Source organism: Brienomyrus brachyistius, chromosome 22 (assembly GCF_023856365.1).
Source record: "Brienomyrus brachyistius isolate T26 chromosome 22, BBRACH_0.4, whole genome shotgun sequence".
Taxonomy (NCBI): Eukaryota; Metazoa; Chordata; class Actinopteri; order Osteoglossiformes; family Mormyridae; genus Brienomyrus; species Brienomyrus brachyistius.
The window spans coordinates 15,505,374-15,625,721 of record NC_064554.1 but is presented as its reverse complement, the minus strand read 5'-3'; the positions used below and the strand labels follow the sequence as shown (position 1 = coordinate 15,625,721).

Genomic DNA, 120,348 nt, shown 5'->3' with positions numbered 1-120,348 from the left:
TAACTGATCGTTTGGTATAATGAAAATAAATATTCCAATCTCTCCCTGGAGGAGAAGAGGGGGGAAGGGGACGGTAGATGACGGCGGTGACAGCGGTTATATTACCGCTGCCCCGATGATGTTTTCATGAGCATCTTTCTATTCATTAAATTCTCATATTTTATAAAGACCGCTAATATACATGCAAATTCTGTGAGAAGAATATAGGTTGTATAAATAGACTGCAGGGTTGCCAGATTCAGTCACGCTGGCTGGCGTGAGATTTTCAATTCGAGACAAGTCTGCACACGCATTTATATGAATGTAACAGTTTTATTACGTTGTAAATAGTCTGTAGGAAAAAGCCCCAATGTTTTTGTTGTGGATAATTTTAGTTTTATAGTGGAATAATGTAGATTACCCTTAAGGTTTCTTCCGTGATCGTGACAGTGTGAAAGCGTGAGTGTCACGCCAGATGCGTGAGAGCTGGCAGCCCTGAGTCTGCACATGTAAAGCGCGCCTCCACTTGAGCAAATTGCTATTGAAGCTACTAAGACGTACCGCTAAATAAACAGATTACGAAGAATGATGACAGGTTCATCACATGCATAATTGGCCACTTTGCAAGCACCTTTGCAAGTCGCAAAAAACGCATGCTGACGATACACTCGTACAGTTTTGGAGAATACACGTAAACTGTTAGCAAAATTCCGTGCATTCATTAATACATCCATCCAGAGTAACAGTAAACGTTTTCGACAGAGGGTGCCGACAACAAGGGTATATTAATAACCAAGTTAGCGGGAGCCCATGGGATTTGGCCCGGGTAAATCCGTGCATTAATTAAAACTCCCCTGGACATAATGTTTAAAAACCGGACGCCTTATGATCGGTCATCCAGCGGTACCGCAACGTCTGGCTAATTAAATACAAAACTTCCACTGGACACCTTCTGTCATATGGATCCATTGCATAGGACAGCAAAGCACGAAGAAAAGACTGTGAAACTGGGTGGCCAGTGCTGGTCCTGATGAGGAATTTTAATTAGCAATGATTGACAGGTTAAATTCTAGCTGTGACAGATTATCATCCCAGTAATTACTGACGTGAATCAACTAGGACGTGAGGCAGGGCACAAAACTACACACCCAGCAGTCCTAGAGGACTGGGTTTGACTACCCCTGCTGTAGTAAATGTCCATTAGCACTATGTAACCCTTCTGATTAACAAATTTGGTTTCTCCCGAGTTTTTCGAACATTTTGACAGTTTGGGCTGCTGTTTACCTGTCAAAACATACATGGCAGAGTGATACAGCTCATTCCACTGAAATGCTAGTTCCATTGCTTGCAGCGCTGCCTCTAGAGAACTGGAACCAGCCGGTTTGATAAATTACCCATTCCTGTTCATATCACTGCAAGGTGTTGACCACTGTCAATTAAGCCAGTTGCACCGAATGAGGATGAGGGTGATTAAGAAATAATTTGGGTGTTGTGATGAAAATTTTTTATGTTTATTACAACAATGAACAAGGGTCACCTTGTTCCAATAAAATTAGAATTTTTAAACATTATCCCGATGGTCCACTGAACTAATCAACCTCATTGGGTTTTGAGATGCATATTTTTCAGGTGTTTTTGTCTTCTGTTGTCACTCTGCTATGAACAATTTTTAGAAAAGAACCGCTGTAAGACGGACATATGGATCGTCGCGTCAGTCGGAAGTTAGGAATGAGGGAGCAGGCGTTAGTGCAAACAAAAGGGATTTAAAAGGAACAGCAGCCAGAAAAAAAACATGATATCAGGGGATCGATAACAGAGGAAGGCAGGGTACAGGCATCACAGGGGTACAACGTTGAGAGGACTGGGGAACACAGGACCAGGAAGCACTTTTAAACAGAGCTGACGAGGAGCCAAATGAGAGGCAGCTGGAGTGAGTAGCACGAGGGCAGGAATGAGGTTTAAGATGGAAAAAACAGAAACAGATGATCCGCTGTGGCAAACAGCCAAAAGAGAAAGAGGAGGAAGTAGAGGTAAGATAAATGATTAACAAGCCTGGCTTGTTAGGGGCCACGCTAAGGAGGAAACACAAGGGTCAGAAGAGCAGGGCGTGACAGAGATGACTAGTCATAGCTGTTTACTGTGAATTCAAGACATTACACCTGGGCTGCTCTGAATACAGTATTGTGTCACAGTAGAGGAAGAGAAAAATCACTCTATACTATTGGCTATTACCTGCAATGGGATCAGTCTACAATATGGACCTTGGAGCAAACCTGCCAAATATTATTAGCCTTAGCTCTAACTATAACAGTTACAATGGTCTCCTTATGGTCCACAATTCCAAATCCATCATTTCACGTGATCAAACTCTGGTTACTAGACCAGCCATAATCTAACAAGACGAGACACAGGTCAAAAACTTTAATTTAATGGGTTTTTTTTGCATTTTGATTCAGGTTTTTGTTTTCCATCCACCCATACCTTTTTTCCCCCACATCCTTGATAATTCTATTCTAATTCGAATGTCAGTCGCAGCCCAGCTATCAGCGCGAAACAAGACTCACCCCGGGAGATAAAAGAAGAAAAAAACTACATCCTGCTCTTTTCTGATAAATTTGCACAGCTTCCTGTCTCGGCCTCCTTATGCTGCAGAAAGTACGGCGGCACAGTAGCCTGATTTTTGTGCAATAGCCTTGGTAGAGTCTCTCTCCTACTCCCCAGGAGGACCACACACCTACTTTTGATTATATCTTTTGAACATTTCCAAATTAAGCATCAAAACGACTTCGTCAGCAATAGGGTGGGAAGTAAACTAAAGGTCTGCAAACTTGATTGCCACACCCCCAGTTCCGGGAGCTAAGACAAAAAGTGTGACAATGACTCTCACACCATGCTACTGCAATATCGGTTAAATCGCAGTGAATCGGAGGCTGCGTCGCATTCCGTGTGCCTTCAGTTCGCTTTCAGCTCGCCGTGACCTGAGGGTTGAAAGAGACCCGATCTAGTTGTGTTCTGGGGTAGAACGGAGCCCTGATGTGCTGGTGAGGAACTGACTGGGGGGCACGAAGGTCACCGGCACAGCAAGTTGGAAGGAAGCAGATTGACGACCTCTTAGCCAATGTAATAAATATGAGGACAGGTTGCATGTTGGGGGGGAGGGTACGCCAGGGGTATTTTCGTCAGAGTGTGTGGCTTGCCTGCAGTTCACAACCTGTGCACTATGTAAGGCAACCGATACAGAGTGGAAGGAAATAAGATTAGCCAGGTTTGGTAAAGAACTGGAAGGTAGCACCCGAGGAGACCACAGTGCATATTCAGTAGTGCATTCTGGGAAAGTTCTGTCTCAATCCGCCAGCGACTGAAAGCAGATCCAGCTATACTACCGCAAATGGAGCCGATTCCGGGATCGACAGGATGGTGCTCGTGTGTTTACATTTGCATTTCACATATTTAGCAGGCGCTTTTGTCCAAAGTCACATACAAGTGAGGCATATAGCTCACTGCAAACATATATGCAGTCAAGGAGTCAGCTAGGCTGAGCTTCCAGTGAATGTCCAGTTACAAAAGTAAGTGGTATTTGGAGCAGGAGCTACACAACAGCCGCTAACAAGGCAAGAACTAAGAGAAACTATTCGGGAGGTAGAAGTGCAACATATGGACATTCAAGGAATGTAAAGAGTAATCACTTCACTGTTGGGCTGTAGTGCGAGGGGTGGCATGTCACATGTCACACGGCCCCAAGAATGAGGCCCTTACTCGCTGCAATGTGCCAGTGGTGTCCAATAAATGGACAGACCCATTTATCGGAGCCTTGTACGTCACTTTTGTGGGGGGGGGGGTCAGCTAAGATATGTAAATATTGGGATACATTGAATTATATTTTTCGATACATAATCTAGGGCCATGGTGAGACTGTATGAGGTAGAAGATGCGGATGTGAGGTTACAGGACGCGCCGAGTCTCAATGCCAGTTGGCATATTACCAGTCTAAATGCCCCCATGCTACCTGCCACATTAACCGTTAATTTCGTGGTACTCTGTAGTGCAGGAAAATCTTTCAAAATTTATGTGTGTATGTTATTTTTCCCTTCTGCCCAACACCATTCTCCTTGTTCCTCTTCCCCCTTCTCTCTCTCGCCAGGTGCATCCTGTCCATCACGGGGGCCACAGCATAAGCACGTGGTCCCAGATGGAAGGCCGTGCTTCAAAGCGTAGTGGCAGAGAAAGCAAAAGGAGCCAAGCCGCAGTTATCCATCATGACCACCAGATGTCAGTGTATGAAAACATGAGCTTGGTTGACCACTTACACCAGTTTAAAAACTGTTGAGGATAGGGATGTAGAATGATTGGTAAACCATGCGTCTTTCCATATGACTTTGTCTTGGATATGGGGGTGCTGAAAATCTTTCCTGGACCCATTTTAGGGGGCAGGGGCGCTACAATCTCAGAAAAAAGGGTAAAAGATGTACTTTGCTAGTCACTGCAGCTGTATGCTTATAAGGTGCAGAAATGGTACAAAACGATAGACATTACCTACAGCTAAAGGTACGATTGGCAGACCCTTAAGGGTACAACCCCAGTGACAAGCAAAGGTACCTTTTTTATGAGTGTGTACCTATGGTATAAAATGCTGGTGCAACAACCAGCCATTCACACAGAAATGTACACAAACACTCACATCAGTGGTCAATTTGCTAAATCCAATTAGCCTCAGCATGTTGTTGGACAGTGGGGGGGGGGGAGTACCCAACTGGAGTACCCAAAGGAAATCCCATGACACACACAAGGAGAACATGCAAAACACCATATACGTGGAACCCTGGTAGAGACTTGAACCCAGATCCCAGAGGTGAGTCACCTTGTTAGCCAGAGGCTAACCGCTAACCACCAGAAAAAAACATTTTTTGGCCTCCGTCCAGGTCCGCCCTGTACCTAAGACGTATAACAGCTGTGTAAACAAACCATATTTCTTCTTCTCTATGAGAAACATAAAAAAGATTTTCTGGTTTTATTTGAAAATAAATTACATATAAACAATACTTCAATCACATTTATCAATGCCACATACAGTTAGAAAGGATATAAGAAATGCATATTAAACTGTTTGGTAACACTTTGCATTAATTGCACCTTTGTAATGCATCCATAGAACATTCCTAAATAGCACATAAGCAAGCCTTAACTTCGTAACAAACAGCTGCAGTATACATTATTATACAAACAGTCAGTTCCGGCAAAGAAATCTGATTGGATAAGCGGCATTCTACGAGTGCTGTCATCAGAGTGTAACCATACCCTAACTTTTCACATCATATGTATCACTCCGCTTTACAGTTACTTAGTTAAATTTAAATGATGCAAAGTAGTCGGAAGCGAGTGAGCTGTGCTGCGTTGGAATGTTGGTGTTGCTTGGCAATAGCCATTAGTTAGCCGGTGGGAACTATTTTTTCTGCAGAGACCCATTAATGTTTATATAAATATTCAAGCAAAATACTATCTGCTGTGGCACAGCAGCGGTAACTTCAAAATGCTACTTGATTAATTGTTGTATAAAGGCAATAACATCCTCAAAGTCATACGGTTGTCGTGCCACAGGCCTTGTGCCTACGACCAAATTACAACCGTAACATATTGTAGTACAACCAGACTCCTTCTCGTATATTATTGCTTACATCACAAAGATTATTATTTTATAATCATATAATGTTAAGTTATTAATGTATACTAAAGCTGTTAGGACATGTTAGGATGTTCTACGGTATTCTTAAATGCTGCTTATGAATGTTCTATAAATGATTTTTGAAGGTGCACAGAATGTTCTGTGAATGCATTTTATACAAGATATTTTAACTACCCAATTTTGGTTAATTATAAATTTCATATATTTCAAGGGAAATATCTCTATGATCCCTAAAACTGATGGCAGTTAGGTGACCATCCAAAGGGAATGTGTATGAGATTTAAAAAAAAAAAACAAGGGGGTTATCACAGGGTGCAAGTCCGATTTTGTTATTAATTCCCAGGAAGAGGGCTGGGTTCCCAAAGAGACACCTTCCAATGGGGAAAACCAGGGCTCCTTAGTTACTGTGTCCACAGTATTCATTATAATACAAACTCCTCACATTTAACTGGAGAAAATGGAAAATACAACACAGGAAGTGTGTCTGGAATGTCTGAGGCATATCAACAGCTCTCTCCTTCCTTGTGTGCTATGTCCCAGGTGTCCTCTGGCGCATGTATAGTCGAATGAGTTTGTTTTGATGCAGCTCCTGCCAGAGCTTCAGCTCCATGCGGTAGTCGTGGTTGGAGAAGAACTGCACAGTCTGGAAGGTCCGGTCGTAATAGTGGTTCGAGTACTTCTGGTAGTCGGGGGTCAAGAAGCCGTAGGCGCTGACCTTGGGTGATGACAGAATCATGATGTCACTGGCATCTAATTTGCACGTTCTGAACATCCAGAGCCTATTGGGGGATGCGTAAGCAATCTGGCAGGGCTCTCCTCTTAGGGGATGAGACCCGAGAAAGAGAGAAAAGCCAAGGCCTGCACATGCAACAGATGCATCAGTGACAGCGCAGGTCTAGCAGGGGAGGCAGACGATCTCTACCTGATCGCACGTGTGCAGGGCAGCCAGTAGCATCACGGCGCCGGTGGACGGCCGGAACCAGTCCCGGAAGCTGGTCTTCAAGATCGGGGAACGCAGATACCTGGGAGGTGCAGGAGAACACAGCGTTCCAGAAGGGATTAGCGCTATAGCCCTCGAACAGCACACCCTGCTCGCAGTATCAACGGTAACATGCTGTTGATCTTCTCCATTAGGATCACGCATCATCCTTTTTTCCTCAAAATTCAGTAAATTAAAATCCATCCATCCTTCCATCATCCAGTATAAGATCACAGGTTAGACTGGCGTCTATCCCAGCAGGGGACATCCAGTAAAGAATGGCAGTAAATTACAGGGCACCCACACATACAGAAGACAAGCCAGAGGACCTGGTGGATCTCACACGTCATGAAGACAACATACAAACCTCACACATGCCAAGCTGGGTGAAGGATTTGAGCCCCAAGCCTGGAGGTGTGAGGCTAAAATACTGATTATTCTTTATCAAAACGCAAATTGCAAGCCAAAGCATATTAGCTTGTTTTTTTTTTTTATAACAAAAAAAGGGATAAATTATGGATTAACTCTTTGGGAGGATTAAATCGTAAAATTGCTTGATTTGCAAACAGGTTGGAGGAATTTGCTCAATCTCACCTGTTTCTCAGGTAGCGGATGAAGTCTGGGTGATACATTTTCAACTTTCTTGCCGTCACGTTGGGGCCAAAGTATTTGGATGCTCTGAGAGGAAAGCAGAACAGATCAATGGACCCAAACCCAAACTGACTCTACACGGTTAAATTACAGCCCTGATTCTCCCAACCCAACGCAACAGCCCCTGAACTTCGACCTCTACCAGATCCTGGTCGCGAATGATTAAAATGTCTCCACAATCTGCCCTCACAGAGATATCCTTAGTATCTCCCTACAGTGCACGCTCCATTACTTGCAGTTCTATGAGTCATACACCCATCTTTGTTTTGTCAGCTAAATCCATTTCTGCACACTAACAAACGGGTAAGAGCAAACAGTAGGTAGAGCCTTGGATTTCTTCCACTCTCCCTTTCGTCCCAACATGCGACACATTCCCCATTTAGCTGTATAGACGGCATGGAGGAGTCGGTCCCTAAAACGAATATGACACCGGTAATATGGAACTTGTTCGCATCATCCAACACCAACAAGGCGCAAACAGGTAGGATACGTTTTGCATACCAGATGGCAACAAGTCAAACCGGTAACATTACTTAAAGCAGTCAAATAACTGCATTATAAAGAATGCATTGTGAAGATATTTATACTGCATTATAGATGAGAGCACTCATAATGCATAATGAACAATACGCCTTTTTATAAATATTTATAGCCATGTTTATAATACTTTATGAATTCATTATAATGCATTATGAAGGTATTGTCACGCCCAGCTCGTCCGATCCTCGTGTGTGCCACGCCCCCCTGATTACCCACGTGTGCTTTCCCGATCGTGCCCAGCTGTGTCTGATTATTTTCAACCAGTCCTGTCTTTTTAAGTCCACGTCTTGCCTGATGCCTTTGTCTGTCATTGATGTTAGTCGGCGTGCCATGTTCCCCAGTCCTCGTTCGGCCATTAAATCCCCTTTTACCCGACTTTTGCCTGCTCGTCTGCTTCTCTGCCCGTCGCCCCGTCCGTGCGCCTCACCTGCTACCGCCGATCATTACAGGTATGTATAATGCAGTTAATTGTTACTGGCAAACCTTTTTAACCCTCAAACAAAAACACCCGAAGGTTTTATTACCTTATTAGGCTACATTTTTAAAAATAGGGGAATTAGCCTGGTTGTACTGTTAGGTGACTTGCAAAATAAAAGTTTTAAATACCAACAAAAGAAAGAATCATGATCCTGCCACAAAAACAAATCATGATGTGATACTGTGTTATATCTCCCACCCCTAGTCGTTGCCCCCTTACTTTTCACCACGTTCTCGCCCTTTCTCCACAGGCGTGTGTGTCACAGCAGCCTTCAAGAGCAGGTAGTCCCGGTCATGGTCTGGTATAAAGACATATCTGGTTTCCTGTCAAGGAGAGGTCTGTGTGAAATTCCCAGACAGAGGTGATGGTTCAAGAAGGGGAAATCGACAGACATAAATTGTTGGGTGTCATGTCTGGCACTGGTTGAAAGAATGGTAGGCAGCTGAGAAGCTTGCAGATGCTTCTGGTCCCCTGCCTGCATCCTAGGTCCTCTCACTGGAGGTCCATCTTCTTCTGGGGTTGAGATTTACTGAGTGTCTCTCATATGTATTTGCAGTTAGCAAGGAATTATGGGGAGGGTTACCTCATCCCTTGCCTAGTACTACTCCTTTCTCTTCCAGGCTTGGGATGGCCATGGCGGAGTTACAGAGATTAGTTGTTGCCATTCCAACTGGACATTTTTTCTTTTGTATCTATTTTGGCTATTTTGAGTTTTCAGTTTTGATCATTAGATATACATGCCTAATTAGAACTGCTGTCTTGGTTTATATCTTTGAGAATTTAGGTTAAGTGTCTTCCTCGAGGATGTAATACCAGATCTGCTCTTAAAGCAATGACCTTCTAGTTACCGGAAACCTACAACTCGATAAGACCTAATGTGCGTTATTCTTCTAGCTATTGTTTTCAAATGTTGGCCTCATCTGAGGAACCCGTAGAACATCAAACATTGAGTGTCACAATATGTCAGTACATAGGAGGAAGCAGCAGTGGTAACGAGTGGGTTCTCACCTCGGACTGAGGGGGGCCCTCATAGTTCGCTGTGGTGAGGATGGAGTTGCGCATGGTATTGGCGGAGAACGTGTAGATGGAAGTGCGTGATCCTACATCCTCCTCAAAACCCCGGATCACCGCTGCGTTTGTCCTGGGGGTGAGACGCCCGGTTTCTCTCTGATGATGCATTTGCAGCTTCTAGCGGAGTCGGGACATCCTGGCGTCATGTGGTCCCTCACCTGAAGACGTAGTGGTGCTGGTCGATCTCGCGGCCCATCTTGGAGCCACGAAGGATTCCCCCGTTCCCCACCACTGCACAGCGGATGCAGGAGGAGCCATTAGCCCGACTCTCCCAGTCGTCGAACATGAGCCCATTGGCCGTGGTGTTGAGGAGAGAGAGGGCTGCACCCAGGACTGGGTGGAAGGCGACAGAAGAGAAATTCCAGAATTTTACGAAACGAAATTAAATGAAATGATACTCCACTTGCCATTTGCACAAGAACAGGTATACGCGAATGCTAACTTTTCATATCCCGTCTTACTCTCCTTCGAGACATATACAGACATATATGGGGGGGAGGGTTGGTTGATTGATTTGCAAACATTAATTATAAATTTCCAAGGCACATGCTTTATTTTATGACCCTTACGTTTGTGCATTCTGATCCCTCGTATAGAACATTATTAAGAATGATTGTAAAAAAACTATGAATTATTTATTGTATGTGTGGATGTGAAGTTTAATCTATAATTACCATATATAGTTACTTATTACCAGACTGACTGTGCTACAATGCTTGGGAAAATACAGATTTTACACTTTGAAGGTCATGTATTATTTCAAGTAAAAGCAACAAGTGGTCAAAATTATGCACAGTTAAACAGAGCCTCTCTTACTTTGGTAGTCAACCTCCCCCCACCCATGTGAACCAGGGTACTTCTGCAGGCGATGGTACTCTTCTGGGGAAAAGTGCTTCTGCCACTGCAACACAGGGATCCTGTCCAGAAACTTTGGCCCGAAAATCGTCCCTGCAACCCTCTGCCGTATGCTATCCTGACAGACCTGTGCAGAAGAGGGTTTTGGACACAATTACGATTAAACATTTTTTGTGGATGTGCACCTTTTTAATCCATTTTCCCCCCAAAATCTCACCCTTTGTGGGAATGAGTCCTCCTGGGCATATTTGTCACCAATGTAAGGAGGATCTGTAGGTCGTACTACTGCAGGAGCCGTGGGTGGGTGTAAGATCTTCGGGATCTCAGTTGTTCTGAAGGCACTCTTGATTCTGTTGTTAGAAGGAGGACGTGATTTCAGACAGTCAAGAGCTTCAAGGTTTCCATGGACACTGTATTCATGTAACTGATTAAACAATGACTCAAGATTGCTGCATAACAGCCATAAACACCATAGACAATTAGATGCACGAACACCGAGGTGACTGCATACAACTAGTCAACAGGTGGAACCGCCATTCTGGGGACACTTCACTGTCTGCCAAATACCCCCCCCCCCCCCCCCGGGCTTTGTATTTATGCAGGCTGACCTAAGATTGGCTCATTAAGACTACGGCTTGATCACAATCACAACTGCAAAGGCCAGGCAATGCAAATTTCAATGCTTTGTAAATCTTCCGACTCCTGAATCCTTATCCAGCCGCTTAACACTCTGAAAATGGCAGCAGTCGATGCCCAGACAACCGGAGAAACATACAAGAAGGTAGCAAGGCGATTTCAGGTAGCCATTTCCTCAGTTCATAATGTAATTAAGAAATAGCAGTTAACAGGAACAGTGGAGGTCAAGTTGAAGTCTGGAAGACTAAGACAACCTTCTGAAAGAACTGCTCGCTGGATTGCTATAATATTTCAGGAGATATGGGGACCAGACAAGATATGGGGACAACAGGTTTTCACTAAATGTCTCAATGTAATATATATATGATCACACACACACAGCCAAAGCTATGTCAAAAAATGACCACGCTGTTTTGTGGGTGTGGGTGTTTAGAAAAAAAAAATGACAATGGTTTCCCTTTTGTCAAATGAATTGTGTTTGCATAGGCATTACAGCATATTCCACGAGTTTCTCTTATTGGACAGGTTTTACGAGTAAGTCAGTCAGTTCAATAGGTTGTTTCAGAGTCATTAGGTTCTGAAAATGCATCGTGGCAACAATGTAACAATGCGTCGACATTAAAAAGAAAATGTACTTCTTAACACTTCTTAAGTATGTAAATACAGTACTCCAATGCTTAAAATGTAAGTAATGGAATTGCGCAATTTTTCCACCAGTGACAATGGACTACCTGAAGAGGTACAGGCTTAAGGTTTTGGCCTGGTCCTTACAGCCCCCCGGCCTAAACGAAACTGAGAATCTATGGATAGATCTAAAACAAACAGCGCATGCATGACAGCCCAAAGGTCCTCACAGAACCAGAAGCAAATATCCCTCAAGCAGCAAAACTTAGCTGGGCTACAAAAACATTTACAAGCTGTGACACTTGTCAAATGGGGTGTTATTAAGCACTGGTTAAGCAGGCGGCCCAAACCTGCTTCAGGCCCTTTTCCTTTTTTGTTATTTTAAAATGGTGAAACACAGAAAAAAACCTTGCTTTAAAGTATTATAGAAATGTGCCATCTTTTACTTGCTTAGCCATTCACAGTAATAGAAATTTTGACATTAGAAAGTAATTTAGAAGAAATTATATAAATACAAAATATTAAAATGCAAATAAATCCACATACACCTGTTCATCCATCTACTCTCTCTCTCTCTCTCTCGCTCTCAAATTCATCTCTCCCATGAGACAGTTCCAAACTATACTGGATAACATATCTATTATTTTTGTTACAGATCTTGTTCCCTCTTATTCAACTAAAGATTTAATGAAGGACACATCATTACACAGCCAGATGCCCCACAGAGTTCATCCCCAACAGCAGAAGCTATCGGACTGATCTGGACAAAGCGTGGTGACCTTACCTGTCGAGGGATATGTGGGGGATTCTGCTGGGAACACTGACTTGTGGACTGGTGGACAGGAAGTAGATGCCGAGGAAGAAGAACATAAGCAGAAAACATAACAGGTGTCTCACTCGCCATTGCATGGTTTTCATTGTCCTGTAGGTACAGGACGTCTTGAGTGGCCAGACAGCAGGCAGAGAGAGAGAGAGAGAGAGAGAGAGAGAGAGAGGTCACAATGAGGTGAGTGGTGAAGATACAGACTGACATCTTACTGGACATATCTGTAAACAATCATAATCAGCCATTTAACATCTATCAGATTGCTAAACCTCCAGAAGATCTTTCGGTCACTGATACTGGCCTCACACCAAATGACTTTTCACAGTTCCACAGTTCCAGCGTCAGAGTAAAATCACTAAAGTTTTGAGTTGTGGCATCTTCCCGTCATCTCTATTGCTTGGATTAAGGGGGAGTCTGTACTTGTTCACTGTCCAAACCAAGGTAAAATGTCCTCTTGTTCACTCACTCACTATATAGTGTTCACTACATAGAACACTCACTAGGCGTTAAGGGCAGACAGCGGTTGATACGTTTTGGACACCAAGAGGATGTTATGATGCATTCTATTTGAACTTGTAACTTCTGAGTTCCTAGTCAGAAATCTCTGCTGGAAAGTCCCTGAAGTCAGAATTCCTACTGGGAAAGTCAGAGGAACCTACACAGCCCAAACCTTATAATTTTAGATTATTAACAACAGAATTTATCAACAGAAGTTAAAGCTGTAGTTTTATACTGTTTATTAGCGATTACGTCTTATTTGTGGCTCATTAAATGTCGGACACAAAGTACTGCCCAACCGCTATCTGTGAACATGACGCTACAGTGTTTTATGTGCAGAATACCATGTAATGTGATGTTATCAATCAATATGGCTAAGAATGACTAACAATTAACCAGGTGAGAACTGGGGCCCATTTCAGAAAGCAAGATTTTTTGCTGAGCCGGATAACTTGCCGGATTTAAGTTAGACTGAGCCAAATACAAATACGAAGATAAAGACCATTAAAACTGGGATAAATCTGTCAAGTTATCCAGCTAAGCAAGAAATCTTGTTTTTTGAAACAGCTTCCTGCTAAATTGCTTTCTGACTTGCTGTACTGGAACGCGGTTATCGGGTGTGACTTCATTTCCTGCTCTATTCTTCCAGCCTCTGAGGTATGCAGCATTACACTGTGGATAATTACGCACCACATACTTGAAAATGTCACCTGTGTAATTTTGAAAATGTGCGCATAAACACATGCCAGAACATCCCCACTAGCATTAAACCATGATCATAAAAATGCTCCGTACCCCCCCCCCCCCTTCAGGGAACCCCCCTGGTCCGAGCCGGCCACCGCTCCTGAGCAGGTCCACGTTCTGCCGCAGCGGATAAGTACAAAAGTGTAAAACTACATGCCTCACAGCGGCACACATTATAAATATGTGCAAATAGTTTGCATGACAATTCAACAATATAGGCAGTCTGAGTATTCCCAATAACTTAGGGCTAGTGCATATCTTCCTCTTTATGGCATGTAATGTATTTGCATTCTCCACATATGTGCTACACTTCTTCATTCTTGAGTAATGTTAGTCTCCTTTTTTGTGTACAGGCACAGTTTTTATTGTGATTTCCTTATCCGACAATTAGGTGTTATGTCCTCCGAATCGTTGATGCAAAAGTTCGATTCCAGTGAAATTTTCGAAGATCTGTGAATTTGCGAATCATGAACCGCGAATGCAGGAATGCTGATTGTACACGTTATACAGTAAAATCTCGGGCTGCGAGTAACTTGGTTTGCGAGTGTTTTGCAAGACAAGCAAATTTTTTAAAAACTTGATAAACGAGCGAGGTCTTGCAATACGAGTATTATGTATATGCTTTGTCTGCCGAGCGTGACGTGACTGCGACTGAACCGATGGTTCTTCTCTCTCTCGCTGCGGGATTGTGGGTAATCGTCTCGCTATAGGATTTAGTGATGGGATTTCCGGCTCTTATGGCTCGGCTCCCTTAAAAGAGTCGGCTCTTTCGGCTCCCAAGTGGCTCTTCAGATTAATGTACATTATTAGTGAAATGAATTACTATGGTTGGAAATCACGTGCAATTATTTTAGCCAGTTCTGTTCTGTTTGCGCAAACTGTCTCATAGAGCTCTAGTTGTAGGTCTAGGTGGTTGTGGTGCTGTACTGGATGACGGTGTAGACGTTAACAAACTGGCACTTTCAACAGTTGCAGTAGACAAACTGTGACTTTCATTAGTAGCAAGTTCACTTGCTTGCCTTTTTTCTTCCCACTGCACTGATGGATGTACAGTTCTCATGTGCCGATGCAGGTTGTTTGTAGGGCCTGTTCGATATGAGATTTTAACCTTGCAAGCTCTACACTATGCCTTTGTATTATCAATGCTATTGAAATGTATCCAAATTTTACAGTCACTCATTTTGTCGTGCGCGTCTCCTTCCCCCCTGTTTCTCTGTCTGTGCCTGCGATTGCTGTATTTGTCTATGGGTGCGTTCGACTTCACGCAGCCGTTTCCAGCGCTGGCTTAAAGCAGTGCATTCTGGTCCCAACGCAATGCATCATGGTTAGATTTTTTTTGTCCGACTTCAGCCGGCGCTGCAAAACGTCACCACCATCCGTGACCATGTCACATGGTACAAAAACCTCACGAGAGCAAGACGAGTTATGACTTAAAGCCTAAGTCGAACACACCCCGTAGCACCGCCCCTTTCCCTCCTGCTCAGTGCAGACACGCATCGTGTAATTGACCAATCCGTGCGGATGGAAAAAAAGCGGCTCTGACTCCGGCTCACTGGCAGGAGCCGGCTCCGAGAGCCGTTTCGTTCGCGACCGACACATCACTAATGGGATTATGGGTAATCGTCTCCCATGCTCAGTCTCAGTCGGCATCCCTCGCTCTTATAGTCAAAACTTAGTAGAACAGCACCACCTGAATAAGGGCGTAGCAGTGCGAGCAATGAATGTTGAATGACAATGCAATGTCCACATTTCCGCGAAATCGAAGAGGAGGCAAGTCGCACAAAAAGAATAAGATTCCAGTGAGCCAACAGATAGCAGTGATTCCGTAAGTTATAGTGAAAGTCGTCCTACAAAATAACCCTCTTCTCTCGTCTCCCTCACACCATCTACGATTCTTTTCAAAGGTAACGTGCAGGTCAATTTGTTTTATGTATTTTTACTTCATAATTTTTATATGAATATTTTTGGGTCGTGAAACGAATAATCTGAGTTTCCATTATTTCTAATGGGAAAATTTGCTTTGATATACGACTGCTTTGGATTACGAGCACGTTTCCGTAACGAATTATGCTCACAATCCGAGGTTTTACTGTACAACAATACAAATAAAGATTTTGAAAACCTCTAAAAGACTCAGCAATTGGCTAAGTTTTCAATCTAGATTTAAAACACTCAACTGAGGACACCGCTATAACATGTAGTGGCTGGTTGCTCCACGTTATGTGACCCACAACAGAGAAAGCGGGTTTCCCAATTTCGCTACAAAGGGCATTTTGGGGGGGGAAGCATGTCAGAAGGCCACTTGCCACTCTGATAATCTGGTGTTAGCCCATTTAGCACTTTAAACACAAACAGTCAAATTTTAAATCAATTCTAAAATTCACTGGCAACCAGTGCAATGAAGTTAAACTGGGAGTAATGTGGCATGACTTAGTCAATAAATGTGTCACAGCATTTTATGCCAGCTGGAGACGAGACAGTGAAGACTGACTAACCCCACAATAGAGCCCGATACAGTAATCTAGACGCGATGAAACAAAAGGATGGATTACGGTCTCGAAATCTCTAAAGGAAAATATGGGCTTAGCCTTACTTAAATAAACAGTAAAAGGAAGACTTAACCACAGCATTTATTTGCTTCTCAAACTTGAGACGAGTCGTTTAAACATCACGATTCTTTGCATACGGATTAGCGTATCCAAAGAGTGGGCCCCAATTACCCGTTACAGTTTCAACACCCTCAGGGGGTCCAAAAATTACAATCTTTGTCTTACTCTCACTGAGTTTCAAAAATGTATTTGCATCCACGGCTTGATGTCATTTAGACAAAGAAATATTTCGATGCACCAGACCTGTCAGGCTGAGGTGTAACAGTGATACGACACTCCGTGCTTTTTAATAATGTGCCTCCGGGGTAACACATAAAATGAAAATAAAATACAATTGAGCACTGGTCCTCGTGGAACACCATACCTGAGGGACCGATTAAAAGAACCTGAATTTCTGAAAAAAGAGCAAGTTGTGGGAGGCGTAAAGACAATTTCCCTATGGGGACAATAAAAGTATCGATTAATATTATTATTATTATTATTATTGAATAGGTTCTCTTCTCTAAAAAAAAGAGAACCGTTTAAGTGTAGGGCCTTCAATACCCACACATTGTTCCAGCCACTCTAGAAGAATTCAGTGATCTACAGTGTCAAAGGCAGCCCTGAGATCTAACACATTGGTATTTCACAATCATTTTTGCCTGCAGATAACAGAATGTCATTAGTCACTTTCATTAAAGCTGATTCGGTATTATAATATATTACAGCCAATCATCACAATGTCACAGATTTACTATTGTTTGGGGATTATTAAAATGTTTCAAATATTTTGCAAACACTCCTGAGTAAAATCTTGCTCTGGCAGATTTCATGGTCTTTTGGAAAGTACATTTCAGGATTTCAAATGAAACCCGAAACCTAAATTTTTCTCCCATTTTCTGTCCACTCTACTACAGGCTTGCTTGTCTTCTGGTTGTGTCCACTAGCTAGGGCTGAGACGTACCATTCCGGGCGCACATTAAGAGAGACAGAGCATCGAGAATGGATTCGCAAGTGGAATAAAGAGCATGTCAAAACTTATTCGGAGTAGAATCTACAGTTTGGTATTTCAGCGTAGAAATAGTAGTAATGGGTTAACTGAAAGTGATAGCAAAGTGGGTGACTATCATATTAGGCCACTTAAAAAAAAAATAGGTTCTCGTCCCCGCCCAACTCGCCGAAATGCCTCCGACCCGAATTTTTTTTTTTTTTTTTTAATTTCGTAAAAATCGCATGGAAAATGCCCAAGAATGACGAAATTTGAATTTCACGCGCATTCCACATCGACGATTGATCCACATTGTGTAATCCTAGTCTTGGAATGGTTTCATGAATCTAAATTTGTCTCTACCTGAAATGGGCTGGTGCAAAGATTTAAATCTGGGGAAGTGATGTGGTACATGTTCTTAAGTACTTGTTTGTAGAGTTGCATTTCCTTGTTCAACCATTCAGGTTCCTGTATTTTGTAAATTCCTGGTGTTTTAACATGTTTTAATGCACTTTCTTTCTAGATATATATTTTAAAATCTTGGTTGTTCATTTAGAATGGGAATGACAAACAGAATATTGGTTTCAAATAGTATCATTTTTATATTCACGAATGAAACATCAGCATAAAGTATCCAAATCCATAGTTGGGAAGGCATTTATGAGATACACATGGATCAAAGAATTTACATTCTTGTATTTTCTTACATTTAATATATTTGAAACGCAACAAACGACGAACTGAGTAGGCGTACTAAGTAGGTCTGCTCTCTTCGGTATGTATTTTCAAATATGTATTTTCTTACATATTTGAAAGTCCAAACAGTCAATCAAAATTTGTAAAAAAAAAATAAATAAAAAAAAAATCCCTCCCGCCGGACCCACCCCCTCCAAAAAAAAGGACGAGAACCAATTTTTTTTTTTTTAAGTGGCCTTATGAATAAATCGCTTGTACCGGGATGGGGAGGACAATTTCCAACAGGACTCGGGCTGCTAGCGATAAGCATGTCATCCGATATACAGGTGGTAGATATTTCCATATTACTGTTACAAAACTGTAAGATAAAATCAGATCCAGTGTGTGTCCAAGCGCGCGCGTCTCCCCAAACACAGATTACGTCACGTTAAAATCGCCAATTAAATTCCTGAAATCTGTTAGACTTGGGGAACTAATGTACACACACATATGCGATTTTTTTACATGACAAAATACATACTTTGTTTAACGAAGAAGAGCATAAAGATTCTTTAATACTGATAATTATTCTAAATTATTATGGGAAGGTTCCACGTTATAATACATATTAACGAGTCATCCTGTGAGCTTAAAAAGACGATAAGTCCCTGGAGAAGACCGAGCCAGCTTGCACACGCAAAAAAAGAGGGACGAGAAAACAATCTCACCTGCTCACACTTCGTAACACCGAGTGACACTTCCTTCCCCCGTCACCTTTGTGGCCGCCGGAGTACTCAGTGGCCGCTGAAAACCACCGGCGCACCAAGCAACAGAAAGGTAATGATCTCAAAAGGGAGATATTGCTAGATATATCGGTAACTCCGTGAGTAATTAGATGGGTATGAGATCAGGCAAGAATAAGCGCAGAGAGGGCGGGCGCAAACAAACGCACGAGGGATTCCCCGAGTACTCGGCTGCCAATCTACCAGAAAGGTCCGAGGATGTTTTCAGAAACCTGACGTACCATTGTCTTTCTGTCTTATGTCAGGAATATTCTGGGGGGGGGCGGGGAAGCGGAGGGGAGGGGGAGGTAAACTTGTAAGACCTGTAGCGTGCTTCTCTGAGGCAATAAACCGGAACTACTACCGTTGCACAACTGCTCGAGTACAGCACAGTCATGCCCGTAAATGGCACAAAAGGCGTCATCACAGGTAAGAACTTATACTGATATAGACCAAGATACAGACCCCCATCACACTCCGGCACGCACACGTTAAATGTGTCTAAAGGCCACAGCTCAATTTCCAATACCGTCCAGACATACCTGACATACGCCAGGATCCCTGCACGCCACCATGCATGCTACCCCTCTGCTCGGAGTGCTTTCCCCAGAAATCCCTTGATGTAGGTCACAGCTGTGTTTAAACAGCATGATGCAAACGTTTTTTTTAAAGTACAGGGCATGGCTTTCATCTGTTTACAAGGCTCTCGGGTTTCATCAAAAGTTTGGAGCGAGAGACCTGACTACCCCATTCATCGGATCTTGCAAACTATAGCATCTTCCCTGCACTCCATTTATATACGCATCCATATAAATAACGTACTTACAGCAGAATTACACCCAACTTATTTTGGAATTTACCGGGAAACAATAAAAGCTATTTTCCGATTGTCTGGTGGGTGGCTATTAACGATGTATAACTCGGGACAGTTATCGACCCCCTCAGTATTCCTGCGCATCGTCTAATGATTCTATACAACACATCACTTTACTTAATCATTTCTCAACATGAGAAAGTGTGGCGTGTGAGCGTCTGAAATGCCTGAGACTTGAGAGCTGTGTTTACTCGGAGAATGTGATGCATTAAACAAACAGAAATAAAGTTCTGTACATATTATCTATATATCATCGTGTTTATGTATAGCCTTTCCTGAGAAAATGTGTTGCATTATACACATAGTTGCATAAATATTGTTCAAATAAGATGTCAATGATTAGCTAAGGCGCAGCGACAGGACAGGCAATGGCCTGGGGCCGTGAGCTGGGGAAATCAATGTTACCATACCTGGGGAGGATTAGATTTTTGCCCAGGGTTCCTAGAATCGCCTCCGGTCAGAAAAGTTGGTTCAGCGGCTGGTGAAAATAACTTGGTCCTTTAAAGTAATCAGAGATTAATGTTAAATATAGTCCAAGCAAAGCAATTTATAATTAAACATGCACGCAGTGGCTAAAAATTAAGTAGATATATTTAAAATGCACACACAAGGCTAATATGTTCTCAGTGAGTATTGTACTATAAAATGCTGAAGCTCAAAGTGAGAAATAACGCTTCACTTCACCCTCGCTTTACTTGTAAATGTACAGCGGCATCTAGTGGAAGTAGAAGCACACACCCTCCCCCTAAAATTTTTATGTCAGCGGGAATTTCACTAAGACCAAAAAAAAGAAGGAAAAAAACTAGACTCTCAAGTGGCTGTCTTACAAGTGTTCGGGAATGAACACCAATGGCTCAGCACCGGATGGAAAAAGTCGGAGTTGCAGTAACTCAGCAAAAAGCAGAAATAAACTGCCATCAACCTGCCACTAGGGGGAGACCAAGCCAGACATGTGCTTTATGGGAATGGTAAAAGAGCTTGAAGATTACAATGCAGAACATGAATAGCAAATATCCATTTAAATGGAGAATAATAAACAAATGACATCAGTATTTTCTTAGGGGGCTCTGATAATCCTGCTGAGAGAAGAGATTAGGTTCTTCTGGGAGTAATAGAGATGAGCATCAGAGAACTGCCTCACACAGAGATCAGACATTGGGGAGGGTTCCGAATCCCCTCCATCCCCCCCCCCCCCACTCTGTCACCTGACACGCAACAAGAAGTATGGGCTGGGGGCCAGGCAGAGGAGATCAAAACGCTGGCTGGGTGTGAGAACGAGTCAAAGAGCAGAGCGCTGATTTAGGAGTGCAGCTTCCCATTGTCAGTGCCTGTGGGAGTGTTATTTTGTGGTGGTGGGGGGAGGGGAGTGCCCAGCCCATTGAGGAATTACTCACTGTAAGGTTAGACATCAGCTCCAGTATGTTCGGCTAAAAGCCAATGAGAAGGGGTCTGCTCCAGCTCCTATTAAAGGACTGTGGAAATACTTTAGGCCAAAAGTATAGGTTTAAGTCTACATTTGCAAATGGCGTAGCCCGATGGTATACGTACCCCGATGGTATACGCATCCCGATGGTATACACACCCCGATGGTATGTACCCCCCGATGGTATGTACCTCGATGGTATACGTACCCCCGATGGTAAAACATACATTTTCAGCTGATGCGTACTTAGCTGATCCATGTCGCCTCCCCAGGCTGTGAGTCAGTGTAGCTGGGTTTTACCCGCTGGTCTTCAAGAGGGCACCACCTGCCCCAGTGCACCTAGACTGGGGTGTATGCGAGGGCAGGACAATAGGGGAAGCTGATTGGTCTCCGGCCTGCCCCTTCCCCTGTCACTCACAGATTCAAAAATTGCCCTTCTTATGCCCTGCACCTTAAAATATCCGAACCGGCCCTGCTCCTGGGTAGACAGGTATCCAAAATGGTGGTTGATGGAGAGTGTGGGTGCAGAGACTGGACTACGCAGGCCTCAAATGCCACAGGAAAACATCCTCATTCCTCGCTTTTATAGTGAGGGGCTAGATTGCTGACCCCGAGGTTCAGACGTCTTTCAGGTCTCCTTGGCTCGGCTCGTATTCAACTCCACAATATTCTCTCTCTCTCTCTCTCCTCTCTCTCTCTCTCTCTCTCTCTCTCTCTCTCTCTCTCTCTCTCTCTCTCTCCTCTCTCTCTCTCTCTCTCTCTCTCTCCTCTCTCTCTCTCTCTCTCTCTCTCTCTCTCCTCTCTCTCTCTCTCTCTCCTCTCTCCCTCTCTCCCTCTCTCTCCTCTCTCTCTCTCCCTCCCTCCCTCCATGCTGCTCCCTCCATCCACACAGCCCTGTGACCCAGAAACGGCCAATGAAAATGACACATAAAAATAATAAAAATTTAAACATATTTTTTAAACAGAAAAAAAAATCTAAGCACATTGTTTCTTAAATTTGTCTTCCAACAGCATACCCAGAGGACTGGGTTCGTCGCGTATCTCTGCTTGGTAAACAGATATGCCCAAGAGATTGAATGGAAGCTATTCCAGCTCAATAGATCAACTATCATCTCAAGCCCCAGTTAAGAGCCTGTTGCCTTTATCGCCACTCAAGCTATGCATTTGCATATACCCACATGATTTGGGGGTCTAGTGTTGGCCACAATCAATCACCCCCCTGCCCCCAAAACATTCCTAAGAATATTCCTAAATTAGGAGATGCTGAAGTAGCATGTTCTGCTAACAAACTAGCAAGCTAGTCTATCAGCCCGCTATTTGTTTAGGTTTTGAAACACCTGAGGGGCGCCGGAGCCACTCAAAAACAACCAACCCACATCTGGGCTGGAGCAGCAGGATCATCCCATCATGGAGGAGCGATTTAGAGGAAGTGACATCACTGACGATGCCCTTGGCGGCCAAAGTGCACTGCTATGGAGAAACTAAACGGCAAGGCAGCTCCACAAGAGCCGCGGCCGTAACAAAGAGCAACGAGGCGTTTTGCTTTGCCACAACTTGAAGCTACTCTGCCTCCTGACGTGCAGCCAATGGGGCTGTAAGCAGTGGCCCAAAGGCTGAGACTCAGACAACGGTCCTCTGTGACTCACCTTCCAATCCGTGCCAGCTGCCAGAAGCATTCAGAGGGAGTTAAAAACTCACGATACCCCCTTGCCGTGAGTTTAGACAAGTAGGGTAGAACCTATGCCAAACCATCGAGGAAACTTGTAACCTGGCTCATGTGATTTAATGATTTTCTCTTCCTACTCAGTGGAATGTTGTGCCCAGGGATGTTCTGGAAGGACGGAGAGAGGAAGAGCACAGCACACTCGAGGGTCTGAATTCTGCCATGATGGCCACTTTTTCAGGGCCAACGCACTTTGCCGGCGTTTTAAACCTCCCCTGCTGGAGAGACAGGATCACCACCATGCTTTCAGTACAACCCCCCCCCCCCCCCCACTCTGAACAAATCCATCAACGTCAACGATTATCATAGCTGCCTTGCGCAAGAAAGGAAGATACAGGTAAACGTCTCCTACCCACCAGCCAAGCTAATTCGCTTGTTCTCAAAATGCTCTTTAATTGCCTCACCAGCTGTGAATCACGCCCATTACAAAGCCGTCCTCTGCTCCTTCCACCCTACAAAAAGTGTGGGCAAGCCCTTCCTTTGTGGACGCCCAGCCATTCCTGGTAGTCTTGCCTTTAGGCACATTTGATTTAATTACTCACACGGCCAGTGCATTAGCTTAATCCGAAACTGTTTGATAAGTTGTCGAGACCCTGATCAGCACTGGAAAAAGTTGAGACTGGGTTGTGTCGCGCCTTTTGGAAACATTTTGTAACATCAACTGCCCATCTGGTATCCTGGTTGGAAAAACACAATGTCACAAGCAGTGTTACACTGTGCGCTCTCTCACTCACACCAGTGTCAAAACTGGAGAAGCAGCATCTTCTGGAAAACCAATGCTTAAGCTTGAAATCTGAAGTTCATAACTAATTAAGCGGGTACAGAGTGACGGTGAAGCTGGAGCCCAGCCCACAAAGCACAGGACACCTGGGGGAAAGTACCAGCCCATCGCTGGGCGCACACACATCCAACTGCATTCATGGGCACAAGGGCTAATGAGCAGGATTACACAAACATTCAGAACTTTACTGGCCAATTATCTCAGTGAAAATGTTAAACAACTGGTAAATTTTTAACAATTTTAAGCCTTTACCCAATAACACATCAAATGCACTGGAGGTTAATCTACAGGGCCCCCACTAGAACTAGATTAACCCCATACAGACATTGTCAAACGGCACTTTACGTCAGGCTGTGTGATCAGCGGTTTCCGAGTGATATACAGCACAGCCAATAGCAAAGCATTCCAAAATTACCATGGCAATCAAAGCAGAGGCTTCTGGGAGCTGGCGCGTTGATTTCTGCTACAGACCATGAATAAGAATGGATGCTGTATGACTAACAAAAATACAAGACACACATTAAGAAATTAATAAACGTGGTTCACTTTTATTGTAAATATATTTAATACACTGGACTTTGCACTGCAAGTCCTGTCGAGATACAAATATATATTCCTATATATATAAACTACCGTCATCTTTTGATTAGCCCAGGGTTCTCTGTGCACAGAACAATCGGCATGCTCTGACTATTCTTAAGACTGATTCTAGCTGCTCTAAATCCTTAGCAGCCATGTTTTCTGTTCGATCTGGGATGTGAATATCCTTGTCAAAGAAAAAGAAATGCACATCAAAAATGAAAAGCAGCACAGGGTCATTTACGCTGGTCTCTTCCCATGACACCGGCCTCTGTTAGCCTGAACCATAGAAATCGTCTAATACCTAGAATTCCACCCCTAGTGGCCACTGCAGCGGCCCTTCAGACATACAATCTGTGTAGTTGCAAATTTTCCTCTTTTCGTCCTTTACTTTGAAACATTGTGATTGGCTAGCGGCCGAAACGGGACATCTTTTTGTTTATTGACTTCGTCAGTTTATCATTTGAAATAAACTAAAAGCTGCCAAATAAAAATGACTGATACAACGTACTTTACTTCACAAGTGAATGAGAAATGCCTTGTCACTATGTTTATGACCCAAATACTTTACACTGCCTTCCAGCCACTGGGGAGAGCTTCTCACGCATTGGCTGATTGCAGACATCTCTCAGCCAATCAGAAGGCAGTGCGTACAGAGAACGCGAGAAGGTATTACATGATTTCTGTGGATCTAAACGAGAGGACAGCGGGCACACAAACCCTGGGCTGAACAAAGTCGTCAAGCAGGGTGAATTGCTGCTCTGTAGCCTGTCTGCCTCATTCGCTCATTTTCAAGCTTAGGAACGAGCAGTCGTGGTTTGGTCTTTTTGGTCGGCGTCGACGGGAGGGTTATCTCCATGCACGTTATACGTCTCAAGAATAATAAGCCATGAGGTCGCCGTGATTTGAATGGGATTTGCATTCCAGGAGGACATTGTGACCAAGTCCAACAGTTCCGCCCTTGCGGAATCAAAGTCTAGTAACACACTTCCTAGATCGGTGTGGCAGTTAGACCAAGAGAGCAGCCCTTCACCCTCGCATTTCACACTACAGTAACCCACTGCATAATCTACGCAAAACCAGCTGCTTCGAATGAGTTTTTCTTCCAAACTTCTTGATTTTTAAAATATCTAAACGTGTCCTTGGACTTCAAACCGTTTAGAGTCAATATATAAAAAATATATTTATACATATATTTTTATATATAAAAAATTTGAATGAATGAACCTTTGGGATATAAATAAAGACACTTCACATTGATACAATTTTTTTTTTTTTTTTAAAAGTGAGAAAACCCAGGCAAAAAAAAACACATTTTTTCAAAAAATACAAGTGGGGGGAAAGTGCACTAGAGCAAACCGAAGCACAAGTAAATCAAGGAAGTGCTTCTCACCCGAAGAACAGGTCTGACTGCTATCTGTATTCACACCAAGATATTTCCTGATGACGGGCTCTGACGTTTATGCGTGGGACGGGTACTTCTCCTGTAGATCGTCTAGAGATTGCCTGGGCCATTGTTTTCTGTGAAGGGCTAAATACAAGCTTCTGTCCCATGAAAGCTACGCTAGATGATGTTCTTTAGTTTGAGAAGTTCACGTTTGGGTGCCGGCGTGATGTAGCAGCTGTATTTGTGATTATTCATGGAACCTGAACATAAATCCTTACCCATCGCATTTTATTTTAATGACTGGGGGGGCAGTAAGGGTAAGGTCCAGGTCACCCCTCCCCCAAGGAGGACACCCTACCGTCATCTTTTCCCATCACATGATCAAAACACTCTTTGGTACATCAGCATTAGCAAAAAGGTACAGAACCGAAACACATGTGGCAGGTGAGGCCTCCTGCCTGATTGGACCCTACAGGAATATGGCTGAAAGACCTGGCCAGGTTGGAGGCTTCGAGCTGGGATATACTGAAGGCACTGCTGCAGCTGTTTGGCGATAGGATACAAATCAGGTCTGGGGGGGGCTCACACAGGCCAGCCCAGAAAAGAACGGACAATGAAGACATTTCTTTCAGTGACAAAACCAAAGGCAATGAAATAAGTTATAAAAAAGGATGGTATTGGCCCAACGGTGGTGAAAAAGTTTGAAGCATAGAATCCTTCTTGAGAACATTCAATAATCCAGCACGACTTGCCATGTCGGGCCAGTAAACCAGCACCGCCCTCCACCAATCAGACTGATGGAGGGTTGCACGGCTAATGCTAATCCTGGAGAGTGGTTAATACTGACTGCGACCCCCGGGGTTCTAAAGAGCGAGGGCCACCTTGTTCCTCTCATCCGTCTCGGCAAATGGTAGGAGGCACCACGGGAGTGTAAACACAAAGCTTTGGAAAGACACTGGCAAATTCCAACAAGGCACATTTAGCTTGCAGACGGATCTCTTCCGGTCCCATCCATCGTGGGAGGTCGAAGCTTCCCTCACCGTGGTGAGCTAACTCTGCAGCAGTCTGACACACATCAAAAAAATGAGCAGTTAGCCTCCCAGGTCCTGGGAGGCTCGTGAGGGTGTGCGTCATCCCCTTGAGAGGGGAGTCTGAGGGGGTGGGGTTTATTGTTCAGGGGGGCGGGGCAGAATGGAAAAGGGGAGGAGCCTCAGCACAGGATCTGCGAGAAGGAATGCCTAAGGAGCTCCTCAGCGCTCGGCCGATGTCTGGCCTCCACAAAGATGCGCCGCACAAAGTCACGTGTCTGCTCTGACGTATGGGAAGGCAGCGTGGGGTTGGTGGGCTGCGTGGCAATCTTGAAGATGGCAGCCATAGCCTCATACTCTGCCCACGGTGGCTTCTCAGTCAGCATTTCCACCACTGTGCACCCCAAGCTCCTAAGGAGAAGGGAAGGAGGGGCGTCAAAACAATTAAACTTATCCACAACAAATACTAAGAGTAAACTTTCCCAAGCTGCCCCGGATCAGTCAGTCACATGCCACAAATCCCCTTATATATCTTAATATACTGAGAAATGAGCTATGAAGTGCTATCCCCCGGGGGCGGGGCCATATATTATTTCGGAAAACATCACATACGCAATGAAATTCAGCAACGTTGAAATCCCTGGCGTTTAGTGAGAACAGGACTGCGGAGAGCAAGCTATTTTATTTTAAGAGCGGTTGGAATGTTTTGGTGGAAACTTTTGCCCATACGCTATTGACAATTAAAGTGTGTTTTTGCTGGCTGCGGGTAGTAACGACACTGCCGGCCCACATGGGGGGCCCTGTGAGGTCCACTCCGGACCAGTTCCCCCCTCCCCAGCTCCCATGGGCAACAGGGAACTTGGAACATTCCAACCGTAGGAAAGATTTTCCCCCACTTACAGGGACTGGCCCTCAGCCAATGGCATCCCTCGCCTGACGAAACGCCATCCAATCAGATAGCAGGGTAAAGTGAACTCCTGGCTGGCAGGTGGCACTGCTGCCCAGTTAGGCCCCTGAATTACAGCAGGACCTCTTTCACATTGTTAAAAATAGAACATGTACCCATGCCCTGCATTTCTTTCTTTCTGCAGCACAGTGTGCTCAGTAGCAGCTTCAGAGCAGCACTGAGAGTGCATATCAATGCCAGTGTTTATAAACAATGGAAGCAAATGACTGCAAAGTGGAAACTATTGAACAGGAAACACAAAAGAACTATCTAGAAAGGTCTGGAAGACTTATCTAAGCAGCATCAGTATAAGCAGCATGGTGGATGAGAGCTCAAGACAGAGACCTCACACCTACACCATTCTGGGCCCGGACATCATTTTTCCGACCGCAAGCCTAAGGGTATGATTTATGTTTATTTGTACTGGGATTTTTGTCTCCTGTATAATAGTGCGTGCAACGTCTCCAACGCCATGCACTCTATTTGGTGTACTGGAAAGATGAATGAATAGAATTTTAATTGTGCAGTTTAAAATGAAACATTTATAAATAGTAATCAACAGGGTGCAGATTTTCCACCACCAGTTACAGGCGATCTTCATTTAATGGGTCACTCAGCAAGGCCCTCAGGGCGCCTGCCGGCTGGTCTGCAGATTGTTGTAATTCCCTTACCATACATCAGCTTTTCTGCCGTAACCTTCTCCACTGATCACTTCCGGGCTCATCCAGTAGGGGGTGCCAGTCACAGAGCGGATGCCAGTGCTGGACATGCAGATGGTCTGCAGCCTCTTGCTAGCGCCAAAGTCCCCCAGCTTCACATTCCCCACAGAGTCCCGCAGGATGTTGGCACCTAGAGGGTTGAGAGGAAAGAATGTCAGTCACAGAATAGACCCCGTACTTGGAAAGTATGTTTATTAGCAGTATGAGAGACCTAGAAGATCTAAAAGCAACAGACACAAGATCAGATGATATTGGCATATTACAGCGTTTCTCAACCCCCAGTCCTCGCAGACCCCCAGAGATGGTTCACATTTTCCTCCGTCCCAGATCCCAGTAGGGCAAAAATGGTGGCTCTGGGACTGATATTGGAAATACTGATCTATACTTATCGGAGAGGCATTTACAGTGTATTACGTGACATGACAGAAACCTAGGAGGTCTAACCGTGGAGTTTAAAACTACGAATCAGAAAAACTCTCTGGACCTTTGATGTCACGATGGACAATCATGTTACTGTGCAGGAAGGACATTCCCTCCAGGATCTGTCGGGTGTACTTCCGGGTGACGTTCTCCGTTAGGGCACCGTAGGCTTTTAGCTGGTCCTTCACCGAGCCCTGAGTAAATGACGAATAGAATGTGTTCTGTTAATGCAAATATCGTACTTACTCTCCTACACTGCATCACCAACATAGCTGATGATTCCAAAGCAACATTTACGTTTCATGCTCTCCGAGAATAATCCCTACCAGGGTTCTGAAACAAAGCACCTCCCAAGACTTGGATCAACAGGGCCAGATCCTACACAGGTTATGTGCTGGTAGCACGGATGCACACACACATTTTGAGCTGCACCAACACCAGGAACGTCCCACACACCAACACAATGGAGCTCCCACACGAGGGACCCACCCCAGGCATGTACTCCATGAAGATGGTGAGCGTCTTCTCCCCGTGGTCCCGCAGGCAGCCGTAGTACTGCACGATTCTCTCATGGTGGAGATTCTTCAGTAACTGGATTTCACACTCCAGAGCGCTTACCTCCTATGAAAGGGGGGGAGGGTTGAGTGAGTGACTGTTAGACCCAGACAGAAGAACGCCTACGCACTCAAAATCAACCATAAAAAGACGAAATGGATGGGGAATTAAGATCGAGTGAGTAGCGCACTTTGGCAAACTGAGCGGGAGCAAGCGGCAGTAAAACCAGACCACACAGGCACAAAGTAAAATAAAACAGAAGCAGAACAAGTCAGACAGAAAATGACATGCACAGCTACATAAAAGCAGGGAGGCAGACCGGCCACAAATGCAGATACATAGACACACAAGAAACGTACACATCCCAAGAACATATGCAAATATCAGGCGTCGGGGGGGGGGGGGGGGGGGGGCGCGTTAAATCAGAGACCACACAGCAGCAGAACGAGCACCACAATGATTCCAATAAAGACTTCATTTATTCGCTCACTGCACTCACACCTCTCCCCCAGAACACGCATCACGATAGCGATGATGGTTGGCTGAAACCCACATGGGTGAATCCTCACTGGGAGCTACAGGTCGACAACGTTTCCATTGCTCTACAAATACTCTCCAAAACGGTTCTCCAAAATAGCAGCCGATGCCAAGCTACACATCACGACAGCCTTTCCATTTGCATCAGTCGCTGAGTGGGCTCACCCATTGGCTCATTCTGTGTGGATGAAAAATGTCTGCTAAACCCCCAGCATGAAAAACTGCCAGGCACAACTGACATTTAGATAAAATAACAGATTGGCATCAGAGCAGGAAAGGAGGGTGGGGGGAAGCCAGTGGCAGAGAGCCCCCCCCCCTCCCCCCCCCCCCTCCGGGCTCTCACTCCGACACAGGAAGTGACATTGCATGTTTTCTCAGTAGTAGACAGGAAACGACTTTGCGGCGGTGGGGGTGAGCTACAGAGATCTGCTCATCTCGGCCTCAGTCAGAGAGTAAACAGATCTGGGAAGGAGACAGACACTGATGGAATGTCTCAGGACTTCACTGGTCTTACTGGATGGTGCACCCTGCTCAAAGCCTGAAGTAAAGGCCAATATTATAACGAACAGCCACTTTCATCTTAATGAAAGAACACACTGCCTTAATGTATATCAAACTACTACAGTGACGAATCATTTAGAAAAAAGCCTGGGCTACTACAAAAAAAGTACTACAGAACAGCTGAACGGAATGGATTCGTAATGCAAATTTACACAAGCAGATGCTAAATCCGCTAGCATTTGATGCTTTTATTTTAGATTACAGAAACATCATGAGGGAACAATGTTTGCACCACTGGGTCCTGTGAAACAGCTACAAATTCCCTGGCAGTGTCTGAAAAATGCAGAGGGATCGCTGGACCCCTTCCTCTTGAAAAGGCCAGCCTCCCATCTTGTCAGAGATTCTCTGCCACGCTTCACAGACATCACGGCATCCTTTGGCTTTCCTCAAACATAAACCTATCCAGAAGTATAAATATGCAGAGGTGGTGATTTCAGGTCCAGCAAGTACAAATCCCGACCAAGATTTTGTTTCAACCAACCAAGTTGAGTATAAAGAGTCACAAGTCACAGAGAGCTCAGCTGGTTGGTTGCAACAAAATCTTGGTCTGGATTTGTACTCTCTGGACCTGAAATCTCCACCTTTAGAAATATGTAAAGACACAACTTCATTGGACCTTATTGCTTTTTCCGCTGCTCGGAGATCCAGGTTTTGTGTTCCTCATGCCAGGTTCTCGGTCTGTGTTGGATTTGGATACAAGCAGCTTCTGAACAGCAGCCTTGCTAAGCACCAGCCAATGATGCACAGTCTGGTTGAGCATCAGCCCATCGCTGTTGGTGGGCTGCTGCTTCCTGCAGTGTTTTCAGTGCTTGACATATGGCGTCAAACTTTGACACCGGTCTCTACTCTTTGCGACTCATACGTCTACAATGCAGATGTCGACCTTTAACCTCTGCTAGCCACCCTGTGTCACTCTGCAATCTCAGGCCATTTCTTAGGTCTCTTACTAGGTACCAGCAAGTAAGAACACTGACTGGAGCAAAGCGTAAAAACTAGTCCAAAACACTTCAGATTCAACATTTTTCAGTCCAGGAATGCCAAATTTAAGGAGATTCGTAGTGAAATCCCACAACGGTGGTCAAAGTGAGGTCCCCAACTCACCAGTTCAAGGGGTACCCCAATAGCCATATCTGAAACTTTATTAAAGATAAAGGCACTGGAGTTTTCAACTTGTTTGGTATCAAAAAAAAAATAATCTAACCTAACCTGGCCAATTTTCAGTTTACACTGGTTCAAGGTCTTACTGTCGGTATCCTAGGAGCCTGAATACGGTCATTCAGCCTGAATACGACTCACCTGTGCAGCTACCTGTGGTTCAGTATCTGCAGTTACCCTTTGTTCCATATGGCATTCTCACACACAAGATGGCTTCTGCCATCGCCTCACCTTGCTGGTCTCGGGACTGTCGGGGTCAAACTGGACCTGCTTGGCCGCCAGCTCTCGGCCCGTGTCGACATCGTAGCAGAGGTACACCCTCCCGAAAGCTCCCTGACCCAGAAGCTTCCCACGCCTCCACGTCAAGGGGGCACTAGGGGCTGTAGAGCGAGGACAACTTATTAAATTTAGGAAGCCAACAGAATTCTCGACTCCAGAGGGCGATGAGGTAACCAGTGTCATTGATTCACAGTGGCTTAATTGCCAGTTAATTACAGTACATGCATGCACATGACGCTACAAAATCAGCACTGTGCCAACTTGGGATGGGTGCGCTGACTTCCATCGGTGTCCTTCAAGATACTGACATGTCGGAGGATCAAACCACGGTGTCCTCAGCACATTTACAATTCTCTGATTTGATGCATTCGGGTCACATGTTTAAGGAGCCATTTAAGTAAAACGATCAATGGGGTTTCAGGTTACTGCCCTGGCATTGCACAGTTAAAACCCTACAGCAATAGACTAGCGCAGAATATGTAAAAATCTATATGTGTTTAATGTGAGTGAGGAGAGATCTGGCCACAGATCTGACTCACACTTGTGGGGCACGGTGCGGTCCTGGGGGCGAAGCCGGCCCTGGGTATCCAGCTGCCAGCCAGAGCCCAGGCTCTCCTCGCTGCCATTGAGGGTTCGCCTTGATGGCACCAGGGTGAACAAGTTGCCCTGGGGGCGACGGATCCGAGGGAAGGTACCCCGACCTGGGGAAAGAGGGGCGAGAGGCAGGTAAACGAGTCAATCTCCGGTCCTGAGAGTTGGACATCAAGCCTGCGTTTCAACCTCCTCCGCCAGCCAACCGAAACATGTCCTACCCTCGGCATGGTCCTTGTGCTGCAGCGAGACGTGGTATCTCCGGGGATAAGTGCCTCCCTTTCCTACTACCTTGTCGTAGATGTGGTTTTCACGGTCTGCAGCGGGAACAGGAAGGGCAGGGCTGTGAACTTAGGCACAATGTGGGACGGTATAGTACGGTACCGGATTCCAGCACTAGGGGGGCCTACCCGAGAGGTCCTGCCGGTTATCCGGGTAGCTCTTGGCTCGGTACATGCGAGACTTCCTGAGTGATGGGCTGTGGGCATAAGGCAGGGGGCTCAGAACCCAGCACCAGCCACTTTCTGTAACTTAACCAAGCTCAGAGGAGCGTGACTCACCTGTCCGAGTTGCTGTCCAGGGACTGGCAGCTGCCCGACACGGAGTTCTCAGCACTGCTCCAGGGGTCCAGGACCTGGGGGGGGGGAGGGGGGACAAACACAGAAGGAACATCAACGAACCCAAGTTTAGCTACCAGTGTCCGCAGCACACGTTTCCTCCCAGGGTAAAAATATGCATCTTTACATTCAAGGGTTCCTCAGCTATTTTTTCCCAGTGGTCGAATTCCATTATCTGCACAAAACCAAGGGCCACCAGCCCCAATATCGTTCCATCATGTGACAAAAACGTGTGACTCTCATGAGACCAGATTTGACCACCTACTGTTAGAGTTCTATGGTACAGCTGGGGCACCACTGTCTAGATCTGCAGATTGGGAGACTCGAAGCAGTAAATATCTGCCATACACCAAAACGGGGGTGCATGCGGCAGATCGGCATGCAAAACAGGGAAAGACGGACTGAGCCGTTCTGAAACCAGCCCATTTCCCAAGCAGACACTGCACAAAGCCCTAATGAGCACCAGTGAATTATCGGCCTCTGCCCCGGCCTGATAATGAAGTCGCACTCGACTAGCTGCCCCCAGTTAATCAGTGCCTCTGCAGATTAGGGCGTGCCTTTTCCGGCCATGTCTATCTCACTAGGGCACATTCTGGTGCAGGCATGACAGCCAGAGGACAGTATGGGGGGGGGGGGCAACAGGTGGGCAGATGGAGGTGCTACCCCAATTCTCTGGGGATGACTGGGAAGCCCGACGGTACCACAGGAGCACGGTCACCTGACCTGGGACGCCTTGGGGGAAGGGGCTGTTCCCGAGACAGGAAGATAACATCTGCTGTTCCCGTGCCACAGACAGGAAGTGGAGGAAACAGCAGCACATTCTCAGGAACGGAGCAGGCCGGCGTGCCTCCGACGGCCTCCAATCGACGGAGCTCACCGTAGGCCTTGTTTAATCTACCCGCTCATTCGAAGGACCATAATGCACAATACGAGTCGCTATTCAGTAAGTAAATGTTCACTGAAACCATGCTGGTTTAGCACACGCTCAAGCATGCGATAGCAGGGGCCCGCGGAGATCTCAAGGCTGCGTCTCGAGCCCGACGAGCTCACTCACACACTGGTCGCTGGTCTCGGGGATGAACTCGCCCTCGCTGTTGATGCTGGTGTAGGAGCCCTGACGGGCGATACGTTGTTGCCGCTCGGGGACGTATCCAGGCGGCGGGGAGCTGCGGCCCGTGTTCTGGGAGCCTGCGGAGATGGGGGGGTTCAGGGGTTACCACAGACATGCAGCACGAGATGCGACCGGTCAGGATCACCTCTCATGCTGCAGCCATACCACAGGGTCTGAGGCTCTATGAGCGTACGTGGCTGCGTCTCACAGACGGCAAGAGCAGGACTGCAGACTGCAGGACTACAGACAGCCTGAGACAATCGGGATGAAGGAACTGGCAGAGGAAATGTAAAAATGTAACAAAAATAAAACCTGAAAGCAAGCTTTAGATTCGCAAGAGAACGACATCTCTCTATTAAACATATAACATGTATTATTTAAAGCTCATTGGATGGTGCTGAAAGCAATTCCCGGACCAGCCAACACATAAGGACTCTCTTATCCCAGTTACTACCCTCCCCAGCGAGGCCTCTGATTGGCCCACTTAGCTAATGGCACATAGCAATCAGATGGGCCCAGCCTCCAACGCGCTATTGTGCAGCAATCAGTGATGGAGGGCCAGGAAGAGGAAAAGGACTCACTGCTGCGTGTGTCACAGGGGGCCCGGGCCACGGCGGCGGGATAGAGAAAGGGACAGGGGGGTGTGCGGAAGAAGAGAGCACGAAAAGGAGAGAGAGGAGGGGGAGTTTGCAAGAAATAAAGAAGAATCGTTCAGGAGAACTTGGGCACATAACAGCGCACATTGGAGGCATGAAGCCATCTCCATTTCATGCTCCTGCAAGCCCATTTGCCATAGAGTTCAAAGACAGACAAGAGCCATACTCACTGGATGAGAGGTGGCGCCCCCTAGGCTCGGAGGACTGGTAGGTGGTGTTGACATCTCCCATAGACTGGGAGCCTTTGATGCGCACCTGTTTACACACCGAGCTGTGGGAGGGGCTGGGGGCCTGGGGGCAGAGGGAAATAAAGTCACATGGCGTGCGGCTCAGTCAGTGATCGGAAGGTCGGTGGTTCGAATCCTAGGTTTGGCTGAGCGATGTCACCCTTGGGCTCCTGAGCAAGGCTCTTAAGCCTGAAATGCTGCTGGGAGAGGCTGATCCTGCTTAAATGTGGCTGCTAAATAAATAAAATGTAACAAGTATTACAACTGCCTGGAATAAGAAGTGAACAATCAGGGATGATTGAACCAGCAGGTGACTGACAGCCCAGGGTAATCCTCCACAAGTAGGTGACGGGGTTAGAGAGCTGCGAGTATGCTAGTGTGAATCGTGACCTCAGTACACTGTACGACCGGCTGATTTACGTCTGCGCATCTAAAAGTGGGTGTGCCGAGTTGGGAGCCCCTGTCTGATCGGCGTTCCTGCACCGGCATGCGCCGCAGGTCCGCGGTTTGGCCCAGCATGCGCGCACATGGGGCTTATAGGGCAGAACCACGCCTTCCCTCATGCAAGGAGTCATCCTGTCTCATCTGGGCCGTAAAATTAGCGGATCCTCCGGTGCAGGCGGCGCTGTGTCTGCGCAGCTGCAGGCTGACGAGTGACCATGCAGAGCCAAAGAATGCGGGGGGGGGGGGGGGGGGGGGAGCTATGGCTGCACACGAGCAGCAATAAGTCTGCCCTTTAGAAGGTAAATGCTTTCTCTGGCAAAGGGGTGAGGCCAGCTGAAAGCTGATTGGCCCCCGGAGTGTCCCCTCCCCTGTCACTCAAAGATTCAAAACATATCATTGGCTAGTGATAAAGTTGCCTCCTCTGCATGAGTTAAAGATCTGTATGGGTAAAAGCAAAAAAAAATAAAAATCCTAGAATCGCCGCTGTTTGAGCAGCAGGCTCTTAGACAAAGGGACATGGCCAACGTACCAAACGACACACAGACAGATGCCTGCAGAGATACTTCACAGTGCTCCATGGTGGACGGACGGCAACGCATTGCATCATGGGAATGCCGCCACACTTACATTATTATGCTCCTGGGCCAGCAACTGGATCTTGATGCTCTTCATGTTGGAGCTGCGGTCCAGCAGGTCGATAGCCTTGTCCAGGTCATCCTGACTGCGCAGAGGGATGGACAGCTGCGCAGCCAGAGGGGATAACAGAGAGCTCAGAATCGCCCTGCCGTGCTGCTCCCAACGTCAGGCCTGGGGATTCGCCCTAGTAGGTGTTACCTCATTGGTCATGTAGTGCAGGTCCAACTGCTGGCCAAAGACTGCGAGGACCTTCTGTCTGACCTCATCGAACTGCACCGGACGTCCAAACATCAGGATCCTGTACACAGGGATGGACTTTAAAATGGCTATTTCAATAACAGTTTAAATACTAGAACTTGTGGCCATAAGAGGAAATTAGCGGGGGAACATTTTAAAACGAATTTGAGGAAGCACTTCTCTCCACAGTGTATAGTTGGAGTATGGAATAGTCTTCCTGGTAGTATAGCGCAAGCTAAAACCTTGGGTTCCTTTAAATCAGAGCTAGATTAGATTTTAGCAACTCTGAGCTATTAGTTAAGTTCGCCCCAAACGAGCTCGATGGGCCGAATGGCCTCCTCTCGTTTGTAAATTTCTCATGTTCTTTAGTGACACATGCTGACGAGACAGGCATGAATCAGACACCCATTTGGGGACCTATAGATCTAGAAAGAATAACCGCGATGCAGAAGTGCATCGCCGAACGAAGCGGGTTCCATCAAATGCCCCGTCGCGCCCTCTAGGGTCGCACATGAGCATCTGCCCTCTCAAGCTGCCGGCAAACAGGGAGTCGGCGCCCAGCTCGCACACCTAGCATTCCCGGTTTCCTCTGGCATCCCGGGCCAGACCACAGCAGTCTGGCGTCCCACATACTAGCCCAAGAGCAAGCATGGGCCAGGGGAACCGAAACGAACCCAGGGGTCGCATGCTTTACGGGGTTTGTACGCATAGGTTAGTCGCATGCATCCCAAAGCCTGCTGCCTTGCCCGCATGCCGTCCAACGGCCACGAAACTTACGCACGCATTTTAATTAGATTGTTAAACCGTGACGTGCAGTAACAGATACCCATAGCTAAACGCTACCATACACCGACGTTACGTAATTTGTTTTCCCCTACCACACATGAGCGCGAGAACCAAGAATACGGAAACCAACACAAAAACCATGGTCTCACCTCCTTTCCCCACAAAATTCAAACTTGATTCTGACATCATCCTGTGGTTAAAAACAAACGGTAAAAAAATAAAAACAATTAGTGCCACACATGTGTGATAAGACCAAGACTGCCAATGGGACAGCATGTACGGGAAACACATGGAAAGGGAGGGTGGGGGGAGGAGCCAGGAGGCGCTATGGGGCCGTACCTGTCTTTTGGGGGGACAGCTGGGCTTGGGTTTGCCCATATCGAAAGTGGGCGGGGCTTGGCTGCGCCGGGTCATCTGCAGAGCCACAAGGTCCTTCATGATGGAGTGGAGAGCCTGTCGCTCGTCTGAGGGAGGAGAGGGAGGCAGAGAGGCACATGGGGTGCTATGTACATGCGTGGTTCAGCATGTAAGCTTTGTAACCCGTGGGCCATATTTCTTTGATGCGGCTCCGCCTCCCTATAAAAAAGGCCAATTAAAATGGACCCCAGCCAGGATGATGACTGGCACGCTCTTGCTGCTTTCGGCCTCCGGGGTGTAAGAGCACCATCGCTGACAGCCCCGGCGACTCGACCCGGAAGTAGTTAAGCGCGGCGCTGCCTCTCCGTCCCAGAAACACACCCCCGCACGCCACAAAGAGGTCAGCAGGCTCGGGAGAACGTGAGAGGGTGAGTGTGAAGCAGACAATTCAAAGTGGAATGAACCCTGACCCCCACCCCCCCGCCGTTCTACAGGGACGGAAAATCAGGAAGGGGGGGGGGGAGAATAAGCAGTGGTTCTGTCCGCTCAGGATTTGTTTTCTTATTATGGCAGTCACACACATGGGTCTTGTACGTTACGTGCACGGCCACAAAGAGTGCGCTATCAAAAGCTGTATTTCTTAAGAAATTATACAAGTGAACAGTAATCCAAGTGTGACTAGCTCCATGTTCAAGAAAGCTTTTAGAAACGGAAGCCCAGAGGGCTGGTCTGCTTGCGAAGCTGTTTAATGTCTCACTTCCCATGTCTGATCAAAGAACTACCTCATGAAGGAGGGAAAACATTCCCGACGTAGCTTGGACACGCATCACACGGAGCCGCGCAGGAAACGCGGAGAGTGCTCCGAAATGCCGAAGGTATGCTTTTCTGGGAAGGAGGCGGAGTTCCGAGGCACAGAAGCAAACAGACAGGCTGGGCGCCAAGTCTTTGGGAGGCCTGACTCCAGGCACTCAATGCGATTGGCTGAGCAGCTTGACCCCACCCATTTCAGCAGCTCATTGGTAGAAAGTGCAGGCACATGATCACCAACCCTGGCCGATACTATCTTTGCATGCCACTGATGGGCTGCATGGGCTCACGGAGGCACTACTCACTCATTTTTGCAGAGGGTGGCCGCCGTTCCCAAGCTGCAATGAGATCTTCAGAGGGTCGGTCCGCCAGCACCACCCATTAACAGCCTAGGGAAGAAAGCAGGATTGTCCCTTAGCTGGGAGAACCAGCTGCTCTTCATCATCATCATCAGTATCACAGGTACCACACACACAGAGCAAAACTGCTGCAAAATTCACTTCCGTGCGAATTGCTGATAAACACACATATATTATGAACACTCATATGTATGAGGGTGCTTAATAAGCCCTTGCTATAAATTGTCAAAACTAAAAAAAAAACAGAGAGAGAGAAAGAGGCTGAAATGGATGCTATAAGGGGAATTTCATGGATGTACACGACATCCGTCTTTGTCCAGAGGCAAACACCTAAATGAAAGCCATTTATGCTCAACGAAAGCTGCAGTCACTCATACACTTTCAGCTAAAGCAGCTTTTAACGAGGCTGTGGGCTCCCGTGCTTGTTGGATACAACAGCACCTTAATCATGATGTACTGCAGCTCCCAACACAAACAGGCCCTGTGCAAAACACGGTAACGTCAAAATCAAACCACAACAAATCAAATCCAGAGCAGTCCGTATAAAACACGTTCGTCTGCCCATCTGTCCATCCGAAAAAAGCAAACTGATAAAGGGTATAAAAAAAATAAAAAATAATAAAAAAAAAATTTCAATTTCACAAATGACTGATATTTTTAGCGATGGCCAGGAAGACGTCATTTTGAAAACCAAGTGGGTGATCTGTCTTGCACATCACAATAATCTCTCGTTTTGGGCCTTCGATCCTAAAAGAGATTCGTCATACGACGACCGGAAAAAACCCAAGAGAGACACAAGTAGGAAACGATGCCATTGCGATTCAGCGACATGGACAGTGTCAGATGAAACACCACCATCGGTCATGTTTGCATCTGAAGGGAAATGGAACGATTCCCTCAGACTTGTAGTAAAACATTAGTCTGCATCTCAACTTTATTGTAATTTGCACTCCCTGCTGACGCATGTCTCAGGCAGAAACTCATCATACATTCAGCTAACACTACAGGTCAGCAAGGTCGAACAACAGATAGAAATACAATGATATAGACTTGCAATGGTACGAAGTGATCAGAACAAATGTCAAGACAACTGATGAAGATTTGCCCAGTGTGGTGGCAGTCTATCTACTGTAGTTCTATGGCAGGAGGCCCCAGCTGGATGCCTCAATCAATGACAGCCCTATGTGTGCTTCAGCCAGCCACTCAAGTGCACAACTAAGCAGTAGGTGGCGCTGTATCAGTGGGGCATCCAAAACGTTGCAAGGTCAAGTCCCGGGATAAAGACAGCTATTGCATTAGATACATGTGTATTTTTGAGATGGATACAGACAAAGCCGAAAGAAGGCCCACTCTGCCATGTTGGAGTGCGCATCCCCGGTCACCGGAGTCCGTCCTCCCACCCACCCTCTCCCAGCCTGACCACGGGAATGCAGGGCACGTCCGCCTGGTGGAGATTTACCGCGCTGCGGCCCAGCTTTTAATCCATCCTCACATCCTCTTGCCGCGTGCATGAAAAAGAGCCCTGTCTGCACTCACCTTCCCCTCCACGCCCTCCCCCAACATAAACAGAAAGCTACAGAGAACAGGGAATAGATTGGTTGGGGCGGGGGGGGGGGGGGGGGGCGGGGGTTGTTAAAAAGCAGCTAGACATTACAAGGCAAAGTGACCTTCATGCACTCAGTCGCAGCTTCACACAGCTGGGTCAAGTGATGCTGCCTGCCTCCGCAATCGTCCCTGAAGGATTACGGCCAGCAGGGCGGCGACATGAGCCCCGTCAGATGTACTCCAGTGTTTTCCTTAATATCTCATATCCAAAGTAAATTTACATGGACTACACCTCCAACATAACATTGCCAGTTTTTTTTTTTTTTTTAATAAGATGTTTAGTTTAATGTTTAGTCTAGAAATTCCTTTCCCAGCTCCGGTACTTTCCTGCTTCAGAGGACCGTTACTGCTGAACAACTCGGGCAGAGCATTAGGGCGACGTGACCCAATAGGAAACCAGCATATTCCCGATGATCCCGAATCGGAACAGAGAGACGGCATCTCGCGAAAAGCCGGGGGGGGGGGGGTGGTAAAAAACATTCACGCTGCCAGATGTCCAAATTAAAGTCCGCGGGCATGCGGCCGCGAACAGAAAGGAGGCGAGGGAACGGGAGCGCCGCAAACCGCCGCTGCAGGACGACACAGCTGCACGCAGCCCAGGGAATGGAAAACTTTCATTTGCCATATTTACTGCTGTCGCTCTGTAGATTTTGCCTGAAGCAAATCAGCAGCATGGATGTTTACACTTCACCCATTTATACATCTGGATATCTACCACAGCAATCACATTTAAGTGCTATTTTCAAGAGTACGAACACCCTCCTAGTAATGGACACAAGTGCGCAAAAAGTACACATTTAGACAGCAGGATAACCCCAATATGGAATTACCACTCATACAGGGTGGTAATCGAGGACCCGCAGCAATAGGGACGTTGCATATGGATGAGTGACACTAGAAACCACAGTCACAAGATCCCTAGTGAATGGCAATTTGTGTTTTCCTGTAGAGAATGTGTCACCATACTAATTATAATTTTACAATTAACAACTTCGCAGTAGACACTGCAACAATATCAGTCCTTAGCCGTATTTGTACGGCATCAACCAACATTTCAGACAGCCTTTGCGATCTTCATTCACAATGGCGAGTTTATTTCAGACAAAATCCCATTCATAATATCTGTACAGATCGTGTAAGAAAAATGCATTCCAAATCAGTAGGTTTATTTAATACAACATTATAGAATGCGGTCACACTCGTTTCAGGGACGCAGTGCAAAAGCTCAAGCTTGGCATGACATCCCTGGCGACCAATAATAATTACTCAGACGCACTTAATCAATCGGGACTTAAGAGAAACGGCATCTTTTGATCATCATTCATGCAGTCGGATTAAACAGCGGCTCGATACTACATGGTACGTTCCCCTGAACTTCGGCTATCCGTTACGTGTAACGCTCCCCCGTCCTACCAGCTATGGCACCGGCTGTTTTAACCCACCGAGAGTAATCCAAAGTAAATACTTGCTGCAGAACTTCGCAATCCTTCATGATAAGCCGGTTCTCTTTATAGCATTCTTCCTCTTAGAACATGTGAGTCTATTAGTTCACCCTCATTTTCAGAATATTTCATTCATTTGTGTACTTTTACTTTTTTGCACTGTGTGTTCTGTCTTCGTGCCTAGTCTGCTTGGCGCTAGGCCTACATGCATGTTCGTTTGTGCACAATATTCTTGCTACTATATGCGCCGGAATTCCCCCCTGGGATCAATAGCGTCAATCTTAATGATCCGGGAGGAATTAACTGAAATATATACTTGAAGTAGTCTAATATGCGGCCAATCGTTTCGAAATTTTTTTTTTTTTTTTGTCAAAACTACATTAAGCAAAAAGCTAAATGAATAGTTTATAAACAAAAGGTATTGTGGTAACATTTAAGGCTGTTATAAATAATAAATATTTATTCATCATTAAATAATTATTATTATTGTTGAGAGCTCCATTGTCGCTTAAGAAGTATTATAATCAACACAATAATGCCTGATTTTAAGGTATTCATAACTGGATTTATTTATTTTATACAAAACGGATAAACTATAAAATCAGGGAATGGGTTCCGCGCAGAAGTTGGGTCTGCGAGCCCCTTACCGGCTGGGATGGAGCCGCGGACCTTGGAGCCCAGCGAACCCGATGAGGTTGGTCACTCCGCCGGGCGTCGTTTGGTGCGAAGCCCCGATTCCGAAGACGAACAGCCACTATCTCCAGAAGCTCATCCTTACTTGGGATCCCCGCTTATCGTACTCGACGTACCGCTGAGCGAGTGACCGGAGAGGGACGAGGCAGCGAAAGCCATCATAAACTTGCCCGGCTTTTGTATTCACATCCACTTAAGAGCGAACAGTCCGGGTATGAATATGAATATCCTCCGTTCAGATGACTGATGGCGTGTCTAACAGCCTGCCCTTGCAAATAAAATATGCATTCATTTGTAGACAAAGTTCTCTACATAGTTCATAAACATAAAACAGAAATTACTATGAGCAAGTAACTTAAAAGTGTCTTTGGCACCAATCCACGAAACTTAGGGGGGGGGAAGGAAATGTCCGTCGTTTTTAGGCGACAGTATGTTTACTGGCCCACATTCAAAACACAGATTGTTATTAAAATATATACAGGAGAAACGCTAATGTCCCAAAAGTTGTATATATGGGGGGAAAAACTCCGAGCATGTGAGAAAGGTGCGATGCGCATCTAAAGCAAAAGGTTTGGAAGGAATTCAGTCGCTATTATTAAATCCATCTGGAGCCGAAAAAGCGAGGAAAGGGGACGCGGTGGTTTCCGTGATTTTGATGGCCTGTTTTCCTGCTAACTTTGCAGATTTCCCCCCCTTCTACTCTGCTCGCTCTGCCCCGGCTTCTCGGAGCGAAACGCGTTTTGACTATTTACTCTCCATCCTAAGTACATAGTAAACGAGCTTGAAACCAAGTTAAATATCTTAGTGCGTTACATCCATCCGTGCATTAAAACGAAAGGCGCGCCGGCGCGTTGGACCAGAAACGTAGCAACAAAAAAAGATACAGTAACAAAGCAATATCCGACCAAAAACGTTCTCATTTAAAACAAACGCCTGTGTATTTCTAAGTACACGCGTTGTAATAGATGGCTAGTATGTATACATTTACATAAGCTAATTTCTTTAATGAAATAGGCTACTTTAAAGTAGTCCACGTCTTTGCAAAAACTTAATAGAAATTCGCGTTAGGGCACGAAAAGGGACCTTTCGGAAAGCATCGCAATATGGAGGGTTTGCAGAAAAAAGGGAAGAGAATACGGTATTAATTGCAGCTGCTGAAAGCAATGAAGCTCGCAACGATTTTTACTGTTTATGTTATGCTGAGGCATGCTAACTACACAAACCTCTGGCTTTGACATCAGTTTATATACATCGGTACACAAACGCGCGGGGCAAGAGGAGGAGAAGGAAAATATTGCCGCGAGAACGGACGCTTCACAAAGCATGCAACTTTTCCTCATTTATTGGTCGTGTTTGGTGTATATTTTAACTGGAGTTCAATACCAGTTGGACACACCCGCCTTCGCCTGGCATAATGTAGACTCGGCTTCCGAAGCGCTGATCCATTAAACTGGACCGTCCCCAAATCTGGTATCCCCGATGCACGTCAGTCGGAAAGTAAATTTTGATCTTTTGGCAGTGAATTTCCCCGACAGAAAAACAGAGTCACCGGAACATATCCGTCAGCTTCGCAACTATAAAGACCAAAATAAAGGAACAGAGAGGGGGAAAAAGCAATCTCAAAGCCAATAAAAGCCAACGAGTCCCCCTAAACAACGTGTCCTGGTCGAAAAAGTCACCGGAAAACGTCAAAACTTTAATCACACAGACAGAAATTAAAGTAAAAAGACGCTAGGCTGGCACGGGGGCGCGCTGCTCTTCGGGCCATTTCTGGGGTTCGCGGGTGCGCGCACGATACACGCGCCCAGAGACGAATTCTTCGTAGAATCACCAGTACGCACACATTGGTGACGTAGACCGCAAAAACGTAAAGCGACTCAACCTCCGTTACGTCGATGAACTGTAGATTATGTATTTCTGACGTCGTTTGAAGTCAATAAAATTGACTCTTTCACTTTCTTAGTTTTTACCTTTAAAAAAATGGTATTAACAGATGCGGAGTATTTTTGTACTGCATATTGCGTTTTTCGCAGATTATACGGACTTTTTGTGCTTGTTTTTTTTTCTCTTATTACCTTTAGTTTACTGGGCCAACTAACAAGTGCCCCTAAGGAAAAACGGACACCACCTTCTACGTAAGTGACGTCGATTTATGCATTGATTTTGAATGAACTATCCTTTCTGTTCGTTACTTATTCCATGTATACAAAACCATATTCTCCCCAAACCAGCTCAATAAGATGCACTACTTTCTGAGATAACACTTATAAGACAGCTGTGCTAAGCAGTAGACTAGAGATGCAAGAGCTGTTCTTAAGAGTAATCATTTCCTCATTCAAAACAAAGGCAATACTCTCGAAACAGATTATAAGGATTTGCGTTGAGCTTTCTTTTTCACCCAAACAGCAAGCCGTGCGGCCTTGCTGTGACCCCCATAACCAGTTTTGATCAGTCTGATGTGTACAATCACTATGAACAGAGCATGAAGCACAGTCAAGGCGTTCAATAAATCACTGAGTTAGACTCGTTGAGTCATCTGCCAAAAACACCGACCATTCTGAGCATGACGGTGTTAGCGACGTGATTTATGCCACAACTCATACGTTCCACAGGTGTGCAAATAACCAAGTACTCTCTGTATCACTTCCTGGCTGCAGGTGTCGGCTAAATAAACATTGGTTTACCCCTGAGGGTAACTACATGCCCCTGTCCTGTACTTAGCCTCAGCTGCACATTACAAGCAGGAATGTAAACAATTATTGCAAAAGATTCCTAACCAATATCTTACTACTTCATCTTTGAAAATGATAACCTTTTAACAATGAAATGCAACAATAGCCATTACCTACCTTTTAAAAATGCCTAATCTATAGCAGTGAAATACTGTACATTCATTCATCTTCCATACCGCTTGTTCTACTGGGTCTCTGGGGGTCCGGAGCCTATCCCGGAAGCAATGGGCACGAGGCAGGGAACAACCCAGGATGGTGGGCCAGCCCATTGCAGGGCACACTCACACACCATTCACTCACACATGCACGGGAAATTTATTAACTCCAATTAGCCTCAGCATGTTTTTGGACTGTGGGGGAAAACCGGAGCACCCACGGAAACCCCACGACAACATGGGGAGAACATGCAAACTCCACACATATGTAACCCAGGCGGAGGCTCAAACCTGGGTCCCAGAGGTGTGAGGCAACAGTGTTAACCACTGCACCACCATGCCACCCCCTAGCAAGATACATATAAATGTCAATTTCTTTTCCCAGATTTGTGTTTCTCACATGCATTCACGATGATGCACAAAGCAAGCATTTCCCATGTGTGTGGATGCTTTTCTATACCCCCCCCCCCCCCCAATCAGTTCTGTAACCTTAAGCCGAATGAAAACATGTAGCTACACACTCACAGGAATAAGAAATGTCAGGAGCACAGTTAGAAATCTGTTAGAAGCATTGCAGCTGAGAAGAAGCACACTTCGTCAACCTGCAATGGATTAAGACGTTGGGAAGTGTGTGGATGAAAGGCAGAATAAAAGATTAGTTAAGAATATACTCAAGTGAGACTTGCATGTGAGCATTAGCCTGTCATCGGTTGAGAATCTGTCCGCTGTCGCCTAACATCCAAGGGAGGGGAGTTTAAATCTCGACTCTGCGCTGCATATGGAGTTTGCCTGTTCCCCTCACATTGCTTGGGTTATTTCTGGGGGGTTCTGCTTCCCAACAAGTCCCAACTTAGTTGGACTAAGTCATCTCTTCACTGCCCATCATGTTATGGATAGCGGCATTCCTTCCAGCTGCGAGTCCTCGGCCCAATATCGATCACAAACTCAGCAATCCGCCTTCAAGACAATCGTGTGCGTTCTGCTCCATGTTTTAATCTACATTTGCTAGAAGTTTCAGTCAAGTGACATACAGATGGCAGACGGAGATGATTAATGTCCCCTTAAGCACAGAGTTATGGTTCGTTTTTTACTCAAACATTATTTTGGTCAGATAGTGAGCTTAACTGCATTAAAGGCCATTTGAATGTAAGGTTAGAAAAAAAAAAAAGACTTCTCTCTATTGGAATTTTATTTTTTTCAATTCGAACGTGTACAAAATAAACACAAAATAGCCATAGGACATCATATGGTCATGAGGAAAGGGAGGTGAGGGGGAAAAAAAAAAACACACAAGAAACAACATTTCACATTATGCTCTGTTTTTTTTTCCTCTACACAATTCAGCTTGAGTAAAATACGAGAAAAGTACACAAACCCAAAAAGCCATGACTGTGTACTGTAAGGCCACATCATTCCACAGCTCAAGTTTATACGATACACTTTTATGAAAGGCTCACAGTTTGTCACCACTCCCTGAAAACACAGCGTGCATTTAAAAAAAAAAAAAAATAAAATAACAATATAAAAAAATATTCAATGTCAACTTTAACTAAATACATCTGTTTATTTGTCGCCTTTATTAAAACATACATTTTTGGTACCACTGTGGAGAAACACGTGTACCTTTTCGCATAAGGAGGAGGCATCCCGGGCAGAGGGTTAGGGGCATGTCGGCTAGCAGATACACGGGATGTCAGAATGTAAGGTGAATGTGCTGCATCAGTCTGGGGGGGGAGGAATACTTCAAAAAAGGGCAAAAAATAAACCCAAACACCCTGCCTGCCTCCGGAGTATTTACCGAACTCTAAAATGCAGTTTTCAATGCGGCTGACTTGACATAACCTCAGCCACGCAGGAGGTGAAACAGCCATGTAGAAAGGCTCTGTATTTGATTCTTTGTTATTGTTTTTTTTTTTTTAATGTGGGGGACACTGGAATTTAACCATCACCGCTTTGTTATGCCTTATACAACAGAAATGGCCACAAACTGTGCTTGGACCGGTTTGACTGGAAACACTAGGCATTGTGCTCCAGAGGCTGGAATCCATGTGATGTCATATCCTGGCCCATGCAATTTCATTTTTGCACTTAGCTTGCTGTACATTTTGATTGCACCAGCTGTTGTACCCATATGTCCCATGAATGGGGTGGGACCCTTGCACTGCTTCCAAATGGCAAGATATATCAACATATCTGATCCAAGTCATATTTGTCGCCACAAAACCATGCATTACGGGTTTCAAATCGTGGACATTCAATTACCATTATCCAAGGGACTGTACGTCTGCAGTTTCATTCCAATCCAGCAGGTGGTGCACTTTCCCGCGCTTATCTGAAATTGCCAGCAATTTTAAACAATTACCACTTAAAGCCACACAAGTCCCACGTCTACGTAACGCCGTTTAGCAGAGTTTAGCACTGTGGCAATTAAAATACCCGACTTATCACTTGACATGTTCAACATGTGCCGTAATTTTGTTTCACTATTAGATTTTTACCCAGCATTTGCAGTAAATGGGGAAACAGCCTTAATTATTCATGGTTAAAAACAGAAAATTAAAAACAAAAATGAAAACGTGAGCATCGCAATTCCATTCGACCGGTGAAATAGACCAAAATACTGATTTTGTATTTTTTTTTTTGGAAATCTGTTTGCTGATGGGGTTGTATTGCAGCCCTAACATGGACCAAAACTTTAACCTGAGAAGTTCTGGGAAATATTCGAGGTAGGAGACAAAGGAGGCGGCAAACTCTACTTATCAGAATGTGCGGTTCAGCTGGGTATGTCCATGTTTGTCCAGAGCACAGCACAACCGTGTGAAAAACAATGTATGAACCCAGGAATAATCTAGATTTCTGCAGATAATGTGAACCTCTCGGATAACGAGCTGAATAGAAGGTAAACGAGGTTAGGCATGCATTTGACCTGCCCACACATAATGCAGTGACAGTTTTATATACGTAAATGGCCAAAATACCTTCTAGGAACTATGTACATCTGATGAGCATAAACTATTATGCTAAGGACATTGCCAATAACCGAACTGCCACTAGTAACTAAATAGTGTAGAAGTTCACGTACCTTTCCGTAACAGTTTAAACCATCTTTCCAATGAAGTTAAACCGTTTCATTTATTGATTTAAGAGGCAGTGATTCCAGATGGTTCACAAACTTTTCCCTCACGGCTGTAAATTAAATGCCAAGTTTGCAGTCTAATGGAGGGGGAGGTGATACAAGAAAATTAAAAAGGGGACTGTCACAGTGATAAAAAGGTCAGTCCCCGTCTCTTCCTCGGCAAAAAATAAATAAAAAAATGCATGGGCCCCACCCTGTAGGGTACCAGTCCTTTTTAGTACAGTACAGTCACTAAGCAGGCTACAGTGCCTTCGGATACCTTTTCGAAATGTTTTTCTAACACTACGATACTACAAACCACAAAGATGTCCAGCATGTTGAGAGATTACATTTCACAGCTAATGACCCCCGTCGGATGGCAATATAACCCCCCGAAGGAAAAAGAAATGAACAGTGTTCTCCCGTGTAGCGATATGGAAGATTAAGAAGACCACCTACCCCTAATAGATTCAATCATGCGGGAAAAACTCAAACCCATTTCATCATTGCAGGCTGCTTGTCGGCTGGTTTGCCCATAAGACAAAAATTGCTTCTCAGAAAAGGGAGCATGAGGACAGACAGGGGGAGACCCTGTATTTTTTGCAGATTCTGGTACCCTGGCCACAACTTTGTCAGGCTGATAATTCTACGTTGTTTTTACAATGGGGATAAGCAGAGTCAAAATTAAATAAAAGGTGGCTAAAAATATCCCAAGATTACTGAACCTTCTGCTGGCATGAACCATACGGACCAGCTGATACTCCAGCAGGGGTCACCTGAGCAAAACGAGTTTCCGAAGGTACAAAATGAAGGAAAACTGCCAGGCAGAAGTACAACGTAATCACATTCGTACCCCTTTTGAGATACTACATTAAAATGCAAAAAATAAAAGGCTGTTTTAAAAGAATCTTAGCTATTACTGTTTTTTTGTCTTCCTTTTTAAATAAATGGCAGATTGTATGAAGCTAAATAGTTTGGAATGACAGGCGGGCCCTGTAAAGGGGCGTGTCCCTGCATCTCGGAATGTGAGTGGTGTGGGCAGGCCTCTGGTGGGCGGGGCTACACGGACTTGGTGACCCCGTCGGCCTCCTTGGCGACCCAGAGCTCTTTGTGCTGCCGGCGGCCAAAGCCTTCGTCGTAGTTGCCCTTGCTCTTGAACAGCTGCTGGTAGTGAGGCTTGCAGTAGAACTGGCCCTCCAGTGCTGCATAGGACCCCAGGCTGGGGGGGGGGGAAAGAGATGGGTGGAAGAAAAGGGGAGATAGACATAAGATCAGGTCAGGATGTACAACAACCAGCACTCTCGGCCATGACGTAGCCCCACAAACAGGACTTCCATATTCAGTGGCTATTCAGTGGGGCGGGGCTTGCCTCGGCGACAAACTGGGGGGGGGGGAGGGGGGGACCATCTGTTACTCACCCTCCCCAGCTCCCCATTACCATTAGAATAACTCATACTAAAATCACCACATCCTGCAGGAGTTACAGCTGCATTGCCAGCCCTAGTGCAGCCTTTGCCAAACAAGAAGCTTAACTGGATGGGCAAAGCAAAATTGAACCGGGTGCTTCTGGCATCGCGCCATCGACAGCGCAACATGAAACCCGACCAGAGTCAAGAGTGTTGAGGTGCAGAACGTCTACCCCATTCAATCATCAGTTCAACATTCGCCTAGTTAGACCGAAGAAGCGTGTCACACCACCGGGACATGCATGTGCTCTGCAAGGCTCACTTCAGCTTGGTGTTGCAGTGCTTGCAGCAGAAACAGGTCGTGTGAAAGATCAGTTTGTCCGCCACCAGTCTCTCCATGGGGTAGACAGTCTTCCCGCAGGACGAGCATACCTCCTTCTGAGTCTTAAAGCTGAAGGACTGAACCAAAAAGGAAAGGGGACATCGCATTAAAAAAAAAAAAAAGACTACTCAGGTTAGCAAGGTTGACTTAGCTTGAAGGTTTACTCTGCATCACTTCTGTAGTTATGATACAGTTTTCGATTACATGATAAACGATGGGTTTCAGTGATAAGAATCAAGGGGACTTGATGGGTGGTGGTTCACCTTGGAGCGTTGCACAGGTTTATCCTCTGGGGTGGTCCGGTTGTCCTGCAACAGGAGGAAGAATAACCAGTGGGTCAGGATCAGAACAGTGCCCTTAATGTGTTAGGCGGGGCACGTGCCGATGGCCTCCCACCCAAGAAAAAATACATAATAACTCCCACTTCTGGCTGCAATTCAGCCTCGCTGCGATGCCCGGAGAAGTAAGCCGTTCCCTAGCCCAGACAGCATCCTTCCCACTAAATCCACCCCTCAAATCGCAGCATTGCCAAGGGACCGAGTGTCGCATTTCTACTCCAGTCCACCAGCATGTCACGTGGACATGCTGGAAGCTGCAGGCGAAAATGCTGAGTGACCTCAAACCACCACAAAATCTGCTCTACACATAGCCACACACAAAGCATGTCATATCTACCCAACTGAGATGTTGGGTCACGTTCATTTTGTTATTTATGTTCATTTTATTATTTCTCCCTAATCTTCTTTACGTTCAAAGCAGGATTAATATATTGCACAATTATCCTGCTTGATATTTACTTTGGTTAGAGATTCCAGGCTAATCAACACTTTGCATCCTAATGGAGCCTGGATATTCACCGAAGAACATAGCACTCAAAATTTACAATGAGGTGGTCCTTTCCAGGAGCTTAACATGTGAGCCTCTCACCCTTCACTCAAGGACAGCCAGGTTCCACCCCCCCCCCCCCCAGAACCTCTAAGCACCATCTGTCACGTGGCACCGCTTGTGCGTGAACTTGCCCACAACTCAACAAGATTTAGACAAGCCCCCAATACTAGCTATATTGAATCAGCGCAGCCTTGGAGGGGGCAAAAAAAGCAGGGTAATAAGAAATAGGTAAGGGTAATAAGAATGCGTGTTTCTTCAAGCATTCTGGTTATCGTGAGAGAGCATGAGACAGCGGATGACATAATGTCGACTGGCACAGCGGCACATGGCTAGCCGAGGAATCCTTTGTTCGACAAGGGGTAATTAAATTTGCCCTACAGATTCCTCCCCCTCCGTGGCCACTCTAAATGGGCTTCTCGGAGAGGTTCTCTCAGCTCTTGGTGGGCCCTGGATGGCAGCTGAAGCTCCCCCTTCCTCAAATGAAATGCCAGCCCCATTAATTCCAAACCAGCACTGGAGCTCCGCAATAAAAAAAGAGCAACAAAGGAGTAAAGAGATTAATATCCAGCAACAGGAAAAATCAATGAGCATCCAGAGCTGAATGCAAACTCCATCAGACCAAGCTAAAGACGACTAATGCACCACTGCATCAATACGATGAATACCGCACCATAGGCACTGCCTTTACCATTTTTCTGTGCGTCCTGCCCAACCAGCACTCGAAGCCCTAAATAGAACGTTCTCAAGGAAAAGGTTAGGACAGAAACATGGGGCGAAAGGTCTCCATCGTGTCCCAGTAAGCTTTTCAGATGACCTCAAGGGTCAGACCTATTGCCGGTCTCTCCATCCGATTCTCATAACACTCCCTGAAGATGCAGGACACCACCTCTTTATTTGGTCATGTTTATTTTTAAAAAGGGCCTTAAACAGCTCTTCCCTTTTCTTCTTCTGAACTTGCCATTGGGCCATTAAAGTCTGATTCATGGATGTGGACTGTGTCCCAAAGGACGACCAGTCCAGGATGTCTGAGTCACAATGAAAGTTTCCACATTTTCCACTTCAGGCACATCAGACGACCAAGACGGGACCAAGACGTCAAATTCTTTTTTTCCTTAGTGAAAACATTTGATACCGACAAGCTAAAACAAACCACCTGGAATATGTCCCTCTAACGCTTTTCTGCAAAACAGTTGCAGTTTGTGCAGCTTAAGCCAGCGAGTTTCAAATCCCAGAATTCAATGCACTCCTGTACCCTGAGAGAGACAAAATCACTCTACATTCCTCATTAAATCTCCAGCCATAGCCAGTACAGTATTAGAGCGACTAAGTAAAACAGGAAGATCTTTATCTGAACAAAACACAGAGAATGAACTAAAATAACCACAAAAGATATAAAAAGCTTTTGGGTTATGAACGTGGAAGAAGCAGCTCCGTCTAACGACAGTTCAAATCATGCAAATGTGACCGCAAATTTTCAGTCTTGTCTGCTCATCAATTTATAGACTATGCGAGAGTCAGCCTTGACCGCTTAACTGAGACGCCCGCACCCTCTTCTTTGGGTGGAAATCAGGTTATTAATGCCTCTTCGCCGGGAGGGGCCCTGGAAGTTCTTTAGCTATTCCCCGAACAAAGGCTGCGTGCAGCACCTGCTCCTACGACACACGGCAAAGGGTTTGCCGGTGCTCCAGCTGGCAAAGAGGCTACCATTGCATCTTGAGGTTCCAGAATGAAAGGAGCGGTGGGGGACTTCACACATGACCAGCAGCTGGCCTAACAAAACAGAATAGATCCGCAAAGGCGGCCAGGGATCGTGATTCAGCTGTAGATGTAGATAGTAAAATGACTAAGAGTCACGTCGACAGAACTGGGGCGTTTTCATTAAATGTGGCAGAAGGCTTCCTACATGAAGCACAATGCCATTGTCTAAGAGTGACACACGTACTAATGACACTGAAAAACAAGACGAGAACAAAATGTATACTGCATACAACAAACCGGACATTCTCGCATGTCGAAACATGAGTAACGTGGACGGGAGAGCTCTTCCGACATGAAGGAACTTGACCGAATGCGATTTCCTCATTGCTGAGGAGCAGCGGTACATGCAAGCACACACAAACAAGAAGAGTCCAATACATTGTGAAAACTAGCCATATAGTTACTTCCTGCCCGATCCCCACCCAATTTGAAGGACTGACCCGACCAAGCCTTCTACTCCATACCAGCACAACCATTAGGTCAAAAACGATGAGGTTTACCTCTTGGGGACATAAACTTTCACAAGGTGACATAAACATCATTACATAAAATAACAAGAAGCTAAACATCTACTGACCGGAATAAGATATCTGTAATAAGAGGACATTCACTTAAGAGATTAAGATTTTCATTCATAAAAAAGGGTAATAAACTGGAGAAAAAAACGCAGTCAATAAACACTGAAAACACTGCAATGTAGTTTGACGGATGAACAGTAAGAGTAATTCCCAGGAATGGCCCTACTGTAGTATCCTTGTACTTATACAGATGAATGCATGGATGTTAGGTTATCTAGTGTAGGGTCATAAGGCTTCAATTAACATGCACTCTGGTGTGTAAACTGGTAACTAGCAGCTAAACAGATAGCACTGTCGACCTCAAACCTCTGGGAGGAGGAGTTAGATTCCTATCTGCATCTGCTCACTTGCCCGTCAGTTGCTTTAATTTCCTCCCTTAGTCCAAAGACATGCAATATGGATGAACATACTCTAAATTGCCCCGAGTCGATTAGAAAATAGCTGTGGCAAATGTATGGACGCAAACATAAATCATCGTGATGAATGGATCAGCTCACCAGCAGTACATAACACACACAGTCAGTGGATTACGGCTAATGGGGACAAGGCCAATCAAAGGAAGGAAATTCCACGGACAGGGACGATGAGAAATCAGCCAATTGTGAAAGACCAGGGGGCAGCATAGAATAGATGTCAAGGGTTTTTGTGAACACAAGCACAGACACGTCCCGCAAGAGCACCATTCCGCCACTGACAAGCTCTAACTTTTCTACAGCAAAGAAATGTAAGCTATGTGAGAAAAATCTGAAAATGTGCATTCATAAATCCACCCTCGTAATAACGCGGGACCTCGCTCCAAAATAGACATCTTGCTTTACCCTGAGTTTCCAATTGAACAATATCTCAATATTTGTTAGAAAAACATTCAGTTCATCCATGAATCATTATTTATGCTGCGTTCCATTTGAACTTGTAGCTCTGAGTTTCAGAGTTCCTAGTTGGAAATTTCAATTGGAACACCCCATGATGTCGGAATTCCGACTCATCAACTTGGAGGAATCTCTGCAACCCTGAGCTCAGAATTCAAGATGGCTGAATTCACTTAAGTCTTATTTATGTGTTGTTAAATCAGTTGTACACATAGTAGTACTGTCCAACCGATATCTGTGGACGTGTTGCTACCATGTTTTTATGCGCAAAATACCACATAATATGCTGTTATCAACTGATATTGCCAACAATGGTCAACAGTTAACCGGGCTAGAACTGGGGCCCGTTTTAGTAAGCAGGATTTCTTGCTTAGCCGGATAACTTGTCAGATTTAAGGTAGTCTGGGGCAAATGTAAGTGAAAAGATAAAGCCCATTTAAAATGGGTAAATTAAATCCTATAAGTTATCGGGCTAAGCAAGAAATCGTGCTGGTACATCCTGGTACTGCTATACTGGGCTTGCTTTCTGACTTTGGAACTCCATTAACTTGTGCGCGACATCATTCCCAGTTCCAAGATCCAACCTCCAAGGTAAATGGAATGCCCCCTTATGTCCAGATCTGGATTTTGCTTTGTGGTGTTAAAAAAAAAAAAAAAAAAAAAAAAAAGAGAAACTCAGGCACAATGATATCACCGTCTTCGTAAACATTTAAAATTTGTTAGGTGGGAAGCAAATCTGCTATATTAAGAATATTGACTTTAGACTAAAAATAATTATGATGATAATAATGAAATGCAAGGAGGATATAAGAGTAAGAATCTGCAAGGATGAGCCACTACACAACAGAAACATCATCCCACCCACAACTTCACATCCCTTCACAAGCAAAGGGGATTTTTTTTATTTTTTTTTAACATGGGGTTTGAAGCGTGTGCATGGTTCCATGGTTTAAAAGGACACCCCGTTCTCCTCCAATAGAGCAACAATGCAGAGGTGGATACAAAGATGTATATGGATTCAAAGAAAATAAGTCTCAAGGAAAAAAAATAAGAAATCTCTTGAGCCAGCATTTTGGGTAAGACGTGTCGCCTGAATCCCAGCAGTTATGATTTTCGGTTTTAAATGAGGCTGTATTCTGCCAGTAAACCCGCTGTTGAGGTTTAAGAGCGGCATGGGTCAGAGACAAGGATCTGAAACTGAGAAGAGCCACAAAACGAGAGCCTGCAGAAGTGAGTAATAAAGTAAGTGCAACAAATAAGTTGCTCAAAGGCCATTTTAAATTCAGCGCCCTGTCGTTTGTAATGTACGAGGAATGTGATGTTAAAAGCACGCAGCCATCCAAGATGCAGAAGATGACACCGTAGAATTCACATTCCTTAGTAGTAACAGGCAATAGCAACTTGCGCAAGCATAGATAGCATCAAACACTCCTCAGATTACACAAAGCAGGACTTCAGAGAATTTAACTGATATTAATCAGACACTGTGTACACAAGGATTGCCTCTGGCAAGCGCCCTCTCATTCTTTATCCATCTGATTAGACTAAAGAACAGACAAGTCTGGTAGGAGAATCCGTACATGAAGGCCTGGAAACTGGGACTCTAAATGAGAGTCCAGTATTTTGAGGGATGAAGGAGGTGAAAATTTACTTCTTACTCTTGTGTTCCAGATCTTCTGATAAATGTTAAGTGATGTTTACATCTAGGGACTGGAGCAAACTGTGGAATTGGACTTGACCAGCACTCATAAAATACTCTTGCAATGGTTTGGCAGTACGTACAGAGGCGTTATAATCATGGAATTTGGGGATGTCACCAGGTACGGAGGGTGCACCCAGCCCTGTAAAATGGCCACATACGTCTCGGCTGCTATACAGCCATGACCAACAATCGTCAAATTTTGTGACTCCCACAAAATGGCTGCCTGTACCATTATGGATCCCTTAGCATCTTCATCATTTAGCCATAGACATTGCAGCTTAAACGTTCTCCAAAATGAACCCATCTAGATGTAGGAAAAGCACAAAAATAAAAAACACAGACCATATTATTTCCCTCCCCACTGCTCATGGGCCCAGGCTTAGCATTTCTTACATCAAATTGTACATCTTTGTGCACTGATCTTGGATACAGGTGGTCTGATATGGCAACACTGCCATACTTCATTAGATTTGTGAAGCTAATGGCATATTTTCACCGATTCTGGGTCTCAAAAGGTGCCGATTCATTTCTGTGGTAAATCTGAGGCCACCCTTTAATGGTGTTTCGCGACCTCCCAGTTTAACGTCAGTCAGTCCCTGTTGGTCAGCCTTAAGTCTGAGCCTCTGTTCCTTCAGCCTGTCAGGATGAGACATTTAATGTTTTTTTTAAAAGTTTCCTCTTAAAAATCAAAGTATTCTGCACAGCCGCCACGACTGTAAAAATTTTGATAAGGGATGTAATTAGTTCAAGGCATACATTATCTGAAGACCATAATACTGCTTTTAGAGCAGATCATGGTGTACACAGTCCTGCTGCTAAAACATTAGTCCGAAGAAGTCATCCTCCCCAGCAAGCACCATGAAAATACCACCTTATTCTTCCCGCATGACGCTATAATGAAACTACCATTCTCTACAAAGGACTTCATCAGCACTCAAACTTCCTAATGGGTTTTGACATGCACACAGTGTAGAGATTTTTAATATTTCTTTTCAGGAAAAATTAAAAGCCTCTGGGGATAAATACCTGAGCAAGAATAAAACCGTCACCTCTGTCAAAAATAAAACTCGAGGTGAAGCAACATTGCTTCCAGCTGTAGTTGCTGAATAGACAGCAGGAAATAAGGGGAACAAGTCAGAGCCAAACTAGTCCCGAATGACAAAATAAGTTCGTAAGTATTCCTAGGATTTTCGATCCAAGTATTCCTGATACTTTAATGTATGAATCTACGGCAACCTCTCCCCGGGTCATAACAAGGTCACGTTCCAATAAACCTACTGCACGGCAAAAATGCATTTTAATACAGCACACCTAACCTAACAAATATCAGAACCTAGCCTAGCCTACCTTAAAAATGCTTAGAACACTTACATTAGCCTACAGCTGGGGGAAAAAAAATCATTAACACAAAGCCTATTTCATGAAAATGTGAATATCTCGTGTTATTTATTGAACAATGTACCGAAAGTGGAAAAACACCTGTCGTAAAGCCGAAATATCGTAACACAGACCTCAGAATCCCAGGGAGCATCTGTACTTGAGAACAACTAACTCCATTGCATCATTCATAAGATGCCTCCTGTTAAATGACTCAAAACAAAACACCTCTATTTTCAGGATATTTAGTCTTTTGACATAAAGTTTACATTCATTGGGTCCTGGCTGGAGCAGTCACGGATTACCCACCACCCCAAATCAACAAAGCCCACTTGTAATCTCCAATCACTTCTTCATAAGGTAAGCAGATGGCCGAGTCAAGACAAAAATAACACATACATAGAGTAGTAAGACCCCTGATAGTCAATTCAAGAGACGCACGATGTCTGAAATCGGCTTTGACTCCCCAAGGTTCCTGTTTGTAGGATCAAAGCAGAAAGCAAATTTTTAAGAATTGATTTGTTTAGCTGTGTACAAACCAAAGTCTCTCCGCCACAACGTGGCTCATGACATCGATCTATTTAAAAACACCCAAATCCATTTGAATATCCTATACAAGTCAAGGTTAGCCCGTTCTCCAAATTGTGTGGCAGACCACACAAAAATCCTTCAGGATACAAATCATTTATAGAGAGAGTTTCGATTACATAACAACCAATCTAACCCAGGAGTGTCAATTCCCAATCAATAATGGATAGGGTTAAAGTAATCGATTTGAAGGATCTCCGCAGTATTACAGGAACTGGACCCAGACTACCGATAAGTATTAAACAACAAAAAACAGTGGTTTAGCATGACGTCGCTAATTTCCAAGATAGCCTCCAGAACTTTCGAACAAAACACAAAATAAGTAAAGCAACAGGGAAAACCAGTTTAATTGAAAGGGCATACTTCAATAGTTTTTATACGTCCCAGATTTGGTGCCATCAGATCTCTGTCCTGAAAGTGCCCCCTGGGCAAAACACCACGCCAACACTCCTGTTGCGTGCAAGTCGCGGCATCGTGTTTTCCATTTTACTGCATGACGTCTGGATAACTTAAAAGAAATGTATCAAGTTACTAGATTCTGATTTTTTTTAAGTTAAATGTCTAAGTAAAAAAAAATAGTACCATCACCAGACTGTGATTCTCTTAGCTGGTTTTTCTTGCACGAATTTGATATTTACAAAAGGGAGCGGAACATGCCTAAACTACACGGGTTGGTATGATCTTTGGAATTCGAATGAAATCCGAATTGACACGGGACAATCCAATTTAAAACTCAAAATTGAAATTTACTATATTTTAAACAAAACAAAAAAAAAACGTCGAGACACCTCGACACTTGGCACATTGTTAGCGTAAGATCATCCGTTTATGTAACTGTCGGCTGTTAAACGATGCTGGGCGACGCTTAAAACCCAAACCATGCATTAATTAAAGGGCGAGTTAAACCGCATCAGCAGCCGTGCCAGCGAGCCAGCAGATCGCCAGGGCAGGTGAGGATGCAGAGCCTTTTGCAAACCCGGTCTGATTATTAAACAACACGAGAATCGCAAGTCGGCATGTTATAAAACAGATTTAGTGTCAATAGCACAGATGCATCCCTCCCTCCTACCGGGAAAGGCGTATACCCAAACAAGTCCGCATTGAGCTACTGTTTATTGTTTGAGGTATAATTGAAACCGGTGTCCGTTTTAACTTTACTTTAAGCAGGTACAGGATATTGTGCATGCATCAGTCGCACGGCTTTGCATCGTGTGCCCCTGGGTTTCTGTGCATCCTAAACATCCGCCCAGCGCGCAAGAGCCGCTCCTCCGGCCAAACGACAGCCAGCGACCCGGTTAAGCAGATAAATGGACACCAGCAGCACCTCCCTTTACAAAAGAGAGGAAGGGGGGGGCTGCATGCGCGGAATCGCATCGCTGTAGATACACCGGGGAGGCCGAAGACCCACTTACCATCTGTGTGCTCTTATCAAGGCAGGCAGTCTGTATAAAAACAATACGGTGCCCTAGTCCGCCTCGTATGCTCCGCTCGATCCGCTTCCCTCTCTGTTCTCCCGGCAGGGCTTGCCACTCAAATGAATCAGTTTCTTAGACTTGCTCGATCCCTTCTTTTTTTTACTCTTTTTTTGATAAGCAGGATGTTCTTCGCCATTGGTTGGAATAACCCCCCTCCCCGGTCTCCTATTCCTCCGCCCCCACGCGCCGCTTTCCTTGTGTGACGAAAGAGGTTAAGATGGACTGCAACGCGTGTTGTTTCCTTTGTTGCTCCGAATTAGGAAATTAAAACGTATATGCAGTGCTTCCGTCTTAAATAGATCTATATGAAAAAGACGTTCAATTGCATTAATTTTCCATCCACTTAGTTCAGACCTTTCTCCTGGCAGCATAGGGCACTAGGCAGGGGTACACCCTGGACTGGATCCACATCTATTGCGCGCGCACTCACAATCGCTCACTATGGACCATTTAGTGATACCGAAGTTGCCTTACTGTATGTTTTGGACACCGGAAGTACACTAGAGTACCTGGAAGAAACCGGCATAACCTACGAAACCGAACCACCCAATATTTTGTTGTGCTACATTGCATTGTTAAACAAAATTGTGGTTTATTTGTCTTTTGTTTTTTGTGATCTATGGGGAAGCTACAAGAGTTTTCATTTAAGTCGAAAGTACAGAGTGTTCAGTCGAAGTGATTTCCCTGTTTCGGCTCAGATGTCAATTTTTAAATAATAAAATTATAAACATGACACAGGCCAGCTAAATAGGCTCTGGACCTCCATGATCCTGCATAGGATGAGTGGGTAGGGAACATGGATGGGACATGGTCTCAGACCCACATAGATTTAGTCCATTCAAATAAATAATGTGTTGTAGAATACAGAACTCAGATCTTGAACTGGAGAACACTATATGTGAAGACCCGCAGCTGAACTTCCACAGTACGGCCATAAAGCAAAGGTCTAGCCTCCAGGTCCAGTCCATGGAAAGATGTTCATAGCTCTCATTTCAAATGGCGAGGCCAGTGCAAGTAAATGCATCCAGGGCAGAAAGCAGAGAAGGGGCCTGGGTAGGCGTCGCCAACCAGCACGGGAAACATTAGCTCTGCTCTAAGGATGTTTCTGCACTTTTGACCAGAAAACCACACCAGTAGCAAAGTACAGATTTATTATTTAGGCGGACGAGTTTTAATGTGGCCCAGAGTGACAGTGGAGAGAGAGCACCAGAGATGGCTGCCTGGAAAAAATGCAAAATCTCTGCAGCAAAGCAGATATTTATTCATGCACTCAAGTTTCCAGTACCATGGTAAATTACTGCTCTCTTTACCCAAAGTACTTCATTTGTTTGGTTTATTAGGTAAACCAAAGTATATATTGATATTCAGTTATCATAACACTTGCACTTTTGTGGGCGTCACAAAACCCATAAAGTTGGTTTCCAAGCAACAATTCCCAGGCAGACAAATGCATTTTAAAACGTTCACATTTATTTTCGTATGTACGAAATGTTTACGTAAATGTCTCCTGTTGACAGTAACATTAAACACGAATAGTAAACACTGAACACCGTAAACACACGGGGGGAAAGCCTTAAAAACTGCCCTTAGGACATCACCGTCATATTGCTTGCTTGTGTCAACTTACAAGTTTACATTATTTATACTGTCTACGGGAAAGACTATTTACTAGCATGCTGCCACTTGGTGTCAAAGAGTGGCAACTACAATGACCAATAACAGCGTGCACTCATCTTCGGGGCACAAAGATATATATCAAAGTATATGACATCACAGGATCTTAAAGCGTTGAGTGAAACACTAGACATCCAACGTCTTTCACAAAGCATTTCAGAAAGTAGCTGAGCATTTAAGAAACTGTCTTGGCATTTACTACCTTCAGCTCAGGCGTGAAAGGGTTACCTACACCTCCCATTTCACTTGTAATTGCCTAAACATGTGCTGCACTCACTAGCCACAACACGACACCCCTGCTGAGGAGACTGTGCCACAGAACTTTCCAATTGAGAGCTAGCATAATCACTTTCCGTTTTCTTCTTCCTTGAAGCAGGATTCGGTATGGAGTGGAATGCCAAAAGGAAGATATGGAGCGCACAATCAACTTTTAATTGGCAGAAAAACAATTTTAAGCAGTAATTTAAATTAAAACAAATCTTTAAATGGTTTAAAATGCTGGTTTAATATTTAAAGACGTTTTCTAAAAAAAGAAACGGCCGGGCCATAAAAACTCAATAGTACATCATGCAAAGCGCCCTGGTAAAAATAAGGGTTCTATATCTATACAAGATCTATATCATAAAGTAGGCTTACTAATAATTTTCTCCAAAGCATGCGCGGTGCTCATTTGGATCTCGTACATTAAAACTGAAACGTTGCCGCTGCACCTGTAGGAAACCCTCGCCACAGATAAACGCCCACAGAAAACATTAAAATTTACTACCACAGCTATCCTGTCGCATTAATACGGTTAATAATTACTGATACCACTTGCACACCTGTTCACCGTAAACAGACACGACGAAACAAAGCGAGCTGACCGGATGCTCCGCTAGCGAGTGGGATCCAAAAACTCGTTAAGCCAGGAGACGAATTCGAACAGACCCTACAGTTTTGTAGATACTTTATTTCCACTAACAACGTCGCAAAGTGAAGTGCCGGCCAGTACAGTGCGATCAAAAACATAATACCCATCTTAGAACAATTTATCAGTGCCAACCATGAGGGCAAGCGCACTTGCATCACCCGATCGATTTTTGTTTGTTTCATTTATTTTTGATGTAAACATTTCCTTTTCATTGAACAAATAACCAAAATGCAATCAATGTACGTACATAAGGTGACTATCCTAACTTAAATTATACTTGCATATTTAATAAGAATGTCATGTGTTTTTTAACTGCTTTCCTGTTCTTAATTTTACCAATTGTGGTGCCCTAGTTCTTTAACTCATGAAAAAAATGAACAAAAGTCGGTTCAGAACCAGCTCGTCTTTCCTCATGTATTTAAAATTTCCCTAGTACAACTACAACCAGAAGTTGTACCAAAAAAAAAACACATTCCTGTCCAATGCTGTTGAAAAGTACTACAAAATGTTAACATTGCTTAAAACTACGTTACAAACAATCTCATGTCTTATTTTTTTTTTCTTATAAATAGTGCTTAAAAAAGACGAATAATTATTTCCGTCGCTAAACCACAAAATTCACAATCATATCGTCTGAGTTCTTTCGTCATCACGTCGTCGCCACGCTCGCCAGTGATGCAATACAAGTGCGACGCGCGACAGGCCGCTGCGGTTGCTAAATACTACAGCCAATCAGAGCACCGGACGGGAATAACTCCCCGCATTTTTACGTAATCCGACCAATAAAACAATTATCGTTTGATTAAGAATTGCTCCGGCGAGTCGCGTCTTTCAACGTCTGGTGTTTTTGAGGAAAAGGAAGTATTTTGTGCTGCCAAAGGAAAGCTTTCGCATTACCAATAAGCAAATAGCACGGTGAGTTTTCTTAATCAGCGTCCAACTATAAAGGTATGTGCAATAGGTGTCTAGCGAGGCTCGCTTTCGCATTCTGCTTCCAGCCTAGCGAATAATTTGGCTGGATGAAAATAATGCTTAAAAGATGTTGTGGGAATGGTGGGCTGCCTATAAATTCTAACAGGTTTTATTAGATATGTAAATACAGTACAGGAAACATCTGTTTATGTCGCTTATTAGTTAATTAAATAGCGATTGCTTTATCCCCCTGTTCAGGCTGGTCTTCAGTCGGTCTGCTGCTGGCTGCTAGGTATGTAACTGCATCACGTTTGAATTATTTTGACATTTTTTCAACTCAGATTTTTTAATAGCAGCTGCATTTAGCGTAATGGTACAGTAAGGCGACCCAACCCTCTCAGCTGCGTACCCTATATGCTGTTCTACTTTGTAGGCGTTTGCCTCGGTATCGTTTGCACGATTAATTCATTTCATTTTTATATACATGAGCAGTTTTTAAATATGTCATCGGCAGGTTTGTTTTCTCCTTGATGAAGTTTCCGAAGCTGTAGATCATTATAATAGGCTGGATCCATGTCTTTTCTGGTAAGCTACATGATTTTTTTCTTGCAGTAATTTTCATGAACGAAATCTATATTATCATTACATAATATCAATAATTTTCTCCAAGTGGCCATCAAATGCTACAATAAGTACCCCCATGACCCCTCTCCCCACTCTACTTTAGAATAGTATTGTATTTGAATGCTGCAGACTTTATTTTGCACATTGCAGTTTAGTTTTGCAGTGTCTTTTGTACATGTACAGTGGTGTCACTTTTTGTGTGTACTGCTGTAACTTTTGGAATTTCCTTCGAGAACAATAAAATACTTCTATTATACTACCACTACTATTACTGCTACTACTAATGATAATAACTGGAATTACTTTTAATTATTTTATTGCCCTATGTGAAGAGAGGTTTGTAAATCTGACCTCATTCAGCACCTGCACTGCACTGCACTGTATGCATTTGTTTGTTTTTGGGGTTGGGGAGGACTGTGGTGCGGGGTCTATTTTTGTCAAGCTGTTGGACAGAAACCCCTCCATCGCCATTGATAAGCAAAGTTCTGTCTTCCATAATGTTGTATGTAAAAGTGACACCAGACAAGTGATCACTTCTTTGAGAATGTGGAAAAAAAACACATTCTCTTTCTCTCTCTCTCTCTCTCCTCTTTCTTTCTTTCTTTCTTTCTTTCTTTCTTTCTTTCACCTCAGCGCTGGGTGTCCGAGAAGCTGAGCGTGGAGAGCCTAAGAGATCTGGAGCTATTCGGAGGTGAGTTCACCGGCGCTCAGCCGGGGTCCCAAGCTGCGTGCACCCTCATTGGCTCAGTGCTGGCTTTCGGCAAGATGCCCGGCTACTGGCGTGCCACTTTGCAGCCCCCCCCCCCCCCCCCCCACCGCGTGAGTTACAGATGTGACACGGCGGCGTCAATGTCGGTTCCATATGCCTTGTGAATTAGGAGAAGCAAAACCTGGGAGCAGTCTCCTCTATTCTCCTCTCTCTCGTTGTGCAGTGTGGCGATTTTAATGCCATTCGAGACGGTGAACGTCATCTGAAATGCTGCATGTTGTCCATCCGGCCTGTGACCGCAGTCGCTGTGTTAATTTGACCTGCTGTGCGGGTTAACCGGCCCGTTTGTCTGTGTTGGTGAAGGCTGTGCTGTGTCTAGATGCTTTGGATAACTGGGCTCAGAAGTGCGGTGACTTTGTCATTTGTGTTTTGGCCGACTGGAAGCTGAAAGCAAGGGACTTGCCCTATTTAGTGCTAGCGTGCTATTTAAGTGCACAGCTAGCACCCGTCTCAGTGTGGCCATGGTGAATACAGGTTACCCGGAGGTGCCTTCTGCTTTATTACGAATTTAAATTACACTCCTCGAACAGACATGAAATGGTGGAACACTGGAGAGACCTGTTCACTGCTTTATGTGTGAGATTATGAATATATGTCTTTGTTTTTTTTTTAAATGGAGACCCATTTGCATATAGCAAGACCCCCGACCCTCTTCAATGATTATATTGAAATCATAAACACATTGGAATCGAAGTCGACGTGAAATTTGACAACTTCGGCCTTCGCACTGCTCCTAAGATGGGGAAGCTGCCGTAGTTGGGATTTGCAAAGGAAATCGTCAAAAAGTTGGAAGTTTTAAGCACTCGTGTCAAAAGTGTGGTGTGTGGCTAGACCAATTTTGGTTAGTAATTTGTTCACAGTCGTAACGACCTTGCGTAACATCACTTCCGCCTGTGTGTGTCTACGTAACGCGTCCTTGTGGTAAGTTATTTTCCCACATGTTGAAGTATGCATCAGCTGTGAAGTAATTCCTTTCTGTGTGTGTTTGTGCTGGATGACCATGGACTAAACTTGGCAGACTGAGAGGGCGGTGGATTGTGTAGCTAGTAAAAGCCTTATTTGTACATTTTTTATTTTTTATTTTATCCACATCTGGCTGTGCCCCATTGCTTAATTGCTGCATGCTCACCAATGTGCTTCGTAAAGTTTATTTAAATGCGAGCTTTGTGTCTGCTTCCTGCACCCATGGCAGTGTACAACTACTGAATTGGAGAGGTGACAATGAGTGTTTCAAGTGACCCACGTTGTATGAATGGCTCTTTGTCTCTTGAAATCTCATTGGGCGTTCAGGTAAGAAGGACGCTGTAATGGGACTCCAGTTTTGTGAGACTTTAGGGCAGAGTGGAGCTTCGGTTCAGTGCAATTATTACTCTGACGTCAAGGTAACCTGTCGCATTAACCTGTATTGGTAATTTATCATTACTAAGTGCATGAGATGTTGTCCTGTCTATGCATGTAGCTGGCAGGGTTTGAGGTCCTCTAAGCATTTCTCTCTTCCCCTTTGGTACAGCCATTTCCTCACTCTGACGACACTTCTGTTAATTTTAAGCGCTTTTAATGGTGTCCCGAAGTTCTGAGAAACGAAAGCCCGGACCACGTGAAACGCATGCCGTGAACTATCCGAAAGTAATGCTTTCTTAACTCTGGTCTGTGGGATATCCCCCCCCCTCTCTCTCTCTCTCTACCCCCCCAAAAAAAAAAGCAACCCATTTTTTTGACTGGGATCTAATTGCGAGGGGTATTTAGCTGGAAATCCGATACGAGTCACCGTTCGGTCGCCGTCTGTGACGGAGGTCGAGGCTGGAATCCAGCCAGCCAGAGTTAGGAAACATGGCCGCCTGCAATGCACATCGAGAATAGTGTGATTACATGTGATTCCATAAAGAAATGTAAGTATATAGATGTGTATCCGGACCCAAGGGGAGGGGCCTCCTCCACTGACGCCCGGACCTTTCTTGCATTCTGTTTATTTCCTTTCGTTGGTTTGATTTCTCCACCCCAGAGCAAACTCAGGGAAGCTCTCACAGGAAAGTAAGTGCAGACTTCCAGTTCTCCCCCCCCCCCCCCCATCCTCGCCATTTTAACCCGCATCGTTTTCTTTCTACGTGTGTGATCAGAGACCTGTCTCGTGGCTGTCTGCTCCCATGCATGGATGTCATCGCATTGTATGCGCTTCCCGTGCCCGAGCCTGCCCCATTAGTCTCTCTCTGCCGTCGTGGTTGCACTCTTCCGGGGGGCCGGTGGGGGTTGGGGTGCGTCTGTATGACTTGTGACTCCAGAAATCCCTCGCCCAGATCCACTAGCATCCTAGGTGAACCTGTGGCAGCTGTAGATTCGGCTCAAGAAGGCGCTTTGGGAGCCCAGCTACCTAAGAGTCTTTGTTACAGTACATTATGGGTTCAGCGTCTTCTGACTTGGTGGTGTTGTCATGACTGCCCCCTGTCTCTCAGGGGGTCTTCCTGCAAGCAGAACACTCAAAAAAAAAAAAAAAAAAAACGGACTGGACAGTATCAGCAATGGGGGGGGGGGGCACTGTGCTGCAACTGCTACTCTTTAGCAAAAATATCGTTAGGCTTGGTTTTACAAAATGCTTAAGTTAACGAAATAATAAAAAAAAACGTCAGTGTTTGAAGCATCAAAAATAGTTTTAATTCTTGTTTTTTTCTCCTCTTTTTGTACCCATATGTTAGGGGTCGGTTGTTTACATCCTTGGGGCTCCTCCTTAAAGATGCAGTTAGGGTTCATAGTGCAAGAATCAGCTGCTCCCTGCAGTTAAAATTTTCTTAGCGCTTGTAGAAATATTACAGCATTGAACAGCTTATACTATATCAGATGGCTTACAGTGGTCCATAGAAAAGAACCTCTTCCAAGAACTGAGCGTTTCTGACATTAGATGGAAAGTGCACCGTCACCCAGAGGGTGACACCCCGTGTTGGCTTTCGACTTCCGATCCCCACTAATGCAGTGCCAGAGCCAGTGGCGTTCCCCAGTGCCAGTGGCGTCCCCGTGCTGTCCGGCCGGCTGCCCATCTCCCTCCATGTAATGTTTTAATCTCTGTCCTCTGTCGTGGTGATCCCGGGGAACCCCTAACCATACTAAGTATGAAACCATTATACCGATCTTCTGGGTGTCACGAGAGCACTGGAGTGAAGCTTCTGACCGCCGAGAGTGGCAGGTAAACTCCGCTTTTAACTCCTGTTAAAGCAGCCTAACTGCTGTGTTCTCCACAGGGAACTCTCCTTCTCTGTCTGCTTCATTTAAAAAAAAAAAAACAAAAAGAAATGTATTATAATAAAAATGGCTGCTGCTTCAGTCAAATTCCAGCCCGGAAGGCGAGGATGATCCCTCGACGTCAGTGATCCGTCTTCACTGAATTTTAGTTCTTCTTTATTGCTGTAATGGTGGGGGGGAGCTTTGGGAGTGTCGTTAATGCATCTAGGGGGCATGCTTGTCTTCTGGAGTGGCTGCAGTTTGACGACAGCTTGTAATTTTAATTTTTTTTAATCCTTATTTGGAAATAAGTTTGTGCAGTGACAGTGAGATACTCGTTCTGGCCTGTATGATGAGTATGTGTCATGTGCTGGATGGTTATTGTGTTTGTGCTAATGTGTTGGGATTGCCTTGAACATGGAGTGATGTAAATGTTGAATCTTCCCAGGTGGAAAATTTAAGACTCCAGTTCCCATGATGCACTTTGAAAGGAGTCTGCCTTTCACTGCATGCGTTTAAGAGTTCGTGACATTTAGGGACCACACTGAAAATATGTGTCCTCATCTAAATCTGAGCGCGCAAAACCCTCAACAATGAATCTAAGAAAAAAAAGAAGTTTGGTGTATATCTCGCCACATAGTAGGAAATCCAAAGACCAACGCTGTGTTCGTTCATGCGACAGCCCACTGGGCTGTGTTCCGCCCCCTCCATGTCATGTCCATCAAAGTAACCTGAGCCAATAGGTGCTCGCCTCGCATAACTGTGTCTTCGCCCCTTTCCTCCTTCCTGCTCAGGCCCATGAAGACAGCAGTGAGTCCCTGACTTCTTTCCCACACCGGGGCACCATGAGCAGCTTCATGCCTGACAGCTCTGCCTACGAGCTCCTCACCGTCATCGGTGAGTGTGTGTGGGCGGGACCCATCATCGGAAGGTTGCCGATTCAAATCTCGTGGTTGAAATAGTCATTTCATCACTGAGCCCTTGAGCGAGACCATTGACCCCCCCCCCCCCAATTCCCCCAGGGACCATCTGTCCATGTTTGGAAGTCTGCTAAATTAACTTTTTAAAAATTAATTTTCACTTATCTGATGCTTTTATCCAACACGACTTGCAGTAGAGGGAAGGGTCACAATTTGTTTGAGCTGGGATTTGAACCCGCGATCTTTGCATTGTTAGCGCAATGCTCTAGTTGATCTACAGGAGCTCAATAAGTAATGGGTGTGATGGTTTAAAACGGAGGTGGCCAGTTTTGTCCAGAAAGGGCCATGTATCTTTTCACAGCAACTCCCTAATTAGGTCACTAATTAGAGGACTGATTGGCTGAGGAGTCCTCACATTTAGGTTTGAACAGCTGACCTAAAGGTTATCCTTTAGATAAGATTGGCCTCCCTTGGTTTGAAATATCATGAACTTCTTACAGTACAGTTAGCAAATGATCAGCTTTTAAGGGTGCTGGCCATTTTTCCGCTGTTTTCCGGACATGTTCGCTAATGCTAAGCGGAGTGGCTAACAGCACATGACGGATAGCCCAGTAACGGAGCCCCTGGTCCTACAGGCAGGGGGCTAGAAGACCTCATGACGGTGAACCTAGCCAGGTATCGGCCCACGGGCGAGTATGTGGCCATCCGCCGCATCAACCTGGAGTCCTGCACCAACGACATGGTCAGCTACCTGGAGGTTCGAGAGACCGGCTCTCTTGCGGTGACCCAATTCCACTTCACCCACCCCCATCCCTGCTGCTGTTTCAAGGAGAAACCCTGACATGTCTTCTGTCCCCCAGGGAGAGCTTCATGTGTCCAGGCTGTTCCACCACCCATGCATATTGCCCTACAGGAGTGTCTTCATAGCAGAGAATGAGCTGTGGGTGATTACCCCCTTCATGGCCTACGGTAAGGGTGTGGCCCGGTCATAGGTCACCAGGTGGCCCAAACAGCCTTCATACGGTCCTTCCGGTTACGGAGTAATGCCACTGGGCAGAGAGTACAATGAAAAATGTTCATTTTGGATAATGCTTCAGTAGGTTTGCTTACAGGTACTTTCATAGAAGCGCAGGGATGAATTCTACAGGAACAACCCCCCCCCCCAGCTATAAGTCTGGGGGGGGGGGAATGAGACCACAGCAAAGTTTTCAGTTTCACTCATTTCTCAGTTTATGAGTCTGCACCTGTGTAAAATGTACATTTTACCTGGTTCTTCGCTGCTTCTCATTAATGAAGGGCTTCTTCCTTGCTTTATGGGTCTTCTCCTGTTTCTAGGAGCCCTTCTCTCCTCTTCCCTCTGCCTGGCTGGTTTCTTGTCGTTCCCAGTGTCTCCTGCTTCACCTTATTCTTCTGTACTGCTGTCTTAGGAACATTGAGCCTGGAAGCAGCCTGCTGTGCAGTGTAGCCTTCTGCCAGCAGAACCAGGATTAAACCAGGATTTAAAAATGTAGATTTAAAAAAATAATAATAATAAATATAGAGTGGTCTCTCAGTTGTTTGTGGCAAAATATTTCGATTGAGGGTGAAAAAGGTTTTAAATACCACGTTTGTAGAAAAAAAAAACTGCATTTTGATAAAAATGTTTCTCAGAATTCAGCATGACGTTGACCCCTGCCCATAATGGAAGGGTTAGAAGAAATGGACCACCATTGACTAGCATACAGATCCGATTGAACGTCGCTCCATTGGTCTGTCACCACAGGCTCAGCACGAGATCTGATCAGCAACCACTTCACGGAGGGCATGAGCGAGCAGGCCATAGCCTACATCTTACTGGGCGTCCTTAGGGCACTGGACTACATCCACCACATGGGATACGTGCACCGGTGAGCCACTAGGGGGCGTCCTCGCTGTCTGGCCACATATGGATGGGGTTAAATGTTATCGATAAACTGGTAGATAGTATAAATGTGTACAGCCACAATCATTCAAGCATGATGCGACTGACCTGAAACGTAGGCAGAGTATCTCGGGACCTGGTGGACCCTGTCAGCCTCAGTGTCAGTGTTTTCTCTTGCCCCCCCCCACACATTTTTCCCGGCTCCCCGTGCCCCAGGAGCGTGAAAGCCAGCCACGTGCTGGTGTCCGCAGACGGTCAGGTCTACCTGTCCGGCCTGCGCAGCATCTTCAGCCTGATCCGGCACGGGCAGCGGGCGCGTGTGGTGCACGACTTCCCCCAGTACAGCGTCAAGGTGCTGCCCTGGCTCAGCCCGGAGGTCCTGCAGCAGGTAGACCTGCTAGATGCCTGCATAAAAACACTTGCAGACGCTCCTCTCTTTACGGACTTTCAACTTACGAACTTTCAGACATAGTCTCCCCGCAGCAGCGTAGCGTGCGTACTCCCAGCATCCTAGGACTTTGTACTTGCATATACCCTTAAAATGATGTTGAATAATGACTCTGAACATTTCAAGTTACGAGCGGCCATTCGGAACGTATCTCGTTTGTAAGTAGAGGAGCGTCCGTACTGACATGGAAATACCACGGGTGAATCTCAGTATGCGTGCTTGACGAAACTTGCGTTCTCATGCACTCGTTTTACGTTATTTTCCATTGCTGAAGACCAGTTCCAATACTAAGATCACAAGTACAAAGGACAGTAAAAATACCTGGATTGTTGGCTCTTCGCCAAATATCAAGGGTACGTCAGTTGCATCCTCACCAAACGAAACCAATCCCATGATTCATTGCGCCCCAAGTTCATTCTTGGGAGGCAAGTTTGCAAGACCAGTCTTGCCAAGACCACAAGTACGGTCTTTGCATTCTTGGTATTGCGATTCACCCCACCTCTAATCTAGCACAATCCTGACCATACTTAGCACACCCTCCACACTTGGCACTTATTTAAATACGCTGTGCACACGCACACACACACAGATAGATATGCTATACAGGACACTCATTCTTATCTTTTGCAATCCGAGAAGCTGTGCATATACTCATACCTCACCATATATGAATCCACTGTATTGATGTAAATTCTCTATGATGCATGTATATGTTGTGCAGCTGTTTCGAACGCCTTTGCACTTGTACGTTTGCGCACACGAGCACACGTCCGTGGCGGACTTGTGCACCGACGCAAACGCGCACAAATCTCGCACGCACACACGTGCAGGATCACTCCGTCACCTTCACACAGTTGCACATCCTGTGTGTGAAAGACGGAGAGTCGGGTTCGTGAGGGTGAATCTGACATCGTCTTCCCACACCCCCGGCAGAACCTGCAGGGGTATGACTCCCGCTCCGACATCTACAGCCTGGGCATCACGGCCTGCGAACTTGCCAACGGGCACGTGCCCTTCAAGGACATGCCAGCCACGCAGGTGAGCCGTGAGCATTGGCCCAATGCCCCCCCCCCCCCCCCCCTCACAGACCAGCCACATATCTGCTGGTGCCAGCTAGAACCTCATGGTATCCAGTGGAACTATTTTCAGGTTTTAAAATTCTTGTTTGTCTCTGGTGGAACTCTGTGTCTATGATTTGAAATGCCTTGTTCACCATGTGCGCAAGTACAAGTATAGGAACATTGCAATGCCTGTTCTCCTATATCCCATTATGCTCTCCTTTGAGACATACACCCATGTGTACAGTTGAGAGTGAAGCTTGGGATGCGAGTGTGCGAGTGCAGTGTTGGGTCGTTTATTTGGTGCTCCTGGAACTTTCTGGGGGGGGGGGGGGGCTTACTCAAGGGATGAGCAGACATGACTGTTCTGTCGAACCAGCGACCTTCCGATCACAGGCACAGACCCTGCCCGTTTAACTGACGTGATGGACTCGAACTGTCCTAGAATGAAAAAGGAAAGCTGTGTGATTGTCTAGTGTAAAAATATATATTTTATTATGTAAGTGTAATTCTTGTGTCGTCGTAAATCCACCCATTTTTAGTATTTAATTGTGCAGGATGAGGTGAATCGGCACGCTGAGCCCCTGTAGTGTTGTTTCTGAGATATGATCCAAACCCAAATTAAAGGATCCCCAATGATCTAACCCCACCCTGGCTCAGATGCTGTTGGAGAAGCTGAACGGCACCGTCCCCTGCCTGCTGGACACCAGCACCATCCCCCCTGAGGAGCTCAGCATGAAGCCATCCCGCTCAGGCGCCGACTCGGGCATCTGCGAGGGCTCCGGGGCCCGGCACGCCAACGGGGAGCCCTCCTCCTCCTCATCGGGGGCCCATCCTTACAACCGCACCTTCAGCCCCCACTTCCACGGCTTCGTCGAGCTGTGCCTGCAGCGGGACCCTGCCAAACGGTGCCACTTTTTGGGCATTTTAAAAACGTTGTAAAAATAACTCCATCCTCAGGCCCAGACTGGAGCGTCACAGTCCACCGGTCTTATGTGACGTAAACTTATTTAGTAACTCTGACATTAACAAGTAAATATTTGCTTGCATAGAAAATGAACACCATATGATGTGTCACTAAGATCTATGAGATGTTCATGTTTGGCTAGAGACTGGAAGCGTGACGGAGTGGATGGCGCCGTAGTACGGCATATCGCTAGCTTGGGATGTTCTAAAAGTCTGACTACTGAATTTGCATCACTATCGCACCAGTCTGAGGTTTGAATACTTTAAGTCGAACTGTCATAAAGCGAGGAGCATCTGAATATTATCAGCAGAGGAAAAAAAAATAAAAAATCCAGACCAGGATTTTGGTTCAACCAACCACTTGCGCATAAAGAGTCATAGTCATGGAGCACTCAACTGGTTGGTTGAAACAAAATCCCGGTCTGGACTTTTACTCTCTGGACCTGAATTACCCAACTGAATATCAGATACAAGTCTAGAACCTGAGTTGTCTTTCTCCTCCCTGCAGGCCCTCTGCTAGTGCCCTTCTTGGTCACTCCTTCTTCAAGCAGGTCAGTGGAACTTTCTGATTGGTCCATTCTGCTGCCTGTAATAGATTGGCTTCCGTTATTCCTATCGACCAGTTGCTGTTCTATTAGCCGCGTGAGTCGGACTTGGAGCTTCTCACGCTGGAACGCACACAGGTTCTTGTCCCTAACAGCTGATCCTGATCCTCTCCCGGACTCTCAGATTAAGCATCGCCCATCCGAGTCCATCCTCGAGCTGCTCCAGCCCGTGATGCCCATCGGTAGTGTCGAGGGCGCCCAACCGGCCGACTCCCTGCCCGGCTTTGCCAGCCTGGAGTCCAGCCTCAGCCACCTAGACGTGGACGACTGGGATTTCTGACAGCAGGGGCCATTTCCTTCTCCCTGTTTATTTTTTTTTCTTTTAAATAAGGAAAAACCTCCGGACTTTCAGACACGGTAAGGGCTTCTCCCTCTGTCCGTCCGGAGGCCATCGTGGGATGTACTGCTCTACCAGCTCTAACCTTCAGGTCTGCCAGTATCCTCTGAGGCTGGTGTCGGCAGTGAACTCGCTGAGGCCTGGCCTCGTACCACCTGCTCCAAGCCAAGAGCGGTGAGACGTCTCCTCTTCTCGTGTCAAAGTAAAAGCCCTGTCACGGTGTCATGTGTTGACCATCTCTTCTCACTCCTTTGGACTTCGGTAAAGGTCTCAGCCAAATTGGGACTTAAGTCAGGTGTGTGTCAACTTTGCACAGCATTTGTGCTTGGGCTGCCTAAGTAAGTCTTAAAATAGAGCCTCATTGGACAGCTAAAGGTAGCTGCTATGAGGGATCTTCGGGGGGGGGGGGGGATCCTTTCCGTTTGTGGTCTGTTCACAGAATAGCAGTGTGCTTCAACTTCTGCTCTTTCAGCACAAAGTATTCAAACCTCCATCTTGAAACCCATTTTGAAGGAGACAGTTTGGGTACAGCGTTGGGTACAATGGGATTACATTACAGAATGAAAACCTGTTTTTTTTTTTTTTGCCTTGTTGAAAGTAAAGCTTGTATCTGATTAAAGATGTTGCTGAAATTGCCCTAGCCTGTTCAATTGATCCTCAGGGACCAATGAAGAAACCATATCACTTAAAAAAAGCCTTTATTTATGAAAGCAGGATACTGTACAACATGTCTACAGCAGGGGGGGCTGCAGGAAAAGCACGAAGCAGGATTTGCTAATCTTCCTCATCAGATGGTGGCTGGTCCATCTTGGCTTCGTGCTTCTGCATTTTGGCCATCAGCTCTGAGTGGGACATGCAGATGGAACATCAGAACATAAAACAGGAAAATAACCACACGAAGTCCTGGGAGGGTGGTCTGCGGTCGAAGTGCACGTCCTATATGCTTTTCTGAACCACTCCTTGACCTTGAAGGAAAAGTCATAAGGACTTAGGAAAGTCCTAAGCCGTTTTCCCAAAGCAAAAAAAGAGGAAAAAGACTAAGCGTGTTGGACCACAGCCATGTCCTGCTGCCCTCCACAAAATGAACCAGTAAAGCACCCAGTGCATCTTAATACAACCTTGTTCAAAAGGAACCACGTCGGAAACCCAGTTTGACCTTGAACCAACAACCTTCAGATTATGAGACTGGATTCTCAACCAGTCCCACTCTGTGCTGCTTTATTTTGGGTGAGGAATCTAGTTTTACTTGGAGACTCATGCTTTGTTGAGTTAAAGTACATTTCCTGTAAATATTGAGTCCTTAAGTGCTAAACTCAGTTTCTCATGTATAAAGCAGGGCGCTACTGCACTGCTATTCCCTACTAGTCATCTAAAGATATACAGCACTAGCTCTACTCTGTAAATATCTCTATAGGAAGGGGGAGGGGGGTTATATAAGCAGGTACACTGGTTCCACTACCTTTGGCTGGGTTGAAGACACCGTTGGTTTGCACGTTGCAGACGTAGCAGCGCTTGGACTTGCGATAGTGCTGGAGAGCACAGGCTTCGCAGAAGTAATGACGACACCTGGCAGCAGAGAGATGAGTCAACGTTGCAGCTCGACGGCAAATCTGGCAACCGCCTCCACAGGCCTCAGCCACGGCATCCACAGCGCACTACGATGACTGATCGCGGCCCACGCCACCAGGTCGGCTCGACCTCCCGTAGAAGCAGCTGCGCGACTGTCTTACTTGGTGATGACGGGGTTCTTGAAGGATTCCCGGCAGATGAAGCACTTAAAGGGCAAATCCTCCTCGTCGCTGCTCACTTCGTAATTCTCTTCATCTAGAAGTGCAAGGTTTTCCCAACACCTTTTAGAACCTAATGCAACCGGCAACATCCCTCCATACCTTAATGCCAGTAGCTTCTTCACGCCTCTCAGGTGCCCAGGCCACTCACCGTTGGCGCCATATCGGCCTTCGTCCAGCTCCCGTTCGATCTGCCAGCCGTGCTTGTAGTCAGAGCGGTCGTGTAGGAATTTGCAGCTGTCTGGAAGAATACGAAAGTGAAAACGTACTAACATTTGACCGTATACCTTGCATGTGACAAAACCATTGAATCTTAGAGAACAGCAATGGTGCTTTAGATTACTTGTCTAAGCTTGACTTCCGGAGGTGAAAAAAAAAAAATCAACCTCCCTCACCTCCGAAACCACAGAAGCCAGTCTCCTTGTAGTCCTTGCAGATGTCTGGCTGGTAGTCCCAGCGTACAGTCGCTCTTAAATGCTCCGGAGCACGGATGGGACCCTTTCTACCATGCATGTGAAAACATTAAGAGCAGGCATGTGGCCAAGTAGTAAACTTACTGGTCTGAACCCCTAACAGAAGTTCTCAGACCAGTGGCCTGTACTACGAAGCGGAGTTACTGGCTTATCGGGGTAACTTGTCAGATTTAAGGTAGTCTGGGCAAAATGTAAGTGAACGAATATGAAGTCCACTGAAATTGCGATAACTTAAATCCGACAAGTTACCCTGATAAGCCAGTAACCCCGCTTCGTAGTACAGGACACTGGTTAAGAAGGTCGAAATACTAAAATTAAAACTGCCACATCAGCATCTGTATACAACCCCAAAATGTCAGCTAAAGGCACAAGAACAGGAACACGCCAAGAGGACCAGTTTTACAGGGTCACAGATGTTCAGAACTGTACCAGACGTACCTGACCATACCAGAAGATGCGTTTCCCATGGTGGAATCCTTGGGTTTGATGTACTTATGGTAGTTGTTCATACCTCTGTAGATTTTATCATCCTCTTTTCCGGAAAGTTCCTGGTAGAAGAACCAAAAATTCACAGCGAAAAATGGGTCAAAAATAAAAGTGGTGCAAATCACATCTAAAACTGATACAGCGCGTTGCTGCATCCACGACATGATGAACCACCTCAGGGATGAGAACCCGAGTGCAGCTGTGTGCCGGGTGATACCTCAGCACCACACTAGTCCGAATGACGCGTGTGAAGTTTTTTTTGGTGACTGGAGTGCCAACCAAACCCAACATTTTCCTTGAAAACTGGAGGATCCGCTTGCAGGGCAGGATGAAGATTAACGTCAGAACCAGGACGAAGCAATTGTAGGTTAAGGGCCTTGCTCAAGGGCCCAACAGAGTAGAATCACTCCTGTCATTCATGGGATTCGATCCGGCAACCTTCCGATTGCCGGCACAGAACCCTAGCCACCACTTTGCCTATACTCCACCTCTGAGTAATAAGAACAAACATTATTTTAGTGAAGACTTAAAGGTATATTCCCCTGTTTTATAAGGGGGGGGGGAGAACATTAGTCTTTACAAGCAAAACCTTCGCCAACCTCTTGGATCTTCTGACTCCGCTCAAAAATGGCCTGAGCATCTTTGTCCCTCTCTGTGTCAAGCTCATACACGGCTGTGGCACCCATGTCCTCCGGGCCCTCGGGTTTCTGAAACGGAGGGAGGGTGAAAAAAGATTAGAAAACACAACCACACAGGGGGAAAGAAAGTGCCTAGCGGGCAAAGCTTACAGCATTTCCAGCTTTGTGGGATTATAACACTCACAGCCGATCGGGTGGACTTGTACGCAACCATAACCTTCTCTTCCTTATCTTCCTCACTGTCACTGGAGCTCACCGTCTCCCTCTCTGTTCGCTTTGTCTGGATAAAGATAAAAAGGCCACATGAAAATGACAGACAAGGCGGCTTTGGGACGCTTATAGGCGCCTTCTCGGTACCTTCTGTATCATAGGGTTGGAGACACTGGGCTTCTTCTCCCGTCTAACGACCGCGTTCCCGTCCTCATCGCTGTTGCTGCCTGGGAGGACCAACAACACCTCGGGGTGACTGGTAAAGCATGCACTTTCAACTTAAATTCACAAATCCGCATTATGATAAATGCTTTTAAATGTACCAGTTTAAACAGCTGGATGTAAAGTCGTAAGCACGTCGGTTTAAACACTCAACGGTAAAGCAAATAAAAACACGCAATTACTAGATAGCAACTTCACATAAAGGACGCTGGTGAATTTAGCAATTGCTTTTCATAAAAACAGAAACATATTTAATTATTAATGGGAATAATTGCAATATTCTTTAGAGTCGCATGATTCGCCCACGTGTGTTAAATCTAAAAACGTTACGTTGTCTAAACCGTAAAGAGAGAAAACGTACCTTTATCACTGTCACTTGCTTTCCTCTTGCGAGCGGAGAACTTCTTGGTTGACTTTTTAAACAAAAACGTACAGGTAGACTTTTCCTCCTGCGACTCCGCCATGTCTGCCGCCAGTCAATAACACACTGGTGCCAAGAGCGCCCGGCGATTATGACAGCGCCGCCTGGCGTCAGCAAACGACACGCCACCGTGCTCTACTTCGCTGCTTCGTGCAGCCGTGGCTGATCATATACCGCCGCTGAGCGCTACTGCCACCTACAGGACGAGCGATGAAACATGCCAGCACAGCTTTGTGGCGTAATACATCGCTTTGCTCAATTACTGGTTTTTCACCAAAATGATTGTGTTGATAGCGATAGAAAAATTGCCTAGTTAATAAAGTGCATAATACTAAAATTTAAGCTATTTCACTTTTGAATTCTATTTCTTTCACGTCTGCATGGTCAGATGATTATTAGTGCGCGTAGAATACTAAGGAAATATAGGACAAGCTAGCTAAATGATTTTATTTCAAAACAATTGCATTAAAACTACACGACGCAACCATTTTGCAATGTCACCAAGCTACGATTTGTTGGGAAAACACAACAAAATCTAGCTTCTGCGAGTTACTATCAGCCTACACCATTGCAAGTGCCATCTGCAGGAAAGTCCGTGGGGCTCAACGACGAAGTTCAACCACAGTTCAATGTAAATGAAAACGCGCAAACGCACACTACGTAAGCATCAGTGCAATTCACTAAGTCAGTTTAATTAATTTGTGTTTCGTTATACAAAGCTTAATGCAATTAAATCAGTCTTTTATGGTCACTCTATATATTATTAATATTATTATGCCAGAATGATACAGATCATGTCGTTTGCGGATTGATTAAATAACAGCCATTCTGCAACTGGGGATGAACTTTGTCTCCGGACTCCACCTCCCATCCAACACCTCTCTGTACGCTTACCTTGGGCTCAGATAAGTCGAGTTTGCGTCGCGTGATAGGGTCCGCATCCCTAAGGTGCGGTTCCAAAATCATGAGGGATCTTGCGTGACTGTAGAAAGAGTTGACACGAGCTTCGGTGGTTTATTTTACAGTCTGCGTACCTTATTTCTCCCCCATCAGTGGCATCGTCGTTCCTCCTGCCGGTAGCTGAGGCTCCATCTGAAGCGTTGCTTCCGAAAGCCGCTGCAAGGGAGGAGTTGCGTGTCCTGGGATACTGGGGGCTCCCTGCCGGCACCGGATGGATTCGGGCTGTCTTCACTCAGCAATGGCTATGGGTCTGTCATCTAAAAAGGCATCTTCTCGGAGCGTTGCCGTGGAGCGCAAAAATCTCATCACAGTTTGCAGGTAATACGCAAGACGGCCGCGTGCTTTCGAATAACATCCATAACAGAAGGGCAGACATTTGTTATTGTGAGGACCTAGATCTTCATTTTAAAATGATCAAACACGTTGGTTATTTCCGTTTATGCCCGGCTAGAGGGACATTTTTGGTAGCTGGCTAAGGGACTGGCTGCGGAACGTCATATATGGGGTTGCAGAAATATGTATAACCGAGCTGTGGGTAGACATGTTTAAATTATGTATATTTATTTTTACAGGAAAATTGGAGAGAGGGGAAAAACACCCTCCCTCCAAAACATTTATTTAAAATGTAGCATGTATAGGCCTAGTTAATTAGTAATGTAATGTAAAGGTTTGTGGGTTATATTTACATAAACATTTATGTCTGGTTGCGAAGCAGCGCTTTGATAAAACGCAGAAGGTATCTGCTTTAATGTTTTCGCCGCTCCTTGGTGGGTGGTGACTTGCGATCCGCCTCCCCGCCGCGTTTTTGGACGTCTGCCCGTCCTCCCGATCTGCGCAGGCCGCCTTGTCACGGTTCTGCTTCCCCCAGGCAGGCGTATGCATCTGCAGCTATGCATCCCTTAATTAAACGGGGATGGTCCTGCTTGAGGCGGCCCTGTTACAGCCGTCCTTCTGGGACAAGAACACAATCGGATATCCTTGTTGACTGCTGCATTAGTAATTTAATACTTATATAAACTTTATTATTCCAGAGAGGAAATTGCTTTCATTCAATAATTGCTTAATCATCGCTTAATTAGGCTAAGCAGACACCTTTCCCCATGTATACTTACATGTGCCAATATGGTAGTCCCATGAACAATGACACAGTACTAAATAACACATTGGTATGGCTTTATTTTTAGTGATTTCCCCCCCAGTAACAAAACAATATAGCGAAATGGAGTAGAGACGTCATCGGCTACAGGAATACAGCATCTGTCATAGCACCAGTTTGGGTAGATGTTTGACACCTTTAGACCGTGCACGGTGCTCAAAGCCAAGGCCTTTATTTCATAGGGATGGGACGAAAGTAAAACGGTCTGAACAAGCAATTGCTGTAACTTTTTAAATTCCAGTCCTCTGGGGGTTTAGTGTCAAGAATCCTTGTGCTGAATCTGTAGAGAGCGCTTTACTGGGAAAGACAGTGAACTAATTGTGTTCTGCTCATAGTAACGCCACTGAAGGGGACATCGTCGCTGACGTCATTTAACTTAGCGGCACTGCTCTTCAAATCTTCCTTACAAGCCGCATTGGTCGTAAGTGTTTTTAAAAAGACTTGTACATATATATGATTTCGATTTATTTTTGCCGGATGCCGTAACAGAGGATCGTGCGCAGAGCAGTGGAAGATACAAGTGCGCCTTGATTTGCCTTGATTTGTGAAGGGATATAATAATGTACTCTTTCGGTGTTTCACAGTGCCGTCGCATAAATGAAATATCTGGCGCCACATGAGATCCTGCAATAGCCTATCTGGTCGCACGCACAAGCATAAAAATCACAGCACCTTTTCAGGAAAAGATTACAACACCGTCAACATAATCAACTTTCTTTTAGCAGCTCAAGCAGACACAGAAGATGAATCTCGGAGACAACAGACACACGTTTAAAAAACCTTATGACACAAGACTTAACAGACATTTAAAATAATTACGTTACTAAGACATGGATAACACACTGCTTATCTATCCTGTTTTTTTGCTGCATTAGCAATGTTTAGCGTTATATTATTGAATGACTCTAGCAGAACAACAAATATATATTATTCGGACATGTGCATGATCTGTGGCTTTTACAAACAATGGTAGAAGTAATTGGGATTTGGATGTAAAGTTACTTAAACAGAAAATAATCTGTATGCTATACTACCCACTGTGACATTTATGCACCTGAAAATGGACATTAAATAGCAGGAGTTATCGGACTTCCTTCGCTGTGAGTTTCTCTTCAGATGGACCGAGGTCCTCGTGTCTCCACCATGCGGTCCGTGCATCTCCTTTCGGGAACGCAGAGACTCGCTTCCCGGCCGAGGGCGTGGTTTTTACGGCCGTCTTCTTCACACGCCATTAACCTAAATTAGCCAATTGTTATACTTCGACAGTTTTTCATTCCCCGTTTTGTGTACAGTTCTGCCGCTATCCGTAATTGGCGTCTTCCTGGTGTATGAGATTTGCATGATTACCGTGAATGTGTGAGGGTAGCAGACAAGCCCAACTCAAGCATCAGTAGCTAAGGATGCGAAAATGATTACTTGGTATCTAAAACCACAATGAAGACGGGGAGCAACGTTGGCCTCCAGGCACATGGGCGTCGGTTAGGTGTTAAATTCTATACAGAGTGTGACTCCCGGTGGTTCGTGTCTCAAGCATACATCAGCAGAATACAGCAGGCACCTCCCAGGCTCTGTCGGAGTAAGATGATGGCACTGACCTGAAGCACAGTATTTTCCGAAGGATCCTGAACGTTTGACCCCACACTAATCACAAATTACAGACCCGGTTTAGTTGGCACCAAGATCCCTCATCCTTTTCGGCAGTTGTGTTGTCCATCCTAAGTTGCATCGGTTGTTCTTGCGCCCATCTGGTTGGTCGATTTTAGTTAGCGTTTTGAGTTGCTGGGTTTCCCAAGTGAAAAGGTGGTCTTGTCTCTTGTGATTCTGGCTTTTCCCAAAGAGGTGGTGGTCTTGCCCCTGCTATAGCTGGATTTGCCCATGGACGAGGTGGTTATGCCCCTTTTGATGGTAGTGTTTCCCATTGAGATGGTGGTCGTGTCCCTTTTCAGGGAGGAGTCCCCCATCGAGATGGCAGTTTTACCTTGGGTGATGCCGGTATTACCCATGGAGATGGTGAAGTTCCTGCAGTGTTACTCGGTTATCTCTCAGTGCCAGCTTGCTGGATTCTGCCACACTGCAGCACCAGCCTGACAAAGGTCTGATCGCTGGAGAAGGGGAATCGGCGCCTTCTGTATTGTGGTTCATTTGCCGAACACTGAAACGCCCTCGCGAACAGGCCTGAGGCTAGATTCCATGTGTCCTGTAAATGGACAGAATCTGCCCACAAGTGTTACGGCATTTCGGGTGGGACAGTGGTCCGATTGTCTTGTTGTTATGGAAACAGCCTTGAATGGTTGAAGGAGACATTGTTGCACCCATGGCAATTGGTAGTGACATCACTCAGTTTTTTTGGCCCTGTTCCTGAATGTTTGCTATATTAAGAACTGGACCAAAGCAACTGTGAGGTGTTTGTTTCTCGTGTCCTAATGTTATGCTTTGGGATTTTGCACATAAATGGTTGTTCTTAATTTTTTATTTGCTGGACACCTGCCAGTTGCGTTGGACAAACTGTCTTATTTTTGTTCTGTTATTTAGTTATTTATTACACACACATAAACTGTGACCTTGATGAAAGGCAATGAAAATGGATCTAGAAAATGTTCTTGATTGTGAAATAAATATGAAACTGAAGAGGTCTTTGCGTTCTATACACAAAATCGTAGAGCATATATTTAAAGTGTTAGATACTAATTGTATCTGATCTGAAATTGAAAAGTTAGTATGTGTTTAGTGTCCTTCAATAGTCTTTACACTAGTGAATTTAATTTTTAAGTATCATTCAAGATACCTTGTGGATGCCACCAAGATTTTTGTTGTAACCATCTTGTGTAGGAACCATTTACTACTAATACAGTAGGGCAGTGTTTCCCAGCATGGTCCTCGGAGCTGGGAGGGAGCAAAAACGTGGACCGGCTGTGGGTCCCCGAGGACCGGATTGGGAAACGCAGCAGTTGAGTAACTATGTGTAGCTGCAAGCCCCAGTGTGTTGGTTTTGTTGTGTGGTTATGATAATATGCACAGTCTCCCCATGCTCAATATAAAAAAAAATATATATGTGAAATCAAGGATCCAAAAAAGCATTTTACTGTAAACAATAAAGGTATTGTTTTGAACTAGTGTATGTGTTGGTCTATATTAAAAATATAATAATATCCAATTCGGGAGGTGGGTGTACATGTGTGGGGGGAGACAGAGAGAGTCTGTGTGCTTGCAAATTTGTCTCAGGGGGCTTCAAACTCAGTCGCAATCTCTGAAATGTGAGGAATGGATTCCATATGTTCTATAGCAGTACAGTAGAACAGTTGTCCTGCTCCCCGGGGAACACTGTTGAATGGCCAATGGAGATATTGTTGCACACAAGACAATTGATAGTGACATCACTGCGGTCTATGGCATTGCTCCCCCGCTACTCTTATATGTTATGCAAGAGCAATACTTATACAATGCTCAGCTTTTTTTTTTTTTTTAAATGCGTCTCAGTACACGAGTCTCTGAGCTTATTTGATCTCATCTGGAGGATTGGATTCTATTTAAAAAGCAAAGCGTGGTTCCAGGACTAATTAATCCAGGCATGAACTCATATAAAATCAAGTTTATTGCAGAACCAGACTCACAACCTCAGACTGACGATACAAACCAGATTGATCAGTTAGAAAGACATACAGACACAATCACACAAGACCTCAAATCTGATTCTAGAAATGGACTTGAATAATAATAATAATACATAAAGCATTTTGATTATTTAAGGAAATTACAAAATCAAGGGAAGTGTAGGAGCTAGTATGGAGGCAGTTTTACAAGTTTGTACAAACGAACATCCCAAACCTTATTGTACAGGTGACATTTGTATAATTTGTATACTGCCAGTGTCAGTTGATTTTATGTGTTACTGTATAGGAAACTCCAGTTAATATTACCAGCTCCATCCATCAATGACTGACACTAATCCACTAGGGGGTGTCAGAGTGGAGGCTGCAAACATCGCTAGGCTAGTGTTTGCGTTATATTCATGCTGATGTCAACACACCTCACCCGAGAAGTAGCAGAAATGTTAGCGCATCACAAGTTAGTTTGCAGAGTTAGGTAGACCTGCACTGGGGTTCTGTGCTACGTGCATGATGACATCATCGATATGTATTCTGTTGTTGCAAAGCGTGTGTATTTTAGTACATCAATAAAATGTTCCACTTGCCAATACCAGCACCATGTCTGTACACCGACGTTTCCTCCAGAGTTAATGTCGTATTTTGATAGATATTTCTAAGAATGCTTAAATAAGTTTGGTTTTTTGTCTTTAACCACAAACCGTTTCCTGGATACTTATTTGGAACTGGTGCTCTAAGACCATTGCTCTCAATGCCAGACAACACGCGTATCTCCAAAGCAATGACCCTCAAGGGCAAATGTATCCTAACTAATAATGGGCCCCTGCAGAGTCAGAGGCCAGCAGCTTACAGATTGCTAGCATTTCTTTATAAACTGTGATTGACCTTTTCTTCACTTTGGAATGGGGAATGGAAGGCCACTAACATTCTTGAAACTCTTGTGATGTTTCCAAGGTAATGCTGTCGTAGGCTTTGGCTGTAAACCTATGATTTTTTGAGGAAAACCCACTCTTAAAGTCTGCAGTACTCACCACCATATGAAACTCCACATTTGGGGTGAACCACAAGTATGGTCTTTGTATTCTTGATATTGCGATTCACCCTTGGTCATGTGGAAGCAGGTGGAGATGCTTATGTAGCTGAGTCTGACGGATGACAAGGGTGGAGTCAAGTTCATCCTGGGGTAATCAAGCTTAGTTCATGACTTGAAGTGTTTCTCCAAGAACCACAAATGAAGAGAGCAGTAATGCCCTTCTTTGTGGCCACCTCATCTTATGTGTACCTGGCATTCTGTAACCTCTTCTTCAAGGTTCTTTGAACCTTTTTAAGCTCCATTGAATGCTAATGTATCATCTGTTACAAGTGACTGTTCCGTTGGTGTTCAATGGCTGTGATTTATTTCCTAAATAATGGCTGAATCCCCAGGAGTCGTCTCTGAGACCAACATCGGCAGTGTCTTTGTGTTGGCAAATGCTATAATGGGTCCTTCTCATAGGCTCTCTCTTGGGATCAGCCTTGAAGTGTTTGTCTCTCTTTGGGACCAGAGCATTGAATCTATAAGGAAAATCACCCTCACAAGGTTTATCTATACAAGGTTTCATTATATCCTGTGAACAGATAATAAGGAGATTTATGGGTTTTCAACGCCAATTTTGTCATTTAACGAATAATAAAGCTTCGGCAGGGTCCAGGGCCACGTTTTGCACTCCTATTTTTTTGCCTTTTAACACAAAGTATTTGCAAAACCGTCAAAGAACTTTGCGGACATATTCACGACATAGGGACTCATTTTTATCTGAATCAGAGAGCAGGGCATATCCCAGAATCTCATACTGGTGTTACCGACAGAACTATGACTCAGGTTTCACAGTAGATCACCAGAGTAGATGAATCCATTAGTCTTCATCCTGACCTCATTATCTCCATATATAGGGAATATCTGACCGCTACAGAGTTAAATTCCACCTTAACAGCAGTTGAGATGTTGAAAGGCAGGCGAGTGAAAAAGGCATAAATTTTGCGGCAGAATTTTTCTGCCAGCATTGTTTATGGGATCATATATATATATATATATATATATATATATAATTTTTTTTTCAGGTGTTTTAAAGTACTATCAAATCCGGTAACAACTAACCTGTTGCAGATTTCAAATTTTGGCAGATTAAAGGCTTCACTGATTAGTTAAAATCACCTAGACCTGCGCTGTGAAACCAGGCGACTCTCGGACCTGTTTATGTCAACTTCACCTCTGTTCATTAGGATCACCTACTACATGTCTTAAATACAACATTACCGAATCTTTCGATCGACATCCTGTGAAACCTTGTCCCTAAATTACATGAGCACCCCAAATCTGGTTTGCTTTTTCAGTAATACCACCTATAAAGTGTTCCCACTCAGGCCCTCCTGTTACTCCATCACCCTCCGTCGCAAACATACATTATCACAAAAACACTGCTTCACTTTATACTCCAGGGGAAACCTACTGAGAATGTGCATCCTCTCAGTCGGCTTTTTCTTCCCCGTGTGATCTGGGATTATGCCTCCTTGGTCCTCTGTGATGTCCGACTGTCTCGGGGTGTGAGTGCTGTCCACCCCAACTGCATGTTCTGAGTCCATCTCTCTGGCGACGCCCTGTGGGTCGTGTTGGAGAAACATCTTGTTTATCTGCCCGTAGTTATAATGGCGACTCTCCAGCAAAAAAAAAAAACAAAACAAAACCAGTATATCTGTCACTAGTAGGGCGGACTTCGGTGCAGGGGCAGTAACTCTGCGGTTTGTGTTTTGGTAACAAGTCAACAGCCGTAGACGACATGGACGAACCCAGCTGATCTCACAGACTGCGCCACTTGCAGGGAGAGAAGCTGTGTGGAGAGAAGTTGGGGAAATTCGATGAGTACGTATTTCTCCAGTACTGCCTACGCTCGTACCTTGGCGCTCATTGGAAGCTCATGCTAGCTACACTTGTGCTTTGGAAACTCCTTGACAATTCGTAATGCTAAAGCTATTTGCCTCACTTGTACATTGCTTTGATTCAGAGTCTGCATCTTACAAATAAATATAAATGCATTTCTCTGCCTTGTGACTCTGTTCAAATCAATTTTAGCCCCAAATTTGTGCCTGGGGATCCTCAGCAGAGTGTGCAGGTATATACTGATATTGGCTTTCAAGGCATCAAATAAAGACTAATTTGAATTTTTTTTAATTGTTACCCAAAGGGATGAAAGTTTAATTACACTCTTATCACTATGCCAAGGCCATGAAAGCATTTTTCGCGTAATTGTACCAAGAGCATCCCTATCCGGCACTGAAGATGAGCTTACACACTGCGCATTACCCAGAGGCATTACCCTGGTCATCAGTAAAGAAGCGTTGTCATTTTGGATCAAACTCGAGGCGTACACTATTTACATGTGTGTACACGCATTTACACAGGACAACACTTTCCTTTCGGAAATGAAATATTGACAGATACACAGATATATGCGTACGCTGCTTAATATAGTGAACTGCACAATTTGCTTAGTTAAAACTGTTGCTAATTTGCATATATTCCCGGCCACAGTCATTAGTGCATCAGACACATTTGTAAGGGATAAAAAGTACGTTTGCTATTTAAATCCTGCCACATAATTGCAGGTGTGAGAAAAGACGGCATCTCGTCGACATTCAGCCTGTGCTAACAGCGTTTAGCGTAACAGTTTATTAACTTCGTCACAAGTAAGGCTTCGGCACTTTTTCCTCGTATGCAATTCGACGGAAGTCAACAAAAACAAGATTCTGTCACCAACCTGTTGCTTGGCGTGTTATGTAGCCAGTAGAGGGTCCAAACAGCCAATCGGACCCCTTCTTTAATTCTTTAATTAAACTCCCAGTATATGCTCCATTGAGTGTTATTGCCTCTGGTGATAATATTTATGCCAACCGAGATGGCGGTCTTTCCCCTTGTGATGGTGATGTTGCGCACTGATACCGTGATCTCTCCTCTTCCAACTGTGCTTTTGCTCAGTACAAGAGAAGTATTGGCCCTGCTGATGGTGGTTTTGCTCATAGAGAATGAGGTTTTACCCCTATTGACCACAGTCTTTTTCCTTAACACACTGGACTTCCCTCGTGTGATGGTGGTTTTGCTTCTCAGGATGGTATCCTTGCCCCGGGTGAATGATGTCCTGCTCCTCTGGAGGGTGGTCTTGCCGCTGGGGACGGAGGTTTTGCTCTTCTCCTGGGACTTCTTGCCCCTCGGAGTGGAGGTCTGATCCATCTAGACGGTGGTCCTGCGCTTGAAGAGGGAAGCTTTGCCCAGAGAAGTTGTGGACTTGCCCCTTCGGAACGTATTTTTGCCAAATGAAATGGTGGTCGTTCCTCTCTTGATGGTGGATGTGCCCATGGAAAAGGTCGTCTTTCCTCTTTTGATGGAGGTGCTACCTAGGTTGATGGCGGTCTTTCCCTCGGTGATGCTGGTATTGCCCATCGCGCTGGGGGGGATATAACCCTTCACATCACCTGAGGTGTCCTGGACAGAGCATCACCTGCAACCGAATCCCCTGCCCTGCAACCCCGAAGCCACAACCTGAAGCAAATCAGATCGGCAGGCAAAGAGTGCGCGGCACGCCTGCTGTTTTGCCGCATTTGTTGAGCAGCAGGACGTGATCCCGTAAATGCTTGGGATAGTTTCATGTGACCTAGAGTGGGCGCAGGAACCCTTGGGGTTTTGTCGCCTACCGGGTAGCACAGTGGGCCAATTGTCTTGTTGTCAGGGCAACAGCATTGGAGGGCTAAAGGCGACATTGTTGGACACAAGACCATTGTAGGTGACATCAGTTTGCCCCGTGGTGCTACTCCCAAATCTCCCTGTCTGAACTTGAAATTCCACTCGCTACTCATTTAGAGGATTGTTTACGTCTGTATTTATTTGCATATTTACCTTCCTCGTGGAGACTGGGCTAGGGGTCTCGGAAAGACTGCCCCCTGCAGGACTGTTACAGAAGGTGCCAAATTTGAGATGGCAGGGTGATTCAGTGGTCAGTTCTGTGGCTTCACACCTCCGGGGCTGCGGGTTTGATTCCTGGTCCTGTATGGTGTTTGCATGTTCTCCTGGTGTTTTCCTCTGCTTTCTCCTGCCCTGGACAGGAGGCCAGTCTCTGCCAGGTGCCCTGTGCATTCTGGGATAGCTTTCTAGCTCACTGACACACTGTACTAATAACTAGAAAAAAAGATGGACAGATATAAAATATAATAATATTGAATAATCAAAGTTTTTTTTTTTCAGTGATGTACTCGATTATGAGAAGATTTCCAGGAACTTGTGTGTTTAACAAAATGTTGCATTTGGATGTGTCCTTCAGAGTATGGTGCCTACCTCTTCACCCAACAGGTTCTCCGTGAAGACTTTGCTGGAGAAGTACTCAGCAGAGCCCATTGATGACTCTTCAGAAGAGTTCGTCAACTTTGCCGCCATCTTGGAGCATATTCTCAGTCACCGTTTCAAAGGCAGCACAGCAGGTAACGTCGTACGTGCACAGGCGTGCGGGCTGTGTGTGGGGCTGTTCGCGATTTTGACCTACAGGAGAGTCAGGGGAGTCCATTATTGGAGGTGATAATTTTGTGCATTTTTTTTGACCTATCACATAAAAGTTTATTGGGTATTTTTAGGTTGTGTGTTTGCACTAACGTGACAAAGGACTGACTCTGAGACGTTGACTTTGAAATTCCACCACGCTACACATTATCCAGAGTGTCATGTGTTTCCAGTGCTTGGACAGTCGTGTTATTTTTGGTCAGGTCCGGGCAGCTGGTTCAGCCATGACGGGCAGCGCGGCTTCTGGGACTATATCCGCCTGGCATGCACCAAGGTCCAGAACAACTGCATCGCGAGCATCGAGAACATCGAGAACATCAGCACTTCACGAGCAAAGGCAAGGGTGGCCCTGGCTTGGGGGGGGGGGTGTGATGTGGTGGGGTGAGGTGGGAGGGGAGGGGAGGGGGACAAACACGATCGAACGCAGGCTTCGCACTATGCACCAACCCCTCCGTCGCCACTAACCAGACCCCAGACATAGCGTGGCCCTATCCCGGGAATAGTGGCCCCTTTGTTCCGGTGAGGCCCCATCATGGACTAAAGAACCAGTGTGGGAGGAAGCTGCCAACCCCGAACCCAGGTCCCCGTGTCGTGTGTCGCCAACTGGTGCCAGTCGCAGTGGGCCGACACTCCTGGGGAGGTCAACAGTGGCACGGTTCACAAAGGCTGATGCAGCTGAATCGACGTTTTTCCCGGGGAATTGGGGAAGCGACGTGAACGAGAGGAGGGATAGATAGGAGCACAGATGGGGCGGGACGTCGTTGATTAACAGGGTATCCAGGAATAGCGTGGGGGGGGGGGGGGCTCCGAAAATATACTTTATTATAGGAGGGCATCAAAGGGATGTGGGAGTTGTAGTCTTTGGAGGCGGGAGCAGCAATGATAGAAGTTTGCTGAAAAATGCCTCTTTCGTCCTGCAGGGCCGGGCCTGGGTTCGAGTGGCTCTGATGGAGAAGAGGCTGTCAGAGTATGTGGCCACCGCCCTGAGGGACACCCGGACGACCAGGTGACTATCGCACGACACCCGAGCGATTGGACAGCATCGGTCACACTGTACGGCATACAGTTGCTAATCGCTGTCTGACCCGGAAGACCAGTAGTAGTGATGGGGGTTAGCGTCAGCATTGTCACGGCTCCGCCCACTCTGCCCCATGTGATGCAGGCGGTTTTACGACGATGGCGCCATCATGCTGAGAGAGGAGGCCACGGTCCTGACGGGCATGTTGATCGGACTCAGTGCCATAGACTTCAGGTGGGAGAATCACTGCAGCAACCGACGGCCTCCCTCTCCCGGTTGAACATCTGGGTTCCGGCCACATCTGCTCCCGTCGCAATTCACCACGGACGCATTTACGCTTGTTGCGACTTCAGATAGCCTGCAGTGTAGGCTTTTTCGTCTCAGTCTGCCTAAATGCAATTTTCATTAAAATATATCACCATATGTTGTACCTTTTACTGCAGGAATGAACTTTAGGCATCATGCATTTATTTCAGACTTAATATAGTTGTTAGGGGTTAATAAAGCCTTCCGTTGGATTAAAAGTTCAAGATGCAAGAGTCATGTGCACAGTGAACAGTAAGCTCCAATATGCAATGAAAATCTTACTCTATGTCCTTCCGGTAAACACAAGTTAAAAACGTGTAATTCAAATGTGCTATAAAATGATTTATATATTAGCCATGTTTAAAATAAACCAAAATGGGTTGGCATGACAGGCCCACATCTCTTCGGTGGCATTGAAATGCAACTAGAAAGCCATTAGAAATATAAAGATGGTTCTGTACTTATCTTTTACTCAAGAAGGTAACACAGTCCTGCCAAAACTGCAAAACCCCTTTAAATCTCTTTGAGGTTCTGTTGTGTCCTTCCAGTTTTCTGTCTCAGTGTGGCCTGACACCTGCAGTTATTTGTGTTAAATTGTAGTCAAGCATGACTCTTACAAAAACACCACGTGTGTCGACTTCCTCATTCCTTCACTTAAAGTTCAGCACATTTGCTTAATTCCCCTCAACCGAGGAGATGTTGTTATTCTTGGTTATATGTTGACGTTGTTGCTTGTTACTGTTGTTTGATGGTGCTGTTGTTGTTTGATGATGCTGTTGTTTGATGATTTGTTGTTTGTTATTGTTGTGGTGGATTTCCTGGTTTCATTAATTCTACGTCTCCTGCCGTCCCGCAGCTTCTGCCTGAAAGGGGAGGTGCTGGACGGGAAGTCCAGGGCTGTGATTGACTACACGCCATACCTGAAGTTCACGCAGAGGTGACATTTGCTGACCCGTTTCTGAGTGGGTCCTCGTGAGACACAGGGACAGCAGATGGTTGTGGTTTTTGGATCATATCCCAGCAGAGGATTGGGGGCCTGGATCACGAAGCCACATTTCTTGCTTAGCCAGATAACTTCTCGGATTTAAGGTAGCCCAGTTTAAATGGACTCGGATTGCTTAAATTTAGCCCTACCTTTAATCCGACAAGTTATCTGGCTAAACAAGAAGTTCAGCTCCGTGATGCAGGAATCGGAGCATTGAGGACAATGGCCTTTCTTTTGCTCCAGCTATGACTACCTGAGCGATGAGGATGACCGGCGCAGTGTGGACAGCAGCGCCAGTGAGGAGAGCCTGCCGGAGCATCCGTACATCCCGCTGGTCACTGACGAGGAGAGCTGGAGCACCAAGTGTCGCAGGATGGAGCACAAGTTCAAGATCGTATACGCCCAGAAGGTCAAGATCTTCAGTGTGACTGTTCTGAATGAACTGCGCCTGACCTGCCTGTGCTGTCTCTCTCCTGTGCATGACCGTCAGTGTGCCATGCTGTATGTTGTCCTGTGTGTGACTGTGTCTGTCTGTGTCCAACTGTGCTCTAATGTGCAGTACTCTGCAAAAGTCTAAAGCAGTCAAAGAAATTGTTTAAGTGTATATTTGCTCAGGAAAAAAAACAGACAATTTAACATTAGAACATAACCAAGACTGCAAATTAAGACTGGCACAATAAAAATTAACAAGAATTTCTTCCGTGCTCCAAAAACTTCCTGATATCCTATCGGATGGCTAGATGATCACCACTTCGGTTCCCAAACCTCTCCTCAGGGGCACCTCAACCATTCCATGTATTTGTTAAATTTCACCACCAGCTCAGTTAATTAATTAACTTAATTTAACTTAACCAATACCCCATTGAGTTAAATTAACCAAACGTTGTGTGCTATTGGTCACGCCACAAAATGCACAAACATGTAAAATGGTTTCTAAAAACACCAGGGTGGCTTTAGGAGCGGTTTTCTGGTTTCTAAGGAGACACACTTTGACAGACATCAAATAACAATGAAGATCATTTAAACATTGTTTCCTTTGACTGCGCAAGTCCTTTGCGTAGTGCTGAGTAACTTCTCCCCATCGCACAGCAGTATCTGTAGATGTTCCTGTTTCATATACGTATCTGAATGTGTCATATTTAGATGTCTCGCATATTGATATTCTGTTTATTACTGCTCCCTGCAATACGCCCAGCGAAATCGAAATTTCACCTCGGCGTATGACTCACGGATCATATAGGCGAAGACGACGAGGCTGATTGCGAGTTTGACCTTCTCAGAGCTACCTGGAGGAGCTGGTGCGTCTGCGGGAGTCGCAGCTGAAGAACCTGGAGACGGAGAACAAGCGGCTGGGCGTGAGGCTGGACGAGCTGGTGCAGCAGAGCCAGCAGGAGAAGAAGGAACTGGAAGACATTATATTGGAACTGCAGGCCCAGCTGTGAGTTGGGGGTACCCAGAATGCATTGCGAAGGGCACACCCACTGCCCTATTATGAAAAACATAAATATTCTCTTAATATAGTGGCTTTTTTATAAACATGCAAAGATTAATAAGCCTCCCCCTGTGCCCTAAATGCACGTTCCTGCCCATGCATATGAACACAGACCTGCATAAACAATAGCACCAGTAACTGGCTCTGCCACCCACATGGTCATGCTTGCATATGAGAGCGAGCCGCCCCCTCGCACCGCAGTGGCCACTGACCGAGCCGCACTCTTTGTGTTCGCCACAGAGCGGCGCTGATCCCCTGCGACTCCAGCCACCTGGCCAAGGAGCTGCCCCTCTCGCTGGTCAACCAGTGGCATCGACTTCAGGGCCAGAACAATCAGGAGAATGTCAAGCTCTTCCGCAGGTTTGCCTTCGGGCCTGAGACACTATCTGTGCATAACCCTGGGCTGGGGGCCTAGGGTCCTGGAACTTAAAATTGTGCAAATTGGTAATAAAATTGAGTAGTCGTATATTAATTGACCATAAGTTAATTAATTTAATTGAGTGCAGATATCAAGATGACCAGGGGAACCATTAGACTAGTTCTGTGGTTCTCAACCCAGACCCCCTAGGCAGTCCACGTTTTGCTCTCTCCCTGTTTTTCAGCCAATCAAGAACCCTGAATACCTGGTACTGGTGTGTGTTGATTGGCTGGGAGCTGGGAGAGACCAAAAATGCAGATTGTGTGTAGGGGGGGTGGGTGTCCCCAAGGACTGGGCTTAGAAAGACTGGATTAGTGATACCAACAGCAAAGCCAAAATGTGCCATCTGTAAATTTTGAGAGAAGCTCTCAACTTGGTTTTATTGATTTTTTAATTTTTTTTTCCGCTGAATTACAACTAGTAGCACAGGGCTTGTTGTTGGCACATATTTGGGGCTATAAGCCCCTGAAAACCACCCAGCCTGCTGGGGACGCAAGCTGAGCTCACGGCCTGCGGGTCTGTGCTGTCATGGCTTCTGCAGGAGGAGCTTCCACAGTCTGGACCAGCTGTCCACCGAGACGAGCCTGAATTCTGATTCCCAGAAGACTGATGGTCCTCAGAATGGTGACGTGTGGTGCTCCGCAGGTACCGACACACACACACACACACACACACACACACACACACACACACACACACACACACACACACACACACACACAGAGGCTAGTAATTATTTCTTTGTGGGGACTCTCCATTCATTTTTATGGGGAAAACTAATCCCAACATGCCGACCTTAACCCCCACCCAGCCCTAACCGTAACCATAAGTAACCTAACCAAGCTTTTGGCATTTTTACTTTTTTATTGCATTCACAGATCTCTGTGGGGACCTGAAAAAGGGTCCCCACAACGTCAAAATAACAGGTTTTTGTGGGGGACTTTTGGTCCCCACAATGTGATATAAACCTAGCCCACACACATTTAGTGGTGGGTGAGAACTGAGCATCTCTGAATTACTTTAGTTTCCCATTTCCAGCCCTGGGACCTCGGGGGGGGGGGGGGGGGGGCTACACAGTTCTTTTGTGCTTGACCTAAAAACATTGTGATCCATCGAGTCGCAGGGACTGGAGTTGAGAGAAAAATGTCTTGCACTGTAGCATTTGCTCGTGTTCCCTTTCTCCCAGGTAAAGACTACACACCCTCTATGCTTGGCCTGTGTGGGTCTTTGGCTTCCCTTCCCAGCTGCAAGTCCCTCGCAAGCCTCAAGTCTAGCGAATGCCTGGTGAACATCAGCACGGAGGACAGCCCTGCTCTCTCTCCCAGCTAGGGGGCGCCAAATCGCACACTTTACCACAGTCAGGTCTGAATGTGTCGAGGTCTTGGGGGTGGGACGTTATTGAATGAAAGTCCCCCTCCCCCTTTCCTCCCACTGTCTGAACATTTTGTCTTCTAATGGTCCCAAGCGCCAGAGACTATCTTGTTCTGAAAGGTAAATTAAAGGGCAGACAGATGTTGCTGGACCAATAGTCTCCCATTTCCTGTTTAGCCCTATGCGATGACATCATCGGATCCAGTACACAGTAGTGTCATAGTCCATAATAAACTCTCCCACATAAACATACATTCATACTCTTCATAAGGCAATACCATGAACCTACTATATCTGTCCTCAATATTTGTCTAGTGGCGACTATCTTGTCATGTCAAATTATATCCCGGATAACGTGGACTTTTTTGCCAAATATCTGGCAACCAGTCTCAGCATCAGCTTGGTGTTTCTATGACTGAGTGATCGGCGAAATTATAGCCATCGATTATTTGACTGCATGTCTGGTATTTCCCTTCAAACTGGAACATTGATGTGTTTCATCATAGTCATATCCTGTTATTTACATATAAATATATGCAGATGTACAGTATGTCACCATGTATGTGTATATGAACACCTGCAGCTTCTGTATAACGATCTTATTTGATCATTTATGTTGTTTTGTTCATACATATATTTATATATTTTTTTCTTAGCCCTAGTTTGATGTATTTATTCCTGGAGAATGGGGTGTCCTTGTCGTTCTGAATGTATAATGCTCCCTTTTCATCGCCATAATGTTGCGCCTACGTTCACAATGTAAAATAAAGTAACAAATAGCCATGATAAATTAAAATCCATTTCCAAGTTTAACTCGAGTCAATCTATAAATACGCCACTGCCAATACATTCAATTCAATGCATTCGTGTGATTTGTGTAAAATATAGATCGTGACATTTACCCCTATGTTATGCCTCAGATTAAGATCGTTCGTATTCGTCTGGGCGTCACTACATCACAGATTTAATTGTTGCAGTTTCTTCACCGTCCTGCAAGTCAGAAGGTGGCCTTCACTGTTAATGAGGCTGTAACTCCTCCATCACATTTGGATTTTGTTTGGTGTTATAAACAAAGACATGAATGGCACATAATATGGGATTTAAATGAATTTGACAACCGTAAATTTGACTATTTTATCTCGAATGCAGTAGCGACTGATTTTAATTTTGGATATACTGCCCCCTAGTGATGTTCTTACTAAACATACGGTGACCTGAATTTATGTCTGCTCCTAATGGGGTTTAGGTCTTCTGTGCAGGTTCGTGTGGGTGTTTCTCAGACCACACATTACTTTAAGGCCGGGCATGTTTTTCAGAAGTGCTTTATGTTAGCAAAATGCTGAGCGCTGACTACCATCGTTCGTACCACACAGGATGCCCATATTAAAGCAAATAACTGCATGGTCTAAGTCACAGCTACAGTAAAAGACGTCCAGAAAAACTTACTTGACTAAAATCTTCATTTAATAACTGTAGCTATCGGAAATAGGGAACCGTGCAATAAAGATTTCGGAAGCTTTAATAAAACCTTTCTGGAATTTAATTGCCCATACTCTCGGACGCTCGAGTTCATCTGAGGAAGTAAAACTACTGACTACTCAGGCAGTAAAAATTAGCCTCGCAGCAATATAGATGACAACTCTTATGGGAGAGACTGGTAACTTACTTAACTGATTTCTTTACCTGTTCGGGTTGAGCACTTTGCTCATGGATGCTGAAGCGCCACAACCCCTGAACTCGAAGCTGCAACTGGTGATTTCGGGGTACATTGAAATTTATGCAGGCTCAGACACATATGCAGATTGCATACGTGGGTTCCGTGAAATGGGGAAAGAAACCTGCCCATGCATAAACCTCCTCGCATCTCAAAGCCACCGCATCAGTACGTGGGTTTGCCTTCAGCTGTACACCGCGTCGCGTCCGGCCGCGCGCTGCCACGCATCGGTCCTGCACTCCAGCGATAATCCGTTTACCGAAACGCGCTGCATTGCGCGCAGAGATACAAATGCACATACAAAACTGAACTAGCGATATGTCCTTTCTCTTCTTATGAATTGCATATTGGAAGTCCTGTAATAAACTAACATCTCTATAGCTGTCATCAGACCATTATTATGATTTTTTCAAAATAAAGATGTAAGTCTCACACGCCGATCACTTGGTCTGTTTTTTTTTTTAGACCTGGGGTATCCTCTTTCATAAAAGTTATATTCTCAGGGTGCTGCGTTACATTCCTTTTACCAAATGATTTATGCATGGCGCACCAGGTGAACTTATAGATACTATTAGAATAATATTTTCGTTAAACCAATTACGGTTCGAAACGGAGAGAAATTTATAATATACTGCAATTCAGCTATTTAAAAAATAGTTAAAAAAAAGTTAAAAACAATATAAATATTGAACAAGTAATAGTTCTGTTCCATAAAACAGTCTCATAACCTTAAACAAGCCTTCAGCATTCAGTTGTTTTACAAAACCCGAACATTTGCATGCATATGTATGTTCATCAGATAAAAGCTGACAAGCAACTTAAAAATCATCCCACACCTAAAAAAAATCTTGACTGTGCAGCAGGCCGTCCGAAGTAAAGACAGATTGTGAACAAAGTGGAGGGGCGTGTCTGACTGTGGGGGTGGTCTTCTCTGAGATCGATTGAGCTTCGACAAATGGAGTTGAAAAAGCGCTTCTGATTAACCAATCAAATCGTGGATTTTATTTTGGCCCCGCCCCTTTGAAGTAAAGGGGACAGCGGCAGCATGTGGCTGTTGTCAGTTTTCTGCAGTTACGAAGCTTTGGGGTGCAAAGGCAGTTTATAAGTTTGTAGGACAGGAGTTAGGAAGTGGTTTTGTAGTCTCATCGTTACTACACTCGCTGCATGGTGTAGGAGGATCGGGCCCTGACCCGTTTTAACACTAATCCGGACATTTCTTTTCCGGAACGAAACATCTTAAAACCGTAGTTCTCGCCACAAAAGAACCTGGCTAGTTAGCATAGCTTCTATTAACTGCTAATGTGGAAAAGACGGTTGTTATTGGGGCAGGAAACTTAATGCACGTACCTAACAAAGTGCATTTTAGGTGGTTGACCCAGGGAGACGTATAATATATTTAAATCCGAGGCAGTCAAAAATATATATATTTTTTAGAAAGGCGTGAGCCGGCTTTGGGATAGTTTGGCTGCAGGCACCTCTACCAAGGATGTCGTGCCGAACTGGGATGGTCCGGGGCGGCAGTTCGGCTCTGCAGCCGCTGAGAGCCACCGTGCATTTCCAGCTTCGCAACGGGACGCAGCTGCGCATCCGAGATGCCGGCCCAGGTAAAGTATCAAAGGGCTGGGGTAGCCCCGGACCCCCGGAAAAAAAGGAAGCAAATTGCAAGAGGAGCAAAGGAGAAGTCTCACACAAAAAAGGAGCACTTACAAGTTTTTATGTCAACTATTTGCACGTTAATTCGTATAGGCATCTGTATATGAGATGCCATCACGAGAGGTTACCAGGCAGGTACAATGACATGAAGTAATGATCTGATGAGAAAGATCTCGACACTAATCCTCCTGCACAGCTTTGTAAGGCTGCTTATCATTCTGTCACGTATTTGCTGATGCAGTGCCACAGGTTTATGCCATTAAGGGCAACTTGGTTTGCAGATCCATCATCTGCGTTGGCACATTTTAACCTTTTAATGTGGCTTTATAAGAAATCATGCCACAGGTTGAAGCTTCAGTATAAGGTGTTACAGCCGTCATTCATTCGTGTAAGTTGGGTGCGTGGGGGGGTTATGCAGGGAAAGATGAGAGGTGTTAATTTCCTTGTGTTTTCCTCGGTGATTTTTCTAGATGAAGAAGCTGAAAACACAGATGCTTTCTGGATATTTGACTGCCGAAGTACAAGTCGCTATACACGTTCATCCAAGTCCTGCCTAATCTGTTGAGGAATCGAGTCCAAAAAAATAGGCTTTGCTTCTATGATCCTCTGCCTCAATTGATGCGTTGTCTTTGTACATGTGCTGAGCCGGACGCTGGCCCGGTCACTTGCGTAACATGAGGAATCCAGCGGGCCACCCGCTGGCTGCCGGCCCGTCACCTGTTGTCGCGATGGCCACCTAAGGAAGGTGGCGTGGTACAAAACAGTCATATCCACACCCCCAGCTGCCTGCATCTGTGCCCTTGCCAGTTAAATTCCCACGGGGCGGTGAATGTTTTTGCCTCCTCATTGTTTTTCTCCAAACAGCCGGTGATTTCTAGCTGCTACGCAGATTACGGTTGTATTAAAAATGGAATATATCAGCATGTTTGAACAGTGATCTTGTTCTGGTTAGTATTTTAACCCTATAGTAATACCTCAACCTAATCGACATATTTACCTCGGACACTCTTAATTGTGGCAGATTAACTTGCGTTACTGGTTCTGATTTCCTGTTATGCTTCTTAAGCTGAGAAGACCAAGTCCCGCCCTCCGAAGCCCAGCATTCGACGGACCCTGTCCCTGGACGCCCTGGTAATGCCGTACCTTCAGGGCCATTGGCCAAAGGAGCCCGACTGCACCAGCTCCTGTGCGAATGACAAGGCCACGCAGGTGAGAACTGACGTGCCCTCTTGCAGGTCCCATGGGTGGGCATTGGGTGGGCATTGGCCTGCTTTCCGTATCTGTCTCAAAGTGTGGACACAGCACATCAAACTGTAAATGATCAGACTGGCCCTTCAGAGGTAAAGTAGGAGATTATACTGGGGAATGAACCTTGTTGTGACCAGCAGGTGGCGTAGTGCTAAGGTACATGGGTTTGACGGTGAAGGTTGCAGGTTCAAGTCCTACCAAAGGTCCAGCTGGTCAACCCCTGAGCGAGGTAGAGAATCAGACACGTTCCGGTAAAATCCAGCTGTATTACTGGATGCATGTTGCAGGTTGGATAAATGTTGCAGGATGTTTTGGGTAAAATCATTGGTTAAACTAGTGTGTAAACAATTTCTAACTCAAATTATTTTACTACTTAAAAACCTATGAAACTTGGTGCCCTTTTGAGAGAGAAATTATGCTGCGATTTTTCTGTCTATCTCCCTGAGAAAGGTAAACATTTAAAAATGTATAAACTCATTCTAAATTTCGGTTCATATATTCAGCTCTAAATGTTTTTAAATTTCAGGACCGAATATGGAAGTGATTTTTGCTTGTTTTTTTTTTCCTTTTTTTTAAAGCTTGTGTGTGTGTCTGTTAATTTCTCGGATAACCTTTAGGCTCTGGCTGTGTGCCACCGGCAACTGTGCTGCTAGTTTGCTGTATATATTATCCATCCGCCCTGCCTCACACATTCAGTTCCACCCCCTGCCAGGCCAGACTGATTTCTCAGTGAACAATCCGCAACCCCCTATGCATGGCGGCCACTAGGTGTCGCTGTTTATTCCATTCCATTCATTGTACTGACCTACATCAACTGTGTGTAACACACCCCCCGCTCCCCCCTCCCCTCGAGTCTGCTAAGGCTCGTATCGGACTCTGAAACATTAGGAGCTGTCATCCAGAACTTTCCACCCTTGTGCTGTAGTGCAGTGGGTCTTTTTATAGCGCCTGTCCTGTGATGGGCTGGTCGCCACAGGCACGGACAGTCTGTGTGGCTCGGGTGTGAACCACGTGTCCTAGAAACGCACCCTCTGGGTTGAGAAGGTGGTTGGGCTGTTTGCTCTCCCCCGCCCAATTCCAGTGCTGATCTGTCTTCAACGGCGCTGCTCAGGGACGATACAGCCAGTGAGTTTTTCAGGGGTGCTGGTTTGTGACTGGGGAGAGAACTGTGGATGGAGGTGAGTTTGTGGGGTATTTCAAAGGGTGGTGTCTGAAATCACAGCAACTACGTCTGTACTGACGGGGGTGGGGCAGCGGGGAGTGAATACAAGCCGTTTGAGGGCTGTGCAGGCGTAGATCCTTCAGGCAGTGAAGATGAGTCTAGGGTGCGAGGAGATGTTGTTTCCATGACCGCATGCCCATCTCAATTCGGTGATGGCCGCCGCCCTGCTAACGCCCCCCCCCCCCCCCCCCCCCCCCCGCCTGCCGGGAAGCATCACTCGGTTCATCGGCGTCAGTTTCCGTTGGAGACTGGAAGCCATGCTGAACAACAGGTGGATCGTTTGCATAACAGAACTTCTTCAGATGTATAATGCGGTCGCAGGGACGCCCATCTGGACTGAGGCTGACCACCTGGGGGGGTCTTCTCTCTCAGGCCAACATGCTTTTCTCCTTTTTTCCTTCATTTAGGACTATGATCTACAGTCACTAGTTTGCAGTGGAGCTCCAGTGTGTAGAAGCTCTTGTTGGTGTCAGCGTTCTTTATGGAAATATTTCGTATGTCTTGAAGCAACTCATTACCTCACCATGTCCCTTTATATCAGATGCCACCACAGGATTAGTTTCGGAACATTTTCAGTGCCTGTGAGCTGCCTGTGATTGGCTGGATCTTGTGAGGTAGCTTCCTGTGATTGGCTGGATCTTGTGGTGTCACGGCAAGCTTTCTGATTGGCTGGTCTTCCCATTGCAGACGCCCAGCTCCTGGTCGGAGGAATGTCCGGGCCGGAGAGGAGGTGGGGGACACAAGCGCTCTGCGTCATGGGGCAGTGCAGAGCACCTCAGGGAGGTAAGCACCTGCTCTGCCACAGGGAGGTGCTGTTGTAACACTCCTTAACCCCACCCTAAGAGGAGGCGACTGATGCTGTCCTCCCCCTCCATTACAGATCTCAAACTTCAAGCACCAGCTGCAGAAGCGGTCCAAGCGTTCATCCAGGGGGGGTTCAGATAGGGATCACCACCAGCTGCACTCTGCCAGGGGCCCTGTTCTAGGGGCCACACAGGTATTTCTCTTTTTTTTGGGGGGAGGGGCTTCTTTGGCTGACTTTATGAGCAAGGGACAGATTGTATGATTTGGGGGGGGGGGGTTTGGTTCTGAACAACTCCTGAGCACAGCCAGTTTGGGCAAACACACCAGTAATTAAAACCAGTTAATCTGTGTAGTAGCTCCACAGTCTCGGTGCCTGACCGGCGACTCTCCTGCAGATTTCCCCGCACCTACCCCTCAGCCGGATCACCCCCCGCCTCCGCCACAGCGTTGAGGGTCTCAACCTGGAGCTGGAGGGGGTCTTTGTGTCAGAGGAGCCCGAAGATCAGCGCTCTGTAGGTTTTACACCCACCAGCTGCCTTCCCGTCAGTGGGTTTCGGATATGTGCCCGTGTCATGTGACCCTCCCCCCACCCCCTGCTGCGACATCGGCCCGGATCGTGAATCAGCCGAATACTGAGACGTGGTGAACTTTGTGGGATGTCTTTAGTCCCTAATTTCACATCCCTCCTGTGTGGCGCATGACACCTGGGTGCTTCTCCGGTAGGTTCCTGACGTCCCCGACGGACACAGGGCACCCATGCCCATGCAGAGATGCAGCAGTGGGTCTCAGAGCGACCCCTCTCCCTCCCCCCGCCCCCTGGGAGATACCCGTGAGTTACTCGGTCACCGTTTCTCCTCCCGACCCCCAAGCTGACCTTTTGACCGTAAGATGTGCCTTTTCTCCCACCCCCCCCCCCCCCCGGCAGCCTTGTGCCCATCACCTTCGCCACCCCCGGTGGGCACGGGCTCGCCCCCCTCCCTTCATCCCAGAAAGACCTATGCGTTCCAGAGGGAGCCACCCGAGGGCTGTGAGAGAGTGAGGGTCTGCGAGGAGTCCCCGTAAGTCAGTCCGTGCTGGGAGTCACACATGTCTGGGCATGATAACTGGCTGCACAAAGCACACTGAGATTTGTATTCCCGGCTTGGAGGCCAAGTGCTGCAGAATGGTATCAGTGTTGCATAAGGCTGCCCCCTAGTGGTACTCTCAACATCTGCATGCGCATCAGTATTGTAATCAACAGGGTGGAGGATGACGGTCAGGGACAGAAAGTCCTCCCAGGAAGACATTATGTCAGAAAAGCAGAGTTAGACTTCCTGTGCTCCATTTGTGGGGTAATTTTCCAGAATTTCCAGGTTTTATAATTTGATGCGGTTTTCAGTCTCCCTTAGCTGTGTAAGTCGGCAGAGCTAAAGCACACGCTGATGTACACAAGGCCTGTGCCCAAAAGAAGCCCGACTCGTTCGCTTACGCATCTCAGTTTCTGGAGGATTTGAGAGTGTGGTCAGTTAGGGGGACTTCTGCAAATTCCACCCCAGTATTCAGAAGTACCAAAATAAACCAGCTGGTTTGGTAGTTTAGGTACTGGCACCCGACCGGAAGTCAATGGAAAAGGGAAAGTACCAAGAGTATGGTGTCTTGTGCAGTGGAAATGTGCCCTTTAACCTTGTGATTTGGGGTTAGGGTTAGGATTAGGATTAGGGTTGCCTGTCATCCTCCTGAAATGGGGTATTGGGGGAGGATTTCTAAGCCCAGCTAGATGGGGTCTTTCTGGGAGGCTTTTCTGCCCATCTGCAGTCTTTGGGATTGCACACCTCTGGTTCTCCTGCTGAGTCGTTTTCTCCTCCACTTGCTTCCCACCCAGTTCTCCCGCTGTCGCCCAGCTGTTCCTCCACTCGTGTCCCGACCCCAACAAGGTGAACTTCACGCCCCATAGGGGCTCGGCATTTTGCCCCGTCAGCCTCCTGAAGCCCCTGCTGCCCTCTGTGGACCTCCTGTTCCGCGGCCTGTCCGTATCCCCCGTCGCGAGCCGGGCCCCAGCCGACCCCGGGGTGGGCGGAAGCGTGGGCACCTTCCCCGACCCTGCTTGCACCACTGCCGTGTGACCAGGAGGAGCTCCCGCCCCCCCCCCCCCCCCGGCGGGAGTATCCAATGAATGTGTTCGTGGGAATGCAGCCAGCAAGAGGCCAGCAGCATTGGGTCACCACAGCGCAATGCCTGGAAGGCTGAAAGGTCAGCTTGCGATCAGCTCCTGCAGATCACGGAAAAAAGTAACAAGACTCAGTTACAACATAGCTGTTGCTGTGCCAGGTTCTGAAGCAGCCCGCCATGCCTTCTGAGTGCAGCCCACGGTATCACATCCTATCCAATCAACAGCAGAGAATGTGTCCCATGTCTGATGCCCATGTCTTAATTGGTGGCTTGGCGAGAAACGAGGGAGTTCTCCTTCTGTCCCTTGTTTTTTGAAAATGTGTGCTTTGTTTATAGTGGAGGATTTTCACTTCCTGGATTTTTCATTTATCTGTTCCTGGCTGGTTACTCACATCTATCCCCTGTAGAGCTGCCTGTAAAGTGGGAATATTTCTTGCCTGTAAAACCCAGTTGCCTTACACTACTATATAAATGAATACGTGCAGTAGGGAAGGATGGAGAACATTCCTAGCTGCATCCTTGTAGTGCACTTACAGGCTCCCACGTAGCACTGAACGTGTCCTTAAGAAGAAACTCATGCCTGAAGGCATGTGGATGAGATGTTGGATTTCCTCAGGCTTCCTGACCCCCCTCACTGCTGGTCCCTAGTCAGTGTGTTTGCTGGTTGGCCTGCTAGTGGATTTTTTTTTTAGATGATAAAGACCTTTCCTGTGTTGAACTTCTGATGGTTCACAGGTCACAGTTTTAAACATGTGATGGTTGGGCAAAATATTTTACGTAGCAGGTGCCTTTCTGCTTAGTTGGATGTATATTGCCTAATCACATTTGATCAGTAGCTGACTTGACTGAAGATGGAATTTGTCATAATCTAGAGGTTAAACTTTGACTGAATGTCATGTCATTTGATAAAGTGACATGACCAGTCCAAACACTTTTAAATGTCACAAAGCTTGTAGTGTTTTTGTTTGTTTCTTATTTAACATGGGCAACAATACCTTCTTTACCCTGTTCAACCAGCCCCCCAGCTTAACACACAGAAACTGACTTACGTTTGCTTTCTTCCATTATGGGATGCTGAATGCTGTTTTTTGTTTGTTTTGGTAGGTTATACAGTGGATGAGAGCGCCGCTGGTTCTAATGTTGAACGATAGCTTTAAGTGTTAAAAAAAAAAAACGAATACAGAATTGTATTGAACATGATTTTTCTAGGTTTTCTTAAGAATGATTGATAGGGAAATGAACGTAACACAGCTCGAGTTCACTGAGAACTAATGTCATATGCCCTATACAGATATTTTGTTTACGGGCGGATTAATTTACTTGCATTAAATTATACTGCCATCACTTTCCCTTTTTTTCCCCTGTGTGTTTCTGTATTTCATTGGCTATATTTTGTCTAAGACTGCATTACCAATGTACAGAGCCGGCAGGTGTTTTGACTAGGGGGTGTGCTAACACCTAATGCCACGCCCATTGCCTAAACCCAACCTTTAATACGGCCCCAAGTTACCTTATTTAGACCAATGAGCAACATCCACATCCTCCAACGAAAAATTCAGCGACTATTTGCTCTGAGGACCTTCAGCTTGTCGAGGTGACCATGTACAATGCCAGAACTAAAATCACAGTCCTTGGAAAACATGCTTTAAATAGTGGTATCCCGTTAATGGTGTAAAAATAAAACTGGTTGCCAAAATACTTGCTTTCGACACAGATGTTTTGGGTCTGGGAAATCAAGCATTCAGAACAATCTCTTCTGCGATGTGTAGATTAAGCTTATAAAATGTGAACGCTTGGATTCAAGTTGGGCGCTCGGCAGTAGCTTGTCAATACGGCGATAGGTATTAAAATAGGTATACAATGTGCGCTGCATCCGAATCATTAATTAAACTACTCAATGCAGGCAAACGTAAAGGGATGCTTTGGAAGTGGGTCCTGACTGCTTAAACGGTGACGTCGCTTTACGCTGCATGAAAACACGTCCGTTCCCCGGGAAGAAAGCTAGAGCCTGGGGAACAGTAAAGAGAAAAATAGTGACCCAAGGGGGAAAGGGGAAGAGCCGTACACCTGGAATACCAGGGTTACGTAATTTCGAGTATATTAAAACGAGGATCGAGGCGTGGGTGTGAATCACAGCAACTTATCAACTATATATACACCCCGCTTCATTCGAATACACTGACATTTACATATCTGTGCGTGGGACCAGTTAGTACGGTGCTTATATTTTAGCAACGGGGACCTTCAAGTGGACCTTATTTGAAACCCCGTGTGGGGTAACGGTGCCACCATTTCCGGGATCGCGTCAGTGGTGAGAGTGGAGCGGGACGGGGGACTGAGGTGCGCGGGCAGTGGGACTGGTTCGGTGTCCATAGACGGGTTGCTGGAGGACGGCATGGCTGCGGGCAAAGGAAGCGGCAAGGCGTCGCTGCTCCAGAACGAGCGAGTTCGGCTCGCCGTTTGCTTCCTAGGAGTCTTCGTTTGTTATTTCTATTACGGGATACTGCAGGAGACCATGTAAGTCATCCGTTCACCCCCGTTCAGTGCAGCATAGTGATAATGCAGTGTCAGTGTAGGAAACGGTGGCGGGATAAAGTGTCAGTGAGTCCGCCGAATGGATCACCGTAGCTTACCTCTGTCCTTTATGTGGCTAGTCTTTAAAATGACGTGAGTGGGAAGTTTGTATTAAAGTAATAGAGGATTTGCAAGATTAGCGAGTTTATGGTGCATGGTTTGGTGACGGTGCTTCGGTCAGAGCCGAGTTTGATCACTCGGTGCTGACATAACGGGGGCTGTTTTGGGTAATAGCCCTACATTTTAAAGTTTATTTACTGAGATCCCTAAGGATCCACTGTGAACAACGCGAAATGGTGCATTTGTTCTTAACTGGTCGTTTTAACGAATACGGGCTCATGACATCGATATTTTCCCCTTTTGTTCGATCGCAATCTCTCAGTCTCTCACCCTGGTCATTGATCTGTCCAGTACTAGGGGCGACTACAGCTATGGGAACAACAAGGAGAAGTTCAGATTCGCCACCACCTTGGTCTTCATCCAGTGCATAATCAATGCTGTCTTTGCCCAGATCTGTAAGTAAACTGCTCCTTCCACAAGGAGGAATGCAAGTCGGACCTGATCTCTCTGAATACGGCATGTTCTTTTGGGTCAGTGTGATTGTTTAAGAGGCAGTTCATTTTTGCCTGTTGCCCTTGAGAAGCTAAACATTCTAACTTAAAAAACAGGTTACAGACCCTATGCTTACAGGCAAGGCCATAGTAATATATTGGGGGGACATGTCCCACCAAGTATTCAGATGTGCTCACACTGTCTTCCCCCCCCCCAATATTTTATAAATACAGCATTGGTCCCCCACAATGTTGATTCCATGGCAACGGCCTTGGTTACAGGAACGCTGATCCGTTTAATTGCAGTCTTTGGCTTCCCACACACTCCCTACTATAATTATTATGGGTGTGTGTTTCCTGCAGCGAAGGCAGCATCTCTCTTCTTTTACCTCATGGTCCGTTCTGTTTGCAGTCACATGACATCCGTTGGGTTTTACTCTCAGTGCATCAATACTATTTTGCATCTTTCTCGCGCATACTTCGTGCGTCTTGGCACTGGCCCACCCTTATCTGTTGTAGGTATTTTTTTGCATTGTCTTCCAACTTAAAAATTTTTTTTTTGTGCTCCTTTGAAAATTTTCACCATCTTTTTCCTGTTTAATGCCTGTATTTCTCATGTCACGACAACGAGGTCCTGTGTTGAGTGCTTTGTGGATTACAATGACCCTTCGGTCCTTAATGACAGAAGCAGAATTGTATTCTGTCCTTTTTTTCTTTTTCTTTTTAAGTGATCCATTTCTTCGAGGGCTCCAAAACCGACCACACCCAGAGCTGGCTCTATGGAGCGTGTTCTCTCTCCTACCTGGGAGCCATGGTGTCCAGTAACTCCGCTCTGCTGTACGTCAACTATCCCACCCAGGTCTGCTTGCTGCACCTGCCACACATACCGTCTCGGGGAGGGAGGTGGGGGGTGCGGTATGTTAGCTTTCATTTCTGACCATTCTGCTGGCTTAATTGGGCTAATCTGCTATTAATTGTCTCATTATTTACTTGGAATTACTGGAGTCTGGTGAATCGCCTGGATATTTGCTGTTTTGCAGTTCGAGTCGGCATGGTAACCACTCCACCTAGATTCACGGTTTGATTAAAAATCAGTTTAACCAACTGGATTAGCAGTCAGTTGCAGGTTTGAAGGGGTATTTACTTCCAGTGTCCCTTCAGTAACTTTTGTGTTTGTTTGTGTGTGTGTGTGTGTGTGTGTGTTGCCTCCCCCAACCACTCCTTTGCTGAACTTTTGGGGGAACGCTTTATCCAGATATCGCACAAGTGCATCACTGTGTCAGTAACGATGGTGTATTTGTGTAAACGCAGTGCTCCAGGAGCTCAGTTAATCGCTGTCCTGGGGTCTCCCTGAATCGGCTTTGCTCTGCATCTGTGTGCCGCCCCCTCTCTCCCCACCTCGCTTTTGCCTGGTTTCAGTCATCAGTTCCCTACCTTCAGTTATATCCATAGACGTTCTGTATGGGGGCCTGACTCCCATCTTTCTCTCCCCCCTCCCTCAGGTGCTGGGGAAGTCCTGTAAGCCCATCCCAGGTAGGGACCATGAGAGCATGGGCACATGCACCCACACACCCAATTAGCATGTGCGCTGGGGTTTCTCCTGTCACCCTCATGACCCCAACCCAACAGAATCCAGTTACTTATGGATCAGAATTGAGTTATAATTCAATTTTTTTTTTAATTAAGCTTCTTCTCAAATCTTGACCTGACAAAAATACTGGTACAGAATCTACAAATAAATGGAAAGTTTTACAGAGTAGAATTTTTCATTATTCAACCCCCCCCCCCCCCCCCCACGTGCACACACGCACACAAAAAATATTGGCACTGAAAAGCCATTTCTGTTGCCAAAGTGGCAGGATAGCATTCTGTCTCTCTTGCACCATCTAGAGGTGCTTTTCCGCCACTCCAGGTACCAGCAGTATGGGTCTTAATGGTGTTGATTTACCACTGGCATAAAAACTGGTAACGGCGCTGAATATCTCAATGCAAGGTGGGGAAAAATGACTGTAGTATATTGAGGCTGGACGATGTGTGATATTAACACCAACATCACATGCTATGCACATTAAATTCTTACATCACTAGTGAACTACAGTAAGATCAGGCTGCTTTTTGCCTTCTGTTCTGCGTGGACGTTATAGCACAGGGAGTTTGTTTCGCCAAACCAGTTTTACTGTATCATAGGGAAAAAAAATGTCCCAGTTGGGGTGGGATGTGTCCTTCATGATCCTGAAGGCCCTGCTCCTACATCTCTGGATGTAAATGTCCTGGAGAGATGGAAGGGCCGACCTGCAGCAGCGCTCTGCAGCACGGATCACCCTCTGGAGGGCTTTGCGATCCTGTGTGTGTGTGTGTGTGTGGGGGGAGGGGGGTGTTTAGGCCTCTCTTCTCCCACCTCTACTGTTTGATGCCCTTCATCAAAGCAAACCTCTTCCCCCAAGTGGTTCACCATCCCTCTTAACACTAAACACCAGTACAGGCTGACGTTACTTCTAGCTATGTCTCCATGAGCGAAGCTGTAAACGCTCTACTGATTTTATTACTCCCACATACACACACACACACACTTCTCTGTGTGCATGCATAACCTGACTCCCCTCCCCTCCTCCGAACTGTGCAGTGATGATCCTGGGCGTGACCATACTGAGGAAGAGGTACCCTCTGGCCAAGTACCTGTGCGTGCTGCTGATCGTCAGCGGCGTGGCGCTCTTTCTCTACAAGCCCCAGAAGGGCGGTGCCAGTGCTACCGACCACGTCTTCGGCTTTGGGGAAATGCTGCTGGTACAACTGGCTCATGCTATCATTCCTTTTTGTTTGTGTTTTTCCTCCTATTTTCCTGTTGTAACTTTACCAGCCAATGTTATTCCGCTGAATATCTGTTTTGCTCGAGTTTCGGAATTTAAACCTCCACAAATTCTGCGTGACTGAACACCACCCCCCCACCGGTGTGTTCCAGGTTTGTTCCCTGATGCTGGACGGTCTGACAGGGGTGGCCCAGGACCACATGCGTAATCGCTTCCAGACTGGACCCAACCACATGATGCTGCACATCAACCTCTGGTCCATCCTCGTGCTGGGAATCAGTGCGTTTATGTTTAATGGCTGCCATTTCTTTCTGACATCCTCACTCAGTTTTGACTCGTTTAAAGTGTCAGCTTTAGTGGTGGTTAAAAATATTCCCTTAGCAACATACAACCTAGTTAAAGATATGAGGTTCACATCTAGTGTGCTTCCCCCCTCCCCTTTTTTTTTAAATATATCTTCCTGTTTCACTCTAGACCAGCGGTGGGCAGTCTTATCCAGAAAGGGCCATTATATATGCAGGTTCTCACTTAAACTGCCTAATTAGAGGACTGATTGGCTGAGGAGCCATCACACCTGGGTTTGAACGGCTGACCTAAAGGCCATTTGTGGATAAGATTGCCCACCCCTGGTTTAGACATTAACAACCTGCCGCTGTTCATACTTTCAGACACCAGGGGGCGTTTTCGCATCTGAGTGGGTTTAGCCTTTAGATGCCGGTCTTCGCTTTTTTTAAATGGATGTTTTAAATGGCTCGCTCTCATTAGAATTTTAATGCAGTTTTCATTTCGGTATAAGCATCGTGTATGTGTAACGCTTATTTATTTTTTGCCTGCTGTTTCTGCGCCGGGGCGCGTCCCGGATGATATATTCAGCGCTGACATTTCCCATTTTCGGCGACTCACATTTTGCTTTTAATCGCTGACGGATAAAGTAACACGGCACGGTCTAAATAAAATCGCGGCGATGCACGGCAGCATCAGCCCGTCTCTCCTGCAGTGCAGCGAAGGCAGCATATTACTGACGCGGCGGAGATGCTGGGAAATGCGCCTGGGAGTGACTGCCGAATCGCTTCACTCCTGGTCTATCAGTATATGTCCGTGTTTGCCTTTATCGTCGCATTTCATTTATAATTAAACGTTTGAATGCAGTTATCCGCATTAATTGTACAGAGTCAGTTGAAAAGTCGCCAGTTTGCTGGTTCTCTTGCCGACCGTTTGTCATCAAAACGGATCTTTTGTGAAGCACTATAATTCACACGACTAATAATGCTGTGTGTAGATTTTAACTGCTGTAAATGTAAAACTAACTGCTGACATTTATTTCTCTAACCATTAATGTGTATTATAAAATTACTTCCCCCGGTTCTGTATTAAACATACTCTTAAATTTGCTTTTATGCCCAAGTATCATTAATAAGTCATACTTTAACAGTCAATGTAGTTATTACTAAGTGGAAAAGTTATTTGGCTTTGGGATTATGGGTAGCTGTAGTGACTTTCTTCTGTTTATGTTAATACTGGTTTTAATATTTGGCTTCAAAGCTAAGATTGGTCACTGTGGTCCAGATGCTTAGAGGCTGGCTGTTCACCCTGCATTGATGTTGCATAAGCCCCTCCCTCATTGGTCACCTGACCTTTGTCTTGTGTTCCTATAGGTGTACTGTGGACAGGGGAGATCTGGGATTTCCTCAGCTTTGCTGAGCGCTTCCCTAACATCTACTACAACATTCTGCTCTTTGGTGTCACCAGTGCCCTCGGCCAGGTGGGTCAAGACTCACATGGGAACCCCCTATACATTTAACTAAAAAAAAAAAAAACTTTGACAAGTATCTTGTATTTGAATTGGGCTCATGGGAGTTTTCCTTACAAAGAAGTTCTGAGGGCGGAAGGGAAAATGATTGGTTCAGAGAAAGAACCAATAAGATTGCAGAGGAGGTGGGTTGGACCACCACCTCCTCTAGTTGCTTGGACCCACCTCCTCTGCAATCTGATTGGCTCTTTCTCTGGTTCTTTTTGCCTAAGGAAAACTCCCACAAGCCTGAATTATGCTCTGATCCCACTGGCACCTCATGGTTGTGTTTTGACGATGTGGATGAACTTTTCCCTTACAGACCTTCATCTTCATGACGGTGGTCTTCTTTGGTCCGCTCACCTGCTCCATCATCACCACCACACGCAAGTTCTTTACCATTCTTGGGTCCGTCATCCTCTTCGGCAATGAGATCAGCAGCCTGCAGTGGGTCGGCACCGTCCTCGTCTTTTTGGGTAGGTGACTCGTTCGTCCCTCTGCTCCTTGGGCTGACACGGCCTCCATTGTTCCTGTGTGACAAGACCACACAAAATGACCTCCAACTCATTGTTTTGGTGGTAGGTCTGGGACTGGATGCAAAATTTGGTAAAGGGCCCAAGAAAACTCCACACTGAGGAGTCTGGGAGAATGTGCTCCTCTCAGCGTGAGCAGTACGGCGTTCGAGTGGACGGACACCCACTGTTTAATGCTCCCTCCCCATACCTGTCATCCAGTGGGATCCCCCACAATCACCTAGCACTGCAGTCATCTCCAGACCTCTTCCAATGAAGGATGAAGGGCTGTCCGCAGCTTTGCCCTCTACTTGAACTTATGGAACATTTGCAATAGACAGTTGGGAACCCCCCCCCCCCCCACCCATGTACTCCTCTTCTGCCATGCAGTGGAACACCCTGCTCTGCTGGACAAAATGTTTCCACAAAGTACTGCTGGGAGTCGAAGTCCATAACCGGAAGTTTACAAGTATGTTTAAACTAGCTCAGGACTTCGTCTCCCATCAGCGTATCCTTCCGACATTTTTCTGGCTCCTCCTCTTCCCCCCCCCCTTATTAAATCAGTGCTTCATTGCCTTTTGTGTCCGTTAGACAACTTTTGGTGCCCCGTTGTTAGCTGAACAGAAAGAAAAATGTCTCAGAAAATGTAAGGCAATGTGCATAAGGTAATAAAAGTACAGGATGTATCAGCAGTCTTTGCACTTGCTTTACATATACTGCATTTATGTGCACCTCTTTTTAAGGAGATTGAAGGTGGGAGGTTGAATACATTTTTTAGTATTCTTTATCATCACATTTCCTGATTATTCATTTAATTATTTATCCTTTCTGTTATCCTGAGCAATTTTTTTTTTGTATTTTAACAATGGAGCTAACTGGTCGGAAAAGGGAACTCTGTTTTATAACCTGGTGTCTATGTATTACAGTTTTCTGAATAAGTACCTTTTTTTTATCATTCAGATTATGCCAAAAAAGTGCGCGATTGCCAGCATCAGGGTACGTCGGCACTTAAAAAAGTAAAGCGAAAATAAAAGTGATTGGGTGACATGTTGAATCGTCTGTGTGAAATTGATGGTTGGGGTGTTTATGTTTGGATGGTTTGGGTTTAAATGTGAATCTGAAGCTTTTTCGGACTCAGCCAGGATATACTTACTGGTGCTGGGGGGTGGTGGCCCAGTGGAGCTGGGTGCCGCTGCCTCTTTTGTGCTGTGTGGGTATCTACGATAGGTTAATGCTCAATTCATGGGAGAGAATGCAATTTGGGAAGCAGAAGACGCTTCCGCGTCAGAGGAGACTATCAGGGGCTAAGGGCTTTTGCGGGGATGTGTTGGCCGTGTGGCAAACTAAATTTACCTGGTTCCCATGTGGACACAAGGCCCCGAGGGTATCCCGGGCCAGGGAGGTTGGCTTGGACGCAAGTACAGGTGGGTTCATGCAAAAAAGCACTCTGGCGTATAATGTTCGCATCCACTGGCTGCCTGCCTCGCTTCTGCCGCAGGCATATCCGATGGCGAGAGTGATGTGCATTGAGCAGGAAATAAAATACATTATACGAAATTAAAAATGTTTTGTTGCTTAGCTAACTCCCCACCTCCCCCACCACCAAAGCAGCTTACAGTTTTGCTAATTTATACAACAGAATATTTAATTAGAAGGATCTTAAGTACTATGAGAAGGTACAACAGCTGCCCTTGTGCGGGAATCGTGGTTAGTGACATTTGCAGATGAACAGAAGTGAAGCATTGTAGCGTTGCAAGGAGAAGCTACTGCCCACAATGAGATTCAGGACTCCTGCGCCAGAGCGAAACATCTTAACTACAAGCATGGCGTTCATTTCTTAGCTGGTTTATTTTTAGTCCCAAAGTTGCATTTAATTATGCGGAACAGGAACTGTCTCAGCACACATTGTGTTCCTTCATTGCACACAAACAGGATGTTTAATGCATTTAGACAAACATTTGAAAATCCGTATACATTTTGGCTGAAATCGTGCAGTTCTTTGAATCTATGCAACGATTCCGAACTGAAGCGCTTCATCTTCAGCAAGATTTTAAACTTACTTAATTGGCATTATGTCTAAGGTTGGAAAGGCAAGTATACGAGGCGGAATTGTATTTGTGGTTTTCCTAGCGTGTGCCTTCCAAATCAGCCGATTGCTGGCTTTCGGCTGTAAACACCCCAGATGGCGAGCAAGTGTGTGATAATTAATCCAGCATCAAAAATATTAATGGTGCAAAAGCCTTATTTTCTTGATGGCTGGGGGCCATTTCCTGCATGTTCCTGAAATAGGATCAGTCATAAATGATCAGTGAATGAAACTGGTGGGAAAAAATATGACATCATTATCTAAAACACACTGTAAACAAGCTGGCGCGCACACGCAGTATCTCTGTTGGAAAATCACAGATCGCGATAGTAATGTGAAAGCCGTAGTAAATGAGTAAAAAAGGCTGTAATCATATATAATTAGTTTCCGTAGAAGCAAAAATTACCTAATAACCAGGAGATATCTGTTTACCAGAAGATTAATGAGCTCGAAGAGTTTTAGGTGTTCAAAACAGTGCCTGAATTAAAAAAAAGAGAGAAAGTAAAAAATGGGGCTATTTTGTGCGTAAAACCTAACATAAAAAGTTACCACAAATACATATTAAGTTTTTATTTTAAATCATATCCTATCAACATTTTAGTGAAATAATACTTGATCGTCTCAAAAAAGGACCCCGTCTCTCTCTGTATAACTCGACACACTTGTTTCTTTCTGCCGAGGCCTTCCTGCAGTTGGTTGTCAGATTAAACTTCGGAAGTGCGATCCTCATATCACCGAGAAAATGTCTCTCTTAGGTGCAGTTAGTCGCCAGATGAGAAATCACCCAGCTGTAAGTAAAAACTTTCTGAAGTCCGTGGTTATACACAAACGACGTTCCTTTGGGAGTTTGGCAACGAAACGGACGTTATGACGGTATTGTGTAATGAGCGTTTTGTCAGATTTAAGAGCTAAGATATAGTAGCTTTAAGTTCCTTAAACTTTTAGATGTCGATTTGGAAAAGTTATGGTGTATGCGTTAACGTCGCGGAAAACTTTATTAGACAACCGACAACCTATAGGTTAATTCACGTCGTTATCTGCTAATTGACAAATTAAGTCGGTTAAGGTAGGTATTAATCTCACTTGCATGTTACTTTGGACAACAGATTTTGCTACATAAACGTAAATGTGTATGATATTCAGGTAGGGCGGTTCTAAAAATAGCTTCAAGCTGCTAATTTATGATCACAATTTAGTAAGTACGGGTGGCTAATTTGGTGAGCTAGTTGGCTACTCGCGAGCGGTCACGTGGGAGTAGGACCCCCCCCCCCTTGCCAGAAAAGAGCCCGGAAATCTTCGAAGACTCCGCGGGACTCGTGGCTATTTCACAGGGGGTTTTAAGATACCATAATATCATACATGGGTAATAGTGCAAATAAGAGGATAAACGGTCAGTGCAGTAAATGTAAGCTGCCATACGGAAATCCAGTCTAACTTGTATATATGAAATGGTATCGAACCGTTGGTTATGCGCATGTTTACACGTTTGGTTTAGGAAAGAATCTTAGTAGTTTGACGTATTATGCTTGGCGATGTGTTTACAGCACGTGTTTTTGCGATCCTGTCCTTTACAATTCCATTTACAGTTCCATTTAAAACGTGCTCTGCAAAATTTACCGCGTTTTGCTTGTGGTGTTTGGACTCTAAACGTCTGTCTTTTTTTTTATAGCTGATCCCGCTTTTTATGTTCATCGGGGGCGGCACCACAATGTCCATCCTATATCTTGCCCGTCTTGCCCTGCGCAACCCTGATGTCTGGTATGTGTTGCTTCGAGGTAGTGTGTTGCGAGTGCAGTACACTTCGCTTGTCTAAGCTTGTATTAAAAAAAAAAAAAATCCTGCATGTGTGTTTTAAATACAATATTAACATTTGCAGCTTTGAGATGATTGATTGGAGATGTTAACTTTACAGTTGGGATCGCAAGAACAATCCGGAGCCCTGGAACAAGCTGGGCCCCACTGATCAGTACAAGGTATGAAAATACCTAACAGTACTGTAATTTGTCACGGGGGGGGGAATACCTACAAAGAATGATATATACCCCATTACCTGGTCTGCATCATTTAGACAACCCAGTGTTCGTCGCAGGCAAAATCTTCTGGTTGGGTAAACTTTGTCTTCCTAGACCCCCTACTGGCCAGTTTTAGTATAACAGCTAAACTTACTGTTCAGCATTAAGAACTGTTCATCATTGGATAGTCTTATCTTGATGATCTTAATGAAGTCACCAGTTCCAATAACTTCACTTGTCAGTATTGCCATTTTAATAATGGAATGAACTGGGTGCCAAATTTGGGTATGCTTCTTTGGCGATCCCTGTCGCACTCCTGGTATAAGTCCCGTTAATTTGTATTGCTGGTTTTTACTGTTCTTGCGGTTGTACTTGGTGTTCAGGGTTACACTGCTTCCTGTGTGTTTCACTTTCTTTGCAGTTCTACACTGTGAATATGGATTACAGCAAGTTGAAGAAGAACGGCCCCGATTTCTAAGCGTGGCCTATTCGTTGCCATACGTGGGGATGGACCCCTGATGCTTGGAGAAGCCACTCCGCACAATCACCAGCATTAGTCAACCCAATGGATGCAAGAAGCAGACCGCACAGTTAACCCTTGGTCTTATCCCCAGTTTGGAATGCTATTATGGGGTCATTTTGACCCACAGGTGTCTTTCTAACGTTTATTTATGGATGTCTAGCAATAAAATACAATGGACACCCACCTAATTACGCCGACAGAGTTGTGTGTTTGTTACTGGGAAAGAGTGTGATCAAACTACCCCTAAAATAAGCTTCTAATAAAATCTATTAAAGAACCTTGGTTGAGACCAGTTGTCAATCAAGTCAACCTCTCATCATTTATGAGAGGCTGTTAAGAGGTGTATTTGCAATAGTTTTCTGAATGTAGCCTAATATTAAATTGAAATTTATAACTTAAATTTTAATTGTAATTTGAATTACTTGTAGTGCTGGAAGACCCAGCAGGAATATACTAAAGATGGGGAAAAAAAAATTAAGGGAATAAAGGATGCAACTTGAATCTGACTGAATTGCATGTAAATTTAACACCATTGGAGTTAAGCAAGTAATTGGATTTGTGGTTCCATCGCGGCTGGTTATCTAATCGTTTTTAAGGAAAAATGAGAAAATTCACCTTCTAGAGTTGGTGTATGTCTTTATGCTGCTGATAAATCGGCAGGCAGGGAAGGGGTTTGATGTGTGTGAAAACATCCATTAGGGTTAGCAGAACTTATCCTGGTAGAACTGCTGTAGTTTTAACAATGTTCTCAATTTGCTGATATGCGTTTTGTCCATTTTCAGGTTTCTTCTGATGGCTCAACAAAAGCTAAAATGATCACGAATAGCAGATTGGCAGGAAGCTCGCAGCTATTGCTTAAAATTTCCATTTTGAGAGGGAGATTTTTTGGCAAATGCTGTCCAATCCCCTGTCAGTCACCTGGTGTCCCAGAACAAGGTTAGAAATAAGGTGATTTAGAATAAGTACATATGTACTTCATCCCCTTGAAAATCGATCTTGGGCAGAAATGTGTTCGGGTTGTAAATGTCAGCGGGTCAACATGTAAATCTCCCTGGCCCGAGGATTGCAAGAGGGATCCAGAAATGCATGCGTGAGAATGTCAAGTATGCCTCATGTGGGGAAGATAAATTCTTACCCACACTCACCCACCTGCAAAGAAGGTTAGACTGAGTTTTAACTAAACAAAAGATGGTCAATGTGCTTTGAGGAAAACATACGTTAATGGTTTGCATTTCTAACCGTTTTAAGAGAGATATTAATAACAGCACTTTTATGTGCTGTTGGTAGTGATGGTAGTGATGTTTTATGATAGTCCTGTGGGTTATTCTCAGTTATTTAATTTCTCAGTAGTAGAAGAAAAATTGTGGCTTGGTGTTCATTAATCCTAGAATCGGTGAGCCTCTGTGGACAGGCGGGCGTCCTGATGAAAAGCTTCCCCGTGTGTCGCTGCCCCTGGCGCCCCCTGGTCCGCCCTTCCCGGAACCCTTGGAACGGGCCTGACCCCTTCATCTTGCCACACGAAACATCAGGTGGAAATAATGATCGGAAGAGTCGGGGGAAAGGGAAGGGGGGTCTGGAATATGACACGTTATGGCAAAACCAAAGGCACAGAGATGCTGTTACACATATTTAACTGCTGAAACTGCACACACTGAGTTTAACAAAAGGTGTCTAATGCTTACTGCACAGTGTTTAGGTTCAGTTAAGGTTACAATCAGAACAGCTATATTTGGTGAGATCTTGTCTGCGTATTAGACCTCTTAGGACTGATTTAAGATTATTGTGTTAATCCTCACCATCCTAGGCGCTCGGAGGTTCTATCACTGCAGAATATGTTGGTCTGGAGCATCATTCACAGCCCGTATGTCATGTGTTGAACTCAATACTCACTATCAGTTGAGTATTGAGTTCCTTAAAGACAGGAGTGTGTCCTTAAAGATTTGGCATCTACCTCACCGTCCAAAACTATAAACACGGCCAGATACCTTGCTGCCCCACCCAAAGTGCCAGAGGGCTCTGAACGGTCCCTGAAATCACCCACTTGCTCCTTACATACATTCCGACCCCCCGCCAAGCTTTCTGGTGCCCCTGTTTCTGCAGAAACCGTCCACCTTCATTGGCAAGCCACGCTCCCCTACACGTCCACACGTCTCATGGGAGAGCTCATAAACTGGAATGAACCAGATCCCCACGCTTTTCCGTCCACCAGAAGCAGAAGGCCGTGCTGCAAGTATCAAGTGAAAGATTGAGTTGCCGACTAGCTCCTTGGGCTTGGAGGAGGAACGGCCCCGGATCTTCAGGACACGTTTGGCTCCTTGACAACCTCACGAGCTTCAGAACACACGGTTAAAAAAAAAATAATAAAATGTCACGACAGTGAAGTCATCTTCAGGGTGGCTGTTTCCTAGGAAGACCACCAGGCATCTGAGGATCAAATGGAGCTGACCTCCATCCTCGATGCCTTCCACTCCAGCATCACGGAGCGCCTCCTAGTCCCGGTGGCGGAGTCTGCATTCCGATGCTCGCTTCCACCCCCTTGTGGGAGAAAAGCAGGTCAAAATTTAAATAGCGGGATCTGGAACAGCTGGCGGTGCCCGTCGACCAGGCGCTTGATGAAAAATGGAAGCGCAGCGGCCCATCAAAGGCGAGCCCCTCCCCCCTCCAGGCTAACGACAGCGTCCCCACATGGCCCCCGCACACACTGGGGCTGGAGTACAGCACCCCGGCGCCACACAGTGGCTGCTCGTTAGCGGCCACTCGTTAGCACCTGTGGACTGGCTGTGCAGGCAGCTGCCATCATTAAACTTCAAACCAGCCCCTGCTGGTTGGGGGGAGGGCGGCTGTATCTATTTGTGGTCCTGGTAAGCTCACCACCTCCACCCCCCAAAATGAAAATAAGGTACACTGCTTGATGATGTGTTCATTTGTGATTCATCCAACATTCTGCAATACAGCCCTCTCTACCATAAACGACTGGCCTTAACTAAGACACAGTTTCCCACCGTTTTTGTCACACAAACCCTGAGCACAGTGTTGGAAGATAATGAGACTAACAGGAATTCAAGCCACACAGCTGCCGATTGGATTGGAGACCATCTATTGGGATGTTTTCACATCCAGGAATTTGGATCGTGATGTTAAAATGTTTAAGAGACCGATGATGGGCATAGCCTTTTTGCATAATGCCAGAAAGGTCCGATTTTTTCTCTTCAATATATGGCCTTTGCTAACCTTGATTGACCCACGAAGTCCTGTCATGCCCCCCACTCCCCACGGGGTCCTATTATTTATGAATGGCATCACACAAGCGAACCACAGAAGATGCCGATCTGCACTCGAGTCCTGCAGTTGCCAATATGTGAGCCAGTGCCGCCATCAAGGATCAAACTCGCACTTGGAAGCATTAAAAAATCTATTTAAAGTCCCTAACTAATCAAATTTAAAATTGCTAGTGATTGCTGAAAAAATTTATTGAAATTTCAGCTATCCTCTAATTCGACTGAAGGTACGTACCTTTACCGCATGAATATTCATGCATAGATAAAACGCTGACTGTGGCCAATGGAGCTTCAGAAACAAGCCCGACGCAAGCCATTGTTTCAGAATAATTCCGCAATTTGCTTCTGCCCTTTCTCTTTGTATTAAATAGTTTGTTTCATCAAAACATCAACCTGACTTGAATTTGTCAACAAAAAAAAGGAAAACTTGACTTGCATCCTCATAATTCATCACCTCCATTGTTTGGAATATTTTAGCTTCAATCCCTCCGCATGTCCCACGAATTTCCGTGTCCAATTTTATAAAAAACACTTTTATAGAAATACTCACAGTCAAGTACGAGTTATTATGAGATGTACAACAAAATGTGCTCATTAATGTAAAATGTTCTGAAGTATTGAAGGCAGACTGGGAAATGAGACATAGCCTGGGGAACATTTATATTCAGCGGTCTACAGAAGGAAAAATACCTTTTTGCAAAGGGTGACGCAGGTCATTTGTTTTGCAGTCACCGACCGGCATGTAAACCGTAACGTAACAGAGGGTGATCTAGTTCGTCACTTGCAAAACAGGACAGAGGAATAGCCTGGG

At 45.5% G+C, this 120,348-nt stretch overlaps 9 protein-coding genes and 2 long non-coding RNA genes across 14 annotated transcripts; 5 read left to right on the top strand and 6 right to left on the bottom strand.

Moving 5' to 3' along the window:
- Positions 1-4,968: 4,968 nt before the first annotated feature.
- Positions 4,969-19,280, bottom strand: LOC125718266 (alpha-N-acetylgalactosaminide alpha-2,6-sialyltransferase 2-like). 2 transcript variants are annotated; one of them, XM_048991967.1, is made up of 10 exons: positions 19,137-19,280; positions 12,278-12,432; positions 10,451-10,583; positions 10,195-10,360; positions 9,537-9,711; positions 9,316-9,448; positions 8,527-8,630; positions 7,233-7,316; positions 6,582-6,681; positions 4,969-6,374 (listed from the first exon to the last, which is right to left on the bottom strand). In XM_048991967.1, exons 1-10 carry the CDS (start codon positions 19,242-19,244, stop codon positions 6,189-6,191), a joined length of 1,344 nt encoding a protein of 447 aa, XP_048847924.1. In that variant the 5' UTR covers positions 19,245-19,280; the 3' UTR covers positions 4,969-6,188. The 2 variants fall into 2 exon arrangements, with proteins under 2 accessions (XP_048847924.1, XP_048847925.1); XM_048991968.1 differs by lacking the exon at positions 19,137-19,280 and adding an exon at positions 18,541-18,836.
- Positions 19,281-23,915: 4,635 nt separating this feature from the next.
- On the bottom strand, positions 23,916-43,934 carry LOC125717991 (mitogen-activated protein kinase kinase kinase 3-like). The gene is made up of 17 exons (XM_048991444.1): positions 42,084-43,934; positions 38,336-38,419; positions 37,206-37,330; positions 37,016-37,056; positions 36,042-36,141; positions 35,835-35,948; positions 34,707-34,827; positions 33,824-33,957; positions 32,713-32,786; positions 32,563-32,630; positions 32,374-32,469; positions 32,101-32,262; positions 31,514-31,662; positions 28,964-29,095; positions 28,539-28,668; positions 28,007-28,184; positions 23,916-26,800 (listed from the first exon to the last, which is right to left on the bottom strand). The coding sequence occupies exons 2-17, from the start codon at positions 38,337-38,339 to the stop codon at positions 26,572-26,574; spliced, it is 1,857 nt and encodes a 618-aa protein (XP_048847401.1). The 5' UTR covers positions 38,340-38,419; positions 42,084-43,934; the 3' UTR covers positions 23,916-26,571.
- A 5,106-nt stretch (positions 43,935-49,040) lies between these two features.
- On the bottom strand, positions 49,041-59,256 carry limd2 (LIM domain containing 2). Its single transcript, XM_048991778.1, has 4 exons — positions 59,092-59,256; positions 50,183-50,227; positions 49,860-49,996; positions 49,041-49,350 (listed from the first exon to the last, which is right to left on the bottom strand). Exons 1-4 carry the CDS (start codon positions 59,092-59,094, stop codon positions 49,191-49,193), a joined length of 345 nt encoding a protein of 114 aa, XP_048847735.1. The 5' UTR covers positions 59,095-59,256; the 3' UTR covers positions 49,041-49,190.
- A 3,167-nt stretch (positions 59,257-62,423) lies between these two features.
- On the top strand, positions 62,424-74,119 carry strada (STE20 related adaptor alpha). 3 transcript variants are annotated; one of them, XM_048990910.1, is made up of 14 exons: positions 62,424-62,653; positions 62,909-62,942; positions 63,165-63,235; positions 63,908-63,965; positions 66,046-66,074; positions 68,048-68,150; positions 68,809-68,930; positions 69,034-69,142; positions 69,936-70,059; positions 70,290-70,461; positions 71,455-71,559; positions 72,240-72,487; positions 73,054-73,096; positions 73,275-74,119. In XM_048990910.1, exons 3-14 carry the CDS (start codon positions 63,224-63,226, stop codon positions 73,428-73,430), a joined length of 1,281 nt encoding a protein of 426 aa, XP_048846867.1. In that variant the 5' UTR covers positions 62,424-62,653; positions 62,909-62,942; positions 63,165-63,223; the 3' UTR covers positions 73,431-74,119. The 3 variants fall into 3 exon arrangements, with proteins under 3 accessions (XP_048846867.1, XP_048846868.1, XP_048846869.1); XM_048990911.1 differs by having other exon boundaries at positions 62,424-62,686; XM_048990912.1 differs by lacking the exons at positions 62,424-62,653; positions 62,909-62,942; positions 66,046-66,074 and having other exon boundaries at positions 63,163-63,235.
- Positions 74,120-74,168: 49 nt separating this feature from the next.
- On the bottom strand, positions 74,169-78,755 carry rnf113a (ring finger protein 113A). Its single transcript, XM_048990913.1, has 11 exons — positions 78,619-78,755; positions 77,665-77,920; positions 77,229-77,308; positions 77,056-77,151; positions 76,833-76,940; positions 76,186-76,295; positions 75,670-75,776; positions 75,426-75,515; positions 75,218-75,311; positions 74,947-75,053; positions 74,169-74,329 (listed from the first exon to the last, which is right to left on the bottom strand). The coding sequence occupies exons 2-11, from the start codon at positions 77,765-77,767 to the stop codon at positions 74,262-74,264; spliced, it is 963 nt and encodes a 320-aa protein (XP_048846870.1). The 5' UTR covers positions 77,768-77,920; positions 78,619-78,755; the 3' UTR covers positions 74,169-74,261.
- Positions 78,756-78,869: 114 nt separating this feature from the next.
- Positions 78,870-95,523, top strand: rundc3aa (RUN domain containing 3Aa). The gene is made up of 11 exons (XM_048990909.1): positions 78,870-79,002; positions 88,823-88,950; positions 89,230-89,363; positions 89,947-90,032; positions 90,189-90,278; positions 91,207-91,287; positions 91,579-91,744; positions 92,616-92,773; positions 93,068-93,187; positions 93,787-93,890; positions 94,432-95,523. The coding sequence occupies exons 1-11, from the start codon at positions 78,896-78,898 to the stop codon at positions 94,572-94,574; spliced, it is 1,317 nt and encodes a 438-aa protein (XP_048846866.1). The 5' UTR covers positions 78,870-78,895; the 3' UTR covers positions 94,575-95,523.
- Positions 79,837-82,027, bottom strand: LOC125717701 (uncharacterized). Its single transcript, XR_007384590.1, has 2 exons — positions 81,501-82,027; positions 79,837-81,408 (listed from the first exon to the last, which is right to left on the bottom strand). It is a non-coding gene; the product is annotated as an uncharacterized LOC125717701 (long non-coding RNA).
- Positions 95,524-97,359: 1,836 nt separating the features above from the next.
- fam117aa (family with sequence similarity 117 member Aa) lies at positions 97,360-104,750 on the top strand. Its single transcript, XM_048991035.1, has 8 exons — positions 97,360-97,934; positions 99,050-99,192; positions 101,141-101,236; positions 101,334-101,450; positions 101,653-101,769; positions 101,981-102,086; positions 102,183-102,315; positions 103,119-104,750. Exons 1-8 carry the CDS (start codon positions 97,817-97,819, stop codon positions 103,357-103,359), a joined length of 1,071 nt encoding a protein of 356 aa, XP_048846992.1. The 5' UTR covers positions 97,360-97,816; the 3' UTR covers positions 103,360-104,750.
- Positions 104,751-105,335: 585 nt separating this feature from the next.
- On the top strand, positions 105,336-112,692 carry slc35b1 (solute carrier family 35 member B1). The gene is made up of 9 exons (XM_048991036.1): positions 105,336-105,922; positions 106,391-106,494; positions 107,259-107,389; positions 108,033-108,063; positions 109,154-109,314; positions 109,490-109,616; positions 110,993-111,099; positions 111,449-111,602; positions 111,709-112,692. The coding sequence occupies exons 1-9, from the start codon at positions 105,801-105,803 to the stop codon at positions 111,759-111,761; spliced, it is 990 nt and encodes a 329-aa protein (XP_048846993.1). The 5' UTR covers positions 105,336-105,800; the 3' UTR covers positions 111,762-112,692.
- Positions 112,693-114,214, bottom strand: LOC125717777 (uncharacterized). Its single transcript, XR_007384616.1, has 3 exons — positions 114,131-114,214; positions 112,992-113,127; positions 112,693-112,856 (listed from the first exon to the last, which is right to left on the bottom strand). It is a non-coding gene; the product is annotated as an uncharacterized LOC125717777 (long non-coding RNA).
- Positions 114,215-114,350: 136 nt separating this feature from the next.
- On the top strand, positions 114,351-116,447 carry ndufa4a (NDUFA4 mitochondrial complex associated a). The gene is made up of 4 exons (XM_048991037.1): positions 114,351-114,514; positions 115,394-115,482; positions 115,637-115,697; positions 116,158-116,447. The coding sequence occupies exons 1-4, from the start codon at positions 114,467-114,469 to the stop codon at positions 116,212-116,214; spliced, it is 255 nt and encodes an 84-aa protein (XP_048846994.1). The 5' UTR covers positions 114,351-114,466; the 3' UTR covers positions 116,215-116,447.
- The last annotated feature ends 3,901 nt before the right edge of the window (positions 116,448-120,348 follow it).

Bases quoted from the DNA above. Each gene is read 5' to 3' on its own strand.
- LOC125718266 (XM_048991967.1), bottom strand. From the start codon at position 19,244: ATGCTGTTTAAACACAGCTGTGACCTACATCAAGGGATTTCTGGGGAA. The intron at 12,433-19,136 runs GTATGTCTGGAC...TGGCCACTCAAG, and splicing joins GGGATCCTGGCGTATGTCAG to ACGTCCTGTACCTACAGGAC. The intron at 6,682-7,232 runs GTGAGATTGAGC...TGCACCTCCCAG, and splicing joins ATCCGCTACCTGAGAAACAG to GTATCTGCGTTCCCCGATCT.
- LOC125717991 (XM_048991444.1), bottom strand. The intron at 36,142-37,015 runs GTGAGACCATGG...CCCTGTGTACAG, and splicing joins GAATTTTGTGGGGAAAGGAG to GATCCTGATGTTTGGACGTC. The intron at 31,663-32,100 runs GTGAGTCAGATC...CTCGCTCTACAG, and splicing joins CCGCACCGTGCCCCACAAGT to CCCCTAGTGCCCCCTTGACG.
- limd2 (XM_048991778.1), bottom strand. The intron at 49,997-50,182 runs GTGAACCACCAC...TTTTTGGTTCAG, and splicing joins AACCTGTGCAACGCTCCAAG to TCCTTCAGCTTTAAGACTCA. The intron at 49,351-49,859 runs GTGAGCCTTGCA...CCCCCCCCCCAG, and splicing joins CACTGCAACACCAAGCTGAA to CCTGGGGTCCTATGCAGCAC.
- strada (XM_048990910.1), top strand. The intron at 66,075-68,047 runs GTAAGTGCAGAC...CTTCCTGCTCAG, and splicing joins AGGGAAGCTCTCACAGGAAA to GCCCATGAAGACAGCAGTGA. The intron at 73,097-73,274 runs GTCAGTGGAACT...CCGGACTCTCAG, and splicing joins GTCACTCCTTCTTCAAGCAG to ATTAAGCATCGCCCATCCGA.
- rnf113a (XM_048990913.1), bottom strand. From the start codon at position 77,767: ATGGCGGAGTCGCAGGAGGAAAAGTCTACCTGTACGTTTTTGTTTAAA. The intron at 75,777-76,185 runs GTACGTCTGGTA...CATGCATGGTAG, and splicing joins GCATCTTCTGGTATGGTCAG to AAAGGGTCCCATCCGTGCTC. The intron at 74,330-74,946 runs GTAGTGGAACCA...TGTCCCACTCAG, and splicing joins TGTCTTCAACCCAGCCAAAG to AGCTGATGGCCAAAATGCAG.
- rundc3aa (XM_048990909.1), top strand. From the start codon at position 78,896: ATGGATTCGGGCTGTCTTCACTCAGCAATGGCTATGGGTCTGTCATCT. The intron at 79,003-88,822 runs GTAATACGCAAG...TTCACCCAACAG, and splicing joins AATCTCATCACAGTTTGCAG to GTTCTCCGTGAAGACTTTGC. The intron at 92,774-93,067 runs GTGAGTTGGGGG...TGTTCGCCACAG, and splicing joins TTGGAACTGCAGGCCCAGCT to AGCGGCGCTGATCCCCTGCG.
- fam117aa (XM_048991035.1), top strand. From the start codon at position 97,817: ATGTCGTGCCGAACTGGGATGGTCCGGGGCGGCAGTTCGGCTCTGCAG. The intron at 99,193-101,140 runs GTGAGAACTGAC...TTCCCATTGCAG, and splicing joins CGAATGACAAGGCCACGCAG to ACGCCCAGCTCCTGGTCGGA. The intron at 102,087-102,182 runs GTGAGTTACTCG...CCCCCCCGGCAG, and splicing joins CCGCCCCCTGGGAGATACCC to CCTTGTGCCCATCACCTTCG.
- slc35b1 (XM_048991036.1), top strand. From the start codon at position 105,801: ATGGCTGCGGGCAAAGGAAGCGGCAAGGCGTCGCTGCTCCAGAACGAG. The intron at 105,923-106,390 runs GTAAGTCATCCG...TGATCTGTCCAG, and splicing joins GGGATACTGCAGGAGACCAT to TACTAGGGGCGACTACAGCT. The intron at 106,495-107,258 runs GTAAGTAAACTG...TTTCTTTTTAAG, and splicing joins TGCTGTCTTTGCCCAGATCT to TGATCCATTTCTTCGAGGGC.
- ndufa4a (XM_048991037.1), top strand. From the start codon at position 114,467: ATGTCTCTCTTAGGTGCAGTTAGTCGCCAGATGAGAAATCACCCAGCT. The intron at 114,515-115,393 runs GTAAGTAAAAAC...TTTTTTTTATAG, and splicing joins AGATGAGAAATCACCCAGCT to CTGATCCCGCTTTTTATGTT. The intron at 115,698-116,157 runs GTATGAAAATAC...CTTTCTTTGCAG, and splicing joins GCCCCACTGATCAGTACAAG to TTCTACACTGTGAATATGGA.